The 144,179-nt window shown below is 34.9% G+C and overlaps 14 protein-coding genes, 2 non-coding genes and 6 pseudogenes across 19 annotated transcripts; 12 read left to right on the top strand and 10 right to left on the bottom strand.

The window, feature by feature from the left end:
* Window positions 1-2,824: 2,824 nt before the first annotated feature.
* Window positions 2,825-2,898, top strand: TRNAT-AGU. The gene has a single exon. It is a non-coding gene; the product is annotated as a tRNA-Thr (tRNA).
* A 1,664-nt stretch (window positions 2,899-4,562) lies between these two features.
* TRNAT-AGU lies at window positions 4,563-4,636 on the top strand. Its single transcript has one exon. It is a non-coding gene; the product is annotated as a tRNA-Thr (tRNA).
* Window positions 4,637-26,668: 22,032 nt separating this feature from the next.
* On the top strand, window positions 26,669-34,479 carry LOC120144259 (armadillo repeat-containing protein 8-like). Its single transcript, XM_039158365.1, has 9 exons — window positions 26,669-27,124; window positions 28,508-29,230; window positions 31,378-31,473; window positions 31,552-31,635; window positions 32,350-32,584; window positions 32,679-32,839; window positions 33,525-33,803; window positions 33,886-34,058; window positions 34,256-34,479. Exons 1-8 carry the CDS (start codon window positions 26,762-26,764, stop codon window positions 33,934-33,936), a joined length of 1,992 nt encoding a protein of 663 aa, XP_039014296.1. The 5' UTR covers window positions 26,669-26,761; the 3' UTR covers window positions 33,937-34,058; window positions 34,256-34,479.
* A 1,482-nt stretch (window positions 34,480-35,961) lies between these two features.
* On the bottom strand, window positions 35,962-39,246 carry LOC120144243 (putative disease resistance protein At3g14460). The gene has a single exon (XM_039158352.1). The coding sequence runs from the start codon at window positions 39,244-39,246 to the stop codon at window positions 35,962-35,964; it is 3,285 nt and encodes a 1,094-aa protein (XP_039014283.1).
* Window positions 39,247-41,805: 2,559 nt separating this feature from the next.
* On the bottom strand, window positions 41,806-43,450 carry LOC120144257 (chaperonin-like RbcX protein 2, chloroplastic). The gene is made up of 5 exons (XM_039158363.1): window positions 43,031-43,450; window positions 42,618-42,709; window positions 42,316-42,373; window positions 42,150-42,215; window positions 41,806-41,973 (listed from the first exon to the last, which is right to left on the bottom strand). Exons 1-5 carry the CDS (start codon window positions 43,325-43,327, stop codon window positions 41,821-41,823), a joined length of 666 nt encoding a protein of 221 aa, XP_039014294.1. The 5' UTR covers window positions 43,328-43,450; the 3' UTR covers window positions 41,806-41,820.
* Window positions 43,451-62,987: 19,537 nt separating this feature from the next.
* LOC120144214 (heterogeneous nuclear ribonucleoprotein F-like) lies at window positions 62,988-64,741 on the top strand. The gene is made up of 2 exons (XM_039158334.1): window positions 62,988-63,176; window positions 63,719-64,741. Exons 1-2 carry the CDS (start codon window positions 63,163-63,165, stop codon window positions 64,482-64,484), a joined length of 780 nt encoding a protein of 259 aa, XP_039014265.1. The 5' UTR covers window positions 62,988-63,162; the 3' UTR covers window positions 64,485-64,741.
* Window positions 64,742-66,241: 1,500 nt separating this feature from the next.
* On the top strand, window positions 66,242-66,767 carry LOC120144215 (annotated as a pseudogene).
* A 4,666-nt stretch (window positions 66,768-71,433) lies between these two features.
* On the top strand, window positions 71,434-75,247 carry LOC120144213 (calcium-dependent protein kinase 7-like). Its single transcript, XM_039158333.1, has 9 exons — window positions 71,434-71,674; window positions 72,025-72,599; window positions 72,908-73,031; window positions 73,205-73,348; window positions 73,601-73,753; window positions 73,838-73,953; window positions 74,103-74,270; window positions 74,534-74,761; window positions 75,055-75,247. The coding sequence occupies exons 2-9, from the start codon at window positions 72,087-72,089 to the stop codon at window positions 75,199-75,201; spliced, it is 1,593 nt and encodes a 530-aa protein (XP_039014264.1). The 5' UTR covers window positions 71,434-71,674; window positions 72,025-72,086; the 3' UTR covers window positions 75,202-75,247.
* A 664-nt stretch (window positions 75,248-75,911) lies between these two features.
* Window positions 75,912-76,419, bottom strand: LOC120144216 (photosystem II 5 kDa protein, chloroplastic). Its single transcript, XM_039158335.1, has one exon. It carries the CDS (start codon window positions 76,336-76,338, stop codon window positions 76,018-76,020), a length of 321 nt encoding a protein of 106 aa, XP_039014266.1. The 5' UTR covers window positions 76,339-76,419; the 3' UTR covers window positions 75,912-76,017.
* Window positions 76,420-76,852: 433 nt separating this feature from the next.
* Window positions 76,853-78,022, bottom strand: LOC120144242 (annotated as a pseudogene).
* Window positions 78,023-92,256: 14,234 nt separating this feature from the next.
* Window positions 92,257-94,448, top strand: LOC120144218 (trichohyalin-like). 2 transcript variants are annotated; one of them, XM_039158338.1, is made up of 4 exons: window positions 92,260-92,953; window positions 93,041-93,457; window positions 93,539-93,757; window positions 93,844-94,448. In XM_039158338.1, exons 1-4 carry the CDS (start codon window positions 92,474-92,476, stop codon window positions 94,201-94,203), a joined length of 1,476 nt encoding a protein of 491 aa, XP_039014269.1. In that variant the 5' UTR covers window positions 92,260-92,473; the 3' UTR covers window positions 94,204-94,448. The 2 variants fall into 2 exon arrangements, with proteins under 2 accessions (XP_039014268.1, XP_039014269.1); XM_039158337.1 differs by having other exon boundaries at window positions 92,257-92,953; window positions 93,041-93,757.
* Window positions 94,449-95,112: 664 nt separating this feature from the next.
* On the top strand, window positions 95,113-95,778 carry LOC120144241 (agamous-like MADS-box protein AGL62). The gene has a single exon (XM_039158351.1). The coding sequence runs from the start codon at window positions 95,113-95,115 to the stop codon at window positions 95,776-95,778; it is 666 nt and encodes a 221-aa protein (XP_039014282.1).
* Window positions 95,779-96,246: 468 nt separating this feature from the next.
* Window positions 96,247-98,185, bottom strand: LOC120144240 (NAC domain-containing protein 1-like). The gene is made up of 4 exons (XM_039158350.1): window positions 98,131-98,185; window positions 97,149-97,457; window positions 96,765-97,054; window positions 96,247-96,678 (listed from the first exon to the last, which is right to left on the bottom strand). Exons 1-4 carry the CDS (start codon window positions 98,183-98,185, stop codon window positions 96,247-96,249), a joined length of 1,086 nt encoding a protein of 361 aa, XP_039014281.1.
* A 407-nt stretch (window positions 98,186-98,592) lies between these two features.
* LOC120144239 lies at window positions 98,593-99,542 on the bottom strand (annotated as a pseudogene).
* A 1,717-nt stretch (window positions 99,543-101,259) lies between these two features.
* Window positions 101,260-102,744, top strand: LOC120144217. The gene is made up of 3 exons (XM_039158336.1): window positions 101,260-101,826; window positions 101,942-102,481; window positions 102,568-102,744. The coding sequence occupies exons 1-3, from the start codon at window positions 101,275-101,277 to the stop codon at window positions 102,664-102,666; spliced, it is 1,191 nt and encodes a 396-aa protein (XP_039014267.1). The 5' UTR covers window positions 101,260-101,274; the 3' UTR covers window positions 102,667-102,744.
* Window positions 102,745-104,132: 1,388 nt separating this feature from the next.
* Window positions 104,133-106,434, bottom strand: LOC120144238 (NAD(H) kinase 1-like). Its single transcript, XM_039158349.1, has 5 exons — window positions 106,121-106,434; window positions 105,595-105,699; window positions 105,315-105,409; window positions 104,873-104,957; window positions 104,133-104,466 (listed from the first exon to the last, which is right to left on the bottom strand). The coding sequence occupies exons 1-5, from the start codon at window positions 106,208-106,210 to the stop codon at window positions 104,158-104,160; spliced, it is 684 nt and encodes a 227-aa protein (XP_039014280.1). The 5' UTR covers window positions 106,211-106,434; the 3' UTR covers window positions 104,133-104,157.
* An 11,199-nt stretch (window positions 106,435-117,633) lies between these two features.
* LOC120144237 lies at window positions 117,634-119,991 on the bottom strand (annotated as a pseudogene).
* A 975-nt stretch (window positions 119,992-120,966) lies between these two features.
* On the top strand, window positions 120,967-124,241 carry LOC120144248 (annotated as a pseudogene).
* Window positions 124,242-125,315: 1,074 nt separating this feature from the next.
* On the bottom strand, window positions 125,316-126,722 carry LOC120144246 (exosome complex component RRP45B-like). The gene is made up of 2 exons (XM_039158354.1): window positions 125,863-126,722; window positions 125,316-125,667 (listed from the first exon to the last, which is right to left on the bottom strand). The coding sequence occupies exons 1-2, from the start codon at window positions 126,084-126,086 to the stop codon at window positions 125,583-125,585; spliced, it is 309 nt and encodes a 102-aa protein (XP_039014285.1). The 5' UTR covers window positions 126,087-126,722; the 3' UTR covers window positions 125,316-125,582.
* Window positions 126,723-131,689: 4,967 nt separating this feature from the next.
* Window positions 131,690-136,354, top strand: LOC120144209. Of its 3 annotated transcripts, none has more exons than XM_039158329.1 (10): window positions 131,690-131,809; window positions 132,269-132,399; window positions 132,538-132,600; window positions 132,762-132,851; window positions 132,951-133,113; window positions 133,237-133,426; window positions 133,503-134,337; window positions 134,655-135,217; window positions 135,292-135,357; window positions 136,123-136,354. In XM_039158329.1, the coding sequence occupies exons 1-7, from the start codon at window positions 131,759-131,761 to the stop codon at window positions 134,078-134,080; spliced, it is 1,266 nt and encodes a 421-aa protein (XP_039014260.1). In that variant the 5' UTR covers window positions 131,690-131,758; the 3' UTR covers window positions 134,081-134,337; window positions 134,655-135,217; window positions 135,292-135,357; window positions 136,123-136,354. The 3 variants fall into 3 exon arrangements, with proteins under 3 accessions (XP_039014260.1, XP_039014261.1, XP_039014262.1); XM_039158330.1 differs by having other exon boundaries at window positions 135,292-135,447; XM_039158331.1 differs by lacking the exons at window positions 134,655-135,217; window positions 135,292-135,357; window positions 136,123-136,354 and having other exon boundaries at window positions 133,499-133,780.
* A 450-nt stretch (window positions 136,355-136,804) lies between these two features.
* Window positions 136,805-138,822, top strand: LOC120144274 (pentatricopeptide repeat-containing protein At5g13770, chloroplastic-like). Its single transcript, XM_039158379.1, is given in 2 exon segments — window positions 136,805-137,563; window positions 137,565-138,822. Coding segments are annotated over 2 exon segments (1,899 nt in total). The 5' UTR covers window positions 136,805-136,850; the 3' UTR covers window positions 138,751-138,822.
* Window positions 138,823-141,588: 2,766 nt separating this feature from the next.
* The window catches only part of LOC120144254, a 3,055-nt pseudogene continuing 464 nt past the window's right edge, over window positions 141,589-144,179 (bottom strand).

The following is a 144,179-nucleotide window of genomic DNA, read 5'->3' as shown; positions in this document are numbered from 1 at the left end:
TAGAAGATGACAAAAATTTCAACTAAACTCGATTTCTAACTAATCCTAGAATACACACAAATTCAAATAAAAAATATAAACTAAATAACAAAAAGTAATTAATAGCATATAACATACGTATAATTTATGTCATTTTTTCATGTAATTCTTCACTAAAAAATGAATTATAAATGTAACAATCATATTTCTTATAGTCTAAATCACTACTTCACCTATTATAGTTGAACTTAGACGCTCATGTTTAAATAGTATATTCTTTTGGTGGAGATCAATTCATTTCGTTTTCATATGATGTCACTCTTCTAGGGAAAATATGAGTTTGTCATCTCCCATTTCAAGAATTAATATTATCACGAACTCCTTTTATTTATTTATTTTCGTTTCTAATTAATGACGTTGTCACCAACATGGGGACCCGTTGGTGAAGAACACGTCCTCCACGCAAGATGCGAGATGTTGCGCATGACAACCCTACTCTTGTCTCGTGCCATCCCATGCATGGCAGTTAGGAATGAGCTCTGCATCCGAACCCGATGGATTTTGATCTGATCCTATCGGATCAGAATTTTTTTATAAATATAGGTTCCGATCAGGTCGGGTAAAAATCTTTTAGTGATTATGTTCGGGTCGGATCAAGTTTCGATTTAGGATGAAAATATTGATCCGATTTGGAAAAATATAATTTTACCTTATATTTAGGGTTAATTGCAATAATAGCCCCTATATATTATTTTTTTTCAATTAAATTCCTATTTTTATTAGATAAAAGTAATATGTTTTTATAAATATTATCTAGTTGGATCGGGTCGGATTCAGGTTTTAACTTAAAAGACGGGTCGGATTCCTATAGGGTTAAAAATTGTATATTTTTTGGTCGAGTTCGGATGGGATGGAGGTGTATAATTTTTGGGTCGGATCGGGTTACTGAAAACCCGACCCATGCCCATCCCTAATCGTAGTCGCCACACCAATGACGAATATACGTTTTTAAGGTGGACACATGTTTATTCTAAAATTTGAATTCTTTTACGTTAGTTTTAGATTTTTTTATAATGTTCACCCTAAAATTTTATTTGTATATCTATCATATTTATTTTTGTTATTAAAATATATATATATTCATCCTAAAATAATATTTTTAAGTCCATTATTACTCTGTCACGCTTCCTCTTTCTCCTCTCTTTTTTAATCTTTCCTGGATGGTTCCGGATTTGGTTCAGTATTTTAAGAACAATGAGGACAATGTAAAAGAAAACATAATTGAATTAACTTTGGTCGGTTTCTATATGACATTCGGATAAGGTCTCACAAATTTTCCTAAAAAATAATTATAGTTATAAAACAAGTTATTAAATTGTAACAGAGATATGTGTTATTTTTTTTTTAAAGAAACTCATATATCTAAATATCTAATGTATATTTTTTTAGATTTTTTTATATATATTTCTTTTATAACTTATATTGATTCTTTTAATTTTGTCTTTGATAAATTTGAACTTGAATTCTAGTGTTTATATAATCATTCTTTTGTGCTATACTATGACCTTACTTGGAAAACTGTTACTGCTAGGCCATTCATTTTAATTAGAGATAAATATTAAAAAATTGTTTATAAATTTTATTTAAATATAATATGATACGTAAATTTTGATTCTGTTTAATTATATATTACTAAAATAATTTAGTTGATTTTATTATTATTATTATTATTATTATGTATAAATTACTAAAAAAGAATATATCAATACTGCATATTAATCAATTAGAATTTAGACAAGTTCAATGAAGGGTTGCTTAAAGCAAATGTTGATGGAACTGTTCGGAATAGTGACCGCACGGCAGCCGACAGAGGGTGTGTTCCAAAATGTTCAAGGAGAAAGACTATTGACTCTACCATAAATCTTGAAAATGACTCGGTATTAACCGCAAATTTGTGAGCGATTCATGATACGTTAAAACATGCATGGAAGTATGGATATCGTAGAAGTATGATACAAAGCTCTGAATCCTTCATGCAACGTATCCTTGACGGATACTATATTACTAATGATGGAACATACATGAAAGATATCTTTCGACCAGTTAAAAGGATGTGACTGATATATTGACATCCATGTCTCGAGAAAAAAGTATCAGAGACTCTTTGACCGAAGCTCCATATGAGTTGTTAACCTTGTTACTCAAGAGTCGAGAGTCTATGTCGATTCTCTCAATGTTATTATGTTCTCTATTACCGAAAAAGAAAAAGAATTAGGTAAGTGGTTGAATTAGTTGTATATACATCGGTAAATGATCATTTCGTTTTCTTAAAGAAAGGTTGCGAGAAAATTAAAGCAATCTAATATGTTCATTAGCCCCTTTTCCAACCCCAAAGTGGCCAAGAACTAACTAAGGCACTGAAACTATAGACTTATATTCCTTCAATTTCCTCATCATCCCCATGCTTTACTCAAGCCAGCTCCGCCCCTTTGTGGTCAAGAAGCTTTAAAGATATACCAGAACTGCAAAACAATAGCCTCAGAGATGTATGCATATGAATATGTAATTCATGGTTTTATTCAAAAAAGTTTAGCATTCCAGCGACGGTTTCAGATGCAGTGAAATATATACCAGTATTGCAGAGCAACCGGAGAGACTGATTCAGAAGAAAGACGGGAATTAAGTGTTTTACTGATGAAGAAGAAGAGCTAAGAATAAACAGAAATGGAAGATGTTTACCAGATCAACCCAGCATTAGAAGTAAAAGATTAGATAGTTTTCCTTCCCATTGGACCACACATAATAAATACTATATATATTTTATTGAAATCTGATCAGGCAACGTGCTCTCGTAGCTCAGTTGGTTAGAGCACCCGTTTAGTAAGCGGGAGGTCTTGAGTTTGACTCTTAACGAGAGCAGTAAAGATTTATTTTCAACATTTTCTTAACATAATAAGCCCATGCAGGTGCGTACTGCTATTTTGGACAAGAGAAAATAACCTCAGTGACCAAAAATGCCTTATAATATACGATTTTAATCAATTTTTTTTGGATTTGTCAAAATGACCAACTAAATCGCAATGCGATCGATAATTCGCAACGCGAACTTCGACTATCGCATTGCGATTTACATATTCGCATTGCGATAGTCGAAGTTCGTGCTGCGATTCGCATTGCGATAGTCGAAGTTCGCGTTGCGATTTTCCAAATTCGTTGCGATAGTCCAAGTTCGCGTTGCGATTTATTCCAAATTTGTTGCTTTATTACAAATTCGTTGCGATAGTCCAAGTTCGCGTTGCGATTTATTCCAAATTCGTTGCGATAGTCCAAAATCGCAACAACTGTGGTATTGCATTTGTTTCTAAGAATTTTCTCTAAAATAGTATTCGCGCGGTCGAAGACACGTATTACCACGACCGCGACCGCGACCACGACCACGACTAGACGGCGCGGCGGCGCGCAGAGTCCCCCTTGTTCTCTATCACTCAACAAGGAAGTGGGAAAGCCAAGCCTTAAATACCTTCCCAATAGTGTTTCCAATACTATGTGGGATTGAGCATTACCACACTTGTTTTCAATACTATGTGATTATTCAGGAAACAATTAACAATGCACCTTAAACAACTGAATCAGCAACCAATTGCATTAGTATTATACTATTAAATATGTCATAATTAAAAGTCAATCTACAATCAATCGCGATTATTGCAATTTTAAGCAAACATTCAAAAACATTGCATCACTAGCGAGAATAAAAAAATTGTTATCGTGCAATTACAATCAATTGAAAATAAATTAGAATTACATGAAAACTAAACGAACCACAAATACGTTTCATACAAATACTAAAGTCATTAACTATAATTCACAAATAATCACTATTTAAGGTTCAATCCCACATAGTATTGGGAACAAGTGTTGGTAATGCTCAATCCCACATAGTATTGGAAACACTATTGGAATAGTATTTAAGGCTGGCTTTCCTACTTCTTTGTGAGTGATAGAGAACAAGGGGAACTCTCGCGCGCCGCCGCCGCCGTCTCGTCTCGTGGTCGTGGTAATACGTGTCTTCGACACGTCCGCGCGAATACTATCTTTTAGAGAAAATTCTTAAGAAAACAAATGCAATACCACAGTCGTTGTGATTTTAGACTATCGCAACGAATTTGGAATAAATCGCAACGCGAACTTGACTATCGCAACGAACTTGGATAGAATTTGGAATAATCGCAACGCGAACTTGTACTAATCGCAACGAATTTGGAAAATCGCATTGCGATAGTCGAAGTTCGCGTTGCGATAGTCGATGTTCGCGTTGCGAATCTGGAAACTGATTTGTGATACCGGAAATCGCGTTGCGAATTATCGATCGCATTGCGATTTAGTTGGTCATTTTGGCAAATCCAAAAAAAATTGGTTAAAATCGTATATTATAAGGCATTTTTCTAAGAATAAACAAAAATGGAAGATGTTTACCAGATCAACCCCAGCATTAGAAGTAAAAGATTAGATAGTTTTCCTTCCTATTGGACCACACATAATAAATACTATATATATTTTATTGAAATCTGATCAGGCAACGTGCTCTCGTAGCTCAGTTGGTTAGAGCACCCGTTTAGTAAGCGGGAGGTCTTGAGTTCGACTCTCAACGAGAGCAGTAAAGATTTATTTTCAATATTTTCTTAACATATAGCCCATGCAGGTGCGTACTGCTATTTTGGACAATATTTTAGCCCAACATCGTGGGGTTGTCTCAGGAAGGTGGGCTAATATACGGCGTTACCGGATACATTATAATATATTTAATAAATTCGATTTAGCGCTACCAGAAATATCGAGTAATAACAATGTTGTAGGTGGAAATCATGAAGAAAATATTAAAAAATTTGGCAACCGGCAAACTTAGCTTGTCGGTTTGTGTCGATACAAATGAAAAAATGTATCGTTCCATAGCAATATAACAGGTAAATATTAAAACCGGTTTCATTATGATAAAACCGATATATCGAAAGTATCGATTAGATTTAAATAAGTATCGACACTTTGGAATTTAAAGAGAAGAAGTAATAGCGCCTATAAAGTGTCGATACTTATAAAAAGTATCGATCCTAACAATATAACGGTATAAGTATGACAAAACGGTCACGAAATGATAAAACCGGTAAAGAGCTACCGGATATATTGAAAGTGTCGATACATATATAAGTATCGACACTTTTTGAATTTAAAAGAGAAGAAGAGTTATAGCGCCTATAAAGTGTCGATACTTTATACAAATGTATCGATCCATAGCAATATAACAGGTAAGAATATGACAAAACAGGTCTCGAATGATAAAAGGAAAAAAGCTACTGGATATATTGAAAGTGTCGATAATTAATATAAGTATCGACACTTTCGTAATTTAAAAGAGAGAAGTTATAGATCCAAAAAGTGTCGATACTTTATGAAAATATATCGATCCATAACAATATAATAGGTAAAAATATGACAAAACTGGTATCGAAATGACAAAACCAGTAAAGCGCTACCGGTTATGTTGAAAGTGTCGGTACTTTAATAAGTACACGTAAAAAAGTATCGACACTTTCAAAGAAATAGGTAAATATCCTATCGAAAGTATCGACACTTAACATAAAAGTGTCGACACTTATGTAATTGTATCGATTAAATATAAATAACTTATCCGGTGTAAATATAAAGGCATAGCTAAATTTCCTCTGAAAATAGATAGAGTTTTTGAAATCGAAGCGTAATTGTTGCTGCATTTCAGAAGGCGTTCTACGTTGAAGTTTGTTTGTTTGTTGTTGCATTTCAAATCGAAAGGTCATTGTTGAAACCCTAGTTTTTATTATTACATAATTAGGGTTTTATGTGTTATTGTTTGGGTTTTCGAAGTAAAGAAGATTTGGGACCGATTACATGTAGAATGATCTTCTAGGTAGATGATAATATCGTTACTTTTATTTAATATTATAGGTAGAAAATGATATTATAAGTTGTAAATGTGTCGATATTGGAGAAGAGTGTTCCCATTCGTTTGAAGGAAATAGGGAGGTTTTGGGACCGATATTATATATATTATAGGTAGAAAATAAACATGGATACCTGTATATAATTATAGAAAATGATATTTTAGGTTGTATAAATATGCCGACACTTGTTGTAGTGGCCATTCAAATTCTTTTGAAGACCAACCGTTTACCACAAGAGTGGTTATCGATTTTTGTATACAAATATTTGATTTGATTGCATAAACTGATATATGAAGGAAAAATGAAGTCAATAGGTGGAAAGTAACCAAATGGTGGATATATGTACTTCTAGTAAGTATCAATTTCTTTTTGTTATTATTGTTTGAAATGGTAATTGGATTAAAGTATTTAGGAACTTTAAATTGATTCCAAATTTTAAATGTTGACAGTATGGTCGAATGCAAAATGATGAAGGAAGATGGCACACACAACAGTTCGGTATGTAAAACGAAATAGACATTGAGTATTATTTAGCGTTAATATATTGATTAAGAAACGTTTATGCTTAATATTAGGTGACAAAAGATGTGAGGTCGAAATGGAATTCGATGAGTGATGCTCAAAGGAACCTTACACATAGTCAAGGAATGATAGTAAAGAATACAAAGAACGGAGGAAAGCACATGCAAACAAGGTATTCATTAAACTTGTAAATACGTTGATACAAGATATATAAGAACAATAACATTATATATTGTTAAAAAATGTAGGATGTGTCGACAAGGTGCAGCATAAAAAAGGTGTATTCATTAATTGAACACCTTAAAAAGAATGATCAGTTGAATGTGAGTGAAATGGGGTTTGGATCATTGATAAGAGTAAAGAATCGACCAATTCGGAGGAAATTGTGTCGATCCTTGATGGAGCAATTTGATGTCAAATAATGAATTGCTAAATATGGTGATTATTCATTCCCTCTGGGGGTATCAACTACTGCAGCCATCTTGGGGGTACAAAACAAAGGCAAAAGTGTTGTAGAAGTCTGTAGGAGTAAGAACTGGAAAGCACTTGCCTCCAAATATAGTTTGAATCATAAGGTGACATATGCTGAAGTTGAAGAGGATATCAAAATCGGATCTTACCGAGAGGATGAGCTGAAGGCTCGAGTTCTATTGTACCTTGTCGGGATATTTCTTTGTCCAATGGGTGATACGTCAACGAACAAGGACAATATGAAGCTCATTTGCGATGAAGGCTTAAAGGGTGAATTCAATTGGGCTGAATATGTTCATTCAAGATTGATTGAATCAATAATCACCTTTCAAAAGGGCAGCCAGAGATACCTCAAAGGGTGCATAGCAATCTTAGAGGTAACTGAGTTGAAGAATGTTTTTGTTTTTTTATATAAAATGATGGTATAGTTATTATATAAATGATTAATTTTATTATAAATTCAGGTTGCACTGTTCAATTATTGGTCGGGCTGTGATAGTTTGCCGGCTTATGAAAGACACGGAGTGGCACGCATCCGTGCATGGGAGAATGAAGAGGTGGTTAGAGTGATGGCGAAGTTGAAGGTGGATAGACCGAGGAAGCTAGAAATATTAATAAATGAAATTAAATAATATTAAGTAAATAATATTAAGAAAAAATTAATTTTGAAGGTTCTTTTCAAGGACGCAGAGAAGGTAGATAAGGCATAGGAGACAGAGGAAGAGATGGTTGGAGGGGTGGATGACGGTCAAGGGGATTACGGTCAGGGAAAACAGAGTAAATTCGACATTTTGATGACTGAATTGGCTGATATTAAAAAAATTGTTTTTGATATTCATTAAAGACAATCAAGAGTCGAAGCGACACAGAGAGGCATAAGATGAAAGTGGAAGGAAAGATATAGTATTGTTGGTGAAAAAAGTTGAGGTGTTGAGTGGTGAAGTTAATGACGGGTGGAAAAAATGATGGAGTTGTCAAGGAGGTTGTGGAAATAAGGAGTGAGCTTTCAGGGGTGAGGTGGTAAAACTTGGATGAAGGGGGGAAATTGAAGGGTGAAATAAAAGAGATGAAGAGCTATGTAGAGAAAAAATACGATGAACTGAGAAATTTGAAAAGAAAAGATGGAGGAAGAAGAAAAGATGGAGGAAATGAGGAGAAATGATGTCACTAACATCTATACACCGGAGAGTTATAGATGCAGATTTGGATTCGGAATGTCTGCACCCAGAACAAGAAGCAGAAGGTAAGTTGAATAAAATATAACTTAATTTGATTTTTATCATGTTGTTGTGACACAAATTTGTATGCAAAACTGTAAGTTGTAAAAGCGGATATTTCAATCGGAATTGAACCGGTCGAAGCTGCAATTTGTGATTATTTATGGAATAGTGGGTTAGAATCGGGGTAAGTCACTTATATTGTTTTGTGAGTGATATTTAAATATTTCATGAAAATATATTAATCATGAAAAAATATTAATCCTAATGATTCATACAGATATACTGTAATCTCAATGGGAAATCAATACGCACAAGTATCTGACGTTGCAATGTTGAAGCCTATGGAATGGGTTGTGGTAAGTAGAAATCAATTAAAAGACAAAACCTATTGAATATGTTCTGATTGTGTAATTAATTTTGTTAGGTTATTGATTTGCTCGCCTGGACAGTATGCTACGATTCTAAAAAGTCAGGCCGGATGATTAGCTATATTCCATACCACTTAGCGGTGAGTTAAATTAATAAATGTTGAAAAGTAATGTTATAGACGGTAAATTAATAATGATTGTCGTGTAATTGCAGCAACAGGTGTTGAACAACGGTGATGTTGAGGGTATTGCGAGCTTTTGGGGTACCATGTTGCCTAACTATATGAAATTCACCAACTATGAGAAGGTAAGACACCATACGAATAGGCATAAATGATGTTTGTGGATATATAATGTTGAATTTTGTCAAATTGTGTGTGAAATTTGTTGCAGATCATGATCACAATAAACTACAATAATTCACATTGGTATATGTTGGTGTTGGATATGGTAAAATGTGTTGGAACTGTATATGATAGTCTGTTTAAATCTAAAGCAACTAAACAGAGAGTGAATGATTCTAAGAGGTTGGTATGTATGAAATGAAATTATGTAAATTATAATGCATAATTTGTTTGGATCATAACTTCATATTTTTTAATGCAGATGAAAATATTAGATAGTTATAATGAGAAACACATTTGGGTAGAAGCATGTGGCTCTCTAGGAAAAGTCCCCTTGCAAAGATTCAAATTCGTGGAGCATAAGATGACCGAACAATTGAATGGATATGATTGCGGCATCTATGTGATGATGTGGATGGAATCGATCGGTTGTAGCGGGACTACTTGTGATTTTGTAAGTAGAATTAAAAATTAGTTTGTCGTTATATTGTTAAAAGTCATAGATTGAATGTTGTGGTTTACAATAATTAACGTACTGACAATTTGAATATAGGTTGTTGGAGAATGGGATCATATGCGAATATTAAACGATCTCGTATGCCACAATCAAAATCAACTAAGAGAGAAGATGACAAAAGCTGCCATGCTACACAAGAATAACAAAAGGAAGCGATTATGTAAATGTAGGGTTAATTTTGTATAAGATTTTTAATTTTGTATACGATTTATAATTTTGTATGAGAATGTAATTATGTATGAGATGAGAAAAGTTATCAATAGGTTGTTGTACATGTTTCTTATACACAGTAGGAGTCTACATTATTCCAAGTGTCACATAATTTTCATCATGTGCGGGACTGAATGGCCATTCCATATTTATGTATGTTCAATAACTACAAAATGCAATAACTTTAAAGTAATAGGTAAATTTAAAATAACACTGAAAAAATTAATAAACACAGATTTGATTCCAACATTTTGTCCAAGTATGGTTCCCAAACGTAATAGGTAAAATATATCGGTTTAATGAGAGTATGGTAAACATATGTGTCGATACATTTATAATGTGTAATAGGTAAATTATGAATCTAACCGATCTAAATACACCGGTTTATGAGAAAACAAGTGTACATAAAGTATCGACACTTATTGAATTTGTGTCGATACTTTGTGTCCAGAACAATTTCCTTACCAAGTGCATGGAAATGTGTCGATACATTTATAAAAAGTATCGATCCCAAAAACATCGAGACCCATAATTATAATGTAATAGGTAAATTATGAATCTAACCGGTCTAAATACACCGATTTATGAGAAAACAGGTGTACATAAAGTATCAACACTTGTTGAATTTGTGTCGATACTTTGTGTCCAAAATGATTTCCTTACCAAGTGCATGGAAATGTGTCGATACATTTATAAAAAGTATCAATCCCAAAAACATCGAGACCCATAATTATAATGTAATAGGTAAATTATGAATCTAACCGGTCTAAATACACCAGTTTATGAGAAAACAGGTGTACATAAAGTATTGACACTTGTTGAATTTGTGTCGATACTTTGTGTCCAGAATGATTTCCTTACCAAGTGCATGGAAATGTGTCGATACATTTATAACAAGTATCGATCCCAAAAACATCGAGATCCATAATTATAATGTAATAGGTAAATTATGAATCTAACCGTTTTATGAGAAAACATGTGTACATAAAGTATCAACACTCTTTGAATTTGTGTCGATACGTTTTGTCCAGAATGTAAATGGTCAAAAAGTGCACAAAACAATGTCGTACATTTATAAAAAGTATCGATCCTAAACAATGAAATTCATAATTTGAATGTAATAGGTCATTTTACAATGCAACCAGTATAAATATACCTATTTAATTTGAAACAGGTCACCATAATGTATCGACACATTTTAAATTTGTGTCGATACATTTTTAAATTACTCGCTTTTTTATCATTCATTATTTATATGATACAAACTCCAAATCAAAAAACCCTAAACCTAAACCTAAAGGCAGAAAAGAACTCATCGACTCCGATGAATACCAGTGTTCATAACAGTTATGATCATATATTCAGGTAAATTTATCGATATTTTGCCAAAAATTAGGGTTTATTTGATTTGCAGATTGGTCACTTTTGTTTTCTTAATGTGTTTGTGTTCCAATGTAACAATATCCACACCGAAAATGGCTCCAAAACGTAAGCGTCAGAATCGGGGCTCTTCTCAACCCATCTCTTCTCAACCCACCTCTTCTCAACCCAGCTCTTTTGAGTAAATCAGGTCGTTCGACACTGATAACTTTAGATCCGATACGGAGAAAGAAAGATGGAAAATGAGTTTTAAAGTAAGGAAGATTCATCCCGAACGTGTCATTGACCTGGGTTTCTTGTTTGATGGTAAATATGATTTTAGTTTTAAATCCACATTTACATCGTGGGGTTGGCTTGAATTCTTTGGTGTAGAACCAAAGTATTACCCCAACCTAGATAGAGTCTTCTACAACAATGTTTCCTTCCAATATGAGCCTAATAAGAATAATATAATAGGAATTAATACCCATGTCATGGGGAAGGATATATATATATATATATCTCCGGAGACTATTGCTTCGGGTATAGGTGTCGAGAATAAAGGGGATTCAGATGAAAATGATTTAGATACTACAATACAACGGGTTGATAGAAATAGCCCAATTCACCTAGATGTAGAGGCGAGAGTGTTTCACAAAATGCTGACTTGGTTTATTCGGCCTTTTGGGGGAAAACATTCAACGATTCGAGACTGCGATTATTGGTGGATAGCAAAGTATAGATCCAAAACGGCTCCAAACATTGCTAAACTGATGTTTAAAACATTTGTATATATGGTCACAAAGGGAGCATCAATTTCAACTTCACTACCATATGGATGTGTCATCACCCATCTGTTGAAAAAGGAAGAAGTTGATTTTTCGCTTGACTCCCCTATTAGATTAACCCGCAAGATTGACATGTTATTTATTAAAAAAAAGGGATATGATTTTTGTAGATACTCTATTTGTCCGGGGTTATGTCGGAGCAGACCCGAAGCAATGGCAACCTAACCCGATCCCAAACTAGCTGGAGGCCCATCTCAAGCCCAATGGTCATCAGCAGTTGAAGAAGGAAAATCAAGATCGGTTTTTAACAGTTAACAACCAGATGGTGGGGGGTTAACAAGGGTGAAAGAAAAAGAGGAGAACACACACAAAGAAGGGGGGATCACAAAAAAAAACAGAAAATACGAGAGAGAGAGGAGTTTTTTTTTTAAAAAATTAACGAGTTTCACAGACCATTAGGATAGGAAGGAGAGACCATTTTTTTCCTACAGACGACAGAACAAAAAAATAGAAAACAGTGTAAACAACATTTTCATATTACCAGATCAAACACTGTAAATGAAAAGAGGGGGGCTCGGTTTTGGAACGAAAGGAGGAATCAACAAAAAAACAGAGGGGATTTCATCAACAAGGGGGGTCCGAACAGAAAATAAAAACAAAAAATGGAATCATTTTGCAACAGTGGATTCAACGAACAAGAAGAATAGCCATTGTAACGGAAGTTTCACTCACCATTGTATGCATAAACCGAAGAAGCAAAATAAAGCAAGGAATGTTTTTTTTGGTATTTTCTATCTTTACTTCGATTTCCAGTATTTCTTTATGGGTGTTATTATTTTCAAGCAAGTAAAAGATATGAGAAAAGAAAAAGTTTAGTTTGTTACCTTTTTTTATTGATTATGTCTTTGCCAAGTATAAGGAAACTGAGAGTTCTGGTTGGCCTTGGTTCGGTGTGGTTCCATTGGTCATTTTAGAGGGAGATCGGTGTCTGAACATCGTCGACTTACATCTTGGGGGTAGTGAGGTTTAAAAAGGTTTGGTTAGGTTTAGTTTTGGCCTTGGTGGCCGTTGTGTGTGGTGGTCGTAGTTTCTAGGGCTGTTGGGGTAGCCAGTCGTGTAGGGTTTGCTCTTGGAGCAGCGTCGTTCGTGAAGGAGAATGTTAGAGAGAGGAGTTTTGGTTCCTCATCGGAGCCAACTACGAGTGGTGGCCATGGAAGCCGTTCGTGTTGAGGGAGATAAGTAGAAGAAGAAGGTAGAGGGGAAATGGTTAGAGAGAACGACGCTGGGGAGTGTTAGGAAAGCAAATGAGAGTTAGGGTTAAACTTACGTTAAGTTTGGTATATATGTATGCATTAAAACTACAGTGTTTTGTTACCTTGTTTTGTGTATGGGTTAATCACCTTAGGGGCCACACAATGTTTTGTTTTAAGTCATTTTAGTCCTAGAATCGAGTTTTCTACATTCTTCATTTTGTTACTTTATTTTACCCGCATTTAAATCTAGTCCAAATTGTGATTGTATTTAATTTACGCAGTTTTAGACATTTAACCTCTGAATTTTTGCATGTTAATTTTAGTCTGGTATATATTGGGTTTATTCGGGATTTAATCCTTTGTAATAATTTTTAGTACTCAATATGGTATATTCGTATTTATGCCTTAATTGTCATTTTGTTTGCATTTTAGATAGTAAAATTCCGTTTAATATGATTTAGTCCTAATTCTAATATGTATATACTTTTTTTTTTAAAAAAATTAGTTTGGCATGTTATGTATTTATTCTTGTATTTAAGTCACATTTGTACATTTTATGTTAATATGCATAATTTATAATTTTTAATTAAAATATACGTATATAATTTTTTGTATGTCACGTTGTATGATATTTTTAATGTTGTTTAATTAATTTTGGCATGACATCATTTTTGCACGATTCACATGGTAACCTCATTTGCATAACTCGATATATTACATAATTGAATTAAGGGTAATACACTTTTAATTTAAAATTGTTTTAAGTGGGTTGTCATACCGTATTTGTTGTCCACTTTTAATGATTTTAAAATAAAAGTGTATCTCATTAGAAAAACATAAAAAAATTGATTCTTCACCTAAAATTTGGGAATGGAAGAAAAAGAAATGTCCGGCTATTTAAATTTATTGAGAAAAGGTTGTTATAGCTTTTAAGATCTGGTCTCTATATTTGTAAATAATCGAACATTCTTTATCTTTCTAAAACGACTTGGTAATTTTAATTAAATTTATTTGGGTGCATTTGAATATTATAATGAAATTTTAATATTATATTATTTTGATTTGAGTAGAAATTAATTTTCTCAAGTACTGATAAATTATTCCTTCTCGATATGAAATAATTTAATATTACTACATTTCATTGTAAAATTCGCTTTTTTTTTCGGGATCATAAATCAAATCAAGTTCGAATTTGTCAAGTTCAATGCAAAGACATTAATTAATCGACTAGGTACCGTTTTAGGGCGTTGTGGGGGTGCTAATCCTTCCCGCACGTAACCGACTCCCGAACTCGGTTTTTGGTAACGCAGACCTTAATTTGTTATTTTAATTAAAATTAATTTTTATTTAAAATAACAAACATTTTTGGGTGTCCAATCACACCCTAATCAAAGATTAGTGGCGACTCTTTGAACCGTATTTTTTTATCGTAAAGGAAATCCAAAAATTTTCGAAACGAGAGGTATTTTAAACTGCATTTTTTAAAAAATTAAAAATCAATTGAAAGAAGTAAATTAAAAATTAATGTGGTTTTTCAAAATCTCACTTTTTCACCTTTAAGGGAAAAATCATTTCGACAATTTTGTTGAAAAAGTCGGTTGGAAGCGTGTCAAGGATGTCAGATTAGATCTAGAGAGGGAGGACAATGAAGACGACCAACCAATGGGAGACGGGGGAGGAGACGCAATGATAGAAGAAGCTGCAGAAGCTTCAGAAGCTCAAGTTGGACAGGATGTCACAATTACGACAGTGATGGAATACATGGTTAATTTTCGGGAGCATATTGATTCCCTTGTGAGTGGAATGCGAGCCGATATTTCATCATTGCGTAATGAAGTCTCCATGTTACGTGACGAATTACGTCAACGACATCAAACGAGTTAGGTAATTAATTATTTATGTTTCTAAACATTTACACGTTCTGAAATGTATTTTATTTTCTTTTAACAGATGTGGACAACCAAGCGATCAATGAAGATGATGATGATGATGATCCAAACAAGTATATCGTGTCTGCAATGCCGCCTGCAAGAAAACTAGTAATTTTTTATGTCAATGGTGTCCTTGCTTACATCCCAAGATATCCAGAAGGTTTCAATTCTGTTAATTTGTATCCATTATTTTAATATATAAGCGTACAACTTTAATCTCATTTTCTTCATGTTGCAGATGTTATCCTCAGAAATGGATTATGTGAATTTATGCAATTTTGTACACATAATTTTGTTGTTGGCATTTGGTCATCCAATATGAGGTTAGAACTATTGAGCAATTCAAATTACTATAGCAAAAATCGTTAATATACAATTAAATGTTAACATTCAAACTTGATTACAATCTCAGGCATAACATGGACAGTGTACTTGATAAACTACGTTCGTTCTATGACCACTTTCTATTCGTTTGGGTAAGATGATTGTCATTACCCTTTGCTAACTTTAATTTGTCTAAGATTCCTACATATTTATGTTCGACTGTTTGTAAACAGGATCAAAGAAAGTGCAAAACAGCAGATAAGTTTACATACTGTAAAGATCTCAATGATGTTTGGAACGAGTTTACTGATTTTAACGTCCAAAATACACTGTTGGTCGATGATTCACCGCGAAAAATGATTCATAATCCGGTAAGTTATAGTTATGCCATATTTTTCCAGTTAAACAGTTGTTCATAGAATGATTGATTAACAATTTATGTTTTTTATTAGATAAACAATTACATATGTCCACATTCTTTCGACGCTGCTTCCCATTCGGACGACGATGCTCTAAGTTTGACACAAATTTATTCCTGATTATGCTCATTTAGTTTCTTGTTAGTAAAATTGCACCTGATTAGTTTGATTATTGAAATTATTTATACATGTCCTCAGAAAAAAGTGGTAACATACGCGAGTATTTGGAAAATTTGTTGAAGGCGCCTAATGTTTCGAACTTCGTTAGCGATAACCCTTTTCCATCAGATTAATTTCGTTGTAGGTACATTATTTGAACATTGTTATCCAGAAATTTGTTGTGTATGTATGTTATGGTTTGATTATATTGTGTGTATATTTTCATTCCATTCAAAAAAACTAAATCATATAACATAATAACTGTGTCTTTTAATATGAATATTACATTATAACATGTGACTTATACAGTCTTAGCGAAATATACTTGATGTAGAAGCAAAACCGTCTTAGCGAAACATACTTGATGTAGAAGCAGCTGCAGATTTAAAATCTCAACGGCGATGTATTTGGTTCTCAAACATAATTATACCGGTTTATGAGAAAAGAGGTATACATAATGTATCGGCACTTTATACATTTGTGTCGATACTTTGTGTCCATAATGTATTTTCCAACCAAAAAAAGTTCACAAATAAGTGTTGATACATTTATATCAAGTGTCGATCCCAAAAACATCGAAACCCGTAACTATAATGTAATAGGTCACTTTACAATGTAACCGGTTTAAATTTACCGATTTTATGAGAAAATAGGTCTACAATATGTATCGACACTTTATTCATTTGTGTCGATACATGTTATCCAGAATGTATTTCCAAACAAGTTCACGAAAAAGTGTTGATACATTTATAACAAGTGTAGATCCCAAAAACATCGAAACCAGTAATTATAATGTATAGGTAACATAACAATGTAACCGGTCTAAATATACCGGTTATTAAAAAAAAGGTATACATAATGTATCGATACTTTATACATTTGTGTCGACACTTTATGTCCATAATAAATTTTCCAAACAAGTTCACGAAAAAGTGTCGATACATTTATAACAAGTGTCGATCCCAAAAACATCGAAACTCGTAATTATAATGTAATAGGTAACATAACAATGTAACCGGTCTAAATATACCGGTTATTAAAAAAAAGTATACATAATGTATCGACACTTTATGTCCATAATAGATTTTCCAAACAAGTTCATGAAAAAATGTCGATACATTTAGAAAAAGTGTCGATCCTAAAAACATCGAAACCCGTAATTATAATGTAATAGGTCACTTTACAATGTAACCGATTTTATGAGAAAATAGGTATACATAATGTATCGACACTTTTTAAATTAGTGTCAATACTTTTTAAAATTATGCGCGTTTTTTTCTTATATATACAAAACCCAAATCGAAAAAACCTAAAGGCAGAGAACTCTTCCACTCCGACGGTGATGACCTTCAAATGGAGACCCAGCGTATCAACATTGAAGAAAATCGAAAGCGACCAATAAGTATCAATGTATTTATGTAATTGTTCTTGAAATGGTAATTGGATTCAAGTGTTTAAGATCTTTTAATTGATTACAAATTTCAAATCTCTACAGTCTGACTGAATGCAAAATGATAAAGGAAGCTCATAATCATGTTGACTGCATAGCCAATAAAACACCATTTCAGGGTCCAAATGGTAAGCTACGAATTGGTAAGATAAGCTTTCTTTTGAGGGTTTAGGGATGAATCCCTACAACATAAGGTGTACATGATTGAACATTACATATAATAGTTGTATTCAGTTGTTGAAGAATTGTTTTTAATTTTATACTAATATAGTTGTAATGTTCAAACATGATTGAAGGTTGTGGTTTATTTGCAATAACAATAGGTTGTTGTACATGTTTCTTATACACATTAGGAGTCATGTTGATACTTAGGATATATGGAGATCGTTGTCTGCATTATTCTAAATGTCTCTAACATCATGTGCGGGACTGAATGACCAGTCCATTCCGTCTTCAAAAAAATCAGTTGAAGTAGGTTGCGTGCTTGTATTGCAGCATAGCATAACATACTTGATGTTGCACGTAGAGAAGCAAACCTTGCCATTTGCATTATTTCTGGAGGCACATCAAATCAATTATTTCTGGAGGCACATCAAATCAACAAAACTGGGTGCAGAAGCCTTCGCATCCTTAGTCCACCTACTTTGAATCAAAGACCTGAGCAAATATGTGAAATCCAAGTGCTTCAAAGCATAGCATAACATACTTGATGTTGCACGTAGAGAAGCAAACCTTGCCATTTGCATTATTTCTGGAGGCACAATCAAATCAACAAAACTGGGTGCAGAAGCCTTCGCATCCTTAGTCCACCTACTTTGAATCAAAGACCTGAGCAAATATGTGAAATCCAAGTGCTTCAAAATGTGAAGTTGATGGCGACATGGAAGTCCAACTATCTCGAATTTTCTGTATGAGCAATTTAGGGTTTTCATACGAGAATCAAAACTAATTTCAAATGTCCTATTTTTCTCTTTGTACTTTTTCAAATAAAAATATTGACATTAATCTGATAAGTACTGAATCTCTTCCTGAATCCGGTACAATGTCTCCCGTTGAAGTTCTTCTTAGAACACACGAAAAGATTCGCGCGCATAAATCTCAGAAGCATGACTTTCAAATTCAACCAGTTTTGTGATCTGGAAGGGCTTCGTCTAGGAACTTAAGTAATCAGCTTTCAACTCGTTCAGACGCATTCTACTAATTCCATCTTCAATTGCACGAACAACATCTAAATATTTCTTCTTGTGTTTCAGTGAATTTGCGAGTGAAGCATTCATAGACTTGCACCTTTGTGTTGAGCGAATATTAGCAAAGAAATGACCGGTTAGATATGCTTGTGCCCATAAGTGTCGAGTATTTCCCTTCTCAATCACCCATGGATGCTTTTCGATGTTGAACTCTAAAAGAACTGAATACCATTGAATATCAAATTCGTCGGTTGTCCACCAGGAAACCATGCATTTTGAGAATGCTGCTGTAAATTTTGGGTCACCAATGTTAGCTTGTGTATTGCGAGAAAGATTCCAAGAACATAATCTGTGCTTAGCATTAGGGATAACAGATTTGATAGCCCTCTGCATTGCCATATCCCCATCAATGACAACTGAAATAGGCGATTTGTTCATCATGGCTTCTAAAAAATTCTGTAGCACCCACTCAAAAGATTGGGACGTCTCGTCAGCGATTATGGCAGTAGCAAACACAATTGTGTTATGGTGATGATTGACACCGACAATAGGCATAATTGGTCGACCATACAAATTATCTTTGTACGTTGTGTCGAACTCAATTACATTACCGAAGCATATGTAATCTGATCTCGATGTAGAATCTGACCAAATAAGATTATGCAACGCCCCTGATTTGTCTACCGAGTATGTCACAAAAAACTCAGGATCATCATGTTTCTTATAATCAAAGTAACCAATAAGCACATTCACATCCCCATCGATGATTTCCTTTGCTTTGCCTCTTTGAAGTGCATTGTAGATGTCTTATGTGTAAATCCAACATTATAATAGCCCCCTGCCTGCTGCGTTAAATAGTTCATTACTTGTGACGTGCCAACACCGACCTCTTTTAATGTTGTTGCCTCATCGATATCAGCCTTACTTACAGCTCTATTAGAACGCATAAATGGTGTCATAGCAGGTGTGCATAATGCATGATTATGTTTCTGATAAGACTTACTTATAACTCACTGATCGTTTGTATTTGTTGCTGTAACTACGATTCTAGCATTGTATCATGTTCTTGTGATTGGCGTATGAGCACGTTGACGATCAATGGTATTGACTTTTGATCCTCGAAACCCTTCTTTGGAATAACAAAATTCTTGTGCCTTCACATTCCCTTCCATGTCAAGCCGTGTTGTTCCCCGACGTGTACTAAACCCATGTTCCCGTGCAAATTCCTTGTAAAAGTACCAAGCTTGATCTCGTGAAGAGAAGAGCTTACCAACCAATATGTCAGATTCATCAACATTATGTACTTTATGGCATTCCTCGGTCGGCTTAACATTGTCTGCATCAGTATGATCCATGGCAAAAATTTTGTTGTACAATTTCAGTGGTCCCAACAGGAGTTGTTAGATGTATGTAAGTAAAGGTTCATTGAGCAACATGTTTCAGTGGTGCTTTCAATAGGATGTGGTATTGGTAGTGGTGGTAGTTAAAGGGTGAGTACAACATTAAATTTGCAGGACATATTCAGGTATGTACAATAACTACATAATTCAATAACTTTAAAGTAATAGGTAAAATTACAATGTAGGTGGTAAAAATTAGACTATTTTAATGACAAATAATTATAATGTAATAGGTAAATTGACAATGTAACCAGTATAAATATATCGTTTAATTATAAAACAGGTTAACATAAAGTATCGACACTGTTAGATTTTGTGTCGATACATTTATAACAATTATCTATCCCAAAATCAAAGAGACCGATAATTATAATGTAATAGGTAAATTTCCAATGTAACCGGTATAAATATATCGGGTTCATACGAGAATAGGTCAACATAAAGTATCGACACTTTTTTAACTCTTTAAATATGTGTCGATACTTTTTTCCAAAATAAAGCACAAACGAGTTGCATGCATAAAGTGTCGATACATTTAAAATTGTATCAATCCCGAAAACATCGAAACCAATATTTATTATGTAATAGGTCAATTTATAATGTAACCGGTTTAAATTTACCGGTTTTATGAGAAAATAGGTCAATATAAGCGCTACCTATTACATTATATAAGCGCTACCTAATTTGTTATTATACTTGATAATATTTCCGGTTAAATGCCTATTTTATTATATAAGTGCTACCTAATATGTTATTCTGCTTGATAATATTTCCGGTTAAATGATATAACATAACCAGTCTAAATTTTAATCGGTCACGCCGTTTTTTAGGCACCGCACAACAGAACTTCCCCAACATCGTTGAGTCCCCGTTTAAAAGAGTGTGCATTCCATATTCAATTGTTGAAAGGGTTCACGAATCCCCCTACATTGCCACGCGCCCACGCCCACTACTGGTTATATATATCATTGAATTTTTTTAGAAAGAAAAAGTCCAGATAACCCCTAAAGTATTTTGATTTTTTTGGATAAGTAAAGTTTTATTTATCCAAAAGGAAGCAGCAAGCTGCTACAAGGTACATTAAAATCAACTAAATCAGATTCCAACCAAGACACAACCTCCTATTTACATTATTCAATCTGTTCATATGACACCTATACAATTTGATTCTAACTGCCTCTCTAATTCTATCAACAATTTCCCCAGCCGGGCTAATCACACTCTAAAATGCTTGTGATTCCACTTATCCCATAGAAAGTAAACAAAATCAGTCCAAGCTAGCTTGAGGATTCGAACTAGAAGGGATTTACCTTTCAAATTCAATGTCAGCCATCACAAAGCATCATTCCAGCAGTGCAGAATCTGGAGTTGGAGTGCACATGTACTCAAAATAGCACCCCAAACTCTGTCGCAAAAGAACATTCCAGGAAAAGATGATTACGAGATTCCTGGCCAACATAGCATAACCCACATACATTATCAGTCACCATGCCAAATATGGCTAATCTGTCCTTTGTTGGTAGCCTATCAAGGATCACCATCCAAGCTATAATAGAAAATTTAGGAATATGAGAACCAAATAAGTCTATGTCAATCAACCTTGTCCCTCCTAACGCGAACATTACCCCAAATTCAGCCACCTTTGATCAGTGTCAAATTAGTAGCTGGCCAAAACAGTCTTCTAGCTTCCTCCCTTAGCTTTATCAGCTTACTGAGAATCCAGCTGAAATGGGGATTGCAACCAACATCCCAATAATCCATAGATTTAAAACAATAACCTTTGATCCATGCAATCCATAAGGAACCATCATCAGCAAGAATTTTCCTGACAATCATAAGGCAACAAGCCTTGCTCCAATCTGTTAACTTCCTCAGGCCCAGAACAGCCTCAGATTTTATACTACAGATCTGACTCCAGCTCACTCTGGCCCCCTTTGCTGGAATAGCATTACCCTTCCAAAAACCTCATGCAAAGATTTTCAATATCTTTAATAACACCTTTGGGCAAGACAAGTTGTCTACTCCAATAGCCAAAAATACTGAACAAAATATATTTAACAAGTTGAAGTCTCCCACCAAAGCTTAAATGTCTGCTAGACCATTTATCAATCCTGCTCTTAAATAACAAGTAAAGCCGAACAATCTTTACTTGTAAGTTTACGAATAACCAAAGGCACTCATAGGTATCTGACAGGTACCTGGCTAATTTTGAAACCAGTAGCTAATCGAATATGTTCCAAACTATTCACATACACCCCACAAGTAAAAAACTCAGATTTCATGGCATTTAATCTTAAACCAGAGAGTTCATAAAACCTGTCAAGAATACTAACAACCCCCATAGCAAAATCAAGAGACCCATGGCAGAACAATAGTAGATCATCAGCAAAGCAAAGGTGAGTAAGGCAAAATTTCTTGCATTTTGGATGAAACTTAAAGACACCATTCTTTGCATCAACATTCAGCAGAATTGAAAACACATTCATCACAATAACAAAGAGGTAAAGAGACAATGGGTCCCATTGCCTCACTCCTCTTGCTCCCATAAAATACCCTACCAAACTACCATTTAATGAAATAAAATACCTAGGAGTAGTCACACATGCTTTAATCCATCCACAGAAAATGGCAGGCAGACCCAAAGCTTCAAGAACATTCAATAAGAAATCCCAACAACTGAATCAAAAGCTTTTTGGAGATCTATTTTCAAAGAACATCTAGGAGAAAGGTTTTTCCTAGAGTATCCTTAACAATCTCCTGAGCAAGCAAGGTATTTTCAACAATATTTCGACCTTTTACAAATGCTGATTGGTTTTGAGAAATTATACCAGGAAAATAGACTGCCAGCCTAGTGACCAAAATCCTAGTAATTGTTTTGTAAATTATTGAGCAGCAAGAAATAAGCCTAAAGTCCTTAGGCATACAAGCATTCAAGGACTTAGGCACCAAAGCAATAATGGTGGCATTAAAAGCAGGCATGAGTGAAGATGTTTAAAAGAAATACCTTATAGCATCCAAAAAATCCTTACAAACAATCTCCCATGCTACCTTGAAAACCCATGAAGTGTAACTATCAGGCCCTAGGCTTTTATCATTCCTATGCCTAAAAAGTGCTTCCTTAATCTCCTTGTTTGTGATCTCACCAACAAGGAATACATCAGCTCCATCAGGCAAAGAGTAAATCAGCAGGGATTTCAACTATTCCACAGAACAACCCTTCACCAGAGTGTCATGGGTGCCAATGAGTCTCTTGAAAAAATCAACCAGTTCAGTAGCTATGCCATCAAAAGATTCATGAAACTTCCCATTCTCATCTTTAATAATTCTGATAGTGTTCCTTTTCTTATTTGACTCAACTCTCTGATGAAAAAATTTAGTGCTCAAGTCTCATTCTTGCAGCCAGTGAGTTTTAGCTTTTTGTCTATAAAACTCATATTCTGCAACTTCCAATTCAATTAATTATGCCTTAATCATTTTCTGTCTTCAGACACTCTTCTATGATTAACTTAGCCAAGATTAAAAATCTGGATAGATTCCAGTTCAGCTCTTTTACCAGCCACTCTACCGGAGATGTCTGAAAAATAGTTCTTGTTGAACTCCCTTAACAAAGGTTTTAGCCTTTTCATCTTGTAGAACAGAATTTGCATAGCATTTCCAATACACTATTCCTGCCAAGAATCCCTAACTACCCTAAAAAATTATCATTTGTAGTCCAACAATTAAAAAATTTAAAAGGCTTAGTCCTATAGACTTGAGCACTTCTTTGAGACCAAACTATGCCAGGACAGTGATCAGAGACTCCCTGAGCTTGAAACTCCACAAATGATTCAGGGAACTCCAACAACCACTGAGAATTTATAAGAACTCTATCCAGTTTTCGAGCCAAATAAGAGTTTTCTTGCTTATTTGACCAGGTGAACAGAGGGCCAGAGAAAGGGTGATCCTGCAACTCCAAATCCACCAAGCATCTTTTAAAATCCTCCATGTCAGAACTGCTATGCAATCCCAAAAAAACAAAATCTGAACTTTCTTGTGCATTGGCAACAACATTGAAATCACCCCCAATAATCCATGGGAGAGAACCAATACCAACCTTTAAATTCTTCAAATGCTCCCAAAGACCCCTCCTAGCCAACCCATTATTACTGCCATACACAACAGTAATAACCATGCAATGGCCAACTACATCTCCAACAATAGTAAGGGCCTGATCACAACCTTTTAAGAAAGAATATGCCAGCCCTTTTCTCCACAACACCCAAAGTCTGCCTCCATCAGAGAAATCATAATTAGCAGCAAAATTCCAATCAACACTCAAAACTTCAAAAACCTTTGAGAAAGTAGCACTTCGAACTCTGGTTTTGACAACTATCGTTTTGGATGTCAAAATTGAATTCCTTATTCTCAATATATAAATAAATAAAGGAAATACTTAGTAAAGAGAAGTAAGGGTTGATTCCACAGGGACTTAGAAAATTATAAATTTCTGTCTGATTTATTTATGCAGGCGTGAAACAGTAAAAATGGAGGGAATTTTGGTAATAAAATATTAAAATAATAAAAGCGATTAAATAAGTAAAAACAATTAAAGTAAAAATAAGAAAATGAAGATTGTGAATAAATACGGTAAAAGTAGCCTCAAGCTTCGCTTTGACTCAATTTCCTTATGATCATCGAATAAGGTTTTTTATTCAGGGTTCACGTCGGTTACTTTGTCTACAAGGGCTATCCCCGTGACTCTATCTTGTATACCGAATACCAAGGCAATCTTTGATTCCGGCTTCGGTAATTGATTCTAACAACATCAATTGTCGTAGATCAATTACCATTTAAGTTCATGGCGTCCGACTCGGATTGTTGCTTCGATAACCGTCAATTTCGATCTCAATTCCCTCTTGGAGAAGCTATCTCGCCAAGTGTGTTCACAGGAAGTTGAATTGCTTTCTATAAGTCGAATCTTTCTCCCACACATTTAATCGCAACAACTTCTTGACCAAAGTCAATCTTTGATTTTGAAAACTGTTTTGATTTTGAAAAATAAGCGCAAAGATTGAGAGAGATATTCCGAAGATATTAAGGGCCTATTTCAATTCTCCTGATGGAATTGAGTCATCGCGACAGCTCTCGGCTTATGAAAAGTTTAGCTAAGCATGACAAAAGTCATACTTAGCATTTTGAAAACAAAGCTTGAAAAATAAAAGAAAAATGAAAAGAACTTGAAATGTAAAAAGAGAAAACTTTTATAAAAACTAAAGAGAAAAGAAGAATGTAATCTGAATGATGAGTTTAGGCTTACCCCAAGTGAGTATTTATAGCCTCTCAAAGCCTAAAGGATAAATAAAGAAAATAAATAAAATAATCCTAAAACTAATTGTTTTTTAATTTAAATTCAAACTTAAACTAGTCTCCTAATGCAACTCTGCTCGTCAATCTTCCAGAAGGCGTACGGAGGAAGTCTTCTAGAAACTGTCGCTGACTGGACCTTCTAGAAACTGCCACGTCAGACCGCGTCATTCCCAGAGTCGTGCCCATGTCTCCAGCCGTGACCAAATAATAAAAAAAATGCAGAATGCGCCCGTTTTGTCACTAATTCTGGAAAGTAAGGACCTGCACGAAAACAAACATAACACAACCAATTTAGCAGTAATAAATCCTCAAAACCGAAGAAATAACGAGCAAAGATTAACGATTCTGAACACTCATCAGGTTTCCATAAAACATATTACATCAATACACAAAGCCTCCAATCTCCTAATAACTCTTCTTAGTTCAAGGCTATTATTGATCCCCTAACATTCCAAAAACTAATGATCATTTGTTAGGTATAAGAGGGTCTCCACTACCAACACCACAACTTACCTCTATACCCTTAGCCTTATCCATATGCTCTTTCTTTTTTGTCTTGATTTCATTAAGGAGCATAGCAACTCCCAAGGTTGTTGTCCTAGTCTTCCTTGGCCCATCAAGAACACCACCTCCAGCAAGAGTGTCCAATTTGCTTGATGAACCAACATTATCCTTCTTTTTACCTTTAACCTTCCATCTTTTGGTTCAAGGAATCTTGCAGAGAGTATTTTGAAATTTTTAATCAAGCCATTTTCAAACTTTTTAATCAATTGAGTCTCCAATCATAAAATTTAACCAAATGTATTTTTTTTCAATTAAGTCTCTTTAATTATATTTAAATTTAAATATTTTTTTATAATTTAGTCAAATATAATAAACAATGATACTTTTTTAAAATAAAAATTACATTTAAATCTATATAAAATCATCACCGATTTTAAATAATTCTATTAGACATGAAAGAAATTGATACAATTAATTAAATATTTTTAATTTGAGATAAGCCACTACATTTTCCCTTTTTTTTAGTATTTCTATAATTTTACCAATGTTATCCCTTATAAAAGCAAATTCAAAAGATTAAATTATCTAAATAAAAAATTAAAATTCAAAGTCAATTTAAATTTAATAATAATACTCATGAATATGACTTTTTAACAACAATTTTGTAAAAATTCAATGATTTTTGAAATATGTAGAAGTAAAAAATGAGCTTTAAAATTCATTTTCTAAACATATTATTAAATATATAAAATTTTAAATATAGTTTTGGTGTTCACAAACGTACACATTTTAATGTAAAAAAAATTAACGGTGGAATTTAAAGAGAGTGCGAAAATTGTCTTACTATTCGCGGGGGAAAAAGGAAGCTCAAATTGTTGCTAAAAATAAAAGGAGAATGGAAATCTCGGTTGAAATCGTGTCTAAGTTAAAACCTTAACCCAAAAAAAAAAAAACACCACTCAAAATCCTCCAATCTTTTCGTTTCTCCTTCAATAAAGATTAAACAAATCCGCGGGGCTCGCCATCGCCAGCGTCATGCCAAGCGCCACCATTAACAAGCACCGGCCGAGCGAGCTCCTCTCGCGGTTGGCCTCCGCTGAGCCTGAGGTCAAGGTCGGGGCCCTTCGCGAGGTTAAAAACCAAATAATCGGGAATCCTACAAAGAAGCTTTCCTTCCTCAAGCTCGGTGCCGTCCCCGCCGTCGCCGGCATTCTAGCTGATTCAATCGACGAAGTCACCGATTATAACAACTGCGACAGCAATAGTAATAACATTCTGGTCCAGTCAGCCGCGGCTCTCGGTAGCTTTGCTTGTGGCTTCGACGCCGGAGTTCAAGCAGTGCTTGACGCCGGCGCCTTCCCTAATCTGTTGCGGCTTCTCGCAAGTCCTAATGAGAAGGTTGTTGTTTTTCTATCTTTTTAATTTTAAATAGTAGTATTGCATGGAAATTGATACAAAAAGGAGAATTCGGGATTTCAAAAATTAGAAATTATAACTATTTTTATTTTTTTATCTTTAATTGATCTCCCCATATATATTAGTTCGTTTAAACTTATTTTTAGTCAATAGAAAAGAAGATTTGCTGCTTGTGAAACTTGCATCTATTCCATGTTGAGAAATTTTGAAGACAACAAAAAGAGGGAGAAGAAATTGGAATTTATATTGATGTCTTTGTTTTAAACGAGATATGCATATTTGGACTATATTCCTCATAGTACTAAATTGTGGTGTTGGTGTTGCGGATGCTGTGGACGTTACGGCGGGATTTCTCCCCCCCTAAAAATAACTATATTTCTAATTTACGAATGCGGTTGCTGTGCCGCGGTGAATTTCAAAACGTTACTATGTGGCTGTTACATTGCGTTGCGGCCGCAATTTAGTACTATGATATTCCTAAATGAGGTGATTATTCAGTTAATCCAGTTAAGATGTTAATGTCTCTGCCAAATTATCTTTATGCTATTTCAGTATGCAGTTTCTTTGAAGATATCTGAAAGGATGGGAAATAGTAATTCTGCAATGCGGATCGACTCTATTTTTTTAGGCGGGAAAAAGATTGTATGTTAAAGTATGACGTACAATAACCATATATTTGGAGATATTAGAGCTTATATTTGTTTTGGAAATAAGTTCGTAGCATTCCTTGTCAATTTGGTTAAAAAGAATTCAGGGGTAGTTTGTTTTGAAGGACAGAATTAAGATAAATTGCATCAAGGAGGGAAAGAAATCACTATATAAATGTCAGAAAGGTCTTATATTGTAATTTTTTTTTTGTCAGTTCCAATTCAGATAGAACTAAATCTGTTGTTATTTTCTCCATAAAAAACATTTTTGCTGTCTAGTGATTTGGTGCAGTCTACATTTGTTTCACCCATCTTAAACCATATAGGAAACAGGTTTAGTTTTCTTAACCATGGTTTTGTTTGGTCACACATTGGAGTACTCATTAGTCTGTTTTATGTTTATTTGTTTATTGTATCTCAACAAAAAGATCAACTCTTGATTCATTCAGAAAATATACCATCGCTCGCTCTAAGGTGCTCCCCATAAAGTACTTATTTCTGAAAGCATCTCTGCTCTTAAGGTGGTGGGTGATCAGTTCTCTCTCTCTTTTATATGCCAGTTTTGAGACTTTCAAAAGGATTCTTTGCCACTTTTGACCATTTCCAATAACATACTTATGCATGAACATAGAAAGTTAGGACTCCGGTTTTAAGCTCACCTTGAGTTTTCTATTCATATCTTATTATATAGTAACTTATATCGTTTTCCTTGCTTCAGGTGGTAGATGCTAGTGCTCGTGCCCTTAGAATGATCTATCAATCAAAATTGGCCCCAAAGTATGATTTCCTTCAACAGAAAAATATGGAGTTTCTTATCTCACTACTAAATAGAGAGAAGGAAAATGTTAGTGGACTTGGTGCATGCATAATAACTCACTCTTGCGAGACAAGTTTAGAACAGAAAGCATTGTTTGATGCTGGTATTCTAAGGAAGTTGAATAGTCTTCTTGAAGGTGGTTCTTTAAGTCAGAGAGATGCTAGTTTAGAGTCTTTAGCCACAATATTTAGGAACAATCCTGAAGTTATTTCAAAATTTGCTGGACCTGAAATCGGAAGACCTTTTAGTTCTATAATTGATTTAGCAAAGGATAGGTACCCCCGAACTAGGTTGCTAGCTTGCCTGTGCTTGATTGTTATAAGGAATGCCTCTCCCCACTTCTTGCAAGATATAGAGATCAAAACTAAAATAATACATATTTTACTTGAGCTTCTTGACGACCCTGGTCAAGTTGGAGATGAGGCTCCTTTTGCTTTCTCCAGTTTAATTGCACAAAAGGAGGATCTTCAAAAATTGGCTCTTGAGGCTAATGCTATTGATAAACTACATCACCACTTACAAAAAGACTCATTGCATGCCAGACGTTATGAGGGAATTTTACTTGCACTAGCTGATATGTGCTCAAAGTTGGAGAGTTGCAGGTCTAAGCTCCTCTCATTGCAGGTTTGTTTTTTCCCCTCTGGAATATATTAACTTGGTGCCATTAATTGCTGTTTGTTTAATGTTTACCTTTTGATTGTAACATGTCTGGAATATAACTATACACATTGAACCTGTTTTGTTTGGCTTCAAAACAGTAGAATCTACAACATAGGAGATGCTTATAGAAATGGGATAGATGATGGATTCCATTAAATGCTCAAATAACTAGTAAGCTTAGACAAACAAAACCTTAGACATGATATTGCACAGTGGAACATAAACAGAAGATAAACCAAATCCTCCAATGGTCGTACTTACAATATTTGGCATGATTAAAACAATTGATAATACCATGTAATAAAAAATCATGCATAATTGAAATTTCTTAATCTTGTGATAGACCAAATCTAGTCAAGACTTGTGGCCACCCAAGTTTTTGGCCTCCAATGGTATCCACACAGTGACAGAAGCCCAGGCCTTCTTCAAAGAGGGATCAAGAACAACTGCTAGCAAGTTTTGTTTTACAAACAAAAGCTAAGATTCTCTCAAAATCACTTTGGCATTCAAACTGTTTTGCATTTCCTTGAAATCTGTTTTTGGCACTTAAACGAAGCCAAATCAACCAAATTATAGCGACCTTAAAGACATGTTTAGATGCTAAAAACTTGGTTTTATGAATTTTTCAACAAGGAGAAACATGTTCAAATCGAAGTTGATACTAAGCATTCTGAAAATTCTGCACATGTTTTGACTATTCTTTTTATTGTGCAATTATGACTAAATCAATTTTAAAACATATTCTGGGACAACTTTTATGGACTTGTTCTCATCACAATTACCTCTTGCTATTCCCAAGTATCTCTATATTTCAATTTATGAGATTGATAGCTTATTTTACATATATGGGGGCTTAACATGTACTGGTCTTTGAGCATTGTCAATGCTTTCTTCTGACAATGTAATGATCAGGGATAACTTTGGAACATAATTTTTATGTATAACTCTTTATTTTTGCTCCAAGAGTTTCATTAGTACTTAACAACTCTTTATTTTTGTTTATTATGATGAAGGAGACTCTTTAATAACATATTTTCTAGAGATTCAGATGCATTATAGCTAGTATATCCTTTTCAATCCAATTGGCTCTAGGGAATACTCAACACAACAAAGTCGCTAGCATCATTGCTAAAATATTGTTCAGTGGAAAGTTTCATGCATAAAAGATCATACCTTGGCTATTTTTTCTGCCATTGGTTCTTTATCACCGGTAGGTAATGGAGCTGGTGGTAACCTGCTCTTAGTATTGAAATAGATTTTCTCCACTTGCATCATGCCTAAACTCAACCAAAAATTTGTTACAGATGTCTTCTCTTGCTTCTTGAAAAAACTAATGGTTCTGTAGTCTTATGTTGCTTGAGTGAACTTTCTAATCTTGGTGAGTGGATCACTTTTTTTTTTGATAGGAATTGAAGGCCTCGTTAAAAACCCCCCTTCTTTTAAAGGAGCTTGTAGAGAAGCTCCTTAATCAGCGGAAGGAGGAAAAGAGTGCCTTAAGATTTCATTAACCAAAAGAAATTACATAAGATACAACCAGATAAACACCCCCAATATAACCAAAAAACCAAAAAACACCCGAAGACACCGCTAAACAACAGAAAAAGCTCAGCCTAAACCATCAAAGGCACTAACACAGTCTTAATTTTGGCTGAGCTGTAAACCAATCTAGCAACAGAAAAGAAGACTTAACGCCTAAACAATTCCTGGAATACAACACAAAACAGTACAACAAAATGCCTGAAACAATGAACCAAACCCCTTCTAAAGTAACTTGACTGCCGCCAAATTACAAGACCTAGGAGTAAGCTCCAGCAAAGTTGGATTTCTATCCGAGTTCCAAAACAATAGTTACTACTATTTGATAAAATAGTGTCCCAAGAAATCTTGGATTTCTATCTGAGGTGTCTATGGTGGCCCATAAATAGATCTCATCTCACAATCAGACAAATTTTATGATTTCTTTGTCTATTTTATGGTTATTCTATACTGGTCAGTGCAAAGTTATAAATTAGATTTCAAAACTTTTAACTACTAATCAAATCTTATTGAAGACTCTTATTTGTGTGAATCTTCAACTACATTGAAGTTTCTGATATTTTCTCATAATATAGGTGTTGAATTTGGTAGCAGATGTGCTAACTGATCATAATGCTGGTGTTCGCACTGCAGCTTGTGTATGTTTGAAAAGTGTCACTCGATCAATCAAGGTTTGTGATGCAATAACAATTGTGCAATATTCTGTTTAACTCTTATATGCTAATATAGCTTATGCAATGCCAATACAGAATTTGAGTGCAGGTTATTTTATGAATGAAATGATTGTGATTCCATTGGTTCAGCTTTTTCTTGACCCTTCGACTTCTGTCCAGGTAATAAGCTGTTAAAGTGGCACTATAATTGGTAGATAATATCTGTATTGTATGGTCTAAAAACCAAAAGGGAAAAAGCTGCAGAAATTACACATGTCAACATTTCAGTTATCAGATTTCAAACAAATTTTGCTTTCATAATTTCTTTCTTAATAACTATGGCTCTGATACTCCGAGTTGATTATTGTTAAATATAAAACATATTTTGGTTTTAATATAATTTCATAGAATTATATTGGCATTTGATAGCATTTATTTCGTTTCTTTTTTCTTTTTTTAAGTTTGGTTTTATCTGGTTCAGTGACCAGTTTTCATATTAATGAGCAAGGGCTTTAGGTGGCAGGAGAAATCAGAAAGATCCGATACTTTTCCCTTGCTAGATTCTGTATGGGTGGTGCTCTCTGTTTCACCTCTTTTCAATACAAAATTATTGAGATGCAATTTAGTATCACCACAACTTAATATTACTGTGGTGTTATAAGTTTGGGTGCTGCAATCTTTTGACCTGAAAGACTTTAAACCTCTGCTATATGCATGTATTCAGTTTGTATATCAACTTAAGATTAATCATTAAGAACCACGTTGTGGAGTTTAATTTTTATATTAATTGTACAACAATTGTTGTCTAATATTACAAGCTAATCCACTTTGTTCCACCAGATCTCAAAGCTTATGAATGTGGACGCTAATGACCATTAATCTTTTTGTTTCCAGGTAGCTGCACTTGGCGCCGTTAGCAACATAGTGGTTGATTTTACAACACGTAAGTCTATTTTTGTACAATGTGGAGGGATGAAACAGCTGGTTCAGTTAGCAAAGTCTATGGAATCAGCTGTCAGGTCAAATGCTTTGTGGGCTTTGAAGAATTTTGTATTCCAAGCAAACAAGAGGTTGAAAGAAGGTGTTTTCTCAGAGCTCACTGCATCATTGTTATCAAGCCTCATCTGTGGTAATAAGATATACAATTCTTTATTTGCTTTCATTCTTATGTGTTCGACATAAGTTCAAATCAAGTTGCTGTTTAATATACATTTACATTTCAGATCCAGAGCCTTCTGTACAAGAGCAAGCTTTGGGCCTTATTCGTAATCTAGTTGATGGATGTATAAGCTTAATTGAGTTCGTGTTTGCTGAAGATGGCATTATATTAGGGGCAATTGTTAGACAGTTACAATGTTCTTCAAAATCTGAGATAGGGATACAGGTTTGGATTCAAGGAAAATAATGAGTTAGAATGCCAGTTACTATTTAGCATTCTATATTTTAATTGTTTAAGATTTGAAATTTCTTTGAATTTGGATTGAAGGTCTCACATCTTTACTTATCTCCCAAAAGAACAAAAAATCACATGTTTTTATTCATTCGTCTTTGTAGCCAAGAGAGATTTCTCTATGTGGAACCTAAAATATTAGTACAATCTGATTATGCCCTTTTTGCTTGATAAGTCCACTTATATTATACTTCAATGTATTTATGCAAACATTTTGTTTTGAAAATATAATTATGACTGCTTTTTGTACAAAAATTTAACAAATTTTCACCCATGTCTAGGATGAAGATGTCATATTTAATTTTTCCCTTTTCATCAAATTATTTATGATATTATTATTTTTTTGAGTTCGATGAGATAAATATCATATAGGAATTCACTATATATGTTAGTTTTCACGACTTGTTTTTGTCTATGGAAGTTTGATGCATGCGCATGTAAATAAGTTAATTACAACAGCGATTATTTGTGTATATAGTCAATGCGGCTGCCATTAAAATTTCTTTGCTAGTATCTTTCTAGGAAAATAACAAGAATAATATATGATAACGCCATGATTTGATTTTGTGTTAATTGTAATTTTCTCTTTTTAGCTTATTATGAATTCTATGCCCTGTAGGGAATGTATGCACTGTGCAATGTGGCGAGTGGGAATGAGTTCCACAAGGAAGCAGTAATCCAGCAACTCTTTACACAAACGGGTGACAAGAATCAATATTTTGTGATGAAGTTTTTGCAGAGCAATGATAGCCAGCTACGCACAGCAACTGTCTGGACAATAGTGAATCTTACTTGTCCATCGAGTCCTGGTGCACCTGGCCGGCTTGAAAAACTGCGCACTGCTGGGATAATTTCTCAGATAAAGAATATGGTTAACGATCCATGTGTTGACGTTAAGGTTATTTACATTTTATCTTTTGAATACGTTTTTTGTTCGCTTCACTTTTCTGGTTGACCTAATAGAAATATTCGTGGTACAGCTCCGCGTGAGAACAGCGCTAGGGCAATCTATGGCTTTTGGGGACAATTAAGCATGCCCATGTTGATTCATTACTCAGAATACAAAAAAAAGCAAAGAGATTTTGAAGCAGTTAGTTTTGTTTTTTTCTGTAAGATACTGTCAAGGCTTTCTCCTGTGGATTGTAAGAAAATGGTGAGTCCTTGGCTTGATTGAAAGTAGTCATTGAACTGGATTTACAGATCGGCAAAGTTCCCATTTAGAGTAACAATGGAACGAACTTAGAAAAAAAATTCATATTGTTTTGAAATCAAATATATCTCTGATTACTTCATCATAATTTGATTATTTATGGCTAAACGCTCTCTGTTTGCAATGCTTTTCTTTTGCAGGCACGACTGATTGCTTTCGGTTATTGCTTGTTTCTCAGTTGAAAGCTGTTACCGGTCAGTTTTACATTACATAGGCATTTTAGGGATACATACATTTTGGGTTTGATAATTTCTGTATGTATCAATTGAGCGTTGTACATGTAATAGTGTACCATGAGAAGTAGATATATTTCATTTCAAATTACTGTATCACTTTCATGAAGAAAGCTTTGTTGTTCTCTTTTCTACCGCAAAAGTATATGCAGCTTAGTTATGAATGCTCTGCCATTTGTGGCTAAACTGAAACACACTTTTGAAATTTTTAAGTCTCTTTTCTGATTTTGGGGGATAATTCACTCTCTCGAAGTATTTTGTTATCTTTTTTATGCATCTTTGTTGTTAAAAATATAGGCATATAATATTCAATTTAGATTAATGGATCAATAAGATCGAATTTGTATTTTTAATAATTAATAAATATTGTAAAATTAATGGATTATTTCAGGGTAAACTAAACTGGTAGTCCTTGAACTTTTGTGATGTTTGCATTTTGATCATTTAACTTTTAAAACTTGTATTATAATCATTAAATTTTTAATTTTTTTATTATGGTTACTGTCGGTAGTTAAGTTAACATGGCATGTTAATTTTTTTTCTAAAATAATTTTTAAATTTCTTCCAAATTAGTGAGTGTCACTTGGATCATTTGCATAATTATCATCTTACATTCTTTTGATTGTCTTTTTAACATCATATCTGAGTTTTATCATCTTCTCACGACCGTCGAACTATTCATCACCATTATCTCATTCAAGTTTCAAACACCACAATCATCATTCATGATTAGTCCAATCAAAATTCCAACAACTATCACTGTTCCAGTTTGGTCCACAACCATCGATAACAGTAGATAATAAACAATAACAAAAATAAGCAAAGAAGTAAAGAAAAAAAAAGTGACAAAGAAAACCACTCATCTAGATCTTTGGGGGTTTCTGGTGAATGGAGCGATCGTCGATTAATTACAATAATGCGAATGTTTTGTTTAGTTAAAAATTAACATAATTTGATCTCAAGTTAATATGCTGGTTGATAGTGGTATATTGAAAAGTTGTACGTTTTAGTTTCAATTGAGATTTTAGGAAATTGAAAGGTTTTTTGACGAGGTTGAGTTGAAGAAAAAAAAAGAGTAGTTGAGTGATATTTTTTATCGCATAAATCATTTACTACTAATAGAAACGACAATGAAAAAGATGACAATAAAAAGAAAAAGAAAATTCATAAGTTTCTTTTGAGAATAATATTTTAATGTATCATATCAGTTTATTTTTTAATGATAGCTTAAGAAAGTGATCTAAAAACAAATTAAAATTTCAATAATTATAGTGTAAGTTTTAAAATCCCGATTACCAAAATGCAAGTTCCTCAAAAAAAAAATTCAGAGACTACCAGTGTTACCTTTTGACGTTGTCTTCTATTTTCTAAAAAATAGTAAGAAAAAGCAAATACAATGAACTGCAACTAATAGGAACAACAACACAATGTAGTTTTAGCGTTGCAATTTGTAAGAGTTCACTTTGTTGTTTTCCATCTTCACATCAATCATTCATATATGTATTGTCCTTTTCTCCATTACATAAAAAACTGAAAAGCTTTGTTGTGTTCCTGAAAGTAACATCAAATTTGAAGGATACAGACAACCTTAACCATGTTTCAGGGTATTACAACTATAAGATACAACCATGATGGATCTTTTCTGCATAAAACAGCTGGTCTGCTATGACCATATCATCATCAATTTCAACTATGGGGACAGAAGCAACCTTGGTCCATTCTTCTCCTTTCTTTTCCTGCAACCCTTGCTTCAACAAAGGACAGTCCTCAATTCTTAAAACAGACAGGGATTCAGGCAGCTCCGGACCGGACATCGACTGAAGGCGAGGGCATCTTCGGATTTCAAGCTTTTTAAGAAAGGTGAGACATTGGAGTGTTTTGGTGTTGAGTGATGTCAAGTTGGGAACTTCATCAATGTAAAGAAATGCAAGTGTTGAAGGCAGGAAACCTTCCTCTGGAAAAGAATCAATGCGTTCACATTGTCCCCGGATACTAAAGTGTTCGAGGGAGCTGACCTGCTGCAAATCCCAGTCCATGAGGTTTGCTGTTAACTTTTCACAGAAGGAGACCGAGAACGAGTTCAGCTTCGAAGGCAAACCACCTGCAGGAAAGGACTCGAGTTCTGGACAGTTGCATATCTTCAATGAGTTGAGTGATGGAAGAAGGGAGTGCATGTTTTCGGGCAGTGATTTTAGCTCCATACTGTCGGAAACTTCAAGTACCGTGAGATTAGGAGCGTGTAGTCCGCCTGCAGGAAACGACCCGAACTTTGGGCATAAACTGATTCTGAGGGAGCTGAGAGCTGGAAGAACCTGATTAGGCCCCTCTGCAATTGAAAGAGAATTTAGATTACATCCTCTTATTTGAAGATGATTAAGTTTGGGGAATGATTGTAGCTGAAAGTACGTTAGAGAATAGCAGCTAAATGATATCTGCAATGTTTGCAAGGAGCCATAACTTGAGCACATAGGCAATTCAAGTCTCTTGCACCTCATGATATCAAGTCTTTTCAAAGTCGACAACGTAGGATCTTGAAGTGTCGACAGAAACGGGCAATCGCAGATTTTCAGTTCTTGTAAACGAAGGCAATGCATTATCCCTGCAGGTAGAGATTCGAGTGCGGAGAATCCTCTGATTGTAAACTTGTGCAGTCGAGGCACAATATGCTTCACAGACACCTTATCTGAATATCCCAAATGCAACTCATAGATGGTTGGAGCCTGTGGAAGTGAAACCATGAGTTGCTGACAATCAATGATCATTAACTTTCTCAATGAAGGAAGGTAGTCCGGCAGTGTCCCGCTCAGCCGGGGACATTTCCGTATGTGAAGCTCTCGAAGACAAGGAAAATGTCCTTCTTCAGCATCTTTTTCAAAGAAAGTCCATTCCTTCCACTCCAACATCCTCTCAAACCATAAAATTTCAAGACACCTAAAGGGCTTGACCGTAGATAATCCGTTTCCGTAGAACTCAACTCCGACCGTCTCAACTGCATCAAATCCAATGATATAGAGCTCTTTGAGTAATGGTAGTTGCCCAACTGCTGGTAAGAAGAAGCAGTATTTACAATGGCTAAGCCGCAAAGACACCATATTTGAGAACGAACAATCCCCTAACCAATCAGGAAACTTCGTGCCCCCGTAGGATTCGATGGACAACTTTTCCAAGTTTGTATGAGGTTGAAGCATGCTCAGTACATCTCTTTCGGTCGATGTATCAAGAGTATGGCCACTCCATTTCAATAGCAACTCGGTAAGGTACTCTTTGTCTTTAATTTTCGCCTCCAGAGCATCTCTTGGATTGAAAACATTTTGAAGATTGAAAATAGCTAGACTGCCTCTAAGTTGCTGAAGCTCCCCCAATTCCGAAATGCTAGATCCACTATGGTTCCCCACAATAAATGCAGATAGTGTTTGTAGACTAGCCAATTTGCTCATCTGTAGTGGCATCTCTTTGAGTCCTAGTGTCCCGCTAATATCAAGGTGACGCAAGTTGACGAGCCTTGCTATTTGGTTTGGCAACTCGAGGAGCGAGCCACAATCTGCTAATAACAATGTCAGCAGATTATACAAAGCACAAACGGATTCCGGTAGCCTCTTAATTGCAGTGTATGACATATCCAAATAGCGGAGAAGTTGCAAGTCTCCTATTGAAGCAGGCAACTCTTTTATATTATCATACCTGGATAAAGTTAAAACCCTCAAGCATTTTAAGGTTGGCAATAGATCATGATAGACTTGGTAAGGTAGTATTTCAAACCAATGAAAGGGTTTTAGAGGTAGGAAGGTACGCAGACACTTGGTTTCGTGAAAGGCGTCGAACATTTGAAAATCATCGTAACTAGTTCTCGTATATGAAAAATGACGAACCGTCTTTTGGACGTTGTTAGAATCATAAACCCCTAACAAACAAAACCCTTGGGAGACAAATTTGGCTAAATCATGAATGAGGTCATGCATGACAAAGAGCTTTCTGTTGCCACTTGATTGTTGGAAGAAAGATCTCGACCGTAGATTGTTGAAGTACTCGATCCCTACATCTTCCAGCCTCTTGTTTCGTATTGTTTGTGACAGTAATCCTTCAGCCATCCACAATAGGACCAGGTTCTCGATCTCGAAATCATAATCCTTGGGGAATATTGCGCAATATGCAAAGCATCTCTTCAGATGTGAAGGCAGATAATGGTAGCTTAAGAGTAAAGCAGGAACGATGTTGTCATCGCCATTCGATAAATCCCACAGATTGCTCTCCAACACATTACGCCATTCACCGACATCCCTTTTGGATCGAAGGAGACCTCCGACTGTTTTGGCTGCTAAAGGTAGGCCATGACACTTTTTCACAATTTCTTTACCAATGGCTTCTAGGTTCTGTACTTCCCCACTGGAATTCGTGCTGCCAAATGCATGTTTTGCAAATAACAACCAGCATTGTTCATCTGCCAATTGCTGCAGATGATAGGAAGGAACTGTGCGCATAATCGAGGCAACGCTTTCGTTCCGTGTGGTGACAATGATCTTACTTCCTCGAGCTCCATGAGTTAAAGGTCTCTTCAAGGCCTCCCAATGGACATAATTCTCATTCCACACGTCGTCTAAGACTAGTAAAAATTTCTTATCCATTAAACATTCAGCCAGCTTAAGTTGGAGCAAATTGAGTTCCCCAACCGCACAACTCAAACAAGTGATTCCCTCGAGAATTGCTTTTGTCACTCGAAAAACATCAAAGTTGTCTGAAACGCAAACCCAGATTTTGAGATCAAACTTGAACAAATCCTCCATTTTGTTGTCGTTGTAAACAATCTGAGCAAGAGTTGTCTTCCCAATCCCACCCATGCCAACTACAGAAACAACACCAATCCCATCGCTACTCAAATCTTCGGCCTGCAACAACTTCATTATAGCTTCTTTATCACCATCTCTCCCATACACGCTGGAGTCATCCACCAAGGAAGTGGCTGGTATTTTCTCAAATACTTTTCACCAAACCCTTCTCTCAAAGAAAGAACATATTTCTGTCTTTCAAGATACTCAACTCTCTCCAGTATCCCTACCAGCTTAGATTCAGTTCTATTATGAAATGGGTTTAGTGAAGTGAAAAACCTGCGTACCTTGGTCGTGCTGGTTTGGTATTCAGCTTCGAGCTTGCATCGCAAAGCTTCAGTCGAAACTTCATCAAGGAGATCCTCTGCATCATAAACAGCGTCTTTAAGCTCGTTAAGCCACTTCTTTACATTGTGGTTCACGATTTGTTTGCTTTCTGCATCGTCCAGAACGGCATTTATGGACAGCAATGTAGCTTCCAACTTTTGGAATAACGGGCGGTTCAGTTTTTCTCCCCTGATGAAGTCTACGACTTCAGGAGAAGCCATCCTATCGAACAGGACTTGAAGAAAAGCAGAAAGGAAAGATCCACCCACCAATTCAGCGGCCATTCTATTGAAGAAATGAATGAGAAAACAAGCGATTAGCGTTGCAGGGAGGAAATCTGGAAACTTGCTCACCAAATAAAACAAGGCTTTTAAGCAGGTCAATGCTTGCCAAGTCAACAATGGCAGCAATGACTATGGCATTAAATATATATAACCGACAGTTGAATTTAGGAAACATACGTAGATCTACGAGAACTTAGAAAATCCAAATTTAAGTTGGAGTTAACTATGATTCAGTAAATTTGCAGTCAAATAAAATAAAAAGAGGGATTTTGATGGAAACAAAAAGATTAAATAAGAAAAAATAAAGAAAATGTAAAATGTAAAATTAAAACCGATTTTCCCAATTCAATATTTGAAAATCCAACTTTTAATATAACTAACTACGACAATCGTCGTTAGCACAAAACAATTTTAATTTAGGAAAAGCTCGGTTCGAATTATGTTGTCTCGCTTTGACTCAATTCGTTTCTAATCATTGAAATAAATTTTCACTTTGGGATTCACGCCAGTTATAGTCTACAAGATTCAACCTTTGTAACTTGTTTTTTACTTTGGTAACTGATTTTTCCAATGTCAATTTTTGGAAATCTAGCTTTTAATTGAATCAACTACGATAATCGTCGTTAGCACAAAATAATTTTAATTTAGGAAAAGTTAGACTCGATTATGTTGTCTCGCTGAGAATCGAACTCAATCTCAGTTTACCTTAGCGATCTCCGCTAAGTGTGTTCACGGTAAGTCGATATGCTACAAACCGATCTTTCCTCCCATCTTTAAATCAGAACAACATCCAGACCAACGAGCTCTTTTTGATATGAAAGTGTTTTGATTTTAAAGATATGTCGATTACCTATCCAAGTTTCAATAAAACTGAGAGTAACATCCTGAAGATGTTAAATGTTTTTCAATTCTCACATATTGAATTAAGTCATCGCTTAGCCTTTCGGTTTATAAAAAATTTAGTTAAACATAACAAAAGTTATACTTAACATGTTTTATTTTAAAACTTGAAATAAAATAAAAATGAAAACGAAAGAAAAACTTTTATGAAACTAACTGAAAGCTCATGAATCAAATGTAAAAACAAGTGTGTTCTTAGCCTTATCCCAATAGGCATTTATAGTTTTTAAAATACTAGAGATAAATATGAAATTAAAATAAAAATAATCTTAAAGATAATTCCAAATGTTTTCAAATTCAAACTTTAAATTTCAAAAACAAATCCTCCTAAGATATCTCTGTCTGCCTACCTTCGAGAAGGTGCTGACGAGATATTCTAAAAACTACTGTTGACTGTACCTCTTAAAAACTGTCATGTCACACTGTGTCATATCTAATATCGTGCCCATGTCTCAACCGTGACCAAATAATAAAAAAAATAAAATATATCATTTTTACTGCTAATGCTGAAAAATTAGATTTTACACGACTACTAATTATTAGCTGACCCTATTTCCATACGTAATGGGGTAAAGGGGAAATAGGGTAGTAGGCTGTCCCAACGCCAGGTTGAGAGCAGTTTTCGTGGTGAATTGCCCTCAGTAGGACTACTAAATTAACAATAATAAATCTACGAGATCAAATATTTAACAAATAAATATTATCAATTTAAAACACTAATCAATGTGTATCAAAACTTGGGGTTTACTTAGTTGCCGCCTTTTGACTTTGTAGTTGAATCCGCAACCCAAGCCAGAGGCTTATGAGTTATGACTTATCAAAGCTGTGTTAAAATTGAATTAATTGGGTTAATCTACGTGTTAATATGGAGTTCAAACTCAGACTTTTAAATATAATGTATACATGGATAACATCATCTTAAATAATAAAACTCTTTTAAATTTATATAGATTTAAAATCATTAGATGAATGAAAATAGATGATTAAGATTAACAGTATGAAATGAGAAGATATTCACTGGAAAAAATAATGAGTCAGTCATTTATTTTAATTCATCTAATTGTTTTAAATATGTGTAAAACTAAAGAGTGATTGTTTGGGACCAAACACAGTGATTGCACAGAAAGGTTAGCTAAGGCTAACTCAAAAGAGAAGAAATGTAAATGGCTTCAGCCAATGTTGTCAGGTTTGTGTCATCGGAGGGCCAAACCACAGTGTCCATAAGCCGCTCGCGCATCAGTTCCAAGTTCTCTTCCGATATCTCGTTGTATATCTGACCATGATCACATTTCTATAACAATATATAAATATACAACGTCAGAAAATACTTTAATCAGAGACAGACACATAATAAAATTTTACAAGGGACGATCGTCCTGTCGGTCTCCCTCGATCCATCTTTAACTTCGATTGTTGTTCAGCATCAAATGTAAAAGCTAGTAAGAGTTTTTTTTTTCTTTCCTTTACCTTAATCCATTTTCCATACAAATGAAGCCGTGTTATCATCACTCTTTCAGCAAGCTCTTGATTCTCCTGTCAATGCCAAATACACACGGTTCTATACGAGGTTTGCTGGTTTGATATTAGATTACTAGCTACTTAAGTTTACTTAAAGAAGAAACTATTGCGGTACCTTCCCGAGCATGCGCAAGAAAAGTTTGCCATCGCTGGGCTTATTTGATGCAACGTACCTGCCATAATCAAGATTGCAGCACAACTTAATCCTTTCTAAGTTTGGTCGTTTTTAAATTTAAAATTTTGATAGAATCGAATCGAATCTAAACATATACATATTCGAATTTCATTAAGTCAAATTTTCAGGGTCAGATTCATTTTGCCACCTCTAAACTATAGCCCAATTTGCCACAACCATAGCAGGCAACAATGCAATCAGAAGCATATACAGAGTGGGGGGAAACCAGGTATGCAACTTACTGATAAAACCATGTATATTTTGGAGGATTCATTTCATAAAGCTGAGTAAGAACAGTCCTCACTGCTTTGTATGTGAAGTAATTGAGTAATTGCTGCATGCAGGGAAAAAAAATCATTGTCATATAAAATAAAGCATTGGCTTTTTAACAACATTTTCACCTACAAAAGCATTGGAAAGAAAACATTTGCATCCAGTGATGGGCTGAGGGGGCTGACCGAGATAATCTGTCTGTCTCATAAATTTTTATAAGTTTGTCTATTCTAGCATAAAATCGTATGTACGTCCCTGTATGCACATGTTTCTTTGAATGCTCAGTTTTAACATCCATTAGTGTATCTTTCAGAATGAATTATACTGCAGAGAAGCATGCAAAAGTACAACTTTGAAGAGGCTGAAACTAAAGCAATCTCACCTTTTTAACATCACCAAAAGTTTCTTCATACTGCCCTCCCAAATTATCAACAACCACAAGTCCACGGTCCTTGCGCTGCTTCCTCCAACCCTTGGTCACAATCATCTTGGAAGACAGCCTCCAATCAGGCCATGAATCGACGAAGGAGCTGACTAATTTAATCGAACCGGCCCTTGCCGCCGCATGCTTTCTTCTCAGGTTGATGTTGTCGGATGGCAATGCTTCCGACAAGCACAAGCATGGACCAGTCTGAGACTCCATAACTGATGAACTCACCACAGATAAAGCCCCCACCATCTTTGTTGGTGAACTCAGGATAGCTGGTCAGTGTAACTCAAGATTGAGGAGCAAAGAAGATATACAATTGGAGAAAATGGAAAGTGTTGTTTGTGCAAAGGTGAAGACGAAGGTTAACCAGACGGTTTTTGAGGTCCAAAATTGTCTGAATTTGGTTCAACTGTTTAGGACACGAAACCAAAGGTAGGGGTTCATTTGTGTTTGGATTTTTTTCCATATTGGTAAACCAACTGGACAGTTGCCTCTGTTTGAATCTTCTTCAATGAATCTTTGGTCATTAAACGTGTTAAATTCATTAAGCTTAAGTCAATTAAAACACATCTTCAATGTTTCAGTTTCAGGAAGAATATTCAACTTGATTAGGTGGTCTTCGTTAGGGCAGGCAAAGCTCATATTAATTTGTTTCTTTTTTTAATTATTATTTACAGTTCACACTAATAAATGTAAATTACTGTCATATACACTGCAAGTAAATAAATTCTGTGATTCGAAGTCACCAAGTGAAAGTCTTTTAGTCATTTGATCGGTTAGAAATTTGACAGCGAAAATATAATAAAACAAAATTAATATAAAATAAGGCATACGTAAAAAAATCTAATATGATTTATTTGTATTTGTCTTTATAAATGAGAAAAAAATAATCTATTATAAATATTAAAATATTAAAATTATAATAAAATTAAACTTAAAATAATTAAAATTTAAGTTAATATCTAAAACGACTAAATATTAAGAGTTCAATCATCTTAATAAAAATTCATCTTAACGTGATTTGATAAAGGTAAAACGTCAATAATTAAAGAGAAAATAACCTCGGTGACCGAAAATACCTTATAATATACGATTTTAACAAATTTTTTTTGGATTTGCGAAAATGACCAATAAATTCGCAACGCGAACTCCTATTTCGCAACCCAGTTTCCAAATTCGCAACTCAGTTTCCAAATTCGCAACGCGAATTTGGAAATCGCAACACATAAGTCAAATTCGCAACACATAAGTCAAATTCGCAATACAAAAGTCAAATTCGCAACACAGAAGTTAAATTCGCAACACAAAAGTCAAATTGCAACACAAAAGTCAAATTCGCAAAGCGCATTTATTTTCGCAACGCGAATTTTATTTTCGAATTCGAAACACAATATTAATTGAGAAACACAAATGTAAACAATATTATCGCAAATCATAACCTAAAACCCTAAATCACAACTCAGTCTCATCTCCATCTCTCACTCTCTACGGCGACATCTGTCTCCGTCTCTGACGAAATTCGTCTCCATCTTCAGCGAAATCTGTCTATCTCCATCTCTCAGAGCAACCCTCACAACCATTCACAGTCATAAATGGAAAATCAACCACCGAGGGTTAGTTTAATCTCTTATTTTTATTTTAAAATTGTTGTATTATTATTAGATTTTTCTGATATTGATGATAAATTTACTGGTAATTTCAATATATAATCTATAACCATTTCACTTAGATTGCTTAGTAAATTCATTCGGTTGCTGCCAATACTGCCCTGTGAAGTTAGTATTTGTCTTTGTTTTGTCTTTTTGTTGAAGAAATGCAATTCATTCAAGTTTCAATTTGCAGAAGAATAGTTTTTGAAACTTAAATTCGCAACGCGAAAATGAAAATCGAATTTTCATTTTCGCGTTGCGAATTTAAGTTTCAGAAACTACTCTTATTCTGCAAATTGAAACTTGAATGAATTGCATTACTTCAACCAAAAAACAAAAACAAATACTAACTTCACAGTGTTGCGAATTTAAGTTTCAAGAATAAATTACTACTCTTTATGTTGTCCTTGAACCTGCACTAAACCTATATGTTGTCCTTTTAAATGTTTATATAAGTGCTTACTTCTGGAATGTTATCTGATGTTTTGTGAACTATGATGGAATAATGACTTGGGTGAATACCTGCTAGTTTGAAACATATTTGGCTTTGTTTTCACTGTTTAATATCATGTCTGTTTATAGTGTATAATTTGTAGTTTTTGGTATATCTAACTTTGTATGTTTATTGTTTTTGTAGAAATTTTTTTCGGTTGCATTGACCTTAAGGAATAAATTAAGCATAGCCACTAAAATTGCGTCGACGCTTACACCTCTATAAAGAAAATTGTTTGAGGATACTTGCTTCGGGCCATAGCTGAAAGTACAACATCCGGGTGGAGATGCTATGTTGACACATTTGTTTCTTCAGACCATGACTAACGATCTACCCGAGAGGATACAACGTGGTGATGAAGAGATATGGTTTCATTTTCCTCCGGCGTATACTTATTTTGGGCGGGAGGAGTTTTGCTTAATCACTGGTCTACGCTTCGGACACGATGATGTAACCCGATACACTAGTCATATCTCCCGCCCATCATGGTTATCTCGGGTTTTTCCTGAGCTGGCAAAGTCGAAGCCGAGTTTACACGTCGACGACTTGAAGAGATTATTTGTTAAAGATGGTTTTACTCGGATGGAAGACCTTGATGTTGTCCGAGTATGCCATTTATTACTTTTGCATGCCGGCTTTTTAGGCAAAGAGGGCAGACAACCTATCTCTGAGGACCTAATATTATTGGTAGAGAACCTAAATGCATGGAACCTATTTCCGTGGGGTTCATATCTATGGAAAGCTACCTGGAAGAAGTTTTCGTCTACCTTTGAGGACCGAAAAAGTTTGCGGGGAGATGGTTCTAAATACACTTTGACAGGCTTTACTTGGGCCTTTAAGGTAAGAATTTCTATATAATGTTTCCAAAATTATAATTAATTATTTAACAATTACTAATGTTTGTGTATTATATTGTTTGTAGATTTGGATATTTGAGGCTTTCCCCAGCATGTGGACATATGCGATAAAAAATCAAATGATATTCCTAGGGCTATTACCTGGAAGAGGATCCGCATGTTGGATTGGGAAGAGTTACTCCCATATACGACGATGAATGATGTAAGTTAACACACAAATAATACCATATATAAATAAGTTATTACTAGTACACATTTAACTTTGTTTAAGTTTTTATATTGTTAGGAGGCCAACTATCCATTACAAAGGATGACACCCACAGAGGCTGAGCTTGCCACTGATTAGTGGCAAGCTAGTAAGCGATTTTTTGATGGGATGGATGATGAGCACCCCCCACTTCGAGAGCCATCACCTGATCGGGTCGATTCTACAGCTCGACACCCGGAGCCATCACCTGATCGAGCCTCTTCTTCACCTCCATCATCACCTATTCCATCACATCATCAAGCCTCTTCTCCACCATCACCTCATGATAGGCGACCGGCAAAGAGGCCATGATATTTATCTCCCTATTCTCCACCTCCACGGAATGAGTTAAGGGAGTTACGTGATGAGGTCGGTGCTTTGCGTCATGAGGTCGGTACTTTACGTGAAGATAATGGTGCATTGCGTGATGAGGTTCAGTCTTTACGTGGTGAGATGGATGTTTTACGCAATGACAATGGTGCGCTACGTGGTGAGGTATCTACTTTACGTGATGAGGTTGCCGCTCTACGCGAGATTGTTTCATCGTTACAGAATAAGGTTCATACTCTACGCAATGAGGTAAATTTGTTTAATATTATACTAAAAATGTAAATAACCTTTTTTCGGCATTATATATTTATTTATTTATTGATTTATGTATTAATTTATTTTCAGCGGCCCGATAAGGTAGATACTTTACGTCGGGTTTTTTTTTGCACGACGGGGTTCACGCATCAGACGTCGTGCACGTGCCATTACGTCTCCGTTCACCCCACTAGTGCCAAGACTCCTTAAGAAGAAGCCCGATGCACCTATCATCGTTCAAGAGGCGTCTCCTATCATTCAAGAGGCTCATCTCATCATCGAAGAGGCTCCTCCCACCGTTCAAGAGGCCCCTGTCATCGTTCAAGATGTCCCACTCGCCGTTCAAGAGCCCGATTCACATGGCGTCATATGTCGACATATTGATAAACTCCCTCTCGTGCCTGATATAATGGATGTGAGTTGGCTTTCGTATGTGTTACCAGGTACCACAGCAACTACCGGACACAACTACGGATAATACCCTTTGGGCTAAGACCGCAGTTGATTTTTATCTACATGAGTGGAGCAATGGGTGTTATTCTGACCTATGCAAACTCGACGATGTTATGCATTTGTTTCTTGATCGGTCTTGGTGGGGTATTTTATTAGGGGTTGAAGATAATGGATATCTCGAAGGGGTGGTAAGTCTTATATTCTTTTTATATTGCATTTTGATTAATTTTTTTAAATTATTAATAAATTCACTAATATATGTATTTTTTTATAAAACAACATATTGATGCATGGGTGTCACGTCTTCTAATAATAAGGAAATTTAGGAAAATAAGAAATACTCGATGGACTATTATGCCGACGTCTTTTCACGTAGCTCACTTGAAGGATCCGAGAGATGCTTTATATACGTTGGGTAATGGAAAAGCTAAACTTTATCCTGCGTGGTGGGAGGTCGATAAGGTTAGTATTTATTTTTTGAATATTTTAAAGGTTTTCATAAATTTTATTTGATGTGTGCAATTATTTATGATTGCAGGTGTTTATCCCTGTTTTGGAACGTCGTCATTGGCTTCTCGTCGAGCTTCAACTCCCATCCCTGAAGACAATGGTATATGACAGCAAGTTGAATTACATATCATTGTCTGATTTGAGAGATATTATTTGTAAGGGATGGAGTGCTCATTTGGTGAAATACTTGGATGCGATTGATTATTGGACTAATTCTGGAAACAAGAAGCCAAAAAAGTTTAAAGTTACAATGATCAGAGACGATACCACGCCACAATAAACGGAGGGAGCCAGAGGGGATTGTGGTCCTCTTGTATGCATGTGCTTGGAGCGTTTGACGACAGGAAGTAAACACCTTCTACCTCCCACAGATAGAGATAGAGGTGGAGTAGGCTTATGGTTTCGACATTTTATGGCTCAAGCGATATATGCGAGACCTTGCCTACCTGCATCCGCGTGCTGAAAGTTTGCATAAACAATTGGTAAGTTTGAGCAAGTGTTGTTAACATATATACTCTTTGTTGGTTTGAAAATGTTTGGTTAAGTACCTAGAATTCAATAATTTGTTGTTTGTTGGTTTTAGATGTGTAGAAAGTGTTATTTGAGCAAATGTTTGTTTCTGCAGGTTATTCCTGACGTGAGCTGCGTGAAATTGATGTATTTGTGCATAAACAACTGACTGGGGTACACTTTTTTTCCTTGTTTAATTGAATTTTACATTGATTTGTTCTCTTTGTAAATGTTGATTTGTTGAGGAAATAAGAATTATTTTTTGCTTGTTGATTTGTAAAAGTTGATTTGTTTAATTGATCTGTAAATAAGAATTATTTTTTTACTTGTTTCATTGATTTGCAAAAGTTGATTTTTTATATTCAATCTGCATTATGTTGAAGGCAAAAAAGACTGTTGATAATTTTTGATTGCATTCATTGCTATTAGTTAGGGGGAGTTTATGTTATTTGGTAAAAATTAATTTTATGTTCAATTGTTGTTTAAAGATAAATTTGTTTGATTGAACATGATTAATTTTCAATATTTGAGTTGCCAATACCACTAGAGCTAATTAATTTAGCATTTTGAGTGTTTTAAAACGGATTTTTAACATTTCTATGCTTAGTGCATCGATGCATCCCTTTGAATGTGCATCGATTCATCATGTTGATGCACCGATGCACGCCTTGAATATGCATCGATGCACATGGTCATGCATCGATGCATCCGTCGGGTTTTGGGTTAAAATGCCTCATTTTCTTTATTTTCTCAAACCCTAAAACTAAAACTCTCTAAACCATTCGTCCATCTCTTCCTAAAAATCTCCATTCTTGCTCAAAATCAACGATTTTTCGTCAGAATCTTCAAGTTTTTTAACTTGCAAACCTGCTTCAATCATTAAATCATGCAAAATAACTCCTCATCCCTCTCAATCCGAATTTTCAAGGTATTTTTCTAAAAACCTCTATTTTACAAACTTTTAATTTTAGAACTGGTTTTGATTAGTTCTAGAATGTACATTATATCGGGCATTGATTGTTTGTTGGTTCTAAACTAGATTTTACTACCAATTTCGTCAAAAACAAACAATTTTTTCAAAAAAAAAATTATTTCAAAATTTCAAAAATATATATATATATATGATTTCGAAAATTAGTAAGATTTTTGATTTAATTGTTTTGTTTTCATGAAAACTATATTATGATTATCAAAATAGTTTTCAAAACATGCCTATTAGGATATGGTTTAGAGAACCTTGAATTATTGAGGACTCATTTGAGTTTAGGGATTGATTATGCATACATGTATTTTAAATTGCAGGTGACATTCCTAATTCCAATTTCCTTTAATCATGTCAAATCCTAAACGACCTAGGTCATCTTCGAGTCGATCAAACCAAAACCGTCCTCCCGTTCCTTAACCTCCTAATCTCGTTCCTCCTCCACTTTCATCTCTATTAGGATCTTGTTTTAACATGCCTGAGCGTCGTAGAGACGAATTGTACTCTAGGTACAGAAACTCTTTCCAAACTTATAGAATCCGTGAAGAGCGTATTCCTTCGCTTCAAGCTATGATTGACATCGATTTCGAATACCTTCCGATTCTTAAAGCTTAGAAGTTTGATAAATTATTTAAACTTAAACCCATCGTCTATCAACAATTGATCCGCATTTTCTATTCCAATGCAGTATGTATTCAAAATGAAACTCAATGTGGAACTATAGCCATTAGATCCTATCTTTTAGGCCAATATATTAATATTGACCCCGAGACTATATGTAACACCCCCAACCCGTACCCGACCCGGATATGAGTCAGAGATATTACATTGACTTTTAAAACACAACTCTTAACCAATAATAACAAAATATTTGAACTTATATTAAGAAAATACGATAATATACATATTGTAATATAAGTTTACCAAAATATTCAGAGCATACACAAATTAACCCTTTAATTACATGCCAACTACCATTTACATAACAAAATGACATACTGATTAAGTTGCTTCTGATCTGGTGGTTGCAGGAGTAATGCTGTCAAGCTACTTCACCTGTCTCGTCTACTTTCTCGGATCCTACGTGTGAAACACTCACACGCTAAGTCATCGACTTAGTGAGGCAATGTAATAATAATAACATAATGATATGAAATGAGATGAAAGCTTATACTTAATCAAGGTAGTTTACATCACCATTATCCTTACCTGTAAGCATATTACTTTAACATTCATGAATTTGTATTAATGAGTTTATTGGCCCATGATATTATATTGAGAACCTAAGGTATCTGAGTAATGTGAGGTTGTGCACTATACTGTCACCACAGCTCGTATAAATGCACCGAAGTGCCGCGTAGAATTGCACCGTAGTGCCATATAATAATGTCCAAAAGGACCACATAGAATTCCTTAAGAATCATATACATATGCTAGGGATCACATATGTGTCTCACCAGAATTCACACATGTTCCAAAGAATATATATATATCCCGAAGGACCGCGTAGAATATTGTCCCGAAGGACCGCGTAGACCCTCTACCCTTGGCATGCCAACTATACCTATAGTTCTCATCTACATAACATGGGCTTTTACATTTCACGTAGTCTATATCGCGTAGACATGTAAATTCTTACCTTTTCACATAGCTCATAACTTTTCCCGCATATTCATGTCATATAATGCATTTTATATGAACTCATGTCATGTCTCATAATACAGAATATGCTCATGTACCAAGATATAAAATCTAGACTTATCACAAGTCTAGAATTGAGTATATTTCTATAATTATGTTATGCATATGCACTCACCTATATTTCTTTGCCTTTTCCTCGATCGATCCTACTTGTAGATTGTTCCCGAACTCGTGTAGGCTCAGTATCTACATAAACATAATTTTCAAGATGATTATCAGATGTCTATGTCTTGAAATTAATCTTTAATAGCCTACCAATTTAAGGAATTAATAGTTTAGTCTTTCTCTTTTTTTTTTATATGTGGGAATCGGTTCCCCCCCTGGGGGTATCGATTCCCCTATAGCATTCTGGAAATTCATATTCGTTGAGGGGGTATCGATTCCCCTTGAATGGGTACCGATTCCCCTAGCCCAGAAATCTTATTTTGAGCTCGAAAATCATCTCATTTCAGCTCAAACATTCATTTTTCACTCCCTTTAATACTCTTAGCTTTCATACACTTACTTAAACTAATTATTATCCATTCAATACCTCTAAAACTAAAAAAACTAATCATCCATATAGAATTTAAGAATCTTACTCAAATTCCAACTTGTTCTAATTTTAATTATATCACCTCATATTCTTAATTAACTTGATGACAAGTCAAAAATCTTATTCAAACTTCAAAAACTCATCCATATCAAAATTTCATCTAAAAACTCATTTTCCAAATCTATCTCTAAAACACTTATCTTGTTATCTTAATGTCATATAAGCTTTCCTTTAGCTTATATAACATCCAAACTTCAATTTCCAAGCTAAAAATCAAAGAAACTACCAAGGTTCAGATTCTTACCTTAAACTTGGGTCTTCACGTTTGGAAGAAGAGAAGAGTGAAGAAGATAAGAAAGAAGGAAGAAGAGATGAGAGGAATCTGGAAACATCACGTGGTTATAATATAACCCCATAAAAATTTTTAATTATTATTTTTCCTTGCAAATGACCATTTTGTCCTTAAATTCATTTCATATTTACTAACAATTATTTTTAAACTATATAACCATTCTACTTTAATCACCAAATTCTGAATTCTTAATATTTAGTCACTAACCCGTTACTTAGGATGTTACAAATCTCTCCCCCCTTAAGAAAATTTGTCCTCGAATTTTCATTGCACGAACAAATGAGGGTATTGATGTCGCATATCTTCTTCACGCTCCCACGTTGCTTCTTCTACTTTGTGATTTCTCCACAACACTTTGACCAAAGGAATAATTTTATTCCTTAGTTGCTTCACCTCGTAAGCTAATATATGAACAGGTTCTTCCTCATAAGTCAAGTCAGGTCGAACCTCAATCTCTTCTGGTGTTATGATATAAGAGGGATCAGATCTATATCTTCGAAGCATTGAAACGTGAAAGACATCATGTATCTTTTCCATCTCAGGTGGTAAAGCTAGCTGATATGCTACAGGTCCTACTCTCTTTACAATCTCATATGGTCCAATAAACCGATGACTCAATTTTCCTTTTCGACCAAATCTCAACACCTTCTTCCATGGAGACACTTTTAAAAACACTTTATCTCCAACTTGAAATTCAATCTCTTTTCTTTTAAGATCAGAATAGGACTTTTGCCGATCAGAGGCCACTTTGAGGTTATGTTGAATTTCTCGAACTTTTTGTTATACATCTTGAATTAAATCCGGACCAAGAACACTTCGGTCTTTGAGTTCATACCAATTTAATGGAGTACGACATTTTCTTCCATATAATGCTTCATATGGGGCCATCTTTATACTAGACTGATAACTATTGTTGTAAGCGAACTCTGCCAGCGGTAAATACTTTTCCCATGATCCTTTAAATTCCATTACGCATGCTCTCAACATATTTTCCAATATCTGAATAGTTCTCTCTGATTGCCCATCAGTCTGAGGATGAAAAGTCGTACTAAAGTTTAAACGAGTCCCCAACGCTCCATGCAAAGATTTCCAGAATCTAGAAGTGAATCGAGGGTCTCGATCAGAGACTATGGAAACAGGTACTCCATGTAATCTAATAACTTCTCTAATATACAGCTCTGCATACTTTTCCATAGAGAAATCCCTTCTAACTGGAAGGAAATGCACTGACTTAGTTAATCGATCAACAATTACCCAGATTGATTCTCTTTTGTTCGGAGTCAAGGGTAACCATGAAACAAAATCCATTGTAACATTTTCCCATTTCCATTGAGGAATGAAAAGTGGTTGCAATAATCCTGATGGAACTTGATGCTCGGCTTTGACTTGTTGACATATCAAACACTTAGACACAAATTCGGTGATGCTTCGCTTCATCCCTGACCACCAAAATCGATCCTTCAAATCCATATACATCTTGGTTCCACCCGGGTGCATCGTTAACGGACTGCAATGAGCCTCTGTTAATATTTCTTTCTTCAAGTCATCATTGTCGGGTATTACAATTCTTCCTTTACAATATAGATTTCCATCTGACTTAATCTCAAAGTCTTTAATCTCTTTGTTCTTTACTTGTTCAATTCTTTTCAAACACATTTCATCTTTACTTTGTAATTCTCCTATTCGTTCCAACCATGCTGGTTTAAGGGTTAATTTTGCACAAAGACCACCGTCTCCCGTTAAAGATAATCTTGCATCCATAGCTCGTAAAGTTGCAAACGTCTTTCTACTCAAAGCATCTGCTACCACATTAGCCTTTCCGGGATGATAGTCAATTATCACATCATAATCCTTTAAGAACTCTACCCATCTACGTTGCCTCAAATTCAATTCTTTTTGAGTCATCAGGTACTTCAGGCTCTTATGATCCGTATATAAGTAACAACGCTCCCCATAAAGATAATGACGCCAAATCCTGAGAGCGAATACTACAACAGTCATTTCTAAATCATGAGTGGGGTAATTCCTTTCATGTGGTTTCAACTGTCTCGATGCATACGCTACCACCTTTCCTTCTTGCATTAATACACACCCCAACCCGTTATGGGATGCGTCACTGTATACTACAAAATTCTTGCCAGATTCCGGTTGAACCAATATCGGAGTTTCCGTCAGAATTCTCTTTAAAGCTTCGAAACTTTCTTGACATTCAGAAGTCCAAACAAATGGTACGTTCTTTCTCATTAGCTTTGTTAGAGGCAGCACAATCATCGAAAAATTCTTAACGAATCTTCGATAGTAACCGGCAAGTCCAAGAAAACTCCGAACTTCAGACAGATTCTTAGGAACTTCCCAATCCATTATAGCTTTAACCTTCTGAGGGTCTACTCTAATCCCAACTGCCGAGATCACATGCCCCAAGAAAATTACTTCCTTTAACCAGAACTCACATTTGGAAAATTTGGCATACAACTTTTTATCTCTTAAAATTTGCAAGACGATCCTCAGATGTGTGCTTTGCTCTTCATGGGATTTTGAGTACACCAGTATGTCATCAATAAAGACAACAACAAACTGGTCCAAGTAGGGCTGAAAAATCCTGTTCATGAGATCCATGAAAGCAGCAGGTGCATTCGTTACTCCGAATGGCATTACGATGAATTCATAATGACCATATCTCGTTCTGAAAGCTGTCTTCGGAATGTCTTTCTCCTGAATCTTCAATTGGTGATAACCGAAACGTAAGTCAATCTTCGAGAATACCGAAGCTCCTTTTAACTGATCAAACAAATCGTCAATACGTGGAAGGGGATACTTATTCTTGATGGTCACCTTATTAAGCTGTCGATAATCAATACAGAGACGCATTGATCCATCCTTCTTCTTAACAAATAACACCGGAACTCCCCAAGGTGACACACTTGGTCGAATAAATCATTTTTCTAACAACTCTTGTAATTGATTCTTTAACTCTTGCAATTCTTTCGGAGCCATCCGATAAGGTGCCATTGTAATAGGAGCGGTTCCTGGCATTACTTCAATTTGAAATTCTACCTCTCTATCCGGAGGTAATCCTGGCAACTCAGCCGGGAAAACTTCAGGGAATTCTTGAACAATTGGAATCTCCTTTAGCCCTTTCTCTATAGCTCTTAAATCTATTACATTTGTAAGAAATCCTTGACATCCCTGTAGCAATAGCTTCTTAGCTGACATTACTGACATTACATTTTCTAAGGGATTAAACTTTTCACTGCTCACACTTATCTCTGTTCCTCCTGGACTTTTCAGGGTTACCTTTTTCAATCTGCAATTAACATCTCCATAAAAACGGAACAACCAATCCATTCCCAGAATCACTTCAAACTCGTCAAAGGGTAATTCCATCAGATTAGCAGGGAATTCAATTCCCTGAACCTTTATGGGACACCCCTTACAGACTTTATTCACCCGGGCACTATGGCCTAACGGAGTTGTTACTATAATCTTATTACTCGTAGCTTCTAAGGGAATCCTCAACTCCTTTACTAACTTACTTGTAATATAGGAATAATTAGAACCCGGATCAATCAGCACCAATACTAATTTATCATACAATTGAAAAGTACCTGCAATGATATCAGGATCATCATGGTCATCACTTGTCTTTAAATTGTATACCCGAGCAGTGGATCGAACTTCAGGTTGAGCAGAGAATTCAGACGGGTTCTTCCTCTGCTTCTTCCTCGTCCTCTTTGTGAGGAAGAACCAACTTTTTCAGATGGTGCAGGCTCACCCACAATCAATGGACAATCCCGGATAAAATGTACGGCATCCCCGCATCGAAAACAAGTTCCAGCAGCCATCCGACAAGCCCCATAATGGTTTTTACCACAGTGTTGACACTGTCTCACTTGACTCAGAGTAGATCTCCCAGCACCAGATTCCACTGACTGCATCTGTCTAGGTCTTGCCTGACTTGCTCCCCTAGCAGACGATGCAACTGATTCTGATCTAGCTTGTGATCGAAATCTGAGTCTCTTCCCCTTTTTGATGGTACTGAGCTAGAAGAAACCCGTTCTCTTTGATGTTTGAACTCTAAAATCCCCGAATCTCTCATTCTGAGCTCTTTCAAGAGCCTTGGCGCGATTGATCACCTCTTGGAACGAGGACAAATTCAACACTATCAATAATTCTTTAAGTCTAGGGCGCAAGCCCTCTACGAACCATTCGCAAGCATCTTTTTCCGTAGGCACAAGCTCAGCTGCAAACCTGCTCAGCTTATTAAACTCACATTCGTACTCATATACAGAGCGGCTCATCTGCTTCAAATTCATAAACTCCTGCTTCATTTTTCGGATAAACTGATCTCCAATATACTTGTTTTTGAATTCATCTAAGAACAAAGACCAAGTCAACTGGTCACTGGGCATCCTTATGGTGACATTCGTCCACCATATCCTCGCCTGACCCCTCAATAAAGATACAGCTCCATCTAATTTCTCCACTTCGGAACAGTGAAGACCATCTAACATGATTTTCAAATCATTCAACCAAAGATCCGCTGACACTGGACCTTCCTCAGCTTCTCCCTTAAATTCGGGAGCTCCTAAACCTCTCAACTCTTTTGCTACATTTATTCTTTGAGTTAGTGGAGCAGAAGGTTGAAGACGCGTCAGAATAGCGTCTAACGTTCTGAAGAACGTATCTTGATCTTGCACAGGCACTCCTTGATATGCTGTTCTTCACCTTGCCTGGCCAGGGCAGGTGAATTACTGCTTTCAGCATGCCTATCTTCTCCCGCTTCACTTCGGGAGCTATTATGTCGGACATCTAATAAGAATAAACACATTGTTCTATTAGCAAAACAGCATACTCATACTATACCAGATCAGAAGTTCTCACTATTTGTTGGCATGTATCCCATTTAAAGACTCTATAGACTCTGGTTCATGCCTAGAATCGGCTAAATCATAGCTCTGATACCATTAAATGTAACACCCCCAACCCGTACCCGACCCGGATATGAGTCAGAGATATTACATTGACTTTTAAAACACAACTCTTAACCAATAATAGCAAAATATTTGAACTTATATTAAGAAAATACGATAATATACATATTGTAATATAAGTTTACCAAAATATTCAGAGCATACACAACTTAACCCTTTAATTACATGCCAACTCATTTACATAACAAAATGACCTACTGATTAAGTTGCTTCTGATCTGGTGGTTGCAGGAGTAATGCTGTCAAGCTACTTCACCTGTCTCGTCTACTTTCTCGGATCCTACGTGTGAAACACTCACACGCTAAGTCATCGACTTAGTGAGGCAATGTAATAATAATAACATAATGATATGAAATGAGATGAAAGCTTATACTTAATCAAGGTAGTTTACATCACCATTATCCTTACTTGTAAGCATATTACTTTAACATTCATGAATTTGTATTAATGAGTTTATTGGCCCATGATATTATATTGAGAACCTAAGGTATCTGAGTAATGTGAGGTTGTGCACTAAGCTGTCACCACAGCTCGTATAAATGCACCGAAGTGCCGCGTAGAATTGCACCGTAGTGCCATATAATAATGTCCATAAGGACCACATATAATTCCTTAAGAATCATATACATATGCTAGGGATCACATATGTGTCTCACCAGACTTCACACATGTTCCAAAGAATATATATATATCCCGAAGGACCGCGTAGAATATTGTCCCGAAGGACCGCGTAGACCCTCTACCCTTGGCATGCCAACTATACCTATAGTTCTCATCTATATAACATGGGCTTTTACATTTCACGTAGTCTATATCGCGTAGACATGTAAATTCTTACCTTTTCACATAGCTCATAACTTTTCCCGCATATTCATGTCATATAATGCATTTTATATGAACTCATGTCATGTCTCATAATACAGAATATGCTCATGTACCAAGATATAAAATCTAGACTTATCACAAGTCTAGAATTGAGTATATTTCTATAATTATGCTATGCATATGCACTCACCTATATTTCTTTGCCTTTTCCTCGATCGATCCTACTTGTAGATTGTTCCCGAACTCGTGTAGGCTCAGTATCTACATAAACATAATTTTCAAGATGATTATCAGATGTCTATGTCTTGAAATTAATCTTTAATAGCCTACCAATTTAAGGAATTAATAGTTTAGTCTTTCTCTTTTTTTATATGTGGGAATCGGTTCCCCCCTGGGGGTATCGATTCCCTATAGCATTCTGGAAATTCATATTCGTTGAGGGGGTATCGATTCCCCTTGAATGGGTACCGATTCCCCTAGCCCAGAAATCTTATTTTGAGCTCGAAAATCATCTCATTTCAGCTCAAACATTCATTTTTCACTCCCTTTAATACTCTTAGCTTTCATACACTTACTTAAACTAATTATTATCCATTCAATACCTCTAAAACTAAAAAAACTAATCATCCATATAGAATTTAAGAATCTTACTCAAATTCCAACTTGTTCTAATTTTAATTCTATCACCTCATACTTCTTAATTAACTTGATGACAAGTCAAAAATCTTATTCAAACTTCAAAAACTCATCCATATCAAAATTTCATCTAAAAACTCATTTTCCAAATCTATCTCTAAAACACTTATCTTGTTGTCTTAATGTCATATAAGCTTTCCTTTAGCTTATATAACATCCAAACTTCAATTTCCAAGCTAAAAATCAAAGAAACTACCAAGGTTCAGATTCTTACCTTAAACTTGGGTCTTCACGTTTGGAAGAAGAGAAGAGTGAAGAAGATAAGAAAGAAGGAAGAAGAGATGAGAGGAATCTGGAAACATCACGTGGTTATAATATAACCCCATAAAAATTTTTAATTATTATTTTTCCTTGCAAATGACCATTTTGTCCTTAAATTCATTTCATATTTACTAACTATTATTTTTAAACTATATAACTATTCTACTTTAATCACCAAATTCTGAATTCTTACAATTTAGTCACTAACCCGTTACTTAGGATGTTACACTATAGCTTTCCGTTTTGGGTTAGATGATAATGGTATATAATGAAAGTTAAAATGTAGAATATCCCTATGTTCCAAACTCAAGTGTTAGTATGATCTCATCACGATCGTTTTCTCCATTTGATGATCTCTTGGTGGTTTAGACCATCCGGAGGTAGATACTCCACACTTCGTGCTAGGGATTTATGGTGGATGCATTGTCTTAAAAATAAAATCAAAATCAATCTACCCCACATTATCTTCAGTCAACTAGTTGATGTCATAAACATTGTTCCTTCAAAACATGTCGAAACATTAGTTTATGGATGTCTTCTTAGTAACCTCTTTATCAAACTTGGTCTAGACGTTTCTCTTGACATCCTATCCACTTCAAAATCAAATCAATACAATCCTATCCCACTTCAAAATCAAATCAATCTCATATCCTTGAAGAAAGTGGATTGGAAGCAAGACGAGGTTATCGGTCAATGGGTTTTAGACCCGGAAAGCAAACTCCAGGAGCTAGTTCCTCACGAGCTGCTCCTAGCTCCTCTCGTGCTCCTCCTCCTCCAGCTCCGGCTGATGACGATGATCCTGAATTTCAACAACTTATGCAAGACATCGATGATCACGTACCTGATGACGAGCCTGCACCGGAACCTGCTCCACAAGAAGAATAAATGCCTCCGTATTTTCGTTCGATTTTTAAGACATTTGATTTACGATATGCGTCCATGGATTCACGCTTCACATTCATTGAGTCCCAGCTCTCTACCTTGGGAGCTCGACAACAAGATATGAATGATCGTTTGGATGCACTCTCGCTTGAGATGAGAGCACGTTACCCTCCTCCTTCTCCCAATCCTTCAATGGATGAATAGACTTATCTTTCTTTGATTGTTTTTGGGATGAACTTGAATTGTTAAAACATTTTGGATTATCTTTCTTTGATTGTTGGATGACTGTTTGATATTTATATATATTTTGGTTTTTACAACATATGCATCATTTATTTTTTAGTTGAAATATGACCAATTTACCATTTCACATTTTTATTATGAATATTGATTATGAAACTAATGGCTAACTCTCTTTTGATTGTGATCTTAGCAGCTTAATATATATATATATATATATATATATATATATATATATATATAATATGGCTATGTTTTCAAAACCTTGTTCAAATCGATTTTTAGTCTTTTTGATTTAAAAAAAGGGGAGAAATGTTAAGTGTTAAAATGTTTTTAAAAGGGAAAAGTGTTATAGTAAGGGGAGTAATTTTTCTAAATTGAAATTGATTTCAAATTTTTAGAAAATCTTAAATAACACAAATGTTTTGTTATATCAAAAAGGGGGAGATTGTTGAAAACATTTTGTGTTTCGATATAACAAATTAAATTTAAATGAATTTTAAGATTTTACAAATGATTTTCTAAGTATATTCGATTTAATTAATTGAATATCAAATTATTACTCCAAGTCTTTTAAGATCAACTTCAAACCTTACTAAATGTGTAAAATTGTATTTTATACTTAATATATTTTTGAAACAAATTTCACAAAGTATTTAAAGTATTTTGAACCAAAATCAAGCCTAAAATCAATTTTTCAGAGTGATGCACCGATGCACCAATCCATGCATCAATGCACCATAAATTAAATTGAACATCGAATGCATTTCATGCATCGATGCACATACCATGCACCGATGCACTGAGGATTTTATGAAAACATCGAATGCATTTGATGCATCGATACACCAGCAATGCATCGATGCACTATGGCTATTTTGAAACATCGAATGCACTTGATGCATCGATGCACTCTTAGTGCACCGATGCACTAAGGGTCCAACGGTCAAAATATTTGAATTTTACACTGATGCAGCGATGCACCATGGGTATGCACCGATGCACTGACGCTCCCAACTGTTTTAATTAATTGTTTTCACACTTAAACGGCTATATTGACTCCATTAAGCATCCTCAACATTCAAAATCATTTGAAGCTGTATTTAAACAAGCTTAGAAGGCATTGATCAATAACAAGAAACATCAAGCAACTAGAATCAAGAGAGAATCAAAGAGAAAGCATCAAACCTCAAGTTTGAGCATTTCAAGCCTATTTTTCATTCAATATTCATTTTGCTTTCAAGAACACTTTTTGTGCTCAATTGTATTCATTCTTGAGTGTTCTTTTCTTTGTTCTAGAATTATGCAAACAATCTACCTTGTGAGGATTTCCTTGTAAGTTTGTAAATTTGTATTGTTTTCTTTGGGAGAGAGTGTTCTCAAGAATTTGGGGTATAATTCTTGAGGGTTTGTAAGGTTACTCTTTGTCCTCAAAAGAAAGACAAATTAGTGAATTTGTGGAAAATCCTTAGTGTGGATAGCTAAGGTAGTGGACGTAGACTTTGGTTGAGAAAGTCGAACCACTCTAAATCGATATGCAATTTCTTTCAATTTTCTACAAAAGCTTCCACCAAAATTTTTATTGCCAATTCACCCCCCTCTTGGCCAATTCCGTCAATCTATTAACTCAACAAGATTTGGATTAGGAAAAGGTTGTGGGTTTTGAGATTGTGTTTGGTATTGGAAATGTGGTGTAACAAAATTTTCTTGGTGATGAAATTGTGGTGGAACCATTAAATTTTGAGGTTGATAACAACGCTGTACATTGTGAGCACTATAAACTGGGGTTGAAGAACTGAGTTGATTACTACTCGCTACTGACCTAACTTCACTACTTCTAGGTTCAACAACATACAATGTAACATCATCTTGCGAAACACTAATGTAAGCAATGAATCGTTCAACATCTTCATTGTCGGTTAACAAATAAACTTTACCTTTTTCTGATAAGATACCTAAATCCACTTAGAGGCTCTAAATTCAATTTCTTTGCAACACGTAACATTAGAGTTTCATAAGTTAACTTTTTTAATGACAGTTTTAGTTGAAGATTCATGGGTAAAGACACATATTGTAAAACACCATGAACATTCTCCCATGACCCTCCAAAACACAAATCTATCCAAACATGATCAACATTAGATAATTTCATTCTACAAATTGTAAATTAATTTACTAAAAAACGAGCTATAAACTAGATATCAGCACTAACTTAGAGAAAAACATACCTTTATTAAGTTGATAGTTGATAATTTGGGAGAGAAATCATTGAAAAATTGTATAGAAATAAAATTATGTAAAAAAAATTAGAGATGGGGAAGGATGTCGTTGGATATAGGAACGGATGTCGCCGGAGAGAGTGATAGATGGAGATGAAATGAGTTGCGATTTAGGGATTTAGGTTGTGAGTTGCTGCTGTTGCGTAGTTATATACCCAAAATATTTGTGTTGCGAAACTAAAACCTGTTGCGAATTCGAAAATCGAGTTGTGAATTCGAAAATCGAGTTGCGAATTTGAAATTCAGTTGCGAATTTGAAATTCAGTTGCGAATTTGAAATTCAGTTGTGAATTTGAAATTAAGTGTTGCGAATTTGACTTCTGTGTTGCGAATTTGGAAACTGGGTTGCGAAATAGGAGTTCGCGTTGCGAATTTATTGGTCATTTTTGCAAATCCAAAAAAAGTTGGTTAAAATCGTATATTATAAGGCATTTTCGGTCACTGAGGTTATTTTCTCATAATTAAATAATTGATCTGGTTTTGCATAATGTTGATTGTAACATCATGGTTTAAAAATGGAAAATATTTTTTAAAATAATAATAGTAATTAATTTTATTAAATAAATATGTGAAAATATGATGAAAATTTGTAATCTCAAAAAGTAAAATTTATAAGGTAGTATATGTTTAAAATCTTTTTTTTAGGCATTGATAATATATATAACCTATAGATGTAATTACTTGAACTCAAAATATTTAAAAAAATATTTTTTAATCACTAATATCACTTAATAAATTTAATTAATTTAATAATTTAAAACATAAAATAATTAAATAATTATCATGTAAAAAGACGACCACACATTCAATCCTGAAATTAAAATGTATCGTTAACGAAGCCGATGTGAGGAGGCCAACTTCAGTTTAGTCCAAACCATAATAAATCCAGAAGGATTGTCTCCTTTCCCTTCCCTACAGACACAGACAAATATCCCATAAAAGGGGAAACTTCAAGTCCAGGTCTTCCTTTTCTGGAATCGCCTCATCTTCCTTCCCCCTTTTCAGTTTTCCTTAATAAAAAAAGGAAAAATCCAACATGTTCTACAGAGGGTAAAATTCACTTCCCCTTTTTTTTCTGCTTCTTGTTTTTTTTCATGTCTGATTTTATTTTCTGGGTTTTGTTCCTTAAGTCTGTGCTCGAAGAATTTTTTTAGTCGAGATTGATGGATTTTACTGTTTTGCGTTTTGTTTATTTATTTTCATTTGGGATTGTTATTTAGGGCTTATAGCTGAATTTTGGTCGTGATGAAAGAATGAAAAGCAATAAGTGAAAGAGAGAGAGAGAGAGAGAGATGGGTTTCGAGCTTAAATGGTTTAAGATGATAGTTATCTAATTGATTCCTTTATTTTCCCTATTTGAATCTTAAATTATAATCAAATTGATGGATCGTTTTATACATGGTTAGCTATGAATTTATATAAAATTAATGTCATATAATTGATTTTTCATTTTTCTGTGAAGCACTGAAAACACAAGTGTCCCTTCATTATTGCATTGTTATTATATCGAATTTTAGGTTTCAGTGCTGACAATATGTGTTGAAGTATTGACTGGTCTTCTCTGTTGCCTTGATGATCTTTGGAAACTGAAGTAAATTTACTGATGGTGCTGATGGGCGTGAAATGGGTGCAAAACGTCAGCGGATGATCGATCAAGGCCCTTTATTCTATGGTCATTCGCCGGGTTCAAGCTTTATGTACACTGCCCCTCCACCTCACTCGTATGTTAGCCAACCTTCACCGTTCCCTGTTGTTCGACTTCGTGGTCTTCCCTTTGATTGCACAGAGGCTGATATGGTTGAGTTCTTCCATGGTCTGGACATAGTTGATGTCCTGTTTGTCCATAGAAACGGCAAGTTCACGGGTGAGGGTTTTTGCGTTTTGGGTTATCCTCTTCAGGTTGATTTCGCCCTCCAGAAGAATAGGCAAAACATGGGCAGGAGATATGTAGAGGTTTTCAGAAGCAAGAGACAGGAATATTATAGGGCAATAGCTAATGAAGTGGCTGATGCTCGCGTCAGTTCGCCTCGCAGAAATGCCCCGAGGGCCAAATCTAGTGATGAAGCGAAGGAACCTGCTGAACATACAGGGATATTGAGATTGAGGGGATTGCCATTTTCTGCTGGAAAAGATGATATAATAGAGTTCTTTAAAGATTTCGTGTTGTCTGAGGATGCTATTCATATAGTGTTGAATTCAGAGGGGAGGCCAAGTGGGGAAGCATTCGTGGAGTTTGCAAATGCAGAAGATTCTAAAGCTGCAATGGCCAAGGATAGGATGACGCTTGGGAGCCGTTATATTGAGTTGTTCCCTTCGTTTCCTGAAGAGATGGATGATGCAATTTCGAGAGGACGGTGATTTTTCTGACAATGCTCTTATTTGCTATTCTAAACCTGTTATGATTTCTTACCATGTTTCTCTTTCCAGCTGCAATCTTCTGTTAGGCTTTTATCTGATATGTCTAGTCTTTGATCGTGGATTGACGAAACTCATCGGCTACAAGTCGAATTTCGTCTGGACAGCTTAGGCCAATTAGATCATAGTTTTGCTCTATGGTAGCTGTAGAATTATTTACATTTTGTTAGTCAAAACTTGTGAGATGTACTCTTGTTGGGATTCTTTTGATACTTATTGGGTAAAAATAATGTATGAACAAGTTCTCGTTCGAATCTCATCGTTGGAAGCTTTTGCATTTTGTTCTAAATAGTTATTTTGATCTTTATTTAATGTTTTTGACCGACTAGATATGTCCATGTGAATGAATTGAAATGATGATGTGACATGTTCACGTGTGAGTAAGTGATGACTGATACAATATCGTGTCGAGAAAAATTTGGTAATACCTCCTCCCTAGGTTTTGGCAATAGCAATCCAATAATTTATGGAAATTCAATTGATCCTGGCAAAACGAAACGGTGAGAGCTAAAATGGTTTAAAAAAGAAAATGATTTGAAGTAACTATTTAAATAAATATTAAAAAATGAATTTTGACATTATAATATATTTTTTTCAAATTTTGCCGGTCCAATATAATTGAAATGTTGAGTAGGATGGATCAAGTGAAGTGATGAGTCCGGTTCAGTTTATACAATCATGAGATGGAAAGAGTACATTGGATGTCATTGAGAAAGTCAAGGGTGAAGGGTGTAGTACGTTAACACCATCATTATTGGACTCTAACTGCTTCCTTTGCATTCTCACGGGGGAACCATTGTGAAAGAAAAAACATGTTTTCCCCAGGCTTTTCAAAGCCCCAAGATTTGTGCTCAATTACAGTCTGAATTTCATTTAAAAAAAAATTACAGTCCAATTAGGTTTATCTTTCATCTATTTTTCTTTTAATTCTTTGCCGACGACACGTTAACATAAAGATTAAAATATAGTAATATTGATAATTTAGAGATATATATGTATATAATATTATTAAATTTAAGAATCATTTTAAAATGAGAGTCATGATTTAAAAATTAATATAAATTATTTTAAATATAAAAGTTAATTTAAAACGAAGATCATAATTTAAACACACGGTGTACAAATATCTCTTCTTTCTCCTTCCCTTTCCTCAGTACCTAATGCTTAGGGCAGCGGGCACCCCTGCCCAAAATTTTCCCACTCAAATATTAACGCTTAACACTTGTTTGTGAAAAAATCTGTCTCCCCTCACTTGAGTTCCATGTTCCATAACTCGACCTTCTTTCGGTTAATTTGATTTCCATTTATGTTTTACAACAAAATCTACGTTCATCCCTACTTTCCTTCAAGTTTTTTTATTGGACTGTAACAATTTTTCTCCTTTATGTATTTCTTAAGTACTTAATTTGATTTTGCTGCTGATCTGATACTTGGTTTTTCTCTCTGTATATCATCATCTTCAACCTATCCATTTCTGGTGTGTGCTTTTAGTATATTTACTTAGCTTTTTCTCCTTACTACTTTTCAGTCAAATTTAGTAGCATAGATTTGAAGTGTTCACTAGGTTTAACAGTTTCTTCTCTTGGATCTCTTCATTCACCCTGCAAATTTACTTGTTAAAGTGCTTCAAATTGTTCTCTCTTTCTGCCAGTTTTAGTTCTTCAAGTTTCTTTTTTTTTCCTCTTTATAATTCTCTTCCAATGGCACCCACCAGCAGAAGAGGCAAAGCAACAAGAAAAGCGACCAAGCGACTAAGAACTCGTCACAAAAGGAAAGTTGCACCAGTGTTGGAGGATTTGCCTTCCAACTCTTCCACCATAAGTTCAGATAATCTTTCCAAGATCAAGGGATTCGATATCGAAGGAGTTGATGATACCTCCACTAGTACTACTAGTCCATGCTCTACCCCTAAAGCCGGCGGTTTCGGATACCGGAGATCGATACATGCCCTCCGGCACCGAAGAAACAAAGGGTTGTCTCCAATTGCTCATTGCAAAGAACACCTATTGCTTTCTTTGCTCCTCCGGATTTAGAGCTCTTCTTCTTCTTTGCACATAGGGATATCTCAGTTGATCAATAGTTTAATGATTAGGTGTTTCTTCTATTTGATTGTCTTTGAAGTTTGATTTCATTGAGTACAGTTTTAAGAACTTCTTTTATGAGTGGTTCATGAATATGAGGGAGAAGAAGCAGAAGTTGGTAGCTATTTTGCTTACCTTTGAGGGCAAATTTATTGGGTTTTCAAATTTGTAGGGTATGCTAATCACTAAATTTGTAGGGTATTGCCGACTTTCGGAAGAGTTCAATATTGTAACATGTGGGTGTAATTTGAAGGGTGATTTTGGTTTGTTTAATCAACTTTAGAAAGTGAAAGAATTCATTCTTCTTCCTCCATTGTGCAAATCCTTAATTATCTCTTGCTTTGATAAACCTATAATCTTATTATATGCTTGATGACTCGTGCGGCATCTTATAGTGCAGTTCAAGGCAATAAGTTTTTAGTGAATATCACTTTGATTTGTGATAAAAATATTCTTTGTTTTTTTATAATCACCAATATATCTATTATTATTAATTCGAATTGAATACAATAGAGGTCTAATATGAAGATGATCTTTCTAAACCAACTTATTCTATTTGTAAACATTAAAACTCGAATCACTGACCTTATTTAAGATATTTAATATGTTATCTCCTTATGTCAATTGATTGTTGATTGCTTTTTTTCTATGTTTTTTTTGTTGGACACCTCAAACACACAATTACATGGAAACTCTTGTATAGATTAGAGAGTTGATTAATGGCTAAATTGGTGAAATTTGAGGGTCCCCACCCCCTAGAAAAACCCTTTGACTGTGATCTAAATTAATTAAAAAAAAGAGTTTCACAAAGGGTGTTTCCCCACATATTCTACTTTAGGAGCGATGAGACTTGAAATCTTTTGAAGTTTTACCCATTTTTTATTTGCTATAAACTGACCAGAATTCCATTGGGATGTTATGACAAAAGGAAAGGAAGCCATTCAAGTATAAGGTTTGAAGGTGGAGGGGGGAATTAAGTAATTAACCCATTTTTGGCAAGTAGTTGGGGAGTGAGAAAAAGAAAGCAAAACATTATTCAGATAAAGATGATGGTGTCAGATTGTGAGTGTCTGCCTGTCTGAGCTCACCCCAACATGGCTAAGAGAATCCAATGAACAGGCTCGTGCGGGTTTTTATCATTTCTTACAGTCCAGACAGAATCTCCAGACCAGATAGTTTTCATTTCTCGTATGTTTTATATTATTTGGAATTCAAAATCATAATAAAGTTATATTATTGGATTATCAATTTTATAATCATAACAAAGGCCATAAACAATTCCATTCTCTTTAAGCCATGACATGTGCAAGTGCAACTCAAACCCCGAGTTGAGTTTCCTTTTTTTCTCTCTTTATAATAATGAAGTATGTTCATTGATACAAGGTAAGACGTGACCCTAGGCAGTCATTGTCTATCGTCCTCAATTTATCATCTTTGTAATATCATTGGATATGATTTTATTTCTAAATCAAAAAGTGTGAATCATATAATGCATCGTAACTCAAATTTTATCATGGACATATTCAAAAATTAATTTTTAGTCTATTCCTATTCATTTGTTGGGTTTGAGGGAAAAATATAATTGATTTTAGGGTAAAGTACATAAATGATCGACTATAAGAATTTGTTTTGTTGAGTTCCCTAACTATTAAAAATTAAAAAATAGTTATCCGACTATTCATTGTGTTCCAAACTAGTCATTTTTCGTTAAAAATTTAACGACAACCTGCTAACTAAGATATGATTAAATATGATCTCATGATCTCAAACGACTATCATATCTCAGTTAGCATGTTAATATCGAGCTCAAACGGAAGATGACGAGTTTGGAACATAATGAATAGTAGTGTGACCATCTTGTAACTTTTAATAGTCAAGAGACTCAACAAAGCAACTCTCTGAGGATCATTTTGTAACTTTTAATAGTTAGGGGACTCAACAAAGTAATATTCAATAGTCGGGGACCATTTGTGTACTTTATCATTGACTTTAATTAAATTTATTTAGCATACTATAACACTCTTTAGTGCAAGGGACATTAATCCTCAACTTACTATATACGCTGGTTACAGACGCTACTCCATACAATATTTTCCTAACTATTATCTCTCTTATACAATCTCCATTGGTTACACTGATACAAGAATGATCTTTCCTCACAAAACTCACACCAATACTGTATATATGTAAATGGATTTGTGATTTGAAGTTCTCTCTTGTACAGCAAACTAGTCGACAACTATAAGGCTTTTATAGGACAAGACATATCATTGTCTTTGAGTAGCTCTCGAGGGATATGGAGTCATCAGAGTATTAGTGGAAATAATCTCAAAGTTGGTTTAGAAGGTTCAAAGGCTTCATCTCAAAATGTGTCTCCTAGTTGAAATAGGAAGACTTCCACGACGTAATAAATTTTTGGTTAAAGTACACAAATGGTCTTCCGACTATAGAAGGGTTACTTTGTTGAGTCATCAACTATTAAAAGTTACAAATGGTCCACTGACTATACGACGTTGCTTTTATGAGTCCCTGGACTATTAAAGTTACAAAATAGTAATTCGACTATACATATGTTCCAAACTCGTCCTTTTTTGGTAAAACAATTGACGGTCGTATGAGATGGACATTAACATGTTAACTAAAATATGATAAGTTGTTTGAGATTTTAGGATCGGATTTTAGCATATCTCAATCATCAGGTTAACGTCTAATTTAGACCGTCGTCAATTTTTAACGAAAAATGACGAGTTTGGAATATATGAATAGTCGAGTAATCATTTTGTAACTTTTAATAGTCGAGTGGCTCAACAAAGCAATACCCTATAGTCGGGAAACCATTTGTGTACTTTTTACCCTAGTTTTTAGGTTGCCTCCGAGAGCTTGAAGTATCTTCAACATACTTCAGTTTTCATCTTCATTAAGTGTAGTCCAAATAGGAATAATCATCTGAAAAAATTACAGTCTAATTGAACAAGATCTGCTAACAAATTATTAGGGTTCAAACATATTTCAGTTTTCATCTTCTTTTTTTTCTTCTTTTCTCCTACAATCATATTACATTTAGTACTAATTATTAGTGTGTTGGGTGCAACTTGCAAGAGCATCGAAGTCACAGCCAAATTAAAGCTTTATGTACAAAATGAGATATTTCACCATAGACCTAGATATGATTTTTAAAAAAAAAATTAAATTAATATATATTTTAAATTAATTAAGGGAATTGTATTCGAGTCCTATCATAATGCATCTTCTTGTCTCAATGTACTGCTAAAGGATCAACAACTTGTAAATGATGTGTTTCTTTTCAGTTGATGAATGGTGCTGCCTTTGTTAAACGAGTTGGTTGCACCAATTCCATTTCAGTTTTTATTTTGGTTCTGGAAATTTGATAAAACGAAGAGAGAAACTATACAGAAAACACGCATGCAGGATATAGGTTCTAACAAAACCTCACTTTTGCACCAAATTGAATTGATCCGAGCACTGCACTGCACCGCATGCTGCATGCAGATATATAATATATATGTATGCATAAACACTGTGATAATGCGGGGTACTTCATCGTCTGTTCTTTAGTTAAGTCTCCAATGTCCACAGCTGAGAGCAAGAAGAAAACCGTCTTCTTTTCTTTAACCTGTACTATTCCATGCAATGTAAAGCATACAAAGAGAATGTTCAATGAATATGCAATATAAAGGTTGAATAAGTAAAAAAGAAACAAACGAAGTAGAATTAGCCATGAATTCTCCTTCAACATGTCTTGTAGATTTTTATTCATAAGATGCAAATGAAATTGTGATATGATCTTTGTGTGTCAATGACAAATGCATCTCATCTAACCCTAATATTACATCATCCAAATTCATTTGCACAAGAATTATATGCATCTTTACCTACTACAATGAGACTGATAAAATTGAGGAATATGCTGAAGCCCAAATGCTAAAAAATAGAATAAGGGACAAAATGATCTATATATCATTTTAATAAACGTTATGCCATTAAAATATCATCATCCTTCAATCAAAATATTTAATTTAATTTTTATAGAAAATTTGACCTACCCTACCTTAAACCCTAATTTTAATAAAACTAAATCAAATTAAAACCATTAATTTTAAACTTTCTCCTCCTAAGTAAGCTTTAGAATTTAGCACTTGATTAGAGTTAGAGAAGAGAATGTTTTTTTCCTTCTTCTAGAAATGAAATTATTAAAGTAAAAGATACCTTTTCAAATTATTAAAAAAAAAGCAAGATACATATAAAGAATTTATTTCATTCTAGAAATTTAAAATTTCAACTGATATTTCAAATATGCATATTTCACAATGATAAAACAATGGTACCCCAACTTATACACAAGCACACAAAAGTCCAACCGAAGATTCCTACCTTTGACCTAGACAATGTTCTTTGGTTTGGATTAATCTAAATTATGCATTATAAAAGTCTTAATTATGCTCTAATCCTTCATTAATTATAATTGGCTTTAAGCTTTCAAAACTCCAGCCAGAATTTGGTAAGTCTTTCTTTCTTAACTGTCCTTAAAATTTTTCTTTAATTTAGACCAAAAAGAATTACTTGTTTTAATTAGATGCTTCTTGTTGTTTTCCAGCAGAGGATTTACATTTGGAATTAATAATAAATAAGGATAAAACCAAAAATTGGAAACAAATTTGATTTTTTTTTCTTAATTTTTTTCCTGTTATTTTGGAGTTTGGTTATTTTGAAACAAATTAACACAAGAATAAAAAAAAGAAAAAGAAAGAAATACAGGAAGGACTTTTTCTCTCTCATCAAAGAGAGAGAAGAAAAAAATTTTGATTAGGAGAAAAAAAAAAGAAAAGAGATAAAATCTTTGAAAGATGAGAACTTTGACTGTGAATCTCTCTCTTTCATATTATCTTTTTTAGCAAACATTGAATCTCCTTCCTCACATTTCACCAAAAATATAGAAAACCCTTTTTATTTCCCTGAACACTTGGAGTTTAATTTTTCAAAACCCTTTTGGGTTTTCTTCAGATTTCTCAGTGCCCAAAATTGTCAGAGAAAGGTGGGTTTGTTTTTTCTTTTACCCTGAAACAAATTGATTGTCTTTGCTTAAGGTAGTCCACATTTTTTACAGATTTTCTGGGATTTTTTTTTCTTGTTGGAGATGTTTGCTAGTACTCAGAGAATATTGTTTTTCTGTATGTGAAATACGTTCCAAAACTCAAATCTTCAAACTTTTGAGTTTTTTTTTATTTAGATTTTATTTTTGGTTATAAAAAAACCCCTTTTTCTCCCTTCAGGATTACCTGATGTTGTGGATCTAAGAGATTTACTTTGGCTATGTTTATGGTTACCTCATAAATTTCTGATCTTGATTCCTCATTTCATCTGTTTGCCTTACTGGATTTTTCAGGAAATTTGTAAAAAGCTGATAGCTGCTGCTTGTTTTGGATATTTTTTCCCTTTCTGATCCATGGGAAATTGCTGTGCTACCCCCGGTTCTAATGTTGAGAATAAGAAGGGGCAAAAAAAGAACAAAGCTAACCCATTTTTTGGAGATGAATATGCTGTCAACAATGGATCTGCTTCTAACTTCAAGCTGAGGGTTTTAAAGGAACCAACTGGTCAAGATATTTCGGCTCAATATGATCTGGGGCGCGAGCTGGGGCGCGGGGAATTCGGGGTAACATATCTGTGTACCGATGTGAACTCTGGTGAGAAATATGCTTGTAAATCGATATCGAAGAAGAAACTGAGGACTGCAGTGGATATTGAGGATGTGAGGAGGGAGGTAGAGATAATGAAGCATCTGCCTAAGCATCCTAATATCGTGACATTGAAGGATACTTATGAGGATGATGATGCTGTTCACATTGTTATGGAACTGTGTGAGGGAGGAGAGTTGTTTGATAGGATTGTCGCAAAGGGCCACTACACGGAACGAGCGGCATCCGGGGTTATGAGGACGATTGTCGAAGTTGTTCAGGTTGAATTCTGAATGATCTTTGTGTTGTTGTATTGGCATAGTTTTGCATTTCGTGTTTATGGTCTTACATGAGGTCCATATTCCTATATAGTTTATTTGCCATATGTTTGCTAGAAACTAGTTTAAGCCTTTTAGTATTACAGGAGCACGAGATCTAGTTTTTCGGTTAGTTTCTAATTATAATTGCAGAGATAAATGAGCTTTTCTTATTGATTTGAACCTCTTTGAAACGAATCAATGAATTCAATCCACCTTTTTGATGATATCTTCTGCACTGAATAACCGGCTGTATTCAATTTATGTTGCAGATGTGCCATAAACATGGAGTCATGCATCGCGATCTCAAACCTGAGAATTTTCTCTTCGGTAATAAGAAGGAAACTGCCCCATTGAAGGCAATTGATTTTGGGTTGTCGGTCTTCTTTAAACCTGGTATTGCATATCAACTATTACTTATCGACTAGATGAACTTTATAAGTCTTTTCTCCTTACATCAATCCATCTTTGATGAGAACTGATTTTAAGTGTTTTAGTTATCTCCTTATATATATATATATTATGCTCAAGTAGCTCGAGTTTGCCTCAAGAATGCTCTTTCTTAACAGGTGAGCGATTCAATGAGATCGTGGGAAGTCCATATTACATGGCTCCAGAGGTTCTTAAACGAAATTATGGCCCAGAGATCGATGTCTGGAGTGCTGGAGTTATCCTCTATATTTTACTTTGTGGTGTGCCACCGTTCTGGGCAGGTTGGTCTTTCAATTTTCGATGAGTTCTTTTTTTTCATTTGACTTCATGAAGGTTACAGCTCAAGATAATTTTACCGGCAGTGTGTACTTCGATAGTTTGGGCAAAGATAAGAGAGATATCAAGAAAAAAGTTATTTAATATTATGTATCAAGAGTTTGGTGCATCTTTTAACTTTTTGCATAAATTTTCTCTATCTACTCCCATGCTTTCAGAAAAATAAATATAAAAACATTTCTGGTGTCTGCATGCAGAGACCGAGCAGGGGGTAGCACAGGCAATTATCCGCTCTGTTATTGACTTTAAGAGGGACCCTTGGCCTAAAGTTTCAGATAATGCAAAGGACCTTGTAAAGAAAATGCTTAATCCCGATCCAAAGCTACGACTTACAGCACAGGAAGTGCTTGGTAACCTTCTGTACATCTTACACTCCTTATGTATGTTGATATATATTTGTATGTATGAAAATTCATTCAAAGTACCGTATGCAGAACATCCGTGGATACTAAATGCCAAGAAAGCACCCAATGTTTCATTGGGTGAGACTGTGAAAGCTCGGCTCAAACAATTTTCTGTAATGAACAAGCTGAAGAAGAGAGCTCTAAGGGTAAGAATTCGAAGAACTCTTGTAGTTCAGTACTTTTAAGTTACAGGATGCAAATTTTGGGGGCAACCTTTTAACCTACTCGATATTGGCTGCATACACCCACGGTTTTTACTTTTAATGACTGTAATTTAAATATTTCAATTTGCCAGGTGATTGCTGAGCATTTGTCGGTGGAGGAAGTAGCCGACATAAAAGAGGCTTTTGATGTTATGGACACCGGAAAACGAGGTAAAATAAACCTTGAGGAACTTCGTGCAGGGTTGCAAAAGCTCGGCCAACAGATTCCTGATGCAGATTTGCAGATCCTAGTGGAAGCTGTAAGATTATCTGCCCCCAGAATTTCTTTTTTCCAATTCCTCCTAATCTAAGAACTAAAAAATATGACTAATGCTACTGATATATGTGTGGTTGGGGTGCTATACTGTTCTTCTCGATACTTCTCCTTTTTGGAGACGCATCTCTCCTCCGTTTTCTTGCGTAAACTCAATTTACAGTGTTTGACCATGTTATGTCCTGTAACTAACATTTCATATTTAGAACTAACTTCATCGACGGAATAACTGCAACTTGCTTTTGACAGGCTGATGTTGATGGTGATGGAACTCTGAATTACGGAGAATTTGTGGCAGTTTCAGTTCACCTCAGGAAAATGGCCAATGACGAGCACTTGCATAAAGCTTTTGCCTTCTTTGATCTAAATAAAAGTGGTTTCTTAGAGAGAGAAGATCTGCGAGATTCCTTAAATGATGAAGTTGATACCAGTGAGGAAGTTATTGATGCCATAATGCACGATGTTGACACCGACAAGGTGACATTTTCTTGCTTGTTTATAGTGGATTCAATTTGAACTTGTCAAAGCTTTATCTTGACATTTTTGCCACCGAGGGCTGATGCATCATCCTATCGATGCTTATCATGTTCATTTCTGTATTGCACTTTATCCATTGCTTCATACCACTAATGTTGACACACACACAAATACCGTGTCTTCTGTTCCGTGCTTGGTTTCAAGTGTATATGTGGTTCATCTCAAAGAAACTGAGCCCGAAACATCTCCGGATTGTATGATCTGAAGTTAAAGCTTTTTCTTTTATGTTGCAGGATGGGCGCATAAGCTACGAGGAGTTCGTTGTAATGATGAAAACCGGTACTGATTGGAGGAAAGCATCCAGGCAATATTCACGTGAAAGATTCAACAGTCTAAGCTTGAAGTTGATGAGAGATGGTTCATTGCAATCAGATAATTGAGTACAAGTCTAATAGATACAAATCAGAAAAACAAAACAAATCAAAAAAGCTTACCATTGCTTTGAAGGGAAGAAAAAGAAAAGAGAAAAATTCCTTGATTATTGTTCGGATGATACTGTAAATTTCGTTTATTTTTCCAATTTGTTTTCGAGTGGAACCTTGGAGGTAGATAATTATTATTAGTACGTCTAAATAGTTAGCTGCCGAGTTTGAAATCTTTGTGATGAATTAGTTCGAAATATTATCCACATTTTTGTTTGTGGTTGTAAATATCTGTGACTTTGGCCTCAAGTCTTTTCCTTTAGGAAAAGCACAGGTTGTGGATGTGTAGCATTCAATTGCTTTCATTGTGTGTTGTCTGCTGAAAGATGAGTTTTTTAGGTGATTCCCAGTTTTACTTTTATTAGTCATTATTGATTGCCCAATGTTCCTTGTATCTAAAGAAACATGCCACTTCCTCCTAACTCATTGCAATACTGATGTAAATGAGACTGGTATTTACAGATTTTACGAGTCTGACTCAAAAAATGGCAGATTGTTGAGGGTGTCTGGTCATACTCTCAACATTCATATAGCTGGATTCGATATTCTCTTCTAGGAATGAAGCAATCTATTCTTTTGAAGTTATAATACGTGAATGATTAGTCATTAAATTTGGAGTAGCACTGGTTCATATGAAATGCAAGTTGAAAAAAGAAAACAGAGGAATATATATAGAACGAGGGTTGTCCAATAAAAAGATGCAAGTTTCCAAACAACAAAGTAGATGATTCTGGCATACAAATCGACACTAAATATAGATGAACAAAAGGTTTCTCACTTGCGACAGATGCTAGCAGTAGGCATTGTTACACAAACAGGAGAATACTTTTTCTTAGCTTCTGGAGTCCCACGTTTAGGCTCTTCACCCATTGCAACATTTGCAAAAGAGCAGACAGCAGCTGCTACTGCTGCAAAAACCAAGTCCCGCCTCCCATTGCTGCTCTCTTGCTTCATTTCCAAGCTTCCCTTCTCTCCTTGATCGCTGCCGGTCGCCTTGGCCACAATTGCACCTCTACGAGCCGATCCCGAAGGAAGTCTAGTCAAAACGGAGCTCGAGCTCGGAAGAAGAGAGGCTGTCATGCTCATTGAAGCCATGTCTGTGCAAGTATAGGAGAGCTCTTTCTAGTTTCTTCCTCAAGTCTTGTTTGTGATTGAGATGCTTGAGATTAATGTTATTAGTTATTTGAGGAAAATAGCATGAGAAAAAGGGATTGTTGGTAACCCGTCATCCATTTCCTTATCCAAAGATATGATGGGGCTAATGGATAATTGACACGTGTTATATTATCTGCAAACTCTTTCTGTTTATTGCGCTTGTGGTTGTCAAGGATGCATTTATCAAGTGCCAAATTTTCTCTAGAAATTTCATAGCAATGTTTGAGAAGACAACTTAGACTGTAACTTGGAAAAATCACAACACTGCAGAACTTGGAGCATATAGGAAGCTGCTGCACGTCTCAAGACCTCACAGGAATGTGCTTATTTTCTTTTCTTTTTGATTCTGTCTCTAAAATTAGCAATGCTATTTGTATTACTACCCTAGCACGAACACGGAAGCCATCTTAATGTTAGAACTCAACATCATCATGCATCCAACCTCTCTGCTTCTTCAACTACAAGAGTCTTCATCAACCCTCTCTGCTTCTTCAAGACCAAGAGTCTTCACTGGCTTTCCCGATAGATCAGAATACTCCTGGAAAGGAGACCTTGTGAAACGAGTCTCTTCCCATAAATCAGGGGTCAAGAAACCATATGTTTTCAAAAGACACTCAAAGGTGGCCTGCAATTTTAGATTTCCAAAATAAAAAAGCAATCAGATATAAAAAAATAACTCAACAAATCTTATTTGAATCAGATCATACCACGAATAAACAGCCACCTAGAACAAAGCATACTGATTTCCTGATAACCAAATACAAATACCTTGAAGTATAGGGTAGGTTGCAATCTACAATGTCTATAAACATATTCGCATACTTCCACCAACAAATATTTGTTTCCAAATTACGAAAGAAACCAGCATCAAATATAAAGGTGCAGCATCAACAACCAAGTATAACAACCTCAAAAACATGTAGGATCTGTAAATCAATGAATAGGAATACTCAATGAGATCTGTAAATCTTGCAAATAGAGATGTATAAATATATCAATTACCGATTTATTACCATATATCAATAACCGGTTTATTATGTCACACTGTAACACCATCAACAAATCCAGATAACAATACTTCCTTTCAAAGCATGAAATGACGGATGGCCTATGCTTCCATTAAATCGGTATTAAAGACATTTGAAAGAAATATAAACCAATAAAAAATCTAACCACTAACAAATAAATCATATCCCAAATTAATAGAAAGATAATGGAAGAGTAACCAATATCTGGTGACAAGTAACAATTTCAATAGAATTAATCCAGCATCATATATGCTCAACCCGACGTGTCCATTTCCGTCGCCGACGACGACGAAGGCCTTGAAACGGGTACGCTGCCCGGAACGGGTTTGTTCTGGACCGGAGTGATCTTCATGACCTCGTCTTTCATTGAAGGGCCGACGAGCTGGTCGATAATTTGGTACTCTTTGATGGGGAGAGAATGGAGGTAGATTTGCTCAAGGGACGTTATTTTCCCGGTTTTAACCAAACGCCCGAGCTTTGTAACGGGCACCCATTTCTCTTCCTCATCTCTGCGGCCGCGGCGCCTTCCTCTTGGACCCCGGTCGGATCTGCCTCCGAAGCAACGCACCGCGCTCTCCCCCGCCTCTTTCTGCCATCTTGTCCTTTTGGATTGGATGTGTTTACAAGAGCGAGGATTTTGTTATAGAGAACACATACCTCTACAATAAGTACCGAACATCTCATATATAAATTCATAAATGTATTGTCCATGCTTGTTTCTAATTATATTATCGCATATCTATGTCTCATCCTCAACTTGAACGACGCCATTAGTTTAACTAAAGATTTCAAGTTCTAATTCTTAAACATGTAACAACATTAAATATTACTCTTACCCAAAATTCTCGGGACCAAACTTCTCAAAGAAAAATAACATTCTCAAATGGTTTCTTTAGTGGGAAACTTAACGAAAGGGGTTTTTCATTGTTAGTTTGTTACATTTCCATGACATGTTCGGCCATCTTCGATGTTTCAAACTTTTGGGCCGCTCGTCATCCTTCCAAGTTCGGTGAAATGGGATGATCGTTTTATTGACCACTTATACGTATCATAGCGCAGCGAATTTTTTTTTGATGATTATAATTTATAAATTTTTAAATAAAAATAAGATTTGAATAACATGATAAAATATTTTTCACTTGAAATCGTTCATTAAATTGAAAATCAACAATTTGGATTTAAATCGTTACGTTATAAATGAAACAAAATGAGTTGAGAATATTATTTTCATAATAAGTTTTTTTTTAGATCTTAGTTTGAACTAATTGATTAATGAGTTGGATGTTGAATGGTCGTACATAAAGCATAAACATTGTATCGGAGGATTTGTTATAGTTCAAGGGCCATTCATGCTATTATCCCTATATTGGTACATATATGAAATCGTTAAAATAATATAGAAAAAATAGTATTTATGAACACATTTATTGATTTGAGTTTAATGAGTAACATTTTAAAAATGATAGAATAAAAAAATATAGCTTTAACGACACGGACATTGTTTAATTGTTAAATCATATATACATACGGGTAGTTATGTAATATGTCAATATAATATACGGCTAAGAAAATTCGTTATTAAAAATGTTAATTTTATTACCTAATTTTTGATAGAAAATTAATAAAAAATAACATTTTAAGTAACGTCTAATATTAATATTTTTAATAAACAAATATTTTAAATAATAATATTTTAAAAATAATAAAAATAATATTAATATTTTCGATAACATATTTATTTAACCATATATATTAATTATAACGTACCTTAAACATCCTCATATACATACTATTTCTGTGGGGGTGACTGCAGTAAAGGACTATGTCACTGTCAAAAGTGAAAATGGACGGACAGTGAGTCGGTTCACATACAGAATAAATTCACAAATTGCCTTGTTTTGTGTGATCTGAACGCATTATTGTACTACCCAACCGCGATTTTCCAAGTTTTTCAAATTATCCCACAAACGAAAATGCATTTTTAGAAACAATATATTAGTTTATGTTCTCTTAATTAATATTAAAAAATCTCCCTTTTGGCTTAAATGTCAAATTGGTCTCGGTCATACCAAAAAATTAAGTGAATCCTCACTTTCAAGCATGGGACAAATAAATTATAATTTGAATAATCACAATTAAATGACTTATTATTCTCGAAAATCCTAGTAAATGAAGTAAATTGGGTTAGAAGAATCGTCATCGGATATTAGTGATTAATTCAAAAAAAATGTGAAAATAAATTTTATTAATATTTTCAAAAAAATCATTTGATCCGTTATAATATTATATATAAAAATATTTAATTCGTGATTTAAACTAAAGATTCATTTGATTCTTAGTTACTATAAATATGTTAATATGATATAGGAGCCAAAAAAAATTGATATTGAAATGGATGAAAGGTGGTCAAAGTCAATCTAGTAATTTATAAGTATGTTTAATTTATTTGGAGTAGAATTTGGACAAGGGGGAGAAGACAAACACACTTGCTTCTACATTAAACGACAAATTTGTCCTTTATTTCTAAACATTATTTTAAATACTCATTGTCGTTTTACTGTTGAAGTTTCATTTTGATTTTTAGTGGATGTTGTACAACATAAAAAGAAAAACTTTTAATTTTTCCCCACATCTTTCCTCATTGTTGAAGAAGGGTAAGCATTAGCTTTAATTTATATTAAATCAAAAGATTAAAGTAATAAGTAAGTAGTAAAAAATTAAATTAAGGGGAGTTTAAATATTACATTGAAAAAAGCAAGGCAATTAAAAGTAAGCACTTGAAATTCCAAATGAAGTGGCAGTGGTCCCATTTGTTTTGATTCAGACATGGTGCATGTCTTACTCCGTGTCTCTCATCTCTGTTTACTCCAGTGATTTTACTATGAAGTTTTAATCTTATTATTTATTTAAAATTATTTTTATTGAAACTAAAAAAAAGATTGTAAGGGCAGTCTAAGAGATTAAGGGGTTGCTTGTTTATTTCAGAATAATTAAACACTGAATGATTTAGAGGTTCTGTATGAATTAGTTCTGAATATGATATTCTGTTTAATAATGACATTGAATCATTCAGAATGTACTTTTATGCTGAATAATTCAGTACTATTTTGCTGAATCTGTCAGTGCCGAATCATTCAGAGGTACGAAACAAACGCACTGAATGTTAAACGGTTTAATATAACACTGAATGATTTCATTAAGAGACAAACAAACAACCCTTAAGATTAACTCAGCAACGCATAAACTCGACGTGAAGATCGAGAAGAGAATCACCGGCCTAGGGAACTGTAGAAACAACACCTAGGATTATGTTTTATTTAATTAACTTTAATTTGAAAGTTTAATATCTTAAAACAGGTTATAATTATGAAAACAGCTTTAACGGCACGGACCTTGTTGACGCGTTAATCATGTGTACATAATGTTTGAGCGAGTGAAGAGACAACGTGAGTCAGCTGAGTTCAGTTGACAGAAAAAAATATGAAAATCAACTCACCGCCTTCCTTGTTTTGTGTGAGCTGACTTAACATTATTGTACCGAGTTGTATGTACAATTTCAAAACATTATGAAACTATTTAAATTACTATCGTCTTTTGCATTTCTTTTGACATTATTGGAGCGGTTGGTTCCTAGGATTTTTATATTTTAAATAATGAATAAATAGGTATTTGGGTGTAGTCTGCATTTGCCCAAGGCAGTAAAAAACGAAGAAAATAAATACAAGGCAGAAGCAATGGTTGCGGGAGAGAGACTCGGATTCCCATAGAAGAAGAAGGTGGAGGGAAATAAATAGACAGAACACCGACACAAGAACAAAAGAGGAAGCAAACAACATGCAGCTTTCATTTGAATCATTCTTCTTCTTCTTTCCTCTTCACGAGGTCGCACGCCTGCCCTCTCTTTATTTCATTTAATATCATATCTGTATTTTTCGGCAAAACTCAAGATATAATGTTTTCAAAATAAATAATTCACGAGATAATGCACTCTTCATATTATTTGCTAAAATAGGGTGAAATCCACAGTGTTGGCCATAGGTCGACATGCCTTCCGGGCGACCTACTACGTCGCCATGGCTTCCCGGCGAGCTGCACAAAGATAATGGACGGTTTAACGTCTGCATGTGCCATGCACGTCCCCAACACAGGTCTTCATGCACTCCCAATGACCTATAAGGTCGCCATGCACTCCCAGCGACCTTGTAGGTCGCCATGCACGCCCGACGACCAACGTTGTGATTCCAGCTGTTGCTCTGCTTTGGTGCTTTGCATGGGCGATGCACGTGGCATGAGATAGGTCGCCATGCATGCCTATGGTCTGCTCTCGCTGCGCCTCTGCTCCCATGCAGCGTGAATTCAACTGTATTATTGCAGCACATATTGCTGTATTATTGCAATCCTTCAGCTCACGTGAATGACAATTTGAGGGTGAATAATTGAAGCATACGAGGTGGGTGGTTGTATTATATATTGGATGGGGTTAATGAGTGAAACATAAAAGAAAGAAAGGGAGAAGAGAGCAAGGGAAAAGAGGAAGAAGAAAGTGATAGCACAACATCGAGGTAAGTTTTTTAATTATTTAAATTAGTTTATTATTTTAAATTATTAGATTGTTAGTTTATGGTTTAAGGTAAAACAAAATTTTAGTTAATTAGTTAGTTAGTTTAAGGTAAAACAAAATTTTTGTTAATTAGTTTGTTAGTTTAAGTTTTATTATTGTTAGTTTAAGTTATATCATACATAAATATAAAATTATTTAATTAGTTTGTTTGATGGTTATATATTAAAAAAATAATTAATTAGTGTGTTTGTTAGTCTAATATTTAATTAGTTTGTAGTTAGTTAAATAGTTAAGTTATATATATTTTGGTTGTTGAATTTATATTATATAAAAATTAGTTAATTAGTTAATTAGTTTATTAGTAGTTTAAGTTTTATTATAATAAAAAATAGTTTATTAGTTTAAGTTATATAAAAGAATAATTATTTAAATTAGTTTATTGTTATAAATTATTAGTTAATTAGTTTATTATTATAAATTAGGGTAAACAAATTTATATAATGAGTTTGTTAGTTTAAATTATATTATTGTTAGTTTAAGTTATATCATATAGAAATAAAAAATTATTTAATTAGTATGTTTGATAGTTACATATTAATAAAAATAATTAGTTAGTTTGTTAGTCGTTAGTTATATATAAAAAAATATGTAATTAGTTTGTGTTAGTTAAATAGTTAAGTTATATTTGTTTGTTGAATTTATATTATATAAAAAATTTAGTTAATTAGTTTTTTAGTAGTAAATTATAATTAAAAATCGTTTATTAGTTTAAGTTATATTAAAGAATAGTTTATTAGTTAAAGTTATATTAAAGAATAGTTAAAGTTATATTAAAGAATAGTTTATTAGTTGTTTAAGGTAAAATTTACGTTTAACTTATATTTTAAAAAGTTTAGTTTGTTAGTTTATTAGTTTAATATATTATAAGTTGTTATATTAATTTTTTTTTTGTGTTGTAAATTAGTTAGTTAGTTAGTTTATATTAGATTATATTAAATGATTTTTTAAATATTATTGTTTAATTTTTTTTACAGATTCATTCCAATGGTTGACCAAATTCCACTGCTGAGACTTGACAATGAACATATTTCAAGTCATTTGGGAATTATGGTGAATAAAATATTTGTTTAATGAATTATAATTAAAAATATTTGAATATTATTTTATGATTGTGATAAATTTTTTGAAATATTTAATTGCAGGAGGACGAGCAGCGAGTCCTTCGTCTTCGGCTACATAAAGTGCCCAAGCCACACCCATTGATAGAAGAAAACTTGCAAGAGGCTGGATTTTGGTATGTAACATTTGTGCGAGATTACAAGTTGGTCTCAGGTTTGATCAGTGCGTTGATTGAACGTTGGAAACCAGAAACACACACGTTTCATTTGCCGTGTGGCGAATGTACGAGAACTTTAGAGGATGTGGCAATACAACTCGGGGTCCAAACAAATGGGATGCCGATGGTAATGTCACATGAGTTTAATAATGTGGCACAACTTTGCAGCTTGTTTCTTGGGAAAGCACCCGTACCACCAAAGTGTAGAGGGTGGCGTGTGACGTTGTCATGGTTGAATAATGAATTTCAGCTTCAACCAAATAGTACGGAGCACGAAATTATATATGCAACACGAGCATATATATTACAGTTGATTGGGGGAATTTTGATGCCTGATAAATCTGGTAGTTATGTTCACACTCAGTATCTTTTTTTTAAAGAAATTTTGAGCATAGTAGGCAATATAGCTGGGGATCGACGATATTGGCGTTCTTGTATCGTGAGATGTGCAAGGCGTCATTAGTTGTGAATGATAATAATACAACAAAAATCGGTGTATGTCTGTTGCTGCTACAATCATGGGCTTGGCATAGACTTCCGTTTTTGACACCAATTAGTCAGACTGCGATTGACTTTCCACTTGTCGGAAGGTAATATGGATCCTCTATTTTAATATAAAATATTAATTATAAAATATTTATTTTGATTAAAATTATTGAACAAAATGACCATATTTTTGTTTTGATTGATATACAGATGGAGGCATAAAATTGAAGCCACGGGGTTGGTGCACAACAACATTAAAGAGTTCAGGCTGAAGATAGACATTAAGGCCAAAAAGGAGGTATGTATAATCTGTTATTCTTAATTATTATTTAAATTAACTATATTATTTGATTTAAATAAATTTTATTGTTTTTGTAATTTTACAATTTAATTGGAGACCATACATGAATGAAGAAATACTTGCGTTGATACCGCACGATATTTTAGATGGGTTTAAATATTGTTGTGCTGTTACACCATTGATCAATTTTGCTTTTGTTGAGATCCAATTTGGGGATAGAGTGTTGAGGCAATTCCACTTCCACCAACCTATTCCGCAGAGTCCATGGGATCATGACCTCCTCTAAAACTTAGATGGTCGTCGTCAGGTGAATTTGGTTGAGATGCATGACGACCTGCACAGATTTGATGGTCGTCGTAAAGAAAATGTTAATTGGGTTGAGAAGTATGCAACCTACATTAATGCTTGGAACAATAGGGCTTCATTCATACCAACTCTAGACGACATTCAAGACGACGACTTTAATTTTGAGACTTCGGCTTACCTTGCTTATTTTGGGATAATGAAAAGTCGTTCCTGACAACAATGGTAGAGAGGCAACAATTTTTGAGGTTTAAGAAAAGATTTGGTAAAGCTGAATACTCTCTACCGAGTGGGAGTGGGAGTTCATCTCAACAACCTGAATAGGAAATGACCGATGTGGATAATAGCGCACCACAACCGTTCGGCGATGTGGGATCGTTGCATCACGCAGTTGATGATTCTACTATCCCGGCATATATACCAGAGTTTGTGCAGCCTGAGGCACCTATCTACTCTCTCATGTTTTCGTCGACGTATGACTTTGAACACATAGCAGTTCAAATGCCCCCAATAAATGAAGAGGATGGGTACCATACTCCTGAGCAACCGCAACGGCCACAACGTATCAGACGTCCGCCCCGACAATATCATTCAACAACACTCCGACATCGACAACAATTGTAATCTCGTTTGCTATTTGTTACAAATTATATATTTAAATTAGACTAGTTTTTTTTAACCTTAACAAAGATTTTTAGTATCAAATCATTATTATAATTTCATTACTAGTAATCATTAGTAAATCATTAGTATCAAATAATTAAATATTAATATTAATAATAATTAGTAAATCATTAGTATCAAACAATTAAATATTTAAAAATCATTAATAAATTCGACTATGTATAAATTTAAATTCGAGTAGTCCACTCTAATACACTCATTTGTTATTATTTCATAATTATTAGTAATAATTATTAAATCATTATTATAAAATCATTACTAAATCATTACTATTAAATCATTATTATAATGATTATTATTAAATCATTATTATCATTATTATTAAATCATTATTATAATGATTATTACTAAATCATTATTATAATGATTATTATAAAATCATTACTAAATCATCAAATCATTAAATATTAAAGTCATTATTAAATCATTATTATAATGATTATTACTAAATCATTATTAAATCATAATATTAAAATCATTACTAAATCATCAAATCATTAAATATTAAAATCATTATTAAAATATTTTATGGTTAATTGAAGCACACATCCATTTAAATATGTTCAAGTCCTCGAATTATAAATGGCATATCAATTAGGTTCCTCTGTTTAAAAACACCGCTCGAATAATTTATCTACAAAAATTACATAAATTCAACTTCAATGTGAAGATATAATAATTTATCACCCTATTAATAATCATAATATTATAATTTAATTATTACTAATAATTATTAAATCATTACTATTAAATCATTAAATATTAACAATAATTTAATTATTACTAATCATTACTACCAAATCATTAAATATTAATAATAATTTAATTATTACTAATTATTACTACCAAACCATTAAATATTAATAATAATTTTATTATTACTAATCATTACTACCAAATCATTAAATATTAATAATAATTTTATTATTACTAAAGATGAGGTCTATATCTTGGTAAATTAGGATAATTGTTTTTTGAATGGCCTTCACCCCTACATAATCCGCATCTCTTTGCTTGACCTCTCTCTCTAGCATATAAATCCATACTGGTATGAATATGAGTGGACTCATGTCGACCCTTTGGACTTCTGCGAATCATTGGATTTGGCAGCCATTCATCATGATCTTTTTTGGGCCAATATGATTCATTCGGGATCTGTCTGAACGCATAGCTGTAGACATTTAATATCCTACGTAGGTGAAAGCATTCATCAATATAAGTGTATGCGCTTACACCATAATACATACATGCAGCGACTGCATGAGCACATGGATATTTTCATGCCTGAAAACGACCACAATCAAACCATTTGTTTCGTAAATCAACTCTAAATATTTGGTCTTCTCCTCCGACGTTACGGTGTATGCACGACACGACAAAAGTATGACCATCTCGGTCAAAATTATGAACAACCATTGATGTTGTCAATCGTTCATTTGCTTCCATTGATTCCACCATTGTAGGAGCCCAAGTTTTACCTCTATTTATGAGACTCTCAATTTCCTTGTCTTTATCCGACCAAACTTTAGCCAATCTAAAGTATGTCTCTTTCACCACACTCGTTATTGGGAGATGGCGTGTACCTTTTAGTACTGAATTAATGGCCTCAGGAAGGTTTGTGGTCATATGTTTGTATCTCCGACCTTCATCGTATGCTTTCGACCATTTTTCCCGCGATATTTTTGAAGCCCACTTCCAAACACGCTGATCATCGTAAAATACCTTCAAATTCTCCAATATCTTGTCAAAATTTGGTCGACGTAGTTCGTATCTTGTTTCATAATATATTGTGTTAAACCGCAATTAAAAAATCACATAAAAATGCACAAATATTGAAAATAAGACTTACCCATGCCGACTATCTCGCTACGAATGTATGCGTTATGAAATTGGTCGATACTATTCTTGCCAATATGACGGATACAAAATGTCGGATATGCATATGGAGGTGTTCAACGACTTCCTAATCGTTCAATTGCCGCCAAAATACATGTTCCTCTATCGTATATCAAGCAAACTCCATCGTCACGAATGACATATTCACGTAGATTGGTCAGAAAGAAATCTCAAGCCTCTGTTGTCTCTCCCTCAACAATGGCGAATGCAATTGGGAAGATATTCCGCTCACCATCTTGAGCAACTGCCATTAAAAGTACATGCCTATATTGACCATACAACCACGTACCATCTACTTGGATCATACGTTTGCAAAATGGAAATCCTTCAATACATGCCTTGAATGCCCAAAATAGTCTATGAAATATTTTCTTCCTTGCCAAAAGTTGACCTTCTTCGTCATATGCGGCCATGGTTTTAGACTTCACTATGATTCCTAGGATAAATTGCTTCATTGCTTGTATAAAATGTGGTAGCTCATTGTACGATGTATCCCAAACTCCATACGTCAGCTTCATTGCCTTCATCTTCGCATTCCACACCTTGCCATATTTTACTTGATATCCAAATTGGCTTCGAATAGATGCAGCTAACACTGAACAAGATATCCTTGGATCCTTTTCAACCATCGCCTTCACGTATTCGCATATTACATCGGAGTCCAATAGTCAGTGGTCTTGTTCGATGGAGTTTCGCAAACATGTGTGCTGACCATTGTACCTCGTGATGACCCAAACATCGTGCCTTTGATTTTTCGACAATCTGATCTTCCACTTGCACTCTGAGCTATATTTTACACACTTCGCGTATAGGGTTTTCTGGTTGGACTCTGCAACATTGACATCAACATGGCATTTGATGCAGTACTTTTTAATCGCCAGGGTAGTTTCATTTTTTCCTCTGAATTGCACCCCAACTGAAAATTCACCAGAATTATCGAATGATTCAGTCATTTAGTACGGAGGTAAATGTGGCATGTCTGGGAATTCAGGTGCCCTCATCGCATCATAGTCTATCTCGTACATGTGAGGAGTAGCTTCATACGGTGCCGAAACTTCATCAATTGCACCTCCACCGAAAATATTTTCATCGTCGCCCAAAACGGGTTCTTCGATTTCTTCATCTTCGCTTGAATCATCATGAATTTCTCCCCATCGATTTTCAGCATCAATATCAACAACCAATTCTGGTATGTTTCTCGTCTCATACTCTGCTGCTGCAGATGTCATTCCGACTTCATTTACACTTTCCAATAGTGCCATAAAACTATTCGGGAACCTGTATGTGGCTCCTCAAACTGACTATATAAAGTCATTTCAGATGGATTTTGAGCCACACCTCTTGATGACCCAAGAACATCACATATGTTACGCATATCAATAAATAACTCAATAACTGTTATATATTGGTTGACTCATGTAATCCAACCATAGTTCCAATATCATCATCTTCTTCAAGTGGAACTGCAGCATATCTGACTGGGTTGAGGCATATCATAAATCTATACCTCAAACCATCAACTGCAGCTCAAATTTTTCTTTTTATCTTATGCTTCATTTCTATAAGTGTGATGTCTTTTTTTAACATCATATTTATTGGTTTTTCAGACTGAAAAACTACTCCGACCTCATTTTCCATAATCTATCCATTATAATAGACAATCTTGAAAAAGTTGTTGGTCATTTTCTCTACAAATAAAAAAATCAATAAATTTAGATTAAAAAATTATATAAGATAATTTCATAAATCATTAAATAATTAAATATAATATAATATACTATTATATTAACGATCAAATAAAATTTATTATTTAACTTGATTGTTTGATTACTAATATTACTAATAATGATTTAATAATTATTATTAATCTAATGATTTGATATTTAATGATTTAATAATAATATGATTTAGTCATGATTACTACTAATTATTTATTATAAATATTTAATGATTTATATTTGATACTAATCATTTAGTAATGATTATTAATAATAATAATATTAGTTTGATAATATTTTTTATTTTTTTAAAATATCAAACACATTTGTTAGGCAAAATTGTCGAGATAATGTTCTCGAAAGAATTATTTCACGAGATAATGCGTTGGCCGGATTATTTTATTCAATTAATTTTTACTCCTTACTAATTTACAAATAATATAAATTAAACAAAATATTTTTTAAAAAACACTAAATATTTTTTAAACACAATATTTTTTTAAACGGAAATTATCTCGCACAAATTTTCTAATATAAACTTACTAACTAACTAATTTACGCATACACAACAACTAAAAATGGACAACAAAAAGTAATAAATTACCCACGTATTTATGCCTTCTTCCTTTCCTTTCCTTTCCTTTCTTGTTTCTTTCTTCGAATTAATTTGTACGTGGGCAAATGTTATGGAATAATGCCATGTATGTGTAAACAAAATATTTCTTTAAACAACAATAAATTAAACAAATTAATTTTATATAATCTAATATATTATAATATAACTTAAACTAATAAACTATTTCTTTATTATAATATAACTTAGTTAAAATAACAAACTAACAAATTAATTAAGCACTAATTAATTTTTTTATAATATAACTTCAACAAACAACCTAATATACGTTTAAATATACTAACAAATTAATTAATTTTTTTATATTTAATAACTTAAACTAAGAAACTAATTAACTAATTTTTATATATAATATATAACTTAAACTAACAAACTAATATAATATAACTTAAACTAACAAACTAATTAACTAAATTTTAGTTTTACCCTAAACCCTAAGCTAACAAACTAATAATTTCATATAATAAACTAAATTAAACAATAAAAAATTATCTCAAAAAAGAATGTTTGAGCCTTTATCTTCTTTTCTTCTTCTTCCTTTTCTTTCTCTTGGTAAAGTTTCTATATGTGCTGCTTCTGCTTATGCTTTTACCCTAAACCCCCATATCCTCTATATAAAGAAAATGGGCATTGGTGAGCGTCATTAAATTTGACTGTTGAAGCAAATAATATTGAGCATTGAATCGTGTAACTATTGAGCGTTGAAAGGCTACAATTCAACATCAATATTTGCTGCATTTAGCAGCTAAATTAACGCTGGAATCTCCCAGCTATGGATGCAAGAATCTCCCAGCTATGGATGCAACGCATGCATGAGGGAACAGAGGGTTAAAGCTTGGCTGCAATCTCCCAGTTATGGATGCAACGCATGCACGAGGGAGCAGGGTTAAGTTTGGTCGCCAGCTTGGTCGCCGGGCGTGCATGGCGACCTACCATGTCGCCGGGACTTCTTGGCGACCTACACAAAGAAAATTCGACGTGCATGGGCCATGCAATGCTCCCTGGATAGCTCACACTCACTCCTTGGTGCTCCATGGATAGCTTGCACTCACTCCTTGGTCGCCCGGAGTGCATGGCGACCTCTTTGGTCGCCTGGAGTGCATGGCGACCTCCTTGGTCGCCTGAAGTGCATGGCGACCTACGGCTTCACTGTAGAATTCACACTATCTCAGCAAATAATATGTCCAAAGCTTTATATCGTGAAATAAAAATTTAGAGAACATTATCTCGTGGATTTTGCCGTATTTTTCTTACTCTACTCGTTTTATATAAAGTGTACTTATATGTGTATATTCTGAGTGGAATCGGGTTTTTTATAATATATATATTTTTGGGTAATTTAATTATAAAATGACACGATTTATATCCTGCAAGTTGAGTCGAATTACGATATAGAATATATCCAATCGATATTCATTTTACATGAAGTGTACTGATATGTTTTATGACATAAGGTTGATTTTTATAAGAAATTTATGAGAGTAAAAAAAATATATAAGTTTCTACTTATACTCTCATCATTGAGCTTATATTTCATGAGTTTGATTGGAATATGATTTAAATATTGAGAATAAATGTCGTTAAATTAATAATTCAATTGATATTTATTTTAATTATTTTTTAATGATACTGGGTGATTGCAAGGTATATGTGTTTAAATGATCATTAATAAATAACAATGCATAGGGTTGTAAATAAACAGAGTTTTTGGTGAACTGTTTGTATAACGTTCGTTTATATTTTTGTTCGTTAAGCTAAATAAATGAGTATGAACAATTTTTTTTATATTCATTTAATAATTGGACGAACACGAACAGAAGTGTGTTCAGTTCGTTTATGTTAAGAACAAGCACGCTTACCCAATTCTCATTTTCATTTTTTTACATTTTAAATATTGGTAAAGGTAGTGACTAAATTGAACACATGATAAAATTTGAAATTTAAATTGTTGATTTAAGGAGTTTAAGCACTAGTGGTGTATTTTTATCATTATTCTTTAACTTGCAAATGAAAAGCGTAAAACTAAAAATTGAATATATAAACGAACGATAAACGAATGATAAATGAAGGCTAAACGAACACTCAACAAACGCTAAACGAACATGTTCGTGAACATTAAACAAACATGTTCTCAAACAATAAATAAACGAATATAAACACATTCAAAAATAAAGAAACGAACACGAACAACTTAAAAAATAAACGAACGAACGCGAACATAACTTTTTTCGTTCGAGTTCGATTCTTTTACACCCCTAACAACACGTAAACATGCTGCAGAGGCAATCATATTGTTTGTTGTAATATGAAAATGAATTTTAGTATGTAACTTTTGATTCATATTTTCATGACTCTCAGTACTCTCATTCCATATATAGATTTTTTTAGTAATACTATTCGAATTTAACTTATTTTATGATTAAATCAGATCGAAAGACTCTTATTTTGAGAACAATCCTTTCCATTCAATTTTTCATGTATAATGTCAAAATTTAAACTCACAATCGTTATTTAAATGACCTAATATCTCATTTTACTAGATCAATTAATATTTTCCATGCCATTATTACCATGACCTAAAACAGCCTTCAAACACACAACAGTTCCAGTACCTATCCTCTAATCTCTAAACCTACCGTTGCAAATTTCAATTTTGAAAATGCCTACATATTTTAATTTCAGTGTTTTGCTAAATCTACCCCCACCTATGTCTAATCAATTCTTCACCTATATTTTCCTCCCAAAAATTTTACTCCTTCCATCAAATTCCTTTAAAAACAAAGGTACGGAAATTTATGTTAAACAAGTCCAAAATTTTCACAGTGGTTCTTAGCTTCCATGTCCACCCACCATACTGTCATTTTATCTAATGTAAAACCAGACACCCTAAACAGGACAAAACAGCCTCTATTTATTTATTCATTTTTGTTTCAGACAACTTGAAGAAGACCAGGACATCTGTGTTTGCAAAATATTAACAGAACTCCCACTGTCTGTAACTAAATCCGAGTACCCAGTTATAGAGCAGCTCTTAAATTTTCAAAAACCAACAGGTTTATTGCATCGGGAAGGCAGTAAAGAGCTTACCTTTTTCAAAACGAAAGCAGAGAGTTTTTTTTTTTGGTTGCATGGAGAGGGTGTCAATGGGAACAACTATAACAAGGAGAGCTAAATGGCAATACCCACCGGCGCAGCCATCTCCGAGAATCATCCATTTGCCACGGCGGCTTCGAAGGAAAGCGCCCAAGGCGAGTCCTTCGAAACTTCCCGGTTCGCAGAAGGAGAGAAAAGGGATGGTTCTGGAGAGCTTGTTTGATCAAGGAGGGTCTTTTACAAGGGGGAGTGTTCCGGTGGTGGTGGTGAGTCCGAGGGAGAGTGACGACGAGATGAGAAGAGGGAGGGTGGCCGAGGAGGAGGAGGAGAAGAGAGAAAACCGCAGCAGCAGCGTAGCGTTTGTTGAAGAAGAGAAATGGAGGTTCCAAGCTGAGATGTTGAGAGCGGAGTGTAACTTGTTGAGGATGGAAAGGAAGATCGCCGTTAAGAAAATGGAGAGAAGAAAGGTGTACATGGAGAGGACATTGAAATCTGCTGCTCAAATTTTACTTTCCGTCGGTTTCTTCTTTTCCTTTTTTTTTTCTGTTTGGTTCTCGGGAAAATATTGCTTTTTGACTTTGGTTTTGGCAATTGGTTTACAGGGAAGAAAGAACATCTGTGAACGGAAGGATGTAAACATGGCATTATTGGACGAACAGATCAATGAATTAATTGAGAAAATAGAGAAGCTGCAAAAGAGATCAGGTGTTCAAGACTTGGAGGTAAAAAAATGCAGTAACTTCGATAAAAAAATATCTTCTCTCCAGAGGCAGCTAGAAAAATCTGGGTTTAAAGGAATATCTGATGAAGAACGATGCGTGAAAGAGATTCGACAGATGGCCGAAGCGAGCTTGTCGATCAAAACCATCAGCGAAGACGATGATCATAACCGCAATGTACAAAACTACTCAGATTTGCAGGTGGAGAGTTTGAGAAGAAAGATGGATGGATTGTCAAAGGGGTTTTTGTTAGAGGAATATTCAGATTTATCGTCTTCTTCTTTACAACAATCATGCAAAGTAAGTTCCTTTAATCATCATCAGTCTTTAACAACAATCATATTAGTTCAATTTTTGCATTACAGCACTTGGTTTTTGCAGGAGAAAATGTCCCATGAGGCAAGAGTGTGTTCGGGGCATTGCAAGGCATTAGTGCAGAGGGTTGTCGAGCAAATTCGTGCCGAGACCGAGCAATGGTCACAGATGCAAGACATGCTGGGGCTGGTTAGGGATGAGATGGAAGAATTGCATGCGTCTCGTGATTTCTGGGAAGACCGAGCACTCGATTCAGATTATCGGATTCGATCCCTGCAATCCGCTGTAAGATTTTCACATGCTACATAAGAACTACAAAAACAATCACACATCATTTCTACTTGCTGAACATGTTGGTTTGCTTTCATTAGGTGAAAGAATGGAGACAGAAAGCTCTGTCGTCCGAAGCTGAGGCTAAAGAGTTACGGGCACAAGTATACGTGCTTCGCCAAGAGGTTGAGAGATTGAGGCAGGAAAGAGAGCGAAAAACAGCGAGGACCCGAATTGCTTCACCGATCAATCGAGAAGCACAAAGTGAAACAGAGAAGAGGGTACTCGTGTGTCGGTTAAAGGAGGATGATCCCTGCACCGCCGGACTTATCCCGATCAGACGTTCGCCCCTCAGAGACATCAGTAACAAGCCAACCTTGAAGAAACAACAGAAACAGCATGGTGAGGGAATCTTGCCATTGTTTAGCCTTCATAAAGAGGAAATGAAACGTTCATCGTAGACGAATCTTATAGAAACAGCTCGTGAGTTGTACATGGATCTCGAACCGATTTTGAAGCTTTTCAGTTCACTAGTTCACTGCTTCAACCTTGCCTACAAATGGAGTCCATAAAAGGGAAAGCAGGGCATGCAAAAATGTGTAAATCTGACCTAGCTTACAAATTTTAGCAAGAAAACAACCTTGTGCTGGCTACTGAATTGATGTATGCAGATAGTAAAGGTCTTCTGAGAAATTGTACATCTGATCTAATCAATGTTGGTTAATGCCAGCAGTTTAAATTTTGCTTCACTTTGTTTAGATTAGACTGTTATATCTTTGATCAAATAAACTATCTACATGATTTCTTTACATGGTCTTGTATATATATATATATATATATATATATATATATATATTTATATATATATATATATATATATATGTATAATTTTTAAATAAACATTGAAAGAATCACACTTTTAAACACGTGTTAGTTGATTCAAGCGTTTAATAATATTAATAGATTAAAGGGCTTTCTAATGATATTATTAAAGGCTGATTATGATAATAAAAGCTCTGAAACTGTTAAAATCTTAAGGCTCATATTAAATATGCTTCCAAGCAAACGGCAAGTCTCTGATAATTCCAAAGATGTCGATGAACACCCAAAATATGGGATGAATAACACAATCAAGATTTAAAAAGGGAAGCTTGATTCTCATACTTTACAAGTAAAAATCGCTTTAATTTTCTTTGTGAAAGCAAATAAACGGTTTTCTTCATCATAGATACCATTGCCAACCAAATTCATAATTAGTTTTAATTGTAATTCCAAATCTTGGTTTTTAATTCCAGAAACAAATCCAACACCTCTGTATAAATACCCCCATTCATTCCTCTCGATGTTTCAAGTTACATTTATCTTCAACAATGGTGAAGAGCAGCTCCATCCGAGGTCGCCGGAAGATCGAAATGAAGAAGATAGTGAAGAAGACTAATCTTCAGGTGACATTTTCTAAACGTCGTGCTGGGCTGTTTAAAAAAGCTAGTGAACTTTGCACGCTTTGCGGTGTCGGTGTTGCAATCATAGTCTTCTCCCCCGCAGGCAAGGTCTTCTCATTTGGCCACCCTCGCATCGAGTCCATCGTCGACCGGTTTTTCACTCCGAACCCTTCGGGTCGTAAATTTATCGCACACCATAACGTTATCGAACCTCTTCGAGATGCGAACATCCGTGAGCTCAATGCACATCTAGCGCAACTTGTTGAGATGTTTGAAGTTGCAAAAAGGAACGGGGAAGCACTTGATGAAGTAAGGGAAGCTGGTAGACGGCAATGGTGGTGGCAAGCCCCGGTTGATGAACTCGGGTTGAGTGAGCTTCAACAGTTGAGAAATGCACTCCAGGAGCTGAAGAGAAACGTTTGGAGACAAGTTGATTTGCTGCCGGCCGCGGTTGAGTCGAGCAATTGGTGGCCGTTTTCGGCCCCGAATGGTGGCGGAATTAGTGGTTTTGGCAGTGAAGGAAATGAAATGAATGCTTCTTCTGGTATTACTCAAATGTATAATTTTGATCAGGACCTATATGTAGATTTTTGAGTTTTCAGCAGGATCAAAGTCGAGAATTTTATGGTGGGATGTCAAAATAAAAAGGATTAAATCATAAAACTTGAGTATTTTGGGGGTAAAATTATAAAGTAAGACTTGTTCGTGGGTTAAGTCTGGGATGGGTTATAGTCTAGCTTAATTATACACGAATCAAAATATATCAGTGGTCAAAGAGATAATAAAAAAATACTATATTGTAACCACCCTAAATTAATAAAAAAAATATTTAAACTATAATTTCCATTTTAAATTAATAATTCAGTTTTAAAATATTCAGATAATATTATATTTTCTAAATCCTTTTGGTATATGAGCCCAAATAAAAGAAGGAAATCAATAACATAAAAGTACAAAAATTGTCCTCATAGTAACATCAAAATGGATCGTAAATCAAACACAAATAAAGTCTCCAGTAGAAATATAAAATTAAACTCCAAAGGAATCAAACAACTTCAAACCCTAAACTTCATATTTACTCACCCAAGCCTTATACGAAGAATTTTCATCTGAATTATTAGTATTTTTAGTGGACAGATCCAACTGGACCAGTGGTTGAACATACATGTCCAATGGTGCAGGATGTTCCAAATTTCCAGCGCCGCTCCAAACATCTTGCTGCTCCAATCTATCATTCAGACACCACGTCGGAAACTGGTCGATAAAATTATTCTGTAAAATGTTAAAAGATTCGTCGGCCAAAGATTGGTTCACGAAGCCTCCCATGTTGAAATAAGCGTTGTAATCGATAATATCATCCGAACCGATTATCTCTTCATTCGGAGGAGGATCTTCGGGATTCTGATTCGGCGGACTCGTCTCGTCGTTTTTTGTTTGTGTTTTACCTGATTTATCCTGTTTTTTGTAGATCCGACATAAAACCCAATCATCCAGCTACCACACACACACAAAAAATCAAAAAGGAAAATTAAAAAAAATGAATTTAGAAAAAATAAATTTTGGGAAATTTAGAGTGATACCCTCATGTCATTGTAACCAGCCCTTTCTTTTCTGGGCGAAGGAGGATCGTTAACTCTATACTCATGCATTATCCAGTAAGTCTTATCACCTTTGGGAGGTTTTCCTCTGTAAAAGACCAATGCCTTTCGGAAGCCGATGATGTTGTTGTTGAATCGAACTTTCCTGTCGGCACCGGTGGCCTTCCAGTATCCGTCACCGGCTGCACGATTAGGTCGTGTTCCGTTCCGGTACTTTTTGTCTCTAGGAGTGAAAAAATACCATTCCTTCTCTCCGTATTGCTTGTGTTGTTCTGGTTGACAAAGTATAATACAATCAAATTAATTATTCGAAAAAAATATTTTCGATCTTAATTTAGATTGAAGGATTTAATATCATGATAATACCTGCAAGTTTTTCAGGATTATAACTATATAAATTAACTTCCATGATCCTGTTCTGAGGCAAAGGTAAGTTCATGACTTTCTTCCTCAAGTAATGAAGAACGAGCTCTTCGTCAAGAGGACAAAATCGAAATCCCGGAGGAAACGAATCGAGATAGCCATCTTCGACATCGTTGCCGTTACCGTTCATGTTCGGTTGGTCTTTCTTCAATGGCTCGACGACGACTAGGCCGCCGTTGGGGGATGCGTGGTGGAGAGACGGTGGTGGGATCTCCATAGGTGATTGTTTGATGTTACAAGATTTAGGTTTTGCTCAACTTCTATACTCAGTTTACTAAGAAAAATATATATGAAAATAAGCAAAAACAAATGACTGAGAATTCTAGATGAAATCAAACATGTAAATGACTAACAACTATATATAATTTATTTTAAAAAGATAAATATTTAATTTGATTTGTTTGTTTTAATTTATCTATAAAAAAATCTTTATTTATTTTAAAAATTATCATTATCTTATCAAAAAATTTAAAAATCAATCAAGTTTTTTCAAAATATAAAAACTAAAAACCTACTAAGATTTTTCAAAATCTTATATCACAGTGTTATATAAATAGTTAAACTGTTTTGTTTGTTATTAGATTATGATATTGATTTTATTCTGATCATCATATATTTATTTATTAATTAAGTATTAAAATTTTATTTTGATTTCAATTAAATTATTTACATTTAAATTAAAACGTCTAGACTGATGTGATAATTTTAAAATTTATGTAAAAATATATTTAGTCATATATATATTTACACATTCAATTGATTTTATTCTAATTTAAAAATAATTCAATAAATTTAATTCTCAATATTTAATTTTAAATAATTTAATAAATTTAATCTTATATTTCATTAGAGAAAATTAAAGAATGTACATTTATTTAAAACATATCTCAAATAATTATATTACGCATTTGGGTACATGTAAAACCTTTTACTATGTCATAAAGAACATATGATTGTCGTAGATAGCATATCATAGTCATTTTGTCTGTTTGATCATTAACATCATTTATATTAGTAAAGTATCCACATTTATCTGATTAATAAAATGGCATAATGCAGCAAAATGACCTTAATATTTAATAGTAGTGTCAACTTTACCCGTATTGTTTTTTTTGGAATATTTAGGTACCGAACGTTTATTTTTGGGTCAAAGCGGTAAATTCACAAGTTACAACAAAAGTGTAGATTTAATATTTATAGGTTTGAATATAAGATTTTAGGGTTTAAGGATTAGAAAATTATATTTTAAGATTAAAATAAATAAATAAATTTACATAATCCATATATCAAATAATAATATTATATTTTATCATAGATACTGCAAAGAGCTAAAGAGACGGTCCTAAAGAATGAGCAAATCCATTTTCCTTCAAAATGGTTTGGTGCTTCAGAAACTTACTTCTCCGGTAGCCGGAAACAAGGGTATAGTTCGTGTAACAACTCGACTACGTGCATCTGCAACATTCACCTAACCGAATGTTGCACTGGGAAATGTCTGCATCAAACAAGACTTAATGCGTGTGTTTTTCGGAAGATCGACGATGAAAGCTCTCGTTTAATGTACATTTGATTGAGCTTAATACGGCTGCAGCACTTGTGTTAAGTGTTGGTTGTAATAGAGGTCCGATTACCATTCCCGGGTTCATGGCAACCATGTCGACGCCCTTCTCTTTCGAAAACCAGTCAATTTTTCATGTATTCAGTATGGCATCAGATGAGGTAGCAGGAATGTACACACACCTTTAAGCTCCTACAGTAGTCAAGATCAGCAGAACAAGTTTCGTCGATTTCCCGTTGTAGGTGAGTGCAGCTATAGAAGACGTCAAGATCACTCGTCGGATCGAAGACGACATCGTGCACGAGTTCAGTACATTCAATGTGCCCTTCACAGCAGGATCAAGTAATTCTGCCTGGTGTAGACAAAGGAAGAACAAAACTAAAATCAATCAAGGATAGATTTCAAGATTAATAAATGAAGATCAACCTCGGGATCTTTGACATCATGATAAAAGGGAGATGGTGTGTAAGAAACACCTTCACAGCCTTCAATAGCGGAATCATATGAACCCTGTTCCAATAGGTTTGCTTTAAACAGCTTCAGCCTGTCCTCGGCTCCTTCAAGAGCAAGTAAGTGTTGTGTCTTTCCTGGATCATCTATTAAGGAATGATATGAATAACTAATTCCTCCCTCATCATGCATTTACACACGCAGAAGAAACCAACTGATGAGGATGAAATATAAGGAAAATGGAGAAAGAAATGAAACGAACCTGGGTCTCGAACAAGGTAAAGAAATTCCATTGCTTTGTAATTCATACACCTTAGCCCATTTACCATTGCGAGAGGTCTGGTTTCAAGAAATTAGTTCAAGAATATATATATATATCACGTCATCACTTATGTACATGTAATATGTACCACGTTATCACTTTGAACGCATGTCAAATGTTATGCAGGTCACATATGTATACGTGATATGTGTCACATCATCACGTTAGACACATAAGACTTGTTATGTTGGTAATAAGCATTGATTATTAGTCAACTAAAGATTTTCATCTAATTAGAAGCATTTTGTTGATGTACATAGAGTACGTATCTCGTTATCACTTTAAACACATGGCAAATGCTATGTAATCACTTATGCATACGTGGTATGTGTCACATCATCATCACGCTAGACACATAAGACTTGTTATATCGATAATAAACATTGATTATTAGTCAATTAAAAATTTTCATCTAATTAGAAGCATTTTATCTCAAAGTAATTTAAGGCTAAAATACTTTTTAAAAAAAATCAAAATGACTGCTCACTAAATGTTAAAAGTATTTTCTGTCATTATATCTTTTACCAATACCTTTGTAATAAAACGATCATTTAATATCTAAATACAATTGGGGATGTCGTGTTAGAATAGTTGATTTGACACCCTTAACCCACAATGGTACACTTTGACATCAGATATGCATCTAACAAGATTCTAAACAAGACGTATGGTGAGGACAAAAGTGAAGACAGTACTATTATGAATTTTCAAGTAACAACAAGCACCAAAGGTAGCCATTTGTGTTGCAGTGCCCTTAAATTTTCAATAATTTTCTTAAAATGACTTCTCCCATTCATATAGCTTTAGCACCTTCATCTTTATAAAGAGCCTAGGAACTAGCCTCAAGTCTCTCATCTTGTGCAACCATTAGGTATTCTATATCACAGTGAGAATTAGGGTTGTAAATGAGATCACAAACTACTCAAGTTCAACTTGATCAAAGTTAAATATTATGACAAAGCATATGCTCATGTAGTCATTACCTAGTGAAATGTTAAATAATATGACAATGATGTGTAAAATTTGATATTTGTAACGTAAAATCGAAACAGGTTTACCCAAACCATGTGTAGATTTGTGTGGGAGAAACAAGTTTGAATCCATTGGTGCATGCTCCTAACTATGGTCCTGAATTTGTGGGGCAAAAACTTTATGAAAGAGACGTATTCCTTTAGAAACGCTCTTAATAAAGCATGTGGGAATGAAGGACATCAAATTTGAACGTGCAAAAATGTCCCTCTTTTTGTACCACACCAAATGCGCAAAACACTGCACACACATGAACAACCACCGTCACATGAACTCCAAAAACCAAACACAAAACCCAACACTTTCCCCCTTGTGTTTTTGTCTTCACAACAGCAAAAACACACCCTTTCTTCTCCATTTTGATTCTTTGTTAGTGAAACTTAAATCACAAACAAAGATCTAAACATTTTCATTCTATGCGTTCGTAATAAGCCCTTCTTATAAACAAACTCCTTTTTCCTTTGAATACACAAATGAAACACAGGTTTCGTAGTCGTTCTTTCCTGGATTTAGCCAAGTTGTCTGCTTTTTCGGGCCTGGTTCTCTTGATCTTGTACAAATTCTTGTATAACCCTCGATCTAAAGATTCGATCGATGTTTCGACGCGGATCGAAATGAAACGGCCGAACACAACGGTCAAGCCTGTGCATTATCCGACCAACATTAGTCACATTAAGTTCGTACTCGTTGGTTGTACTAAAACATGGCCGATGAGAAGACCCTACACTGAATCCTGGTGGAAACCGAACAAAACAAGGGGGAGCATCTTCATGGACTCACCTCCACCTAAAGAGTTCCTCCCTTGGCCTAAAACGTCTCCACCTTTTAAGATCAATTCGGATGCCACGAAACTGCCGGTGTACCCAAGGCTCGCGAATCCGATCGAGGCTAGGATTTTTCGATCCGTTCTCGACTCATTTAACCTTGGAGATAACCAAGGCGTGAGGTGGTTCGTAATGGCCGACGATGACACCATATTTTTTCTAGAGAATTTAGTTGAGACGTTGGCAAAATATGATCATACCAAGCATTATTACATCGGGATGTACTCGGAGTCAGTCATCTCGAACTTCCTTTTCGCCTACGACATGGCGTACGGTGGTGCCGGATATGCTCTGAGCTATTCACTGGTGCAACAACTTGCCCCATTGATGAATGATTGCCTGGAAAGATACCCGTTCAGCCATACCAGTGACCATTTAACATCCTCTTGTTTATTCGACTTGGGGATTTCTCTGAGTATTGAAAGTGGTGTCCATCAGGTAATTACACCTCTATTACTTGGCATAATTTTAAAGTATCTTTCTTGAAATATCAAACTAAATGCAACTTGTGTAACTGCAAAAAGATTTCTTACTGTGATATTATAAACCTCAGATTGATCTTCTCGGTGATATATCGGGCATGTTATCAGCTCATCCGCCGACACCGATCATCACGCTTCACCATTTCGACAACATAGACCCAATATTCCCCAACAAGAACCGAACCAACGCGGTAAAACACCTGATGCAAGCAGCCAAAGTCGACCAATCACGTTTAGCACAGCAAACAATATGCTACAACAAGCGAAAGAGCTGGTCCATCTCCATCTCATGGGGTTACTCGGCTCATATATACGAAACCATCATCCCTCGGAGCATTCTGAAGAAACCCCTCGAGACATTTAAGCCCTGGAAAAATGGTCCGCCCCCATTGTTCATGTTCAACACCAGGCCAATCACAAACGATCCGTGCCAAGCTCCACATGTGTTCTTCATGGAACACGTTAGGAGATTGAAAGGGGATTCCTTGGTTCTCTCTACGTATAAACGACGAGCTCCGCGTCGGTTAGGAACCTGTTTGTTCGCCGGAAACCATACCGCGGACGACGTCCAAAGAATTCGAGTCTTTTCGAATGCAACGGTTCGCAAGCAGGTTTGTATGAACAATCAGGGTAACATAAATTATGTTTAGAATTCATTCTTATTTGTTTAATTCTCCTCTTTTCTTTGTTTTCTCAGCCTGGAAAAATCGAATGCTGCAATGTTTTGAACATGACTGGCTCGAATATTATGAACATCAAGTTGAGGCAATGCAGGAAGGGTGAAGTAATTGCATAGTCGGATGATGTTAGTTCTCTTGTTCATCATACATGCTATACATCGAGTTTCATTTGTATTTAGTAGAAAAATACATATACATACATACATATAAGTTATTATTGGGTATACCGGTAGTGAAGTTTTTAAAAAATATACTTTTAGTCGATTTAAAAAACTTTACTACCAGTGTATAAAATAATAATAATTCATATATTTATACATTCTTTTCATTGAAAAACGTGTCTTATGAGTGAACTCATGCGACACAAACTGGCACAATAGATGTACCAAAGCCGAATGGTCGGTAAAATGGAAATTTTGCTTTATAGTCCTTAAGAAATCATAAAGTTTCAACTTTACTAATGTGAAAATTACACTATAATCTTTCTAAAAATTTGTTATTTCATTTTATACCCTTTAAAAAAAATCCAAATTCACCCCTGCATATGGGTTGGCCTTACGAGTAGCAGTCACATTCGACATTTCCCAGAAGGGATCCACAGTTGTCCAAAAAGTAGAGTCCAATAGCTTTTTATGCAAAAGTAAATTGTACATTCTTATATGCTAAAATAACCTCTTAGGTCCCTCTTGAGTTCGAAATTAGATAAATTGGTCTCTCTAAAAAAAATAGTCACGGTCAGATATCAGAAAGAGAGCAATTAAAGATAATTAATCACCACATTAATGTATTATGTCAAATTGATCTTAATTTTTTTAGAAAATAACAAATTTAGCTTTTAACATTTATAAAATGTCTATTAAAATTTTAAAATTGGATCAAATTAGCACGATGTGTAAATAACGAGACTAAATTTGTTGGGTATAATGTCAAAACTAACCCCCAACGTTTATCAAAATGATCATAGTGATCCATATTCTTTCTTTCCTTATATAGATGAAAATCATTAGTTAACAAACGATTAACACTCTAAAATAAGAGACATTTACCCTAAAATAAAACATTAAAGGCCAACATACTCCAAAAAAAATAATAATAAAAGTCAAAATGACTATTCGATCAAGCTTTAGAGAAATTTTTACCCTAAAATGATACGTTGAGGGACTAAAATGCTCTAAAAAAGAATATGAACCAAAATAATCATTTCAATAAATATTGAGAGGCTAATTTTGATAAGTAATCCATCTAAGATTATGTAGAATTTCCGGGAAAAGGTAAAATAGTGATTAATTGTTCTTAGTTGCTCATTTTTTAAATTTACAAGGACTAACCTTTTTTGAGATGGACCAATTCGCCTAATTTGAGCATTTTTCCCTATGTAATTTAAACAATTCCAGACTATATTGCGACGATTTTGAAAGCGAAATTCCTCTTTTGATCACATTTAAATCATACAAAGAAACTCTAGTCTTGGACTACAATTTTGGTTGTATCATCGGCAGCACCACAAACACAATGCCTCCTTCCTACAGGGGAAACACATCTTTCCCCCTTCCTACAATGACAACATATAGAATGTCTACACATGCTTAAAAGATTGGGAAATTACCTTATATATCCCGAGGCCCGTCGAATGACTGCGTCTTTCTCAGGTTCCAATGCAGGCCGTCGTGGATGCTGCGTAGAAAGTCGGTAGTAGAATCAACTTGACGTGCTGTAGGCACAGGCCAAGGTGCCATGCTGCATAAAAGAGCATCCCCAGCAACCAACAGTTTCCGGTCCTTTCCATCGAATGATGCCCAAGCTGGACTTCCGCTATTAAACGGTACCATTATTCGGACAGTTACGTGCTCCGGAAGTATCAGGGGTCGGAAGGATAATGAATGCGGACAAATTGGTGTGAACAAAATGCCAGGGACCTGCAATTGTTGGAGCATACACCGACATTATATTTTTCAGTCATATGATTGTATTCGCAGACTAAATACAGAAACAAATGGCGACCTACAACAAAATCCCATGTTTTACATCACTGGGCATCAAGAAAATATAAACAAGCAAGGAAAAGTTATCAACAAAATCCCGTGTTAGCTTTAAACCTAGGGCAATATAAGGGTTTTAACGCCTAGAGTGTGCCTTTCTCCTTTGAGAACACTGCATACCCAAAGTATTATAGCATAACATAAATAGGTACCATTAAATATCCCATCAAAAACCAACTTGTATTAGATGGAAGGGACAAACTTGAATATAAGACCACAAAAAGCACAATACTTAATAGACGTGGGATAAAACAACTTAACACTCCCCCTCATTATAGCTCACAAGGCCTACACGTGGACAACCTCTCCAGGGGTCATCAACCTCACCTGGGGTCAGGCAGGAAGAACATATACAATCTGGTTTTAACCTAACACCAATTATTAACAGATGGAACCACCCAACTTAAATATAAGAGCACAGAAACCACAAGATTCAATAAACGGGGAACAACATTACTTGGCAGATACTAGAAATAAACCATCGGACATGGATGAGTCTTTTCATTAAAGGCACAGAGAAAGAGAAGTGGCATGACATAGTGCTTCCGTAGCCACTTTTATCACAACCTGAAAGGAGGATGTGAATTTTTTTTGGACAATAAATGGTAAGGCAACTGGAAACATGCATTATTTTGAATATGTTGAAAAATTTTGCAGAAGGTTAACGTGTAATAACTAAAAGCAAGTTTCATGAAAGCTTGCATTGAGAATTTCATCATTCGTACCTGAACATTTGCATACAAAGAATTTGAACAGAAACCGAATTTGGTTTTGTCAAAATAAGCACAGTCTGTGGGTCAGATTCCCGCTTCAAAGAAATCTGGAAAGAAACAAGGAGTTACTAGATGACGGATAGAAGGCACAATAACAAACAATATCTAAATCATATTATCCTAATGAAAAATATACATGGGAGGAAAAGGCTTATTCAATAAATATAGAAACTAAATTACCTACAAAATCACATCAAACAAAAGCTTCCTAACATGATAGAGGAAGCAATACCTGTTTACTACGGCGTTCTGCTGTTGTAATATTCCCTTTTTCAAAAGAGACAATGTCATGTTTGTGCTGATCACCATTGCACCTCCATGAAAGTTTAAACAACGCCTATCGTACAATGCATAGTTTTTAATTATGTGATCTGAGCATTAATAGTAGTAAGAGTTTCACCATAAGTAAACTGGACAATGTTTCAAAAGAGACAATGCTGTGTTTCCTTGTTAGATTCAGTATCATGTATTTCCTTACCTATAGGCATCGCTACAGGTGCCTCAAATTAGTTTAAGAAAAATATATATTTGTCATGGGAAGAAATATGGAAAAGCCTACTCCCGAAAATATTAACAAGCATGGAAGAAAATCTTCCTAAAAATTTTGGGCAAACAAAACAAATAACATGACAATCATCAACAAAAGGTACAGTTTTAAGCAAAAGGTCAAATAGACAGATGCTATGTAACAAGAAAAAAAAAAGTATAATAAACAAGCAGGTATTGACTTGAAGTAGGAGTTTAATAAAAAACAGTACCTTATTCATCATCTTATTAAGATTTGAATTGGAATTTGAATCTGATTCTCTGTCACAAAGAACCTCATGGGACCAAATCCCATTCTTCATGCAGCTTTTCTCGGAATGCTCATTTCATTCATTCTGAGGCATCGATTGGCTGTCAGATTTCTTTACCCTCCCACAATCAATATCACCATTTTTCTCATCAGATAACCGATCTTCCATTCGAGCTAGCAAATTTTAAAGAAGGAAAAGTATTTATGTGAGACTTCAAACCGAGATAGAGAGGTCAATGCAAACAGAAGCACAACAGTAATAGAGAACCATAACCATTGCCATGAAGAACAGAAACTTCAAACTTAGAGCTGTTCAGAAAAAGTTAAAGCATACAAAAATTGAAAAACACGTGGAATGCAATTAATTCAAAAGCATAAAATGAGAATGATAACAATAGGCCTTCCACAATTTTAAGAACTTCAAGTCACGGCTTCTACGGCAATACTTATACAATTTTACTTAAGGCTATAAAGCAAACAATAATCTAGAGAGGAAACCTAAACCTCCAGCCCTCTTTTCTTGATTGCTGAAAGAGCATAGTACCGAGATGAGGACAACATCTAAGGTCTGCTAACCATGTATTTATCTCTCAATCAGATGGAAAGCTTTAAGCTGTTTCCTAAGTTTTTCTCAGATGCCCTTCCACATTTTCCATGGCATAAGGAGATCAATCTCAACTCCAAACAAATAGGCTTCCCACATTTTTAAGAACTTCCCAGATTTAAGTCAGCACCACTATTGCCATGTGTTGAAAATTCATAAGTATTGCTATAAAGCAATCATTGATATGGAGTGCAAACCTAAATGTTATAGAAAAATGTGATCATTGTATGATCTAAATGTGATTAATTTTTTTTGTCAATGTTATAGAAAAATGTTCAAATTACAAATTTAATTTACAACGATAATTATAAATTTTTATTATAATTTTATATATTTTCATTTTTTAATAAGACTAAATGCTTCTGTTAAAAAAATAATTTAATAAAATACATAAATTAAAGTTATCATTATATCTTTTATTTTTATAAAAGAAATATTATTTATTTTTGTACAAATATCTGGTTGAACAATAAAAGATTAGGTTTATCTTACATAAATCATTAATAGTTAGAGAAAATCGCCTCAGTGACCAAAAAAAAGTTATAATATACGATTTTAACCAACTTTTTTTGGATTTGCCAAAATGACCAATAAAATCGCAACGCGAAATAAAAATCGCAACGCGATCCCCAGAATCGCAAATCAGTTTCCAAAATCGCAACGCGATTCTTGAAAATCGCAATGCGATAGTAAAAATTCGCATTGCGATTTTACAAAATCGCAACGCGAATATGAAAATCGCAACGCGAACACATAAATCGCAACGCGTATCCGTAAATCGCAACGTGTATCCGTAAATCGCAACGCGTATGGGTAAATCGCAATGCGTATCCGTATATCGCAATGCGTATCCGTATATCGCAACGCGTATCCGTAAATCGCAACGATAATCCGTAAATCGCAACGAGAATCCGTAAATCGCAACGCGATATTTAAAGCGCCATTATAATCGCTACGCGTATTTTATTTTCAAATTACAAAAACGAATATTAAGACAAAATCCCGTAATCGCAACTCATAACCTAAAACCTAAAATCACAACTCAGTCCCATCTCCATCTCTCACTCTCTACGGCGAAGAAATCCGTCCCCATCTCCGAATATTTCCGTCCCCATCTCCGGCGAAATCCCTCACAACCATTCACGGTCAGAAATCCCTCACAATATTCAGAAATGGAAAATCAACCTCCGAGGGTTAGTTTTTTTAATTATTTTTATTTTGAAATGTTTGCATTATTGTAGGTTTTTCATATTGAAACTGATGATAAGTTTACTGGTCATTTCAATAATAGATTAACCATTTCACTTAGATTTCATTTCGCGTTACGATTCTGTCGTTGCGATTTTCAAGTTAGTATTTGTCTTTGTCTTTGTTCTGTCTTTTGGTTGAAGTAATGCAATCCATTCAAGTTTCAATTTGCAGAAGAGTCGCAACGAGAGAATGACTGTCGCAACGAGAGAAATGAAAATCGCAACGAGAGAATCGCAACGCGAAATGAAAATCGCAACGAGAGAATCGCAACGCGAAACCAAAATCGCATTGCGATTTTCATTTCGCGTTGCGATTCTCTCGTTGCGATTTTCATTTCGCGTTGCGATTCTCTCGTTGCGATTGTCATTTCGCGTTGCGATTCTCTCGTTGCGATTTTCATTTCAACCCAAAGACAAAACAGTGTTGCAAATTTTAGTTTCAAGAATAAACTACTACTTTTTATGTTTATTGTTTTTAGTATATCTTCACAGTGTAGTTTTGGTATATCTAACTTGGTATGTTTATTGTTTTTGTAGAAATTTTTTTCGGCTCAATTGACCTTGAGAAATAAAGTCAGCCTGGCCACTACAATTGCTTCGAAGCTTTCACCTGCTCAAAGACAATTGTTTGAGGAAACCTGCTTCGGGCCATGGCTGAGAGTACAGCATCCGGGTGGAGATGCTAATTTGACCCATTTATGGCTTCAGACCATGACATCAAATCTACCCGACAGTATACAACGTGGTGAGGAAGAGATATGGTTTCATTTTCCACCAGCGTATACTTGTTTTGGGCGGAAGGAGTTCTGCTTAATCACTGGTCTACGATTCGGACACGATGATGTAGGCCGGTACACTCGTCATATCGCCCGCCCATCATGGTTATCCCGGGTTTTTCCGGATGAGTCAATGGAGAAGCCGAACCTACATGTCGACGACCTGAAGAAATTATTTAATAAGAAAGCTGGTTTCACTCGGATGGATGACGTCGATGTTGTCCGAGTATGCCTTCTACTACTTGTGTATGCCGGCTTTTTAGGCAGAGAGGCCAGACAACCTATTCATCGGGAGCTAATAATATTGGTAGAGGACCTGAATGCATGGAATCTGTTTCCGTGGGGTTCATATATATGGAAAGCTACCTGGACTAAGTTGTCGTCTGCCTTTGATGACCGCAAAAGTTTGCGGGGCGATGGGTCCAAATACACTTTGTCAGGCTTTGTTTGGGCCTTTAAGGTAAGAATTTCTATATAATGTTTCTAAAATTATAATTAATTATTTAACAATTACTAATTTTGTTATTATATTGTTTGTAGATTTGGATATTCGAGGCTTTCCCCAGCATGCGTACATATGCAATAAAAACGTCAAATGATATTCCCAGGGCTATTTCCTGGAAGAGGAAAACTCTGTTGGATTGGGAAGACTTAATACCATATGCGACAATAAATAATGTAAGTTAACACAAATACTTTCATATAATATATAAACAAGTTATTAATAGTAGACGTTTAACTTTGTTTGAGTTTTTATATTTTAGGAGGCCAACATTCCATTACAAAGACTGACACCCACGGAGGAAGAGCTTGCCACTGATTGGTGGCAAGCTAGTCAGAGTTTTTTTGATGGCACGGATGATGAGCAACATCCACTTCCTCCAATTCGAGAGCCATCACCTCACCTAGAGCCATCACCCGATCAACCCGACTATACACCTCTAGAACGAGAGCCATCACCTATCCCGTCACATCATCGAGCCTCTTCTCCACCATCACCTCATGATAGGCGACCGGCAAAGATGCCACGACTCCTATCTCCCTGTTCTCCACCTCCACCTCCACGGGATGAGTCAAGGGAGTTACGTGATGAGGTCAATGCCTTGCGTGAGGAGATCGGTACTCTACGCGATAACGATGGTGCATGGCGTGTGGAGGTGTCAACTTTACGTGGTGAGGTTGCCGCTCTACGTGAGATGATAGTATCGTTGCAGAATGAGGTTCATACTCTACGCAACGAGGTAAGTTAAGATTTTCCATATTTAACTTAATGATAAATTTACTCGTAATTTCACTTAGATTAGCCATTTCACTTAGATTGCTTAGTAAATTTATTCGGTTGCTGCCAATTCTGCTAAACTGTGTATTCTTTAACACTGTGAAATAGTATTGTCTTTGTTTTGTCTTTTGGTTGAAAGTAAATTTGTTCGGTTGCTGCCAATTCTGCTAAACTGTGTATTCTTTAACACTGTGAAATAGTATTTGTCTTTGTTTGTCTTTTGGTTGAAAGTAAATTTGTTCGGTTGCTGCCAATTCTGCTAAACTGTGTATTCTTTAACACTGTGAAATAGTATTTGTCTTTGTTTTGTCTTTTGGTTGAAAGTAAATTTGTTCGGTTGCTGCCAATTCTACTAAACTGTGTATTCTTTAACACTGTGAAATAGTATTTGTCTTTGTTTTGTCTTTTGGTTGAAAGTAAATTTGTTCGGTTGCTGCCAATTCTGCTAAACTGTGTATTCTTTAACACTGTGAAATAGTATTTGTCTTTGTTTTGTCTTTTGGTTGAAAGTAAATTTGTTCGGTTGCTGCCAATTCTGCTAAACTGTGTATTCTTTAACACTGTGAAATAGTATTTGTCTTTGTTTTGTCTATTGGTTGAAGTAATGCAATCCATTCAAGTTTCAATTTGCAGAAGAAGAAATAGTTTACTTTCGCAACACGAAACTTAAAATTGCAACGCGAAACCAAAATCGCAACGCGAAATGAAAATCGCAACGACAGAATCGCAACGCGAAACCAAAATCGCAACGACAAGATCGCAACGCGAAACCAAAATCGCATTGCGATTTTCATTTCGCGTTGCGATTCTTTCGTTGCGATTTTGGTTTCGCGTTGCGATTCTTTCGTTGCGATTTTCATTTCGCGTTGCGATTTTGGTTTCGCGTTGCGATTTTAAGTTTCGTGTTGCGAAAGTAAACTATTTCTTCTTCTGCAAATTGAAACTTGAATGGATTGCATTACTTCAACCAATAGACAAAACAAAGACAAATACTAACTTCAGGGTATTAGTTTGAAACATATTTTTCTTTGTTATCTGATGCATTTTGTGAACTATGATAGAATAATGACTTGGGTGAATACAATGCAAGTTTGAAACATATTTGTCTTTGTTTTCACTGTTTAAATATCATGTCTGTTTATTTACTGATTTTTGTATTTAATTATTTAGCGGCCCGATAGAGTGGATGCTTTACGTCGGGTTATGCTTGCACGACGGAGTTCACGCATCAGACAGCGTGCACGTGCTATTAAGTCTCCGTACACCCCAATAGTGCGAAGACACCGCAAGAAGAAGCCCGACTCGCCTGTCATCCCTCAAGAGTCCACTCCTATCGTTGAAGAGGCCCCCCCTATCATTCCTCGAGAGTCCCCTCCCACCGATCAAGAGGCCATTGTCATCATTGAAGAGGTCCCTCCCACCATTCAAGAGCCCGATTCACATGGCGTCATATGTAGGCTTCTTGAGAAACCCTCTGACGTGCCGGACATGATGGATTCAAGTTGGCTCTCGTATGAGTTACCGGCCAGTACCATACCGGTATCTGAAGAGGAGAGGGAACAACTACCGGACACAATTCTGGATAACACCTTTTGGGCTAAGACCGCTGTTGATTTTTATCTACATGAGCGGAGCCAGGGGTGTTTCACTGACATATGCAAGCTCACCGATGATATCTATTTGTTGCTTGATCGGTCTTGGTGGGGCGTATTATTAGGGGTCGAAGACAATGGCTATTTCGATGGGGGGGTAAGTCTTATATTTTTCTTATATTTCAATTTGATTAATTTTTTTTTTAAATTTATGTAAGACACTAATATATGTCTTTTTTTGTAAAACAGCATATCGATGCGTGGGTGACACGTCTTCTAATAATAAGAAAACTTAAGAAAAATAAAAATATACGATATACAATTATGCCGACGTCTTTTCACGCCGTTCACTTGAAGAATGCACGAGATGAATCATTTGATTTGGGCAATGGACAAGCTAAACTTTATCCTGCATGGTGGGAGGTCGATAAGGTTAGTATTTATTTTAGATTGAGTTTAAAGGTTTTATGAAATAAGTGCGCAAATGAATGAATTATTACTTATGATTGCAGGTGTTTATCCCTGTTTTGGAACGTAAACATTGGATTCTCGTCGAGCTTCAGCTCCCATCCCTTAAGACAATAGTGTATGACAGCATGATAAATTACATATCATTGGCTGATTTAAGAGATGTTATTAAGGGATGGAGCTCTCATTTGGCTAAATTCTTGGATGCGATCAATTATTGGACTCGTTCTGGAAACAAGAAGCCAAAGAAGCTCAATATTACAGTTATTAGAGACGAGACCGCGCCACAACAAACGAGCGGAGCCAGAGGAGATTGTGGTCCTCTCGTATGCTTGGCGTTGGAGCGTTTGACGACGGGAAGCATCAAGTATCTACCTCCCACCGATAGAGATAGAGCTGCAGTATGCTTGTGGTTTCGGCATTATATGGCTAAATCGATATATACGAGACGCTGCCTACCTGCATCCGCGTTATAAAAATGTCCATAAACAATTGGTAAGTTCATATACTTTTGGTTTGAAAATGTTTGGTTAAGTACCTAGAATTCAATAATTTGCTGTTTGTAGGTTTTAGATGTGTAGAAAGTGTTGTTTGAGCAAATGTTTGGTTTCTGCAGGTTAATCTCAGAAGTGAACTGCGTGAAAATGATGTATGGCTGCAAAAGTTGATTCAATAGTTTAATTGATTGTTTTTTGATTGTTTAATTGATTTGTAAAAGTTGATTCAATAGTAGATGATCGGAAATAAGAATTATTGCTTATTTTTTGATTGTTTAATTGATTTGTAAAAGATGATTTGTAAAAGTTGATTTGTGTAATTGATGCGAACATAATTCTTATTTGTGCTTGTTTAATTGATTGAAATGTAATGGTTGATTTTGTTGATATCTGCATTATGTTGAAGGCAAAAATGACTATCGCAATGCGAAATGAAAATCGCAATGCGAAATGAAAATCGCAACGAGAGAATCGCAATGCGAAATGAAAATCGCAATGCGGAAATGAAAATCGCAACGAGAGAATCGCAATGCGATTTTCATTTCGCATTGCGATTTTCATTTCGCATTGCGATTATCTCGTTGCGATTTTCATTTCGCATTGCGATTTTCATTTCGCATTGCGATTCTCTCGTTGCGATTTTCATTTCGCATTGCGATTTTCATTTCGCATTGCGATTTTCTCGTTGCGATTTTTATTTCCGCATTGCGATTTTCATGTTGGGATTTTCATTTCGCATTGCGATTCTCTCGTTGCGATTGTAATTTCCGTGTTGCGATAGTCAAATGCATGCCTAATAGTGATAACAACTGAATAACAAGAGTTGGTTAAGTCAAAATGGTTGGCCTGAGTCATTAATTCAACTGAAAATGTTAAAAGTTCACACATAAAATCCACATAATACAACGTTTGCATATGAGCTTTTGATGGCAACGTTTACATAATACACATAAAATGTTAAATGTTAAAACGTTTACATAATACAACTGAATAACAACGTTTACATAATACAAAGTTCACACCATATGAGCTTTGGATTTTGATGAGGATCCATATTTTGGTAGAGGAAAAGATGATTTTGATGGCACTGGTGATCCACATGTCAACCTTGTATGACCACTTTCCTTGCACCGACTACATGTCGATCTCTTCTTCTCTTCACCCTTAGACGGTATACGATCGTGACTTTTTGGTCGGCCAGGTAGCCTTCTGTCCATGGCTGGTGGCAAAACTGTTTGTAAGTCATCTGGTATGTCCCACTCAGAAGGATGTGGAATAGGGTAGACAATCTCGGCATAAGTCTGTCGATAAACTTCTGTAGTGTAGCAATCCATAGCGTATGCGCTTGAATCATCTTGGTTTAAATGAAGAGCAACTTTTATAACATGGCCACACGGATAACCAGATGTTTGCCATTTCATACAACTACACGTCTTTGCATTTAGATCGACTAGCCCATTTAAGTTATTATCCAGTACTTGAAACAAAGTGTTTGAACATGGTTCAACTCTCCATGACGTTGACTTCACAACACGTTTCGTTATCTTTTTTCAGTCCATGGTGTAACACGATGTTCCAATGTTCCTGTAAATTTAAATAAATAATACTTAGTAAAATATATAAATATGATAAGTTACGAATTCAAAGAAATAATACCTGCATGGTTTCTTTTCTTGTAGTACCACTGTTGAATAGAGGCTCGAAAAAACTCCATTAACATAGTAATGGGTAATTTCCGGGAATGACGACTTAGAGCGTTGATTGATTCTGCACTATTAGACGTCATGAAACCATATCTTACTCCAAGTTGATGTACTCTTGACCATCTTTCAAACCCGACATCTTCTAGTGTTTGAGCACACTGAGGCAAAACACGTCTTAAACAATTTATATGTTTATTGAAATCCACTTCCCGATAAGCTTTTACAGCCTTCCAGTATGTCCATTTGTGCTTTTTTATACCAGCAGACCTTGATTTTAGATTTCTATACAAATGAACACCACAAAGTCCATGAAAAGCATCTGGGAAACACCTTCTAACAGCGTTGTCAATTGAGTTTGCCCTATCGGATATGATTGTCAGATTGCTAATAGGACTTATGCAATCCCTAAGATGCCCCATAAACCATGTCCATGAATCAGAGGTTTCAGATTTGCCAACCCCGTAAGCTATTGGCAATATCCCATTGTTAGCATCCATGGCTACTGCTAATAAGTTTACTCCAAGGTATCGACCTTTCAAATGTGCTCCGTCAACTATAATAACTGGGCGCATGCAAGTAATAAACGAACGAATCTACAAAATAATATACACAAGAAATATAATCATTTAAATGTGAAATGCATGTAACTAACAAAAATGAGTCAACAAAATTATATTGATTTACTAACCGTAGCACCAATGGCGATAAACAGCAACTCAAAGCGTCCATCTCTATCTGTTTTGATATGAGTTACCGACCCAGGATTTTTCAGCTTTAAATTGTGACAATAAGCCGGCAGTTGGGCAAACGATGCTTCTGGCGACCCCTCAACAATTCCAAGGCATAACATTTGGCTCTCCAAGCTTGAGAATATGATATACTAATCTTGAACCGAGCATTCATGTCAGTCATAATTTCATGTCCCCGATATACCCTGCCATTCAAAAACATTAACTCAGCCAGAAAACCACCCAACACCTTTTTGTTTGCCTGTCTATGGTGAGGAAAAACTTGGGTTCTAGAACATGTATGTTTATCAATAAAAGTCCTAACTTGAAACATTTTGCAATCTTTTATTCTCTTTGCAATCATACGCCACGTACAGTTTTTGTCAATCATACACCTTGTTTCGAAACGATCTTTGCTTGATTTGTTAACTTTTAGTTGATAGCCATCTTCCACACATTTCGTATACAAAGCTATCTTCAAGTCTTCCTTTGTATCAAAACAATCATCTTTCTTGATACGAATAACTTTTGTGTAACAATCAACTGCTTTCTTTATCAACTCTTCTTCCGGTATCTGAAGTAATTCTGGCATATTCCAGTTATACGCCCGTGGCATTTTCTTTTCTTCGGGGACTTTTTCTTCTTCTTTTTCTTCTTCAGGATTATATGAATTACAGAATGGATGTTCAACATGTTCATTCACAGTCGTAACTTCCTCCTCATTATCATCATCAATACATTCTTCGGCAACGGCTGTTTCATCATCAAAATTCGGGTATTGACCAATATCAAAATCATTACACGCAGGGTCTGTTTCTTCTTCTGAAACATCATCAAAATCCGTGTATTGACCAATATCAAAGTCCGGATATTGACCAAGACCAAATTTCGAATACTGACTAGTACTCACAATTTTTTCTGTTGGCTCATCATCGTCTAACTGGTCAATACGAAAACCGGAATTTGGTGCTGAAAGTTGATTGGGATTTGGATTAGAGAAAGGTTGTGGGTTTTGAGAAAAACTTAGTTGATTACTACCCGCTACTGACCCAACATACTACTTCTAGGTTCAACAACATACAATGTAACATCATCTTGTGAAACACTAATGTAAGCAATGAATCGTTCAACATCTTCATTGTCGGTTAACAAATAAACTTTACCATTTCTCTGATAAGATAGCCTAAATCCACTTAGGGGCTCTAAATTCAATTTATTTGAAACACGTAGCATTAGAGTTTCATAAGTTAACTTTTGTAAAGACAATTTTAGTTGAAGATTCATGGGTAAAGGCATATATTGTAAAACACCATTAACATTATCCCATGACCCTCCAAAACACAAATCTATCCAAACATGATCAACATTAGATGATTTCATGGTTGTAAATTAATTTACTAAACAGACGAGCTGCGAAACTAAAACATGTTGCCGGATTGGGAAGGATGTCGTTGGATATAGGAACGGATGTCGCCGGAGAGAGTGATAGATGGAGATGGAATGAGTTGCGATTTAGGGATTTAGTTTATGATTTCAGTGTTATATACCCAAAATTTCAGTGTTGTGATTTACAGACATATGCCCTACCGGATTTACAGATTCTCGTTGCGATTTACGGATTATCGTTGCGATTTACGGATTATCGTTGCGATTTACAGATTCTCGTTGCGATTTACGGATTCTCGTTGCGATTTACGGATACGCGTTGCGATTTACGGATACGCGTTGCGATATACGGATACGCATTGCGATTTACCCATACGCGTTGCGATTTACGGATACACGTTGCGATTTACGGATACGCGTTGCGATTTATGTGTTCGCGTTGCGATTTTCATATTCGCGTTGCGATTTTGGAAAATCGCAATGCGAATTTGTACTATCGCATTGCGATTTTCAAGAATCGCGTTGCGATTTTGGAAACTGATTTGCGATTCTGGGGATCGCGTTGCGATTTTTATTTCGCGTTGCGATTTTATTGGTCATTTTGGCAAATCCAAAAAAAGTTGGTTAAAATCGTATATTATAACTTTTTTTTGGTCACTGAGGCGATTTTCTCTAATAGTTATTGTATCAGGGATGTAGTATGTCGGTGGTAGGGGCGGTTTCTCAAAAATAAATTATTAAAAAGTACATAAAAATAGTATTAATATTAATTAAGATATTTATTTATTTAAATTTTATAGTTTATATTTTAGTTTTAGTTATACATAATTTACCATTTAAAAATTTAAGTTTTTCATTTCATTTTAGTATTCTATAACTTTTTTAATAGTTTAAGTTAACTATAAAATAATATTTGTTCAAAATTTTCTAGACCACTGACAACACTATTGTAGTCACAACTACTCGAACATAAATTCTTTAAAAAGAATAATATTCTCTTTTACTATTAAAACCACTCAAATTTATAATATATATATATATATATATATATATACGATACAATATTAAACAAATTACGATAGTCCAAAGTAAGGATAGATCAAAATGATAACCAATTACGATGTTAAACAAATTAGTTATGAACCAAACAGAACCTAATTGTTCGAGTGAAATGTCCATGGACTCTTCTTTAAATAAAAAAATTTTGCTCCATGCTTTTGCTTCTCCATCCACCAAAACCCTTTCTTCAAGGACCATCAGCATCATCAATCATGGACCGTCGATAAACTGCCGAGGAAGGCCCCGGCTACAAAAATCAACGGTCCACACCCAAAGCAAGTAATGGCAAAAGCCAAATCTTAACCCCAAATTAATAACAATGGTTTACAATTCTAAAAACTTCAAAAACATTCTTCGCCTATGACCTGAAATATATATACTAAGAATCATTTGTAGTGTTCCGGCTTCAAGACACCGATATAAGGCAAGTTCCAACATGGTTCTGCAAAGTCCATCCCATAACCTACGACGAAATAATCCGGACACTGCAAAACAGCATTATAATGATAATGGTTAATGAAAAAGAAAAATGCAGCCATCTGCAAATTATTTAAGAAACCATGCATGCTGCTACCACTAAAGATAAAAAGCTTTTGAATATCGGGACCGGAATTTCGAACAAGTGCAAAAATGTTCGCAATGTAGTCAATCAAATGCTTTATTTCCAAGAAACATGGCAAGTTTCGTAACTATGATTGAAAATCTAACAAGTTGTAGTTCTAATTTTGAGGGAAAAGTAAAAGCTAATTTGATTGCAAGAAAATTAGAAAGCAAGATGTAAAAATGCAACATATCTGGAAGAAGCTCTGAAATATTAGTTTATAAGAAGCTCTGAAAGCAATAATTATTTCTATAAATGATGATATGTTACGAAAAAAAGGAGCATATTCTTCAGAAAGCAGTTAATAAGACACAACAATAATCATAATAACATACAGATGATCCATAGAGAAATTGACTACATATTCTTACCTCAAATCCCTTATAGAACTTTCCATCCCCAACTAGCTTGATCGGAACCTTCCGTCTTGTTGGTTTATCAAGGAAAGCACAGACTGATACAGATAACACTCCTTTTGCTTCCAAGTGTGCAATTAGACAGGATAAAGTGCATCCTGTATCTACAATATCCTCAACCTAAGACAATATTACAAGGACTAATCTATTAGCAAATTAGGTTCTAAATGTTAATGCTCTTATTAAAATGATCGTTAAGGCTTTTCTGCGGTTATTACTTTTACTAAAACTATATAATCATCAGATGTTCAAAACCATTTATCTAGTGCAATCAATCAACAATAAGCACTGAATCATCTATTTTCACCAAATTAGACCCTAAAATGGAAGTGAAACGGTTAAAAGCCACAATCAATTTCTTCCAATCAGGGTTTGGAATAAAACTCAATAGCTAACAAGCAATTGGTTAAAATCCTAAACCCTGAACCCTAAACTCAATTGGTTAAAAGTTAAAACCCAATAAAATGATAGAAGTTTTTCATTTCTTAGCCCTTTTAGAATCTAGATTTTACTTCTCCAAAAGTTGCTAACAATCATAACAATTTAAAATTAAGCAAATGGCTAAAATGCAACGCAGAGTGGTTTGGAAGCATAGCCTTGATGGTAATTATACTGGTCAATCTGGTTATAAGATTTCTTTGGACGAAGAATGAACTGAAGAAACTACTATTGGCAGCTATGCTTGGAGAAAGAAAGATAGGAGGGAACTATGGCATCTCAAAGAGCAATTCAAAAGTGTGCTTTTCCCAGAGAGATTGTTTACCAATATCTCGACTCGGTATATAAAAAAGGGTAATGGGGGAATTACCAGAACGACGTGTTTTCCCTTAACGTCCAGCTTCAAGTCAAGTGAAATAGAAGGAGCACCATTAGAGTACTGGAGCCATAAGATTGAGCTCGAACCAAATCAACAGAGATATCTGGTCGGGAACGGACTTAAAATCACGGGTAATTTGAGCGGCGACAAATGGGACCGTCCCCACCTTCAAATTATTAAATATATTTCGTGAAATTTAATCTCACAATCTCAAAATTAAAAATCTTGTACTCTATCAATCGAACTGAATAGAAAAGAACGAAAACACCGCACTTTTCTATATATATTAGGGTTAACGACTCCAAAGATCATGTAAACTGAACCAAAACCGTTGGATGGGGCTTTGTGTTTAAAGGGTGTGATATCAACCGTCGGATAAAAAAACAAAGGGAAAAGAGAAACGTTCTTCTTCAACACGGGCCCCGAAAAAGCGCTTGGATAATAATATTTGTTTGGGTAAACTACAGTTTCATCGCTTAACTTTACTTTCACTCTTATTTTACTCACCAAAAGTTTAATATTTTTAATTTAATCATTAAAATTTTGAAATACTCCATAATTAAATAATTAATTACCTTATGATATGGTAAATAACACCAAAACGACTCCGATTTTAAAAAATAATTTTATGTTAATACGATACCGTTTTGAAGTCATGTAAAATCCTATTTTTTCCTTTGTTTTCTTCTTTTTCCTTTATATTTTTTTCCTCTTCCTCTTAGTTTTTATAGCTTCCAAAGTCTGGCATCACTCATTATGAGCAGCCATCGTAGATCATCATCAATGGCGTTTCATCATTCTAAAACTTCATTTTCATACCCGTCACAAAGAAAATGCTCTACCTCACCCGCACCCGTCCCGGAAAGTTCTATCGTGCGACAATCTTAATATACGATTAAAAAAAGTATTACCAGTTTTATTATTATTTTTTTAACAAAATCGGTAAAAAATTATCTAAAACATTATTATTTATACCTAAAACATTAATATTTTTATCATTTCTGGTAAAGTGTCAAATATTAACAAAACCGGTAGAAAAAATAATGTTTTAGGTAGCGCTTTACAGGATATGTTAACAAAACCAGTAAAACGCTCAATAATAACAAAATCGGTAGAAATAATAATGTTTTCAGTAATTTTTTACCGGTTTTGTTAAAAAAAATAATAACAAAACCGAAAACGTCTTTCCTTAACCGTATATTAAGACTGTTGCACATGAGACTTTCTCACCCGCACCTGCTTTTCAAAAGATAATATATTATAATTAAGATTGATCGATTCAAAATTCATCAAACAATTTAAATTTTATCATTCTTACTATTGAAGCTCATATACTATCTTTAAATAATAACATGATACATCGTCATTAAACAAATAATCATAATAACTTGTAATAAATATTAATAATTTTAGTTAAATTAAATATTTAAATATGAAATATGCTCAAGCTTGAAATTCCATGGGAGTCCCTTCTACACTTATTTTTAAACTTTAATTAGAAAAAATGCTTATTTTTTCCAAAGGCCGAAGCCAAAAGCCCAATTTCATTCCCTCTCAGTCTCAGCCCAAAAGCGATTCCTTTTTAAAGTTTATTCCTTTGAAATCCGAATAATCCAAATCAGGAACCAAAGTTTCCCCACGAAATCTCTCTACTTTCCCCCCTCGATGGATTCCCTCCAAGCCACTTATAAAGACAATTACAACAAAGAAAAAGCCCCCCAGCCACCGCCGGTCACCGGCGAACCTCTAAAAGAGACTCTTCTCCAAGCCAACGCCGAGCCCATTAAGGAAACCGAAACGCCAAACGGCATCAGCTCTAGCAAGCCCGAAACCACCCAGCTTGCGGTGGCTTCGTCGGATTCTCTCTCTGAAGAAGATCCTACCACCACCACAACGACTGCTTCCGACGAAACCCAAAATCCACTTAAAGTTCCCCGAAACTACGAGGAATTCAAGGACGACGAAGAAGAACCCCGACCCAAAAAGCAGAAGCAGCTCTCGTCTTTAACAACTCCTCCTCAGTACTCAAATTCAGTCCCCGGGATCAGCGATGACAGCCGCACCAATGTTTTCGTCGAAAACAGTAATAACAACGTCAATGCCCCATCAAATCCTTCCCCTGATACTAAAGCGAAGGCAACGAAGAAGTCTAAGAAGAAAAACAATAATGTTTGGGTGACTAAAACGTCGAGGAAAGGGAAAAAGAAGAGCAAAGTGAATAATCAGAATGCTGGGAATGGGGAAGAGCCAGTTTTGATCACCCCTGTTCCCGAGATTCCCTGATAAAGGGGACGATACGCCTGATATGAAAATATGTCTTTCCAAGGTTTACAAAGCCGAAAAAGTTGAGTTGACTGAGGATAGGATGAGTGCAGGTAGCACGAAGGGGTATAGAATGGTTAGAGCCACGAGAGGTGTGGTTGATGGAGCTTGGTACTTTGAAATCAAGGTGTTGAAGTTGGGGGAGACCGGGCATACGCGTCTCGGGTGGTCTACTGATAAAGGAGATTTGCAGGCGCCAGTAGGGTATGATGGCAATAGCTTTGGATATAGAGATATTGATGGAAGTAAGGTGCACAAAGCTTTGCGAGAGAAGTATGGAGAAGAAGGGTATAAAGAAGGAGATGCTATAGGGTTTTATATAAATTTACCAGAAGGTGGGTCTTATGCTCCCAAGCCCCCTCATTTGGTTTGGTATAAAGGGCAGAGTTATGTGCGTGCCCCAGGTGCAAAAGAGGAGCCACCTAAAGTGGTGCCTGGTGAGTTTCTACTGCTATCCTGATTAGATCTTATTCTTTGTGCATTGGATTTGATTGAACTTAATTGGATATGTATGCTGGTTTTATGCTTATTTCTTTATGTTTTTGGTTAACCACGTCTTAAACTGTTTCCATGTATCCTCTAGTTTGGTAATATCTTAGAAGAGAAAGCACCATGTACTTGTGTGGGTGACGCTTAATAAAAATAAATCGAACACACTGCATCATTGCATCTTCTAGGATGGTACTTTCAAAATTGATGTTTTAAAGAGTTCAGAAAATAACTTGTTCCCAGCCACAATATGCTTTTGTGCATTCATTAAATTTAATTATTGATCCAACTGTTTGTTCTTTTTCACTGATTTTCTTCATGGTTTTGAATCAGTTTCTTTCTTTGGTTGCCTTAAAATTGGATAGTTTTGAGAGTAGTTATCTGATCAATGACAACTGGTGTATACTAAAGATTTAATATACATTTTTTAATCAATTTTATAAATTAGTGCAAGGACTGTAAAAAAACATTACATGTCTGTGGCATAGGACTGTTCTTTCTTTTAAAGGTTTTATTGGTAATGGTAGTTAAATTAATGGTTTACTGTCCAGAGTTTCTTTTATTCTGCATGACAGTTCTTGGTTATGGTGCTGTTGATTTCTCAAAGGGTGCAAGGAGGAGATAGATGATTAGATTATAAGCAGTTACTTTGAATTGTTAAAATTCAGATTAAACCTTACCCATCATGCTCAAATTCGTCTAATTATGCTATCCTTCCCTCATTCATTGTTTCACTAGTTCTCTCTGTAACTCTAATGGTTTTAAAATAGGATGTTTACAATATGCTTTGATGATGTTCTCATTAACCGATATTCATCAGCCTTCCAGTGACCAAACTGTAGGCCTTTGCTTATTATGAAAAGATATTGCAAGCCACGAGTCCTTTAAGCAGTACCCTGAGAAGTGACATATTAAAGCTTTCTACGGTGCAAAATTATTGGCTTGTATTTATATGATTCTGTTGGACTTTGCAGTACTCACCATCGCATAAATCTTGTGGAAATTTTGTGTAAAATTGTCGTTTTAGAACACAATGAACCCTGAGATTTAGACAGTTAGTTAGGCCCTTGCTAAATGAAAAAGATATAGCAAGATATGAGTCCTTTTAGTGTGCTTCTGACTAGTGACATATAGAACCTTTGGACAATGCAATTTTACAGCTTGCATTTTTATGATTCAGATGGCTTTGCAGTATCCAGCCCAAAAATAGATTATGTGTTATATTTGAACAAAAGTGACTGATTAGAATACCGTCAACTCTGTTGCATGATTTTGGTTAAATATTTTGATTCTGGCTTCTCTATGGTCATTGCATGGGGTGCTAATTCTCCTTTTGGCCCTTGTCTACAATAAGGTATGTCATAATGGGTAAACTTAGAACACTAATTATAAAGTCTAACCCGAAGCTACCTGGATCTATCTGATTGGATGTGCTATGTTTTGGCTGTTAAACCGTTGTGGTAATATTTAGAGCATTAATAAAAAATGGATTGTTTGTTCAAACCTGGCTGTTTATACAGGCCATTGAAATGACTATATGTTCTGTGTTTGATGAGGACTTTGTTTAGAATATTTACAATTAGCTGGAAATACTGCTTTTCATGTGCTATGCTTGATGTTCCATCATTAATGTTGATAAATGTTGACTTTCCTGCAGGAAGTGAAATTTCTTTTTTCAAAAATGGTGTATGCCAAGGAGTTGCTTTCAAGGATTTGTTTGGTGGTCGTTACTATCCTGCTGCTTCAATGTACACCCTTCCAAATCAACCAAACTGTGTGGTGAAGTTCAACTTCGGCCCCGACATTGAATGCTACCCAGAGGAATTTGGTGGACGTCCACTTCCCAAACCCATGGTTGAAGTTCCTTATCATGGGTTTGATAACCAAGTGGAAAACGGTGTAGCCAATGAGAAGAAACAGTAGTGAGCTTGAATCAGAGACTAACATCATTCTAAAACACCTGCTAATTTGAGGGACTGTTCTATATTTGTAATTTTAATTATTTACTCTTGAAATTAGATCTTCTGAGTTGATTGGTTAGTTCTGTAAACTCTTGACTTTCCTTTAAAGATGAGAGAAAGATTAGTTTCCTGCTTGCAATACCTGATCCATGTCTTAGATGTCATTTATTTTACTTTTGTCTCGTGTGTATATCTCGATATAATTCTTTAATGAAGCTCTTCTGCCATGCTTATGACCTTTTTGTTATTTTGAATGCTCTTTTTGTGAATTAGTTCCTTACGCAGATCGCTTGAATGTATTGTGGTAATCTTAATTTGCAGTTTCTACTTTATTCAGACAGGATCAGTAAAATCTCAGAGATCATAGCTTGCATGTGCCACTGACTTTACTTTTTTTTTTTTGGCTTGAATTTTCAATTATAGTTTCTCAATCAGACCTGATTCACTTCGCCTTTTTCCTGTTAATAGAATGTGCGTTCTGCGTTCTGTGTTCTGATTCCTTAAACTGAGTAAAGCAGACAGTTTGCAGCAGGAGACATTACACAGGTCTTAAAAAATTGAAATGGTAGCAAATATTTAGCTAGCGAAGTGGATTCTTCTTCCCTCCAAAACATTGAACTCTAACCTTTGGCTTTCACTTGTAAACCTTTTGCAGGTGCTAGGAGGATAGAAGGAATTCACGGGATTGCACTTATTGGAACAGTCCCCTTGCAGGTAAATTCTGATTCCTAATTAAATAGGAAAATGGTGTAAATTCCACTGGCATCAAGGAAATGATCAGGTTGGCTGATATGGTAAAGGGTGCAAAAGCAGTAAATCAACAAAATTAGGGCTGTAAAACAAGTAGAAAGAAGTTAGAATTCTAGCTTAATTTTAAAATATTCTATTATTTCATTTTTTAGTGAAGTATTAGACGTTTCGGACAAATTAGAGTATTAGCTTGCTTGTGTGTTAAGGTTAAAGAAAAAAAATTACTTGCGAGAAAAGCAACCTTGTTTACAAAAAGTCTACTATAAATAAGCTGTAATATATTTACAGCTCTCTTATTATTATTTATCTTTGAAAACCACTGGGTTCTCTAGAGCTCCATCTTTCATATTCATTGTTCAGCCTTAATTGTTCTGTTTACTGCTGTTTTTTCTTCTTAACCACATCAATATTAGGAAAGTTTAGTATGATTCGGTATCCACAGCCCTGCTTTCCCTGTAAGACAACTATAAACCTTCAATTACCTTTATTTGAATAAGAACAACACAGTCAAAAACCAGAATCTAAGTTCCACCACATCCAGCCCCGACCCTGAGGGTAAGCGAGGGGGGCGACCGCCTAGGGCCCTGGTTTGGAGGGGCCCATTTTTGAAAATATTTTCAGCTTTTAAGCAAATCCATTGACAAGAAACTGAGGGTGAAATGCTGGAAGATGGTGATAGTGAAGCTGAACCAGACGAAGCACCCAGGCCTCATGCTCTACTATACACTAGGGCCCCAAGTTAATTTTTAGGGGCCTTATTTTTATTTTGTCTAGGGCCCTTAAAATGTCAGGACAGACCCTCGTCACATCCCTGAAAAGTTTAGTAGAAACTTGCATCATTAGGAAATCAACATTCATAAAAGCAAGGGCATGCTCATTAGGTGAGATCTAACATTTTATAGAACAAGAAAATATTGCTGAAGAAGCCAAATACATTCAATAAAAATGAAGACAAGACAAAGCTGGAAAAGTAAGTTCCAATAAAATCTTTTAAATTTAACAGTACCTTAGACCACGGTCAATTATACGTCCCAACTCCACAGCCAATTCTCCAGGACGACCTGGCTCAAATGAAGGATCAGCCATTGGAGAAAATTCTGTGATGATTGAAAGCATCCCTTCCTTAGGCCGATCTTTATAAGGCTGAACCAATTGAGCAGTAACAATGCCCATAACAAGAGTCTGGCCTAGCTGCACCTCTGATGATCCATCCCCTCTGTAAGTCACCATAATAATTAAACACCGACTTTTACCAACAAATATCCACCAAACAAGCTATTCATACAGTAAATGATATCATTTGATACTTCCAGAAAGAAAAAAGATGTATGCATCTAATCGCTTCAACTAGAAGAATGGCATCAGTCAAGGTGTGTTTCTTTGATTGTGATTTGTGAAAAAAAAAATCACACAAGAAATTATTACCAAAATATGGAAAACCATTTCTCAAACCAAGGTTCTCATAAACATGCATTTCTTACAGGAAGATAAATTGTTTGTCACCCTGTTTACGATCGTTGCATGTGTTATCCACATTTAGGCTGGTTTATTCAGTGTCTGTATTAAGCATACACATGAGAGAAGTATTAAGCTGTTACATCCGATGGTAATTTAATTTTAGAGTTTGTTGTGGCCTTGTATTAGAATGAGTAATATCCACCTACTCTCAAAGGTTGATTGTATGAAAGATACTACATAACAAATATATCCTTGTAACTTCACACAACATCAAGTTTCAAGATAAGCAACTTTAAAACATAGGCTGAAACAGAGTAATTATGAGCTGAAACGCTGGGAACTTGTTACTGTAGACATCCAAATTCATAAAAGTTGGTTCTTTGTTAGATACACTGAAGAATGATGCTTCAACTTACCAGCCAAACTTGATTGAAATCTTACGTTATTCGAAGGGCTTTCGGCCATCGATTCGAATTTCAGAAAGAAGAGCGGTTTTGATGAAATTCTTATCGTTCACTGTCAACCGCCACGCATTCGAAATTCTGCCCTCCATTGCGCCTCAGTTTCTCTGCAAAATTGTGCCGAAGGATTGCTGCTTTTACGTATATATTTCATCAAACAGTTTCGACCTTCTACTTGAACTAATGTAATTTTGAAGAAAACTCGACACTTGCAGATTTTTATCAAATCCTCTTGTCTTCTAACGTGAAAGGCTGAATTTTGGATATAAAACAAAGTACAACTTAAAATAGAAGGCTTACAGTGAAGGAGCAATATTTAATCAGAGAAATCACTGTCAAATTCTATATTTTCTCGAGAAAATCTGTATTAGAATTGATGTTATTTGCAGTTTGAACAAGTAAAATATTTATGGATAAACTACATGTATGACCACTTAATTATTATTTCTTTTCATTTTGACTATCGATCTTTCAATTTTATCATTTAGACCACTTAATTATTTAATTGTTGTCATTCAAGCTACCTGTCATTAACATTTAAACCTAGGAGGTGACACGACTGCTAACAAAATTGGTATAATTACATATTTAATCACTATTACTTATATATTATATCAATTTGATCATAATTTTAAATTAATTTAATAAAGTTAATCACTCAATCGTGTGATGACATGTGTCATGCCACTAATGACACATTTAGTTACATGTTTCATCATATGATTAGGGCATGTGACATGACGTGTGTCCCGATCTAATTAAAGATTAAATTTATTGAATTAATTTAGAATTATGATTAAGTTGATATAATATGTAAATAATAAGGACTAAATGTATAGTTATAATAATTTTATTAATAATCACGTCACCTTCTGTCGCAACCGTATTTCGGTTGGGCCCCGGAATTGGGCTTCGACTTGAAAAATATGGATTGGAGTCGCCACCGATCATTTATTTAAAAATAAATGGGTTGATCGGATACCCTATTTCTTACCTGATCTGCGTCTTACCAGAAATATGTTGGGCTCGGGAGTCGGTTACGGTCAAGGAATGATTAGCACCCTTGAATCGCCATTTCGGTACTACGTAATTTCCAGTTGTCTTAATTAAGAAAATTGTAATTTTAAATAAAAAGATAAAATTTGATCATTAATTACTTACCTCTGATTAATTGACGAAAATACCCTTAAAAAGTCATAAGATGTGTTAGAGGGAAAAAATGAATAAATGAAAAAAAATGAAGAATAAAAATAAGTAAAAAAATTAAAAATAAAAGGAAAATAAATAAATAAATGAAATATTAATATATATATATATATATATATATAAAATGAGTAAAATAGAAAATAATAATCATAACAATAATGATAGTATGAAAATATAATATAATATAAAACAAATAAAAAAAAAAAAACAAAAAACAAATAAATATATTCAAATATAAAAGTATACATATAATGATAATTGGCTTATAAATAAACTATTAAAACATACATATATACGTATAATGATAAAGTAAAAAACTAAATAAGATAATTACAATATATATATATAGTAATAATACGCTTATAAATAAAATATTTAAAAAAAAGTATATATATATATATAAATAATAAAAATAACTAAATGAATATAAATAATAAAAATATATGTATATATATAATAATATAGTGTAAAAAATCAATTGAAAATCATTAAAAAAATATACGTATATATATTTATATAATGACAATAATGTAAATAATAAATAAATAAAAATATTCATACAATAAATAAAATGAATAATATAAAGAAAAATAAAGATTGTGGTCAAATTTGAAAGACAATTAACGTTGATATTGCGCATTAGGGGGATAAAAAATGAACACGCCTCGGGATAGATCTAGGTTCGAAACTTCGAAACCCCACCCATTTTTGGTCATCGACGCAACCTACGTTTTGGGTTATTCGAACCAAAACTCAAGAAAAATAACGTGCACATGCGAGAAATGAATGAATCAAAAAAATGCTACCGTTTATTTCCTTTTCGAATCGTTTACAATAGCTTTGCCTTTGTATTTTCCGTGTTTTCCTCTGTATTTTGTCTGTAAATCGTGTGTTACAATAGTGAGTTACAATGGGAAAAGCTAAATAATTGGCTTATAAATCAAATAAATAAATATATACGTCAAATATAAAAAAAACCAAAAAAATAAATATATATATATATAAATCAAATATAAAAGTATACATATAATGATAATTGGCTTATAAATAAACTATTAAAACATACATATATACGTATAATGATAAAGTAAAAAAACTAAATAAAGATAATTACAATATATTATTGTAACACACGATTTACAGACAAAATACAGAGGAAAACACGGAAAATTCAAAGGCAAAGCTATTGTAAACGATTCGAAAAGGAAATAAAAGGTAATATTTTTTTTATTCGTTCATTTCTCGCATGTGCACGTTATTTTTCTTGAGTTTTGGTTCGAATAACCCAAACGTGGGTTGCGCCGATGACCAAAATGGGTGGGGTTTCGAAGTTTTGAACCTAGATCTACCGAGACGTGTTTATTTTTTCCCCCTAATGGCAATATCAACGTTAATTGTCTTTCAAATTTGGCCCCAATCTTTATTTTCTTCATATTAGTCCTTTTATTTATTGTATGAATATTTTATTTATTTATATTTACATTATTGTCATTATATAAATATTATACGTATGTTTTTTAATGATTTTTTGCTTGATTTTTGTCACTATATTTATTATATATATGCATATATTTTTATTTATATTCATTTGGTTATTTTTAATATTATATTTATATATATATATATATATATATATACTTTTTAAATATTTATTTATAAGTATTATTATATATATATATTATAATTATTTTTATTTAGTTTTTTTTACTTTATCATTATACGTAATATTTATGTTTAATAGTTTATTTATAAGTCAATTATCATTATACGATACTTTTATTGATTTATATATTTATTTATTTTTTATTTTTAATTTTTTTTATTTATTTAATATTATATATTTTCATATTACTATCATTATTGTTATGATTATTATTTTTCTATTTTACTCATTTATATCTATATATATATATATATATATATATATTTCATTTATTTTATTTTTCTTTTATTTTTATTTTTTTACTTATTTTTATTCTTCATTTTTTTTCATTCATTCATTTTTTCCTTCTAACGATCTTATGACTTTTAAGGGTATTTTCGTCATTAATCAGAGGTAGTATTATAATCAAATTCTATCTTTTTATTTAAATTACAATTTTTCTTAATTAAGACAACTGGAAATTACGTAGTATCGAAAGGGCGGTTCAAGGGTGCTAATCCTTCCTTGACCGTAACCGACTCCCGAGCCGACATATTTGGTAAGACGCAGATCAGGTAAGAAATAGGGTATCGATCAACCCATTTATTTTTAAATAAATGATCGGTGGCGACTCCAATCTATATTTTTCAAGTCGAAGCCCAATTCCGGGACCCAACCGAAATACGGTTGCGACACCTCCTTGTTAAATGTTACTATAAGTGATTTAATTGACAACGATCAAATAATTAAATAATCTAATTGACAAAATTAAAAGATTGATTGTTAAAATAAAAAAGAATTATAATTAAATGATCACAAATACTTATTCTCGTCAAAGATACCATCGGTGTATTGTTTGGTTTATAAATTAATGAATATGTGAGTTCTTTTTTCTACAGATTTTTTTTTTTAAATAAATGAATGATGATGATATGAATCCAATTCATGGAATCCAAAAGATCATTTGAATATTCAGTATCCAATACATGGTTACGTGCCATAAGGGTGTTCACATCACATCTACCAAAATTAAAATGGCCAGTGATGATATGTGGACCATGTAGGGAATGATGATGACAGCTCTCACACCCATCACGTATATCATATATATTATGCATACATCCATGTATGTAAGATGAAGCTATTTTAAAAGAAATGGCTAAAAAAAATCATGTCTTACATAAAGTCTGTATGATTAGGTCAGAAAAAAACATCACTAACTGCAACAAAACAAATGAAGAGTAGTGAACAAGTTAAACCCATGGACAGCGCACGATTTTATGTTAGGATATTATATTAAAAATTTAGAGTTGTAAAATTAGATCATTAATATAAAATATCGCAACTCAGGTCATCCCTAGTTAAAACATGGCAGCTTGACTTTGCTGAGAGTTGACAGATAAAGATGCCCGGCAACAAAGGGATAGTTACAGGTTAAGAAATCTGTATGGCAATAGAGAAGCCATGAAAGGAGCAGCAGTCTTTCGAATAGTGAAGGTTATCGTCCTCGATGTACTTCGGGATAGCCTGTATTGACTAGGGTCCATATGGTGTACCGCAAACTGTGAAAAGAACACAACCAAAGGTTCATCTTCCCTTTTCCAAGGTTCTTCAGCGACCATGTCTATATCCCATTTGATGATTTTCATCTGGATCCTTTTGTCAATAAGCTACCTTGTCTTTATTGCATCTGCTTCATTGTGCACACAGTTTGTTCAACAAACTACGAGACGATTCGAGCAGAAAACAGACCGGTTCTGGGAGTTTCACGAGCAATCCAACACCTGGGTTGAAGTTAAACTCCCTTTTGACCTTGTATCTTGTGTTAATGATAATTGTACTAAAGTGGGTTTGATTGATCAAACAAAAAGGACCAAAGAAGATAACTCGGGAAACGAAAACGATGTTTCTAACCAACAGAACAACAAGAGGAATGGTGATATTGGAAGACCAGATGAAAACTCTTACACAGTTTTGCCTGTAAGAAAAAGAATCTCCTTGACTAAAATGTCTGAGACATCCATTTGGGTGACCGGTGAAAGCGGGTCTATCTACGAGAGGTCTGGAACGGAGTTCAGTGGGTTATAGCACCACATGATTTGCATATATCGGCGGGTTATGCGGTCTCGGTCTTGATGGTCAATCAGACAATTCTTGCCATCTCAGAAGAAGGAAACTTATACCAGGTACCACTAAGCACCAACTGCTTCAATTTTTATATTAGATGAAACAGTATAAACTATACAGGATTGCATAGTGAAACTTCTTTGTGGTTTTCAAATAAGAATAACTACAGTATTGATATATATAAGTAAAGAACCAACACCGGAATTAAACATCCGACTCGAATTTTGCTTCTTCCGTTTTAATTTCGTTTTATTAGCTGACTGATTATCCTACACCGTAGAAACAAAGCAAGCACATGGAACCACTTTGATCATCATGCATATATAGAACACCGTGAAGCCAAATTTCAGGTACCACTTCACCAGTATCGGGATAGATTCCAATCATGGCTAACAAGACCAACAACAAAACAAAGCACATAATTTTTTCAGTTTGTTTAGACAGAAAGGAAGGGACATACCTGTATTTGACCACAAAATTCCTTGTTATAATTGGCTGATGTATCTTCCCTTTCCCAGATGCAATTGGGTGACAACTTGCAGCCAATCTGGGTGGAGTTCAAGCCTGCATTTGATCTAAGTACAAATAAAGAAGTAGACCAGAGCTCAGTGGTTCAGATAAAGTCCGGTACTGTTTCGTTCGATGGGGTGTAAGTACATTAATTCAATGCTGAGAATTTTGCTTCAGGGAATTAATACATAACGGAGTGGCGTGATCAAATTTCATTTCAATATATAAGCAATGTGTCTCTACCAATAGTTCCTATATTTTTCTGAACTCGATGCAGGAGAGTTTATTTCTGCACAAAGAATGGCTTGTTGCTAGAGCTCAGTGAGGTTGAGCCTCTGAGGTAGAAACCTTTTCCTTTCGAAGTCTTAATGCACGTATGGAACTTCTTTCATTGCTACCACTGATGCCTCATAATATGCCAGCCTATAATGAGATTCATATTTCAATAAAGACTCTAATATACAGTTTGAATTATGTGCTATGATTGTAAACATAGAACAGGTGGGAGAATCATGGCCGACCATCGGCAGCAGATGTCGCAGCAATTGCTGACGCGGGAAGAATTAGAACAGAAGTAGTATATACAATAAGGTGCTCTCTCTTTCTCTCCATAAGTACAGAGAATAAAGTCTACCAAGTTTTTCAGTTTTAATATTACCAACGTGAGCTAAACATGAAATGGTGCAATAGTTCTGCAGGTGACCTTTATGAATATGATAAGAGCTCGAGGCCATCGTGGAAGAAGCATCTACGGAGTGAAGAAACAGCAAAAGAGGGCTCTCTAGTACCATTAACGGGGAGCTCGATACATGGCTCGAATGATCACTCTGTATCGTTGTTTCTCCTAACAAAGGTACTATGCACAAAAAATTCCTACCATATCACCAATACGTACAAACTAATAACACATTAGAGAGTCACAAAACATGAACATACTGATACTACATGCCCTGAACGAACTTCCTTAAATATACAGGGAGGAAAATTGGTAGAGAGACGACTGCATCAAAGGAAATGGAAATGGATAAATCATGGAAGTCCTGAAGATCAACACCTGACATCTATTACTCCCCAGCCGGAAGATGAACCAAATGAAAGATTCGTCTCATTATATCTCACTACATCCACTGGATCAGTTTTTGAGTATAGAATACCAAACCATTCAGGTAAATCAACTAGTGTCGAAAAGTGCCAGGTAATTTTCTCTTCTTCCCTTTATGTAACTTGAGCATGTGAAGACAGGTACAACTCAAGAAAACCAAATTTCAGTAGCATGGCTGAATCATATGCATCCACCAAATACAAAAGCTGCAAGAGGTATTGCAGGACTAAAATATCAATATGGGAGGACACTCTTTGCACTAGACGATGGTAGACTTGCAGAGTTACATATACCTGGCCTAGGTGGTGAAAATTCAGGGCCAACACCTCAATTTAACATGCGAAAAAAAGTATCCTCCAAGTATGTCTGGTCAATATTAGATGCCCCAGAGACAGAAGGATGGAATGCAGAGTATTGTTCAGAAGAACGAGGACCTTTGAATTGCATAGCAGGTATAAAAGATGAAATAAATGATGCTGGAAAAACAAGATCCCTGTCAAGGAGAAAAAAGGGTAATAAAGCACACGAGGACTACTTATATCCAGGCACATCCAGGAGTAGACTAGTGAAAACGTCAGAAAAATACAGTTTCCCAGATAATTGGACCAACACTAATTTCCGACTGAGGATGATGCAAGCAGGTGAATCGTTTTTTATCGTCACAGATGAGGGTTTGATCTTTGAATATCTTTACCTGAAAGTGTATGGCTCTGGTTAAGACACGATCATCCGACACCTATGAGAGGTTCCCTGGGAAACTACAATGGAAGTTTATTTTTTGTTGACATGTATGGAACCTTGCTTATCAGAGAAAGGAGCAGCAACGAGCTAGCATGGATAAACTGCACTGCAATGAGGAAAGGAACGCAAGTTATGGCAGGCCCTCCTTGGGATGGTATGCCGGGTAAAATGAAAGTCACAGCGGAAGATGCTCTCTTCTTTGTGAGCAAAATTGGAAGGCTAATGCAGTTCACGGTAAGATGCAGAAATCAAATAAAATCAGAAAAGCAAACAGATTAATTATAACATGGTTTATTTAGTTTCCATTTCCTTTTCCTCCTAATATACATAAATATATTCAAGTAAAGACTCATCTTATTTTCATCATATTATACCTAAAACCATGGTGCACAATTTCACAGTATACCTTTAACATCGCCACATTCAGAGTATCCAGAAAAGTATGGCAGTGTGAAACGTCATTCCAGTACCTAGGCTTCGAAAACTAGTAATACGGATTCTTTGATATGTTCAAAACTGTATCACTAACCAAATTCTAACGTTTCATGTAGGTTGCCCTCAGAACGTTCGAATGGAGAGATTGCCGGAACCCTCCAGAAACCAAACTTGCATGCATAATAGACCAAGAAATGTTTAGGCATAATATAGTGTTTGTTGTTGGAAGGAATGGCCGGCTGTACCAGTATAACAAAGTGACAGAGTTGTGGCATGAGCATCACCAATCTCAGCATTTGATTCTATCCAGGTTGCCAGGAACTGCCATGAGGCCTTCGTTGTTTTCACTAACAGGTCACTTTTCATGCTTTCAGAAGACGGTCGACTGGTTGAATATCACTGGAATACATGGGATGGTTGGAACTGGGTGGAACATGGCACTCCATGCAAAGATGCTACCTTGGTTGCTCCTCCTGGTCCATGTTTCAAAGGGGATCAATTGTTTTTGATAGGTTCAGACGGAAATGTATACCTAAGGTATAAGGACCAATCGACATGGAGATGGAAAAACTGTGGTTTCCCACATGACAGAGACAAAGATAATGAAAATCAAACAGAAAGGGAAGAAGTTTTTTCGGGTAACGAACAACCTGATCCGAACGAAAATTGTGACCCAAAGGTTCGTATCCTGCTATCCACTGACCATACTCCTGCATGCCTAACTGATTTTAAAATCTCTACAAATATGTACAGGTTGCTCCTACAAGACCAATTCCATTTTCTGAAGATTCAGCTATATTCGAGCTGAGAGATGGCAGAGTAAGCAATTAAAACCATGGTTCACCCATGTTTCTAGTTTCCAACATCTGATTAACTATCCTAAGTAACCAAAACATAGCCATATACAAGGTAAATAATAAACTTTATAAACAGCTAATACAAAGAAAGAGAAAAATGAAAACCAATATGAACATGCCATCACAAACTACAACACTGTAAATAGCAGGCAAAAAGGGCAAAAGTGGTTGAATAATACAATGGAAAAAAAATTCTTCACATAGTGTAGTCGAACAATTATTTGCTTAAGGATGGTGATAGCTACAGTGACCTCCATAGTCTCCAGGAATACACGGCGACCTCCATAGGTCTTTAGGAATTGCATGGACCATGCATGCGAGAGAAGAGCTGCAACAGTGAGGGAAGAGAGAAGAGTTGCTGTCACAGAAGAGGCTTTGTCGCAAGGCGCACTTGGTGACCTAGAACACTTGGCGACCAATGAAGTCACGGTAGCAAAACCTCAGTTCAAGAAATAATTTGATTAGAGCCATATATGGGGAAATTTTTTTTCCAATGCCCTACATGGGCGAGGAAGCCGGCAAAAACTCTAGCAAGTTCCATTTTGTTCAAAGTCTCCCAATAAAGGATTTCTGGGTTCCACAACAAGCGAACAACTTTAAACATGCAACTCGATTTCGTTGGCGAAATAGGGAAAAGAAAAATATAATTTAAAAAAAAAACTTGCTTCAATCTTTGTCAGGATAGAGAAATGAATAAGAAACTGATGAAAATTATTAAATGGTGCAGTTAGCTGAAATTCAGGAAGTTCAGGAAAGGCAATGGAAATGGATTCGGATCATTGGCACTCCAACAAGTCCATGCAGTGCGAGTTATTGGATTGCTTTGGCATCATGAACAATTAACTAATACCTCAGGAAAGTTTTTTTTTTCCCTTTACTCTTACAATTACTACAGGAAACGTTAGAATTTATGTATAAACTTGAATTATATTAAACAAACTACAGAATTTTACACATACCTAAATCTGAAATTTGGAGAGATTTTTCGGAGTGAAAATGAACTGTTTCTTTTTAGCTAAGACCGAGTTTATGGTTTATAAATCAAATTTGAGATAATAATTCAGGTTTTTTTATAAAAAAAAATAATCTGAATCTATACATACGTACTATGTTATTCGAACGAATCATCTAAAGAGAATTAATTATAAATTTAATCACTAAATTTTATATTTACCATTTTCAGATATTTTAAATTATATTTCACTACTATTCAAAAATAATAATTATATATAACTAAACCAAATAAACGACATCGTTTTAATCAAACATCACACCAACTGTGTACTTGCAAGTGCTTTCGCCTTGTCAAACTCTGCTTTTCTAGTTGCTGCAACAGAACACGTGTCAAAAACCAGTCCTCTATTCTTATCATAAAATGATAAAGCTCATATTCCACTTGTCATTTTTCTATTGGTTAGAACAATACATGCAGATCATGGCAAAATCCATTCTTCCATGTCGTTACTTCAGCTCCACAAGTTCAGCTTCTCCCCCAACAGTTCCCCATCAAACCTTATCTTCCCCAAAAAGAACATGGCCATCTCCGCTTCTCCAGACTGGTCCTTAGCTTCAACAGACTCCTACACATCAAAACCCAGAAAATCTGTTCTCTTCTTTGCACCTTGCAAAAAAACACTACACTTTGTCCCCTTCCCCACCTCAAACTTCCCGTTCTTCCACATCAATTCTTCATCTAACTCCCCATCTGCCATCATGGAACATCCATCATCATCATCGAGCAGCAGCAGCAATGTGCCTGTCACCAATTTAGGCCTAAACGGATTACTGTGTGGGTTATTAAAAGACACTCCAAGTGAAGATGTCGCATATGATTTCTACCAGAAAGCAAAAGAGAACCCGGGGTTCATACCAGAGAAACAAATGTTGAAGCTTCTGATAAGGTACTTTGTCCAATCCAAGAAATGGGATTTGATTATGTCTCTATCGCATGATTTCAAGCGTTACAATGTCTTCCCCGATGGTTATACTTGTTCTAGGTTGATTAATACTTGTGTTAAAGCTAGAAAATTCAAGGTCGTCGAGGCTTTGCTTGAAGCGTTTAGATCAGACGAAGAACTCGCTGTCATTGCGTTTAATTCAGCAATGGCGGGGTACAATAAGTTGCATATGTTTCGAAGCACGATATCCGTGTTCGAAACGATGAAATCCAATCGAATGTATGGATTCCGAGTCTTATTGCCTGATAATGGAAGCTTATCAGCAAATTGGTGATATAGACAAAGTTTGTTCCTTATTTGATGAATTTGAAACTAGGAAGTTGTATTCTACACCGCTTGCACCTCGTGCGTATGGTATATTATGTGACGCATTGGCGAAATCGAGTCGAGCTTACGAAGCTCTCGAGTATTTCAGAGACATGAGGAAGAAAGGGCTTTTCGTGACTTCTTCGGTTTACTCTTCGTTGATAATCTCGTTCGCCGGCATCCGCAATTTAACCGTGGTCGAAGAGCTATTCCAAGAGGCAGGGGAGAGGAAGATGGTGAGGGATCCGGAAGTGTTTTTGAAGATCGTTTTGATGTATATGGAAGAAGGGATATTAGAGAAAACTTTGGATGTTGTGAGGGTCATGAAGTATGCAAATGTAAAGGTTTCTGATTGTATTTTTTGTACAATTGTAAATGGATTCTCTAAAAGAAGAGGGTTTCAATCTGCCATTGCGGTTTACGAGCAGCTGATTCTGCAGGGCTGCAAACCGGGACAAGTAACGTACGCATCGATCATAAACGCATATTGCCGTATCGGTCTCAACTCGAAAGCTGAGATGGTGTTCTCGGAGATGCAGGAGAAAGGGTTCGACAAATGCGTCGTGGCTTATTCGAGCATGATAGCAATGTATGGGAAAGAATGGATGATAAGAGAAGCAATGAAGATGTTGGCTAAAATGAAAGCAAAAGGGTGTCAACCGAATGTATGGATATACAATTCATTGATGGACATGCACGGGAGAGAGAAGAACTTGAGACAGGTGGAGAAGCTATGGAAGGAGATGAAACGACGGAAGCTGGCACCGGATAAAGTCAGCTACACGACGATCATCAGCGCTTACAATCGAGTGAGGGAGTACGAGATGTGCGTGAAGTTCTACCGTGAGTTTAGACTGAACGGGGGATCGATCGATAAGGCTATGGCGGGGATCATGGTCGGAGTGTTCTCGAAAACGAGTCGGATCGATGAGTTGGTGAGGCTTCTGCAGGACATCAAAGCAGAAGGGACTCAGTTGGATGGAAGGCTGTATCATTCAGCTATGAATGCCTTGAGAGATGCTGGATTGGAGAACCAAGTTAAATGGCTGCAAAAGAGCTTTGATGCCAGGAAACATGGTATAGAATTGTGACTTAAATATTGTACATTTTTATTTTGACAATTGATATTTTAATTTTGTAAATTATATCATTTAATTATTTAAGTGTTGTCAATTAAGTCACCAACCGTTAACATTCAACAGAGAAACTAACGTGACTATTAAAATAAGTAGTATAATTACACATTTTATATACGCTAAATCTTTTTTCAAGACTTTTGGTTTGATTCCTTCTACTCTCTATATCTTTTTCAATTAATTTTCTTACCTAATTAAGTGATGACATATGTCATCATTTAATTTAAGACTAAAATTATTAATTTGAATTAAAACTATGATAAAATTGATATAATATATAAATATTGAAGATTAAATTGTAATAAAATAATTTTGTAACAATTACGTTCAATAAATGTTAACGGTTGATGGTTTGATTAACAATATTTAAATAGTTAATAGTTTAATTAACAAAATTAAAAGATCGATAAAATGAAAATAGACAATAATTAAGTGGCTATAAGTATGTTATATGTACAAAGGAGACATTATTATACAATTTTGCATTGCAGGCCAAACATTACATATGCTATGTTGGTTGGACTGCCCATATTTATTTATATTATCTAAATTATATTAATGTCCCAACTTTATGCAATTTCCCTCATTATCAAATCATTTATACAAATTTCTCAAATTATCCTAAATGTCACATGATCAAGCTTATGAGAAAGATATAAATGGAATATATGAAGTTTATTGTTTGATACCTAGCAAGATAGTAAAATACAGAGTAAAGTATATAAATAATCCTCTGATTATTGGACGTTGTTTCATTAAGTAATATGATTATTAAAAGTTATAAAATGGTCATTTGACTATAGGGTACTGTTATTGAGTCCACCGACTATTAATAATTACAAAATGATCACATGACTATTCATATGTTTCAACTAATCTTTTTTCATTAAAAAAATTAGCGACTATCTGAACTAAACGTTAACATATTGACTGATATATGATAATTTACCTAAAATTCGATTATATTCAATATAAATTACCCTAAAAAGCTTATCCAAAAGAATATTCATTGATTTGACATTAACTTATAAATTGTGTACTTCGTTTTCTTAAAATGAAAAATTCCTAAATTGATCTAATCATTGGAAGGACCTTATCATTAATTAAAGGTGAACTGCACGTTTAATATCTAATTATTACTTTTGTTTCGTTTTAATCATCCAACTATTATATTTTTTAAATCATACTTAACGTTATATTTTAATTTTATTTTCATCATATGTCATTGAAAAATTACCCTTAATTACTAATATTTTTAACTATGAGTGATCAAAATCATACCAAAATGTAACGTTAGGTATGATTTTGAAACAAAAAATAGTTGGATGACTAAAACATAACAAAAGTGATAGTTAAGATACTAAACATTTAATTTACCCTTAATTAAATAAGTAAATAAAAATAGCTGAAATCATGGTTAATTAAGTAGGAAAATATTGTACTAACCTGATAGCGGCATCACTGTTTTGAACCCAACCACAGTTTTTACTGTTCCCGAATTAAATTTATTTATTATTCCAATTAAATGTAATTATTTTTAATTTATAATATATTAATTCATTTTGAATTAAAAAAATAAACCTGAATGAAGTTAAAAACAGTATTTTGAAACTGGACCGGACCGGCCGGTTCAAATGGGAATCAATGTCTAGTCCGGTTTAATCTACACCGGTTGAACCGCTACTAGTGAACCGGCCGGAGCCGCTGAACCGTTCAAATCGGACCGACTAAAAACCAGAAAAAACCGCCAATTTTTTTTTTTTTTAAATTAAACCAAATGACGGCGTTTGTTAAACGAGCCAAGTCGAACTCGAGTATTGTTGAGCTCGAATCGAACTTGAAAACTTTAAAAGTAAGCTCAACTCGACTCAAACTCACGAGCTAAAAATTATCAAGTTCAACTCGAACTCGCAATATAATATTGAAACTTGAACTCGAAAAGGCTTGAACTCAAAAAAAATTAGAAACTCGATTGAAGCCTAAAATTCGAGTTTGATTGAAGTGAAATAATAGTTCACTCAATGCTCACCAAAATGCTCTATGATTTTGAATGTCAAATTACTTCTATTATTTATAGAAGTTAGTTTGGATGCTCTTCTATTTTTCTTAGCCATGTAAAATTGTTTTGTTCTCATATTTTTACTCTTTTGACTTTTGGGATGCTCTTCTATGTTTCTTAGCCATGTGAGATTGTTTTTTTTTTTAAATTAAACCAAACAATATCATTTTGTTATGATTTTTTTAGCCCTAAATTTTTTTTAATTATAGTTATATAATTATATTTATATTAATATGTTTTACCTTAAATATTATGTTGTAGTTATTTGAATCATTTTGTTTAACTTGATTTTATGGTTTTAACTTATATATTTTATGACTTGCTTTTGAATCATTTTGTTTAACTTGATTTTATGGTTTTTAACTTATATATTTTATGACTTGCTTTGAATATGACTTGTGATATAAAAAATTATTTTTTATTAAATATTTTTTGTATTTTTATTTAATTTTTTAAATAATTATGACGTCGTCTGATTCTTCCGACCGATCGGACCAATTCAACCGGTTAAACCAGTGAACCGATAATATGATCGATTCGTTAACAGATCTGGTTCTAAAATCATGGTTAAAAAAAAAGGCTGAAAGTGAAGAAGTGAGTGGTACCCAGATATTCATAAAATTGTCAGAAGCCATGTGACACTGTGGCCCTTACCCATTCATCCATGTTCCCATCCAAAAAGATAAAAGAGAAGACACAACATGAGACGGAAGTGTCACTAAAGTTAACTTTAATCACATGATGCAACAAAAGAACAACCTTTTTTACTTTTATCCCACCTTTCTTTTCCTTTTTACAGTTCTGCCTATTTCATCATAATCTAATGGCTGACAGATACTGTAATAGTAATAATATGAACACCAAAAAAAAAAGCCAGGGTCAAGCTCTTTAACCCTTTCACTCTTTTGCCATTTTGGGTCTCTCATATCAGTATAGTTGTTAAGCTGCTGGTTAAGTACTTCTATAACTTCTTGGGGGTCTAGTTCTGTACACAAAGTGACATAGTTCATGCAGTACATTTTTTTCACCACTTTGAAAAGAAAAAAGGTTTAAAGAAATTACAATATGAGAAAAAAAAAGGAGTTATTAGTTACTGCTAGCCTGCTACTATTCTTTGTTTCTGCACTATTTGTTCTGTGGTCCAGTAATTAGGGTGCCACCAGTAATGAAAGGCCGAAGACCCCACTTGCATAAATCAGGTCATCTATCGATTACTTGTACATATATATTAAGTATTCTGATTGCAAGTAGTTTTGTATTGATGATGATGATGATGATCTTTCAGTGATTTGTCTCACAGATTTTTTTCCTTTGTTGTATGGTTTTGGCTATACACCTTTTGATTTTGGTTTAATCTTCCATGTATGTGCTTAACTGTCACTGATTCTGCAAAATATTAGAACAAAAAAAACAGTTCAAACTTTATGAAATGATCGGATTTCACCACGATGCCGAGGTGTTTGATAGTGTTTTCTTACCCTGGCAAGGTCGATTTTCCTCCGTTGTTGGCTAGCTACATGCCGATGGTTCTTTCCCCGGGCGAAAACCTTTTTATGACAAAAGATTAATCATAATTAGCTTCCACTTGTTTTGTTGGATTCTATGCAATGGAGAGTGACGATGGATGGTGATATACCTTGGCATTTGTAGAAGATATGTTTTGAGAGAAGCCATGTTGAGACCGGAAGCATTGGCCAGCTACAAGTTACCGTTAGAACAAGATGTAGCCGGGGTTTCGGTTTTGTTGTCAGCTTCTACGGCCTCTGTGGATGAGGTGGAGAAAACGGTGAGGTGATCACCGGCTGATTTCTTTGGAGAAGCGAATAGGTTATCGGGAAGAATGTGTTCCAAGCTGAGAAAAGCATGAAATCCATCACCCAAAAGATAGCAGAAAGCGGCATAGTTATTATTTTGCTTATCTAGATTTAGCATTTAAGTTTTATACCTTTCGGGGAGATCATTTTCTTCTGTATTGGCCTTCCCCTTAGTGTTACTATCACCATTGTTGTTTTTATAATTACAAACTGCACTAGTTTCCTCCATCTGCTTATCGTCTTTCATGGCAGCAGCCAACTTCGAAACAGCTGAGATCGAGCAACCGCCGTTCCCTGCAGCAAAAAAGGGTAAACCAGATTGATAAATTGAACAGAGAGGTGACTTTGTTCATATGGTGGTCGAACCAAAGTTGGAGTTAACCTTCAGGGACTTCTCGATCGATGGCATCAGCTGGAAAAATAAGTGCATGATTGTTGGGAGTACGGGGGACGGTAGGTGAAGGAACAGGGGAACCAGCGGACAAACCGTGATGGAACTGAGGTTGGGGCTGGTTGTTCTTCAAGTCAAGGAGCTGCAAGTTCATTAGCCTTCTTCCTTGAAGCTCGATGGCATTCTGCAAATCAGCCTGCTCCTCCAATTTTCTTCTCAGCAACATCTCTGGAGTATTGTAAAACATTTTCGATCCTAAATAAGTTTGAATCTAAATCGAAATTCACCAACAATGCAGCAAAATTCAAGATGAAAGAAAAAAGGGCCTTGTTTTACTAACCGATTCTCTTGACTTTCCCTTTCTCCTTGTAAGGCTTAACGAGCACACGAGAATTACAAACGAAATGTGGGTTCCCTTTAGCTAAAATGAGCTTCACTGTCTCTGGATATACAAATGTAACAAAACCAAACATCCTCTTTTGCTGGTAAGGGATCCTCACATCTAGTACTGGTCCATATATGCTGGGAAAATACAAAGGAACAATCTTTAAACCCAGAATAATAATAACTAAAACTCAAACAGCAACAATCTTTTTTTTTTATAAAAAAAACAGTGACTTTACTTGAAGTAATTTGAAACATCTTCTTCTTTGAAGCTACTGTCAGCTGGGAATGTCAAATAAATCTGCCTAGAACCTGAATTAGCTGCTGCTCCTGAACCCATTGCCGAAAAATCGTTTCTTTCCGGCCGGCACCGATACCCGAACTTACGAAGCTCGTCACCCATCATCAAAGCGTCCATGGCTGATGTACTATAGTTATGAGCTTCGTTTTGCTGTTGGAGAAGGAGATTAAGAGAGTTGCTGTATGGGAAAGAAGAAGCCCCCGCCATGAACTGGAAAGCCTGAAGAGCTTTCGATCTAAGCAGCTCCTGGTACTGCTCCAACTCATTGAGCTTACTCGGAGAACCAACGAGTGCAGCTCCTCCATCGGCACAATTTCCATGAAGAAACCTACAGCTAGTACCGTTCTTACAAAAACCTCTGGCAAAGTACAAACAAGGTTTCCATGCAAACCCAGAGTTCACATCATGATCAGAAGCAACAAAACACGGACCAGG

This window comes from Hibiscus syriacus, unplaced genomic scaffold, assembly GCF_006381635.1.
Source record: "Hibiscus syriacus cultivar Baekdansim isolate YM2019G1 unplaced genomic scaffold, ASM638163v2 tig00110885_pilon, whole genome shotgun sequence".
Lineage (NCBI taxonomy): Eukaryota > Viridiplantae > Streptophyta > Magnoliopsida > Malvales > Malvaceae > Hibiscus > Hibiscus syriacus.
The sequence above is the reverse complement of the archived record's forward strand: the minus strand, read 5'-3'. Positions and strand labels throughout refer to the sequence as shown.

Coding starts and splice junctions, on each gene's coding strand:
- LOC120144243 (XM_039158352.1), bottom strand. CDS start 39,246: ATGAAGTTGTTGCAGGCCGAAGATTTGAGTAGCGATGGGATTGGTGTT.
- LOC120144217 (XM_039158336.1), top strand. CDS start 101,275: ATGAGAAGACCCTACACTGAATCCTGGTGGAAACCGAACAAAACAAGG. Junction 101,827..101,941: donor TTGAAAGTGGTGTCCATCAG/GTAATTACACCT, acceptor TATAAACCTCAG/ATTGATCTTCTCGGTGATAT. Junction 102,482..102,567: donor ATGCAACGGTTCGCAAGCAG/GTTTGTATGAAC, acceptor TTGTTTTCTCAG/CCTGGAAAAATCGAATGCTG.
- LOC120144259 (XM_039158365.1), top strand. CDS start 26,762: ATGCCAAGCGCCACCATTAACAAGCACCGGCCGAGCGAGCTCCTCTCG. Junction 27,125..28,507: donor TCGCAAGTCCTAATGAGAAG/GTTGTTGTTTTT, acceptor TCCTTGCTTCAG/GTGGTAGATGCTAGTGCTCG. Junction 29,231..31,377: donor CTAAGCTCCTCTCATTGCAG/GTTTGTTTTTTC, acceptor CTCATAATATAG/GTGTTGAATTTGGTAGCAGA.
- LOC120144238 (XM_039158349.1), bottom strand. CDS start 106,210: ATGAAGAATGGGATTTGGTCCCATGAGGTTCTTTGTGACAGAGAATCA. Junction 105,410..105,594: donor CAGAACGCCGTAGTAAACAG/GTATTGCTTCCT, acceptor GTTTCTTTCCAG/ATTTCTTTGAAGCGGGAATC. Junction 104,958..105,314: donor CTTTGTATGCAAATGTTCAG/GTACGAATGATG, acceptor AATTGGTGTTAG/GTTAAAACCAGATTGTATAT.
- LOC120144213 (XM_039158333.1), top strand. CDS start 72,087: ATGGGAAATTGCTGTGCTACCCCCGGTTCTAATGTTGAGAATAAGAAG. Junction 72,600..72,907: donor CGATTGTCGAAGTTGTTCAG/GTTGAATTCTGA, acceptor TTTATGTTGCAG/ATGTGCCATAAACATGGAGT. Junction 73,754..73,837: donor TACAGCACAGGAAGTGCTTG/GTAACCTTCTGT, acceptor TACCGTATGCAG/AACATCCGTGGATACTAAAT.
- LOC120144216 (XM_039158335.1), bottom strand. CDS start 76,338: ATGGCTTCAATGAGCATGACAGCCTCTCTTCTTCCGAGCTCGAGCTCC.
- LOC120144218 (XM_039158337.1), top strand. CDS start 92,474: ATGGAGAGGGTGTCAATGGGAACAACTATAACAAGGAGAGCTAAATGG. Junction 92,954..93,040: donor CTGCTCAAATTTTACTTTCC/GTCGGTTTCTTC, acceptor ATTGGTTTACAG/GGAAGAAAGAACATCTGTGA. Junction 93,758..93,843: donor TTCGATCCCTGCAATCCGCT/GTAAGATTTTCA, acceptor TGCTTTCATTAG/GTGAAAGAATGGAGACAGAA.
- LOC120144246 (XM_039158354.1), bottom strand. CDS start 126,086: ATGGTGACTTACAGAGGGGATGGATCATCAGAGGTGCAGCTAGGCCAG. Junction 125,668..125,862: donor ATAATTGACCGTGGTCTAAG/GTACTGTTAAAT, acceptor TAAACTTTTCAG/GGATGTGACGAGGGTCTGTC.
- LOC120144209 (XM_039158329.1), top strand. CDS start 131,759: ATGGTCAATCAGACAATTCTTGCCATCTCAGAAGAAGGAAACTTATAC. Junction 132,852..132,950: donor GAAGTAGTATATACAATAAG/GTGCTCTCTCTT, acceptor ATGGTGCAATAG/TTCTGCAGGTGACCTTTATG. Junction 133,114..133,236: donor CGTTGTTTCTCCTAACAAAG/GTACTATGCACA, acceptor TTAAATATACAG/GGAGGAAAATTGGTAGAGAG.
- LOC120144240 (XM_039158350.1), bottom strand. CDS start 98,185: ATGACTATGATATGCTATCTACGACAATCATATGTTCTTTATGACATA. Junction 97,458..98,130: donor TCTTTATGACATAGTAAAAG/GTTTTACATGTA, acceptor ATAGAAGTTGAG/CAAAACCTAAATCTTGTAAC. Junction 97,055..97,148: donor TAATCCTGAAAAACTTGCAG/GTATTATCATGA, acceptor TTTGTCAACCAG/AACAACACAAGCAATACGGA.
- LOC120144257 (XM_039158363.1), bottom strand. CDS start 43,327: ATGGTGGGGGCTTTATCTGTGGTGAGTTCATCAGTTATGGAGTCTCAG. Junction 42,710..43,030: donor CTTTTGGTGATGTTAAAAAG/GTGAGATTGCTT, acceptor CCCTGCATGCAG/CAATTACTCAATTACTTCAC. Junction 41,974..42,149: donor TGTATGGAAAATGGATTAAG/GTAAAGGAAAGA, acceptor ATATTGTTATAG/AAATGTGATCATGGTCAGAT.
- LOC120144241 (XM_039158351.1), top strand. CDS start 95,113: ATGGTGAAGAGCAGCTCCATCCGAGGTCGCCGGAAGATCGAAATGAAG.